This window comes from Primulina eburnea, chromosome 3, assembly GCF_022965805.1.
Source record: "Primulina eburnea isolate SZY01 chromosome 3, ASM2296580v1, whole genome shotgun sequence".
Lineage (NCBI taxonomy): Eukaryota > Viridiplantae > Streptophyta > Magnoliopsida > Lamiales > Gesneriaceae > Primulina > Primulina eburnea.
Window position 1 is genome coordinate 14,621,674 of NC_133103.1, and position 117,221 is coordinate 14,738,894.

The 117,221-nt window shown below is 34.4% G+C and overlaps 11 protein-coding genes across 25 annotated transcripts; 8 read left to right on the forward strand and 3 right to left on the reverse strand.

The window, feature by feature from the left end:
• Nucleotides 1-4,101: 4,101 nt before the first annotated feature.
• LOC140826789 (sphingoid long-chain bases kinase 1-like) lies at nucleotides 4,102-13,898 on the forward strand. 2 transcript variants are annotated; one of them, XM_073189289.1, is made up of 9 exons: nucleotides 4,102-4,252; nucleotides 5,939-6,460; nucleotides 6,546-6,908; nucleotides 8,162-8,255; nucleotides 8,344-8,381; nucleotides 9,215-9,361; nucleotides 10,269-10,368; nucleotides 12,079-13,013; nucleotides 13,330-13,898. In XM_073189289.1, exons 2-9 carry the CDS (start codon nucleotides 6,044-6,046, stop codon nucleotides 13,477-13,479), a joined length of 2,244 nt encoding a protein of 747 aa, XP_073045390.1. In that variant the 5' UTR covers nucleotides 4,102-4,252; nucleotides 5,939-6,043; the 3' UTR covers nucleotides 13,480-13,898. The 2 variants fall into 2 exon arrangements, with proteins under 2 accessions (XP_073045390.1, XP_073045391.1); XM_073189290.1 differs by lacking the exon at nucleotides 4,102-4,252 and adding an exon at nucleotides 5,081-5,103.
• Nucleotides 13,899-14,503: 605 nt separating this feature from the next.
• LOC140826796 (DNA gyrase subunit A, chloroplastic/mitochondrial-like) lies at nucleotides 14,504-42,954 on the forward strand. Its single transcript, XM_073189293.1, has 27 exons — nucleotides 14,504-15,051; nucleotides 16,052-16,121; nucleotides 16,262-16,327; nucleotides 29,107-29,208; nucleotides 29,714-29,758; nucleotides 29,827-29,925; nucleotides 30,048-30,134; nucleotides 31,039-31,109; nucleotides 31,503-31,611; nucleotides 31,726-31,788; nucleotides 32,661-32,726; nucleotides 32,891-32,979; nucleotides 34,429-34,477; nucleotides 35,426-35,512; nucleotides 35,765-35,858; nucleotides 37,211-37,281; nucleotides 37,370-37,459; nucleotides 38,161-38,286; nucleotides 38,368-38,525; nucleotides 39,732-39,813; nucleotides 39,906-40,070; nucleotides 40,142-40,243; nucleotides 40,455-40,588; nucleotides 41,361-41,481; nucleotides 41,666-41,720; nucleotides 41,798-41,897; nucleotides 42,705-42,954. Exons 1-27 carry the CDS (start codon nucleotides 14,645-14,647, stop codon nucleotides 42,808-42,810), a joined length of 2,814 nt encoding a protein of 937 aa, XP_073045394.1. The 5' UTR covers nucleotides 14,504-14,644; the 3' UTR covers nucleotides 42,811-42,954.
• A 7,118-nt stretch (nucleotides 42,955-50,072) lies between these two features.
• LOC140826797 (phospholipid-transporting ATPase 1-like) lies at nucleotides 50,073-56,889 on the forward strand. Its single transcript, XM_073189295.1, has 7 exons — nucleotides 50,073-52,500; nucleotides 52,616-52,919; nucleotides 53,561-54,260; nucleotides 54,368-54,491; nucleotides 54,583-54,802; nucleotides 55,495-55,953; nucleotides 56,434-56,889. Exons 1-7 carry the CDS (start codon nucleotides 50,976-50,978, stop codon nucleotides 56,651-56,653), a joined length of 3,552 nt encoding a protein of 1,183 aa, XP_073045396.1. The 5' UTR covers nucleotides 50,073-50,975; the 3' UTR covers nucleotides 56,654-56,889.
• Nucleotides 56,890-61,407: 4,518 nt separating this feature from the next.
• LOC140826798 (chlorophyll(ide) b reductase NOL, chloroplastic) lies at nucleotides 61,408-66,549 on the reverse strand. 2 transcript variants are annotated; one of them, XM_073189296.1, is made up of 13 exons: nucleotides 66,171-66,549; nucleotides 65,180-65,248; nucleotides 64,465-64,526; nucleotides 64,169-64,255; nucleotides 63,769-63,836; nucleotides 63,647-63,695; nucleotides 63,491-63,576; nucleotides 63,173-63,230; nucleotides 62,757-62,807; nucleotides 62,112-62,162; nucleotides 61,951-61,992; nucleotides 61,671-61,781; nucleotides 61,408-61,580 (listed from the first exon to the last, which is right to left on the reverse strand). In XM_073189296.1, exons 1-13 carry the CDS (start codon nucleotides 66,511-66,513, stop codon nucleotides 61,533-61,535), a joined length of 1,125 nt encoding a protein of 374 aa, XP_073045397.1. In that variant the 5' UTR covers nucleotides 66,514-66,549; the 3' UTR covers nucleotides 61,408-61,532. The 2 variants fall into 2 exon arrangements, 1 of the variants encoding a protein (XP_073045397.1); XR_012116868.1 differs by having other exon boundaries at nucleotides 61,554-61,580; nucleotides 62,750-62,807.
• A 783-nt stretch (nucleotides 66,550-67,332) lies between these two features.
• Nucleotides 67,333-73,792, forward strand: LOC140826799 (protein RBL-like). Of its 7 annotated transcripts, none has more exons than XM_073189298.1 (9): nucleotides 67,333-67,573; nucleotides 67,669-67,723; nucleotides 67,818-67,916; nucleotides 68,549-69,636; nucleotides 69,728-69,989; nucleotides 71,744-71,868; nucleotides 72,438-73,323; nucleotides 73,361-73,646; nucleotides 73,753-73,792. In XM_073189298.1, the coding sequence occupies exons 1-7, from the start codon at nucleotides 67,538-67,540 to the stop codon at nucleotides 72,450-72,452; spliced, it is 1,680 nt and encodes a 559-aa protein (XP_073045399.1). In that variant the 5' UTR covers nucleotides 67,333-67,537; the 3' UTR covers nucleotides 72,453-73,323; nucleotides 73,361-73,646; nucleotides 73,753-73,792. The 7 variants fall into 7 exon arrangements, with proteins under 7 accessions (XP_073045399.1, XP_073045401.1, XP_073045402.1 ...); XM_073189300.1 differs by having other exon boundaries at nucleotides 72,438-72,702; nucleotides 72,775-73,646; XM_073189301.1 differs by having other exon boundaries at nucleotides 72,438-72,702; nucleotides 73,566-73,646.
• Nucleotides 73,364-75,075, reverse strand: LOC140826802 (uncharacterized). The gene is made up of 2 exons (XM_073189304.1): nucleotides 74,594-75,075; nucleotides 73,364-74,346 (listed from the first exon to the last, which is right to left on the reverse strand). Exons 1-2 carry the CDS (start codon nucleotides 74,733-74,735, stop codon nucleotides 73,532-73,534), a joined length of 957 nt encoding a protein of 318 aa, XP_073045405.1. The 5' UTR covers nucleotides 74,736-75,075; the 3' UTR covers nucleotides 73,364-73,531.
• An 885-nt stretch (nucleotides 75,076-75,960) lies between these two features.
• LOC140826804 (uncharacterized) lies at nucleotides 75,961-79,172 on the reverse strand. 2 transcript variants are annotated; one of them, XM_073189307.1, is made up of 2 exons: nucleotides 78,995-79,172; nucleotides 75,961-78,394 (listed from the first exon to the last, which is right to left on the reverse strand). In XM_073189307.1, the coding sequence occupies exon 2, from the start codon at nucleotides 78,369-78,371 to the stop codon at nucleotides 76,146-76,148; it is 2,226 nt and encodes a 741-aa protein (XP_073045408.1). In that variant the 5' UTR covers nucleotides 78,372-78,394; nucleotides 78,995-79,172; the 3' UTR covers nucleotides 75,961-76,145. The 2 variants fall into 2 exon arrangements, with proteins under 2 accessions (XP_073045408.1, XP_073045407.1); XM_073189306.1 differs by having other exon boundaries at nucleotides 75,961-78,398.
• Nucleotides 79,173-82,943: 3,771 nt separating this feature from the next.
• Nucleotides 82,944-87,081, forward strand: LOC140826805 (myosin-binding protein 1-like). Of its 3 annotated transcripts, XR_012116869.1 has the most exons (5): nucleotides 82,944-83,041; nucleotides 83,122-83,173; nucleotides 84,351-85,409; nucleotides 85,669-86,900; nucleotides 86,932-87,081. XR_012116869.1 is itself a non-coding variant. In XM_073189308.1 (4 exons), exons 1-4 carry the CDS (start codon nucleotides 82,955-82,957, stop codon nucleotides 86,805-86,807), a joined length of 2,337 nt encoding a protein of 778 aa, XP_073045409.1. In that variant the 5' UTR covers nucleotides 82,944-82,954; the 3' UTR covers nucleotides 86,808-87,081. The 3 variants fall into 3 exon arrangements, 2 of the variants coding, with proteins under 2 accessions (XP_073045409.1, XP_073045410.1); XM_073189308.1 differs by having other exon boundaries at nucleotides 85,669-87,081; XM_073189309.1 differs by having other exon boundaries at nucleotides 82,944-83,035; nucleotides 85,669-87,081.
• A 2,678-nt stretch (nucleotides 87,082-89,759) lies between these two features.
• On the forward strand, nucleotides 89,760-93,569 carry LOC140826807 (protein WVD2-like 1). 4 transcript variants are annotated; one of them, XM_073189311.1, is made up of 7 exons: nucleotides 89,760-89,964; nucleotides 90,975-91,353; nucleotides 91,894-91,973; nucleotides 92,074-92,164; nucleotides 92,278-92,349; nucleotides 92,485-92,595; nucleotides 93,019-93,569. In XM_073189311.1, exons 2-7 carry the CDS (start codon nucleotides 90,982-90,984, stop codon nucleotides 93,304-93,306), a joined length of 1,014 nt encoding a protein of 337 aa, XP_073045412.1. In that variant the 5' UTR covers nucleotides 89,760-89,964; nucleotides 90,975-90,981; the 3' UTR covers nucleotides 93,307-93,569. The 4 variants fall into 4 exon arrangements, with proteins under 4 accessions (XP_073045412.1, XP_073045411.1, XP_073045414.1 ...); XM_073189310.1 differs by having other exon boundaries at nucleotides 90,978-91,353; XM_073189313.1 differs by having other exon boundaries at nucleotides 89,784-89,908.
• An 8,477-nt stretch (nucleotides 93,570-102,046) lies between these two features.
• Nucleotides 102,047-103,723, forward strand: LOC140826813 (uncharacterized). Its single transcript, XM_073189317.1, has 2 exons — nucleotides 102,047-102,793; nucleotides 103,469-103,723. The coding sequence occupies exons 1-2, from the start codon at nucleotides 102,274-102,276 to the stop codon at nucleotides 103,564-103,566; spliced, it is 618 nt and encodes a 205-aa protein (XP_073045418.1). The 5' UTR covers nucleotides 102,047-102,273; the 3' UTR covers nucleotides 103,567-103,723.
• Nucleotides 103,724-104,471: 748 nt separating this feature from the next.
• Nucleotides 104,472-113,125, forward strand: LOC140826812 (ankyrin repeat protein nuc-2). The gene is made up of 13 exons (XM_073189316.1): nucleotides 104,472-104,650; nucleotides 104,766-104,828; nucleotides 105,242-105,412; nucleotides 105,947-106,078; nucleotides 107,716-107,855; nucleotides 108,683-108,769; nucleotides 109,403-109,528; nucleotides 110,679-110,831; nucleotides 111,179-111,244; nucleotides 111,976-112,077; nucleotides 112,272-112,442; nucleotides 112,572-112,651; nucleotides 112,893-113,125. The coding sequence occupies exons 1-13, from the start codon at nucleotides 104,620-104,622 to the stop codon at nucleotides 112,945-112,947; spliced, it is 1,377 nt and encodes a 458-aa protein (XP_073045417.1). The 5' UTR covers nucleotides 104,472-104,619; the 3' UTR covers nucleotides 112,948-113,125.
• Nucleotides 113,126-117,221: the final 4,096 nt, after the last annotated feature.

Sequence of the window (117,221 nt, forward strand, 5' to 3'; positions counted from 1 at the left end):
CTAGGGAACGAACATGGTATTTTGTTTGTGTTGGGTCGGTTCATCTCACTGATATAGATATGTGAGACGATATCACATGAGACCTACCTATACAAAACTTTTAATAATAGATCATATAACAAAAATTTAGTTCTTGCGCATTTACTGATAGTGAGATGTCAATTTTATGTGTCATATTATTTTTTTTTGAGTCGTCACATAGTTTTGTTGTGTAAAAATCCAAATTTTATTCATAATTCATGCCTGCAGGTTAGTACTCGTTTGAAATCATTAGATTATATGAAAATGGTGGGAATTTGAGCTCAAGGAGTTGGAATGCAAGTTTTGGCAGTAGGATTCGTGTTACAGCAGCGAAAAGTTATGCCATCAGCACCGATAGAAGAAAAAATTGTCTGAAAACAACACGAAGCGTGCCGGAGCCTGTAAAAATGGTCGTCCAACTCGAGTTGGTGAAAGACATGGGCTGTAAACGGAAGCTGTCACAAGAAGCCTACAAAAATGATCGCTCTAGTGCAACCTGAAGGAAGAGGAAAAAAAATGTGATATTCTTGAGATCATATAAAAATAATAGAAACCTAGATAAGGAAAATTAGTCGCCACAATCATCAGGGCCGTTAGAGGAGGTTTCAAAGTGAGAAAAGGGAGGCCACATGAAGAACTCAAGAAGGAACAAAAACCAAAGGCAAGCTTGTTCTCTTTTCTATTTGTTAGAGATTAAGGAGATCTTAACCATAGACATAATGTTTTGATTTCTTTTCTAAGACTGAATTTTATTCTTGAACATACTTGATATTGTGTTTTTTATAACATCTTTAGAGCATGATAAATTTTGAAGTAATTTATGTGTTATAGTTGAGACTGTCAATTGATTTAAAAACATGATCGGATAACATAATCTATGGATCTACAACTTATATAGATATACGAAGTTAGAAATATATTGATAGTAATATTCTAATAGGTTGAAAGCTAGATGATATCATGGTTCATTAATGCGATTATAATTGTTAAATAATATAAGGATACTTGATTAATACGTTTTGTTAATTATATTAATATAGCTCAGACAAATTATATTGATAGTTTAGAGAATCCCGTAGAAAACATGATTTATGAATTGCAGTTCAACCATCAAAGAAAATTAATGGGTATGTGAACTGAAATCCTAACCATCAGTTGTTTATTATTTTGATTTAAGTTAATTATATTGTGTTTGTTGAATTATTTAATTTTACCTTCAATCTGGTATTAATAAATTTTACATTTCAAGTTAACTATATAATTGTGTTTACGTTTTTCTCTCGTAGTTTCTCTCCTAGGGCTTCGACGTGAGTAGATCTCCTATCAAGGGTAGGTTTCTTCCTGGTTTTCGGACGCTGAGGAAATCTCCAAAAGGGCGAACAAGTTGAAATTGTCTGCTAGTAGTTCTAAAGACATGATAACAATTCCAGAAGAGCTGGAATCTATTGGCCATCTTCGTTTGGAATCTTGCCTTGTGGGTAAAGTTTTTCCCCCAAATCAGTTGATCGGGAGACCTTAAAACCCAAATGCCTCGAATCCTACATGCCAAGAAAAAGGTTAGTATGAGGGGATTTTAACGAAATTTTGTATGATTCGGAGAAGGTTGGAGGGTTATCAAGGGCTATGCCCCAGATGGTGGATTTTTCTGATGTTTTGGCAAATTGTGGCTTATTTGATGTACAAGCTCGAGGGGATCCTTTCACATGGTGCAATCAGAGAATGGGTGATGACTGATGAGAACATTGTGGCTAGACTTGATCGTTTTGTCTGTAGTTCGGAATGGCAATCTCAGTTTCCTACGACAGAGGTTGAACATCTAGCTTACTGTGGATCAGATCACCGGCCAATCTACTTGACTTTTAAATCAGGTCCATTACAAAACTTGAGGAAAGGTCCAAAAAGATTTACTTTTGAACATAAGTGGATTTTGGAAGAGGGTTTTGCTGATATCTTTAGTCAGATTTGGCAAGCTCTCAAAGGTAATCAAAATATGACCTCCTGTTTAGCTCAAAGCAGAGAGGTTCTCAAATCTTGGGTTGGCACCTGGTTTAATAATTTACATCGGAAGATCGATGATCTTCGTAAAAAATTGGATTGTCTTACGAGATCTCAAGAAATTAAGGACAATATCATTTACATTCGGGAGATTGAAAATCAAATCGAAAAATTGTCTGAGCAAGAGGAGATACACTGGAACCAACGAGCTAGAGTTAGAGCTTCCAAATTTTCATTCCATCAATCATGTGCAACGAAAAGCCGTCGAAATGGCTCACATTTTAGCTCGCAAAACATTGTCTTGTAATAGCTCCATTAGTTGTGTTAATGACGATCTACTCACGTGGCTTGTAAACATTGTATCTCGGGACTTCCCGATTTAATGTTATTATAGTTTATTTCAAATAAAAAAAAGCTAAATAATTGTGTTTGAAGTAAATTTGTCATATATCAATGTTTGTGGGACGATACTTGTATTTGTCACACTATATTAAAACTTGGTCGTATACTTGCGGTAATATCGAACATCGTTGAGAAATTTAATTATTATAAATTATTATGCTATAAAAGATCGATCAGATAATAAAAAAATTGGATTTAATATGCTTAAAAAAATTAAAATGGATTTACTAAGAAGTGTTGAAAAGTGTATCTTAAACAATTTTTGTGTGGATGCAGATATTTTGTTCGAGACCGGATTTTGAAGAATTTATTTTAGAGTGGGTCTCATGTGAGACCGTCTCATAGATCATAATCTGTGAGACGGGTCAATCCTACCCATATTCAAAATAAAAGGTAATACTCTTAGCATACAAAGTAATGCTTTTGAATGAGTGATCCAAATAAGAGACTCGTATCACAAATACAACCCGTGAGACATCTCACACAAATTTTTGCCTTTATTTCAAATAGGTTCATTAACAGTTGAAGATTTAAAAGGCTCTCAATATAAATTTGAAAATTGTCCAAATAATTTGAGAGATTCATGATAGACGCTTGAAATCGAAATCCATTCAACCTTTCTAACATAAACACAACCTAAAATTAAGTGAAATAGTAGCAGATGGACTATTGTTATGGGAATTCCAAATCCGCTAATAATTATTCAAAAAACTATCGCGAGACTGTTTCACAAGTCAATTTTGTGAGACGAATCTCCAACCCGACCATATTAATGAAATTATTAATTTGTAAGATAAAAATATAATTTTTCACTTTAAATATGAATTATGTTGATCCGTGAGACCATCTCACAAAAAAATAACTGTTAATTATTTTAGACAGATATAACAGTGATTGGTAAAAAATTTACGAGCGTTATTTCAAATCCACTTTCAAATCAAGTTCATTCGATCAAATTAAAGCAATCAATTCGAACAAAAGTTCGAAGATTTTATTGATAATCTACAATTAAATTTACTTTAACATACTACCGTTAATGAGTAGGTCTCTTGTAAGACGGTCTCACGAATCTTTATCTGTGATACGTGTCACCCCTACCGATATTCATAATAAAAAGTAATATTTTTAGCATAAAAAGTAATATTTTTTCATGGATTACCTAAGTAAGATATCCGTCTCATAAAATGCGATATGTGAGATTGTCTCACACAAGTTTTTGGCATAGTCAATAATCCACCCGAGCGTGTTAAATTAGACGTCCCAACCAATTGTCCATGCACTAACTTATCAAGAAAATAAAAAATTTAACTTCAGATATTTTTGGAATAAAACAATAATTAAATTCGAATATTATAAATATGATCTTATGTGTGTATTTTTTAAAAAATCAAACATTCTATTTAAAAATTTGTAACTACGAGAAAAAAAATATGATATTATTTTTGAGTTAGAGAAAAAACTCGAGATCTCAACTCAAATTTTAGATGTTATTTTCATACGAGCTACAAGCTATCGATACAAACCAAATGAAAAAGTCACAATCAAAATTAGGGAGAGCATCATTGTACCAACAAGAACAAAGATAAACAAAAAGGAATAAATAAATAAGAGTTATTAATTAAACAATAATAATGAATAAAGAAATAAGGAAAAAGGAGAGTGTAGAAAATGGAGGAATAAAGAATGCTAAAAAATAAAAGGCAAGAAACAGTATATGGTTCGCACCTTGTTATTCCTCTTTTCCCCAAACCACCCACCCACCTCCCCCACTTCCACCGATCGCCGAGTCCCCAATCACCGGAGACAATCTTTATTGTATGCGAAATCAAGAAAGGCAAGAGATTTATCAACTCCCCGATGCGTGGGTTTTCGTTTATATGCGTGTAGATTTTCTGCTGTGGTTTTTGGTTCTGGGTTTTCTTGGAATATTTTTACTCCTTTCCTTAGTGATCGGATTGTATTCTAGATGGATTGAGCTAAATTTAGCCTGGGATATTGAATTTCGGGTTTCTGCTGCTTTTTTTGGCTGTGTTAATTAGAGATCAATATTATCTCTTTATTTAGGTTGTTTGAACGCTGGATTAATGCGTTCCTGGATGATTAACTAGGTATTTTGTAGGTTTCGTTATAAATTATCTGCCCAGTTTTTGTGAATGCTAGATATGTTTTTAGAGTTTCAAATTTTGCTGCCAGCTATTTCAACACTGTGTGATGGAAGTAATCGGCTATACTTATAAAGCATAGGAAGACTGCTGCTCCAATGTCTTAATCTTTTTCACTTTTTTTTTGATATAATTTAACGGCAGTCTCCAGTTTATGGTTTCCATTTTAAATGTCAATGTGCCAAATTAGAATAGGGTTGAGCATATATCAGAAAAATCGTGAGGACTGGATAGTAGCTTGGAAACTGGAAAGAAATGAAAACTCCAGCTCATGCATGCGCACCTTATTGTATGCATCTGTTTGACGGATGCTTTCATCATCTGTATGGGAAGTAGGGATTTGGGCGTGTATCTGTTTATAATTCAATTGTAATATTTGGTGGAACCCAGAATCCCTTTTTTTAAACGTATGTGTATAATATATGAATAACGGACAAAGGGTAAGCTTAGAAGGAGCGGGTGAATCACCACCATGGCCTCTGACTCCCTTAGTCGCAATGACGATTTGGTTCATGAAAAACTGGTAAAACTGCTTTACTAGGCTGTTATTATTATTATTTTTTGTTTCTTGGTTGCAGTATCAAACTTGGTTCTAAGATTAGATGTTACTTCTTATATACGTACTGAAGTTTTTAAGAATGTATTTTGATAGAGAAGCTATCTATTCAAAATGTTGTTTTGGTGTGTAGATTGTTTTAAGTGCTTTTGTAGAAGCCAAAAATGCAACTTCTGATCTTCTGAAAAAATAAGAAGATCTGATTTTTACTATTGTCTAAATGTTAAAACTACTTTTTTTAAAAGTACTTAAAAGAAGCCCAGAATAATATTGTATTTTTGAACCGATTACTTTTTTATATTCACATAGCATACTTCTGTGATGCCGATTGAATTCCTATTTGCAGCATATTGTTTAACTTCTTACCATATCTGCATACTCTTTAATTTTATGTTCTGTCACAGACTCTATGGATTGATTAGCACCTCAATGTGCATAGACATGATTATTTTATTTATTTTTTTTGAAGGAACATGGTTATTGATACCTAGAGGTGCTAATTTTTACTACTTATTGAATTATTGAATTATAAGATTTTACTTCAGAAATATGTACCTAGCATATAACAATTTTGACTGATTTTCAACTTCTTTATAATTTTTTTAGTGGAACCTGGTTTTATATTTGAAAACTTTTAGGATTAACATTATCTCACTAAGATTATAATTTTCACGGGAGGTCTTATACTGAGATGAACATAATGGACGCACAAGTTTATAGGTAGTTTAATTTATTTGTGTATAAAATGGTAATATTTAACTTTTATTTGGAGTATTTTGATAATACATGACAAATAATGCAGGAGGTCTTATGCTCATGCTCTCTTTTTGGAAACTGAATCTCTGGTCAAAAAGTTATACATATCCGTGGTTAAATGTTCCTCCTTCTCCAACATCCCTAGGTCAACATGCAGAAGAATGGGAGTCTATCTAAGAATGGTTCTTTGAGACTGACAACTTCACAATCCCTTCGTCGTCTGGGGCTTTGTTCCCAAATTTCAACTGCACATCACACATCCCCAGCTGTCTTTCCAGAAAAACGCAGTAGAGGGAAGGCTGCCACAAGTGGTGATATTGGCTTCAACAATGATTATTCTAACAAAGCTAAGAGGGTGGAACACAAGATTGATATTGGGGATGAGCAATCTGACTTATTGGGATACGAAGTGTTTTCTGGGAAACTTTCATTGGAAAAAAGGGGATCTTGTAAAAGTTCTGAGGTGCAAGCATCAGAGAAAAAGGACATAGATGCAGTTGATGCTAAACTGACGAGCAAGGCATTGATTTGGGGTTCGGAGATGTTGCTTCTGGAAGATTTGGTTTCGGTAATTATATATTGGTTCATTGTTAATGTTCTTCAATTTATCCTAATTGAACCGATTTGGAAGTAATATCTATTTTATTTTGCAGCTATCTTACTGTGTTGGTCTTAGACATTTTACTTTGCATGCTTATCCATTAAGAAAGGGTTCGCGTGTTGGCCTTTTTATCAAAAGTGGGAGAAATCGAAAAGACTATCGCTTTTTAGCTTCTAACTCAGAGGATGCACTTCAGTGGGTTAATGCTTTTGCAGATCAGCAGTGTTTTGTGAATTGCTTGCCTCATCCTCTGGCTTCTAAGAAGCAGAGTTCAGATCAACTTTTCAATGAATTCCCTCCTGAGTCATACATAAGATGTAAGAGTCGACCCAAAATGCTCGTCATTTTAAACCCTCGGTCTGGGCGCGGTCGTTCAAGCAAAGTATTTCATGGCCTGGTTGAACCCATATTTAAAGTAAGTTGTTTTTGTTATTTTTTACTCGAGCTACATGATGTAGATAATGCTATTATGATCTGCATTGCATGTGGAGACTCTGAGATCTATTAACTTTTACTTGTACTTTAGATTTAATTGGATTGAAGAAGAAAGACCAGATAATGGGGTGCTTTAGCGATAAATATTAACATTCCTTTAATTTTATTTCAAATCAGAATACTTTAAACATTAGTCTTAAGTGCTTTGGTAAATAAATACAAGAAAGTTGTTCCCTTTCCCTTAATTTTTCAATTCATAAATAACACCTGGACCAGAGAGTTACTCCCAAAATCCTTTGATGTAATTCAGTTCTGATTCTCGTAACTTGATTTGTATCAGAAATTTTTTGGCTCAAACTTTTTTTTTTGATAGGAAACAAATTTTATAGATTGGTAAATAGCGATTACATTAGGCAGAGTTTTAGGAGTTTATAAGTTTTATGGTTTTATTATAATAATAAGCTGCTAAGATGTCTGGATAAATAAGATATTAAAATTTGAAGATTTGATATCAAATTATCAATGTTTGTTATTATAAGATGTTTTTATTATGATAATTACAAAAAGAGACGCTATATTATGAACATAATTCAAATAATTATTTTGTATATTTTTATATATTAAAATCAAATTTTATTATTATTATTATCATTTCTACGTATGTTATCATTATTACTATAGTTAGCATAATAGTTAATAAATATTGTTGCCATTATAATCATTATAAATATTACCTTTTTTTTCTGATTTCTATTACTGTTAATATTTTTAATATCATAGCCATGAAATCTATTTTCATAATATATTTTACGGTTTTAGATATCATAAAAGTCGTGGGGATGATTTAGGTCTAAAAATACAAGTTAGGATAAATCAACTTTTTTTTAAACAGCTTATAAGTTGTCTATGAGCTTATTTTTCAATCTTATTTATACTTTTTTTTACCAAACAGTTTCTGAGAGATTATAAGCTTTCCCAAACACCATTTTACAAATTGTTGGTGTGCTAGTTTTTAATTTTGTTTAGGGCATTCCAAGTTTGACGTTGATGTTTCCTTCGACCTTGCGTCCTACATATGCATCAAAATAAAGTAATTTTTCAATGTAAAACTGGATTAATTCATGAAAATTACGATTCAGTAGGTTTATAATTTATACATTAAATGGTTGAAATGGTCACACTTATCAGGAGGTGGATAGGTAATTAAAGTCTTCTTACCTTGCTAATTTACAGCTTGCAGGATTTGAGTTAGAGGTTGTTAACACAACATCTGCTGGTCATGCTAAGAAACTCGCAGCCAGTGTTGATTTCAGTACATGTCCTGATGGTACTTCCATTCTACTTTATAACCAATTTCGATCCAGTTGCATTTATCTATCAGACTGCTAGTTCAATGTTTTTTTTTTCCATTTCAGGTATTATATGCGTCGGAGGGGATGGAATTGTAAATGAGGTTTTCTCAATTCCTTTTATCTTTTCTGTTTTTCTTAGGAAGGGAATACTTTCGACAGATAAATTATATTTTCTCAGTCATCGGAATTTTTTGATTCCAAGGCTTTGCTTTTTGCATTATGATTGTTGGTGTGCAATATTTTTTATATTGACGAAGGAACAATCTGATTTTCTAGATGGGAATTCATAATCTTTATTGAGGTGGTTTTCATACTAATTTTTTTAGGAATTTTTTTGATATTCTGGCCGACTTGGTTGACCAGATTATTATTGGTATGAATGCTTGTTTTCTGACCTAGAGCATTACTATTGTACCTAAGATGGTTTCCTGCAAATTATAATGTTTGGAGGATTACTCTCCTACTGATATCATCTGTTGTCTTTTACGAGTTCACAAAAAGTTTAGCACTTCCAAGTTCTCAGACAGTTGTGGTGACAAGTGGATGTGGCCGTATTCTAAATCATTTGAAATTTCATCTCCTGTCTAGGGGTCTCTAACCTTGTTTTTCTGTCTTTCCGCTGTTGACTTTCAGCAGTTTTGTGGTTACTGTTGTCCATGGTATTTTGAAATATTATTAACTAGGTGAGTAGCAATTTCTGTGACATAAAAAATTAGTAGATGATCAAAGCGATTATTGTTTCTTTTCTTATGATATTCTTTGACCGTTTCTTTCATGTCTTTGTTTAGTTTGAACTTTACACCTTACACTTCTGAAAGCTGTAATAGTTTTTTATTTCTCACACGAAGAAATGGATTCCGGTTCTTATTATATTGCAATTTTTTAAGAGGCTGCTTTGTGTTTCATAATTTTTGTATGTTTTTCCTTAATGCAGGTTTTGAATGGTTTACTGAGTAGAGACAACCAAAAAGAAGCCATTTCAGTTCCTATTGGAATCATACCTGCTGGCTCTGATAATTCCTTGGTCTGGACTGTCTTAGGGGTTAGAGATCCGATATCTGCAGCAATTGCTATAGTTAAGGTACTTTTTTTTTTAAATTTAAACCCTCTAAATGTTGCTCTTTATATGGTACTTATAGTGATATACGCCGAGGGCATTGATCGCTGTTGGATCTTATGGTGGCCATGATACACAATGTCCCAGCGTAGATCACATGGCGAAACACATTTGTGATTATTAATGATGTTTTGATTTGTTATTGAGCTTGCTGCATATATAGACTATAACATTTGGAGGACATTCAGTTTTCATTTTAGCAACAGTATCCTTTGAGGTAGTCTCATCTCTTGTTTCCTTAGGATATTAGGGATGAAAGGTGTGTTTGACAGCTAGGCCTGGGTGCTACTTCATCTTTTTACAACACAAGGTGTTTATCTTGGACCATTAATATTTTGTACCAAATACCTGGAATAGGTTATTCTATTGAACTCACTCTAATGCTGAGTCGCAAGGTACATTTTTCACACGCAAGATCACACATAAAATCTACTCAGGACTAAAAGTTTGAGTGTGCAGGCCAAAAACTTTTATGATGCTAAATCTGTATCGATCTAGTCATCAAATAAGTGGTTGTTTTGTACATTTTGATCATAGTTAACGAGGAGCTTGATCATCTTAGAGGGTTGTTTGGGATATTGTTGCCGGGATTGAAGTTTTTTTTAGGTGACTACATGATTAGGCTGAGAGTGTTTATTTAGGGGCACATGCATAGAATTTGTCCATTCCATGTCACAGAGAAAAGAACTGTAGATACATGGAGAAGGAATATCGCCGTGATTTCTTATTACTCAAAAGTGTATGCACAATTTGTGACCGATTCATGACTTGTGGTGTTTATTATTGGTTAATCACTCAGAATAAATGGATATAAATAAGAAACTTCTCCACCGAATACTGGATCATATGTATGTTTTTTGGCTGGTTTCAGGGAGGTCTTACTGCGACTGATGTTTTTGCTGTGGAGTGGATTCACAACGGAGAGATTCATTTTGGGATGACAGTTGCATACTTTGGTTTTATTAGCGATGGTAATCAAGTTGCACTAAACTTGAGTTTAATTTTAATTTCAGATTTTCGTTGGGATGTTGGTGACATTGTTTTCCATCCGTCTGTGCTAACTTTTTGAAGTTTGTTTCATTGAAGCCAATAGTTCTTTTACTTACATTTGAGTGCTGAAATCTGATATGCTGAACTCTTATGCTCTGGTAATTGTTGATACATTCTTGCTAGTAAACCTGTTAATATATGATGAATATTTTACTATACTAAGTCTAGCAATATTTTCTACTTCCATAATTTGCCAAATTGCCCATGCCATCATACTGTAAACTGTAGGATCGCTAAGTGGAGTTGTTACTGTATCTGCGAAAAACGGTTGGTGAATCTTGTGAGAACCATTGCAATATAGGCAGTTTAAGAAAGAGGTAGGAGTTCAAATTAATAATATGTGTGGCTCTACTAGGAAAATGGAAAGGTGATAACACTTGGTCTCTATATTTAAGATGATTGTGCATTTTCTCTTTCTCAAAGAGATGCTGTATGGATATATCCCAACATGATAGTTTACTATTAAAACAGATACTTGTCATCATGATGTTAGCAGGAAGCTCATTTCCATGTATGAAGGTTACAGTGGGAGATACAGATGAATTTGATCTGTCTCAGACTCTCACCTTAGTAAAGCTTTGAATTTTTCACAGAAGGGTGTTTAGATTTATGTGGGCGCTACTTGAATCTGGATATGGATTGCCAAGTAGATTTTCATGTATTTTATGAAAAGTTTGAAATATTTTCCGTGGATTATAATACTAGATTTGCGGCTCAGATTAAGGTTGTGATATAGTTTTGCAGTCTGTTTTGGCGTTTTGTGATGGATAATATCGGAATTAAGTTTTGGTGAAACAAACTTTGCTAGTTATTTTGTGTATTTTTTTGTTCCAGTGATATTTCATGCACCGTATTTATATTGAAACTGATAATACTTTTAGATTCTACTAGAAATATGACTGTTTGTTTAATTGAAGGTGGTTCTTCCTTGATATGGGAAACTAAGATCTTTAAATCCTGCCTGTCTTCTTTATGATACTTGGATTAAAGGGTTTGAGATTCAGATCGAAGTGATGTTTATTTTGAGTTGGTTATTCATTGTTGTTGGATTGGGAGAGTGGAAAAAATTGTTAAGGAACATGTGGCCTACACCTTTTTTTGTAAAATATTTTGTAATTTGATTGAACTTCCAAACCCTTTTTCCATACTCGCCTGGGGTGGATGTATTAATCTCATCTTCTCTAATTTTTTAAAATTAAACCTGAAAAGACTGAAATTATTTCACGACTTTAGTTCATATGGTTTTAGATTCGTGTTCTCTAGATTTTCTGTTAATTGTGGTTTAGATTGCCGTAGAGGTGAATTTTTTTAACTGACATGTAAACCATCTTAAGCAAATCTCCAATACTTTTTATGAATTTCGCTATTTTATCTTTTAGAAATGTGCGACTTTCCTCGTCTATGTTGTCTTCTTTGTGGGACCTGCCAAATGCTACTTTCGTTACTTAACTAATTTTAACATTATCCTGGTACAACTGGTACTGTTTGTACTATCTAAATCACCTCTGTGTTTCAGCATTCAATCACATAAATTTTTGCTCATTCGGTAGCACGCTAATATTTTTCCAGTTATGCCTTATGACACTTAATTTCGAAATTAATTTTTATTGTGAGATTGATTCTTGCTGCAGTGTTGGAGCTCTCTGATAAATACCAGAAACGATTTGGACCTTTACGTTATTTTGTGGCTGGTTTTCTCAAATTTTTGTGCTTGCCGAAGTACAGTTACGAGGTGGAATATCTTCCAGCACAAAGAGAATCTGGAGAGGTCAAAATTTCAGCTGATCGGGAAATTATTGACATGTCAGAGTTATACACCGATATTATGAGGAGATCAAGCAAGGAAGGCCTTCCTCGAGCCTCTAGCTTATCAAGTATTGATTCAATAATGACTCCAAGTCGAATGTCTGGAGGAGATTTAGATGCTACCTGTAGCAGCAGTGAACCATCAGAATATGTGCGTGCCATAGATCCAAAGTCAAAACGGCTATCAGTTGGAAGAAGCAATTTAGCAGCCGAACCAGAAGTTATCCATCCGCAAATGCCACATACAGGGACTCCGAACTGGCCCAGGACTAGGTCCAAGTCAAGGACGGATAAGGGATGGGCTGGACTAACTATCACAACTGATAACGCTATGGCTTCTTGGGGAAATACCGTAACTAATGATAGAGAGGATATCTCATCAACAATATCTGATCCTGGTCCGATTTGGGATGCGGAGCCTCGGTGGGACACCGAGCCTAACTGGGATGTGGAAAATCCAATTGAATTCCGAAGACCATCTGAAGATTTGGCGGCTAATGAAAAGAAGGAAATGCTTCCAAAAGATGAAGAGAATTGGGTGCAATCTAAAGGCCAATTTCTAGGTGTGCTGGTGTGCAATCACTCGTGTAAAACTGTTCAAAGTTTGAGTTCTCAGGTGGTGGCCCCAAAGGCAGAGCATGATGACAACACGTTGGATTTGCTATTGGTTCGTGGAAGTGGACGATTGAGGCTGTTGAGATTCCTCTTGAATTTACAAAGGGGCAAGCACATTTCATTACCATATGTTGAATATATCAAGGTAAAGCTGTCTATCCGATCATTCCTTCCTCCAATATGCGTATTTATGTATTGAAAATGAAATATAAATAAATAAATACAGCATCATTTGCTAAGCTGGAGACAATTATTTACCCACAACCTTATAGTTTTGGAATTGTTTTCAAAACCTTTTTGCTTGAGAAATGTTCCTTTCTTTTGAGGAATTTTTCTAAGACATCTCTTACCCATGTAGGATAAAAAGAAATTCTATTATTATCATTAAACTAATTGCTGCTTCTAAGCTCGAGTATATAGCGTATACCCACTTTTCTGATAAAAATATTCACCAAATTCAGGTAAAATCGGTGAAAGTTAAACCTGGAAAACGCACTCACAATGGCTGTGGAATTGATGGTGAACTATTCCCCGTAAATGGTCAAGCGATATGTTCATTACTTCCAGATCAATGCCGGCTTATAGGCCGCTCGACTTGTTCTAGTAAGTAGCCATTCATCTTTCTATTTTTTCAGCCAAAGATGGTGCAGCTAGCTGCACGTGCTCCAGGAAACTTATGATGGCGCATATATAGAGGCAGCATTTCACTGATATAATTAATTCCCAAGTCTAGTTTGTGACCAAGTTTGTGTGTTGTAAATTTTGTCAGCATCTTTGTAGCTTCATTCTTTCTTCATATCTTCGAATGTTTTATGTGTATCATATGACTAATCCAACTTGCTCGACGGTAGAGGAGTTGGCTTTCATGAGTTGGGTCTTAGTTCGAGCCACGGAATTATTCCTTGTATCATGGCCATACATTCAGTAGTACGTCCAATTGCAACATGGCTTTGCGTGCAATGTAGTGCTCTCTGATATCTGGATTTTGTATGTCAAATTTTCAATTTGCTGAACTCTTGTCCTCTAATTTTTGATATTTTTTTGTTTCCAATTTTCATCATGTGAAGTAAACTTTGTTAATGACTGAACACACGAGATATTGCTTCGAAGTGGAAGGCTGGTGCTAATCTAAAATTTGTTTTTCGGGCTGGGGAAAATGAGTAAATCTTGGAATCCGGAACTATTCTATCTCAAAATTTAGTCAAGAAAAGAGAATGTATTTTTCCGAACACTCGAAAACATTGTTTTCACAAGCAGTGGAAAGTGAGAAATAGGGTAATAGGGATATTTTTTTTACTATATATTTAGCTTACCAACGAATCTTGTTAAATCAATTTTTTTATATTTTGATGATTATGGTCGATATAATTATAAGAATAAAGACGGATATCATATTCAAATTCAAAAATTTTTATATGAGAAGATATTTTATTTAAAGGGTTTTTCATAAATAAAAAAAAGGTGTTTGTGGTGTATTTATAATCACATTTAGAAAAATTAGAAGTTAAAGTAAATATAGTTTTTCAAGTCGATTTTTCTGTCCTAAATAAATATAAATAATAATAAATGAGCATATAAATTAAAAGGGAAAAAAAAAACATTTAAACGGCAGACACGTGCAACTCACGTGAGCTAGAACATAGTCGAGAACTTGGCGCGCAACAACCTCTGCAAAACCCAAACCCCCCAATTTTAGGGTTTTAATTGACAGAACGCTACACTTGCTAACCAATTCAGACAGCGAAACCTCATATTCTGTTCAATCTTCTTCATGGCATGAATGCGCATTGTATGCAAACCCGAGCCCAGTTTCCCATGGCTTTCGCTACTGGATTTCGTTTGTTCCGCGCTTCTCACCGCCAGTTAGCGTTCCTTGCCGGCCCCACCCGGTTTCCTCTGCCGGGTAGGACCCATTTTGTCTCCAAGGACAGGCGGAGGTTCTTTGCCGTGAAGGCTTCTGCTTCGAGGAGGAGGGATGATGAGCGCGAGGAAGGCAATGGTGGATTGTTGGCTGTGAGGCAGAGAGACGAAGGAAATGGGGGCGGAAGAGAGGGGAGAGTAGTCGTCTCTGAGCTGCACAAGGAGGCCACGGAAGCTTACATGGCTTACGCGATGTCCGTGCTTTTAGGTCGGGCTTTGCCTGATGTGAGAGATGGTTTGAAACCCGTCCACAGGAGAATATTGTTAGTCTCATTGTTACATTGTAATGATATGTGCAATATTTTACAACAATGTGCGGAAAATAATGACTGTAGAAGAAAATGGCGAGGATGATGTTAGACTTATGTTGTAGGTGTTGGGGTGGTGAAAAATCGCTGGGTCTGTAACGACATAAAGCAGTTGATTAGCCTGCAGTTGGCTTAATTATACTAAAAATAATGGTTTGTTGATGCTATTGTATGTATTTTTTTGTTATTGGCTTGAAGCTTGGAGCTTTACTGAGTGTAGTAGTGTGACTTGTGGAGTACAAAATGTTATAATTTTGGCTGCTTAGCGGGATAGGATAATTAAATTTTGGTTTAATTTTTGCACTACGTTCTTATGCACCATTCACAAGTATCAATAAAGGAAATAATTAGAAGTCAATTTAACTTCAACTCAATGCTAATGAGTCCATCATCTTGAAAGGATGGTGATTGTCAAAAACATGACACCTTGTTTTATAGATGCTTTTGCAAATAGAGAACATTCTTTTAGTGCGGCAAATATAGTTATCATGGAAGTTGATCTATCATGGTCCATGGTAATTGTGTGTGCAATAAAAGAAAAAAAAAATGAAACAAAGAAAAGATAATTCCAACTAATTTTTGTTGAAATAATTACATAAGAATAGAGAAGAAAATTTATCGAAGTTTAGCACCTGTAACTGCTGGAGCAGGAAAAAAGGAACTTGCTTGCTAGGAGTCCTACTACCACTCAGAACATCTTTAAATTAACTTTCCATCATTAGAATATCAAAACTTCCTGAGCGTAATTGTGACATATATCTGTGTTGCTTGTGCATTTGTTAATTGCTAAAGTGGTTCAATGCTTATTTTGGATTTTCTCGTGTATAATTCCTATTAGCTGTGGTTTTGCGCATGTTGAAGCTGTTTATCAACTGCTCTATACTAATTTATGCACTCTATGCTGGAACTTGCATTCTTACTGGAGTTAAAAGGTCTCTACTTATTATTTGAACAGATATGCAATGCATGAATTAGGTCTTTCATCAAAGAAACCTCACAAGAAGTGTGCAAGAGTTGTTGGCGAGGTTGTGTTTCATTTCAAAATAGTTCATTTCTCATGTTATTCGAAGTTTTACCCCTATATTCTTTTCCGTGCCTCATTTTGTTTGAATCACTCTCATATAATAGTATTCCTATTCGAATGTTCTTTTTGATTCAATTGCAGGTTCTTGGTAAGTTCCATCCTCATGGAGACAATGCCGTCTATGATTCATTGGTCCGAATGGCTCAGGTACCATATCTATCTTATCAATTAATTTGAAATCGCATGACAAACTGTTGAAACCTATGCAAAGAGGACAGAGTCACTGTAAATCTTGATATTTCATCGATTCGTAGCTGCTGATAATCTCATCATCCAAGAATTAAACAGTTATACTACTTTTTTTCAAAATGGTAAACTATAGTAACTTGCGGATAACATAAACTATGCTACTCTTATCGTTCTGGTACTATAGTGCTGTGGGAATTCTCACCTGAAATTATTTAGATTGTAGTGATTATGTAATTAGACCATAAATGAATTTCAAGGACACAATGGTGATTTGTGTTTCATAATAATTTTTTTTTGATAAGAAACTATTTTATTATAATAGGAATCGTTTACAACATATGTGCGGATGAGTAATCCGCAACACCGTTACAAAGATACCATTGTAGGGAATTGCTTAATTAGAACAAAATACAATACTCAAGACCATACGAGCTTCCAATCCCTAAACAGCTCTGACACACTTAAATGCTTAATCTGAAACAGGTTGACAGTCCAAGTTGCCACCCTTAATTTTATTCTCTCCCACACTTTATCATTTGACTCGTACACATCTTCAAAAATCCTTCTATTCATTTCCAACCAAATGGTCCAAAATGTGGAATGGATGATGATAAACCGAAATTCTCTGAATTTTCCGTCGAAAGGATACCACGAGTTGGCATGAAGTAGGTCAGTGGCTTGCCTAGGTACAGCCCATTGAAATCCCAGCTCTGTTAATACTTTGAGCCAAATACCTCCTGTGAAAGAGCAATGTAACAGTATATGATCTTGGTTCTCCTCATGATTTCGACATAGACAACACCACTGTGGTTGTAAAACACAGTTCTTCCATCTTTTTTGCACAAAGTCGCATGTCGGCAACTTTCCCAAGGCCACGATCCACGAGAAAATCTTTATCTTATGTGGGACTGGCACTTTCCAAATATTTTTGTACGAAATGAATAATGGAAAATTAGATGTCGGAAAGAAAGAATCGTAGAAAGATCTGACAGAAAAGATCCCCGAAACGTCACCCAACCACACTCTCGAATCTTGAATACCCCCTGCAAATTGACACTCTCTAAAACTCTTAACAGATTAGTGAATTCAAGTATCTCACCCTCATTTAGATCTCTTCTAAATCTCACATCCCAAACGTAAGAGGAGCTACCCGCAGAAATGTCAGTTTCTACAAAATGAGTAATGGGTTTGTTGACAGAAATGGAAATACGAAACAAAGCTGGAAAACGAAATTTAAAAGACGACTCTCCCTCCCAAACATCCTCCCAGAAACGAATGATATTACCTTCCTTGAGCACCCCCTAACTAGTTGATGGAAAGCCTGGTAAGATTGAGATATACACTTCCAAGGACTTCTGAATGTTCCCTTCTCCGCCAAACCCAAATCCCACCCATTATCCTGACTCCCATAGATACATCTAATCATTTTTTTCCACAATGACTCCCTATCCACAGAACCTCTCCACCACCACTTACCAAGAAGTGCCTTGTTCCTGAGACATACGTTCCCCATTCCCAGCCCTCCTTTGTCTTTAGGTTTGCATACTTGCTTCCATCCTACCACATGGCAGTGGTTCTCCCCGTCAACACCATCCCACAAGAAGTCCCTCATCATTTTTGCCATTTTATTTGCCACCCTAGTCGGCACCTTGAACAATGACATGAAATACGATGGCATCGCACAGAGCACAGATTTTATCAACGTGAATCTTCCCCCCCTCGATAGGAAAGATTTTTTCCAGCTTGCTAATTTGTTATACATTTTCGAAAGGACCGGTTCCCAAAATTCCAGCTTTGTGGGGTTTCCTCCCAATGGTAGTCCAAGATATTTAATCGGCCACGTTTCTTTTTTGCACCCACAAATAAATGCCATATCATCTACTTCTTCTTCCAAACAGTTTAAACCCAACACCACACTTTTTCCAAAATTTATTTTCAGCCCTGAAACGCTTCCAAACAGCTGAGTTAAGTCCACAATTGCCGTCACATCCTCTCTTGATTTTGCAAAGAACAGTGTGTCATCCGCAAACTGTAAATGCGATATCTCGATTTCGTCTTTCCCAAATGTGAGTCCCCTTACCACTTTAGTTGCCCTTGCCTTGTCCACCATCCTTCCCAACACATCGACTACAATATTGAACAAGAATGGTGATAATGGATCCCCTTGTCGTAAGCCTCTTTCTCCCTTGATTTTCCCACATTGTTTTCCATTGATAAAAATTAAGAAAGTCACGTTAGAAACACAACCTCTTATCCATCTCCTCCATCTGTCACCGAATCATTTTTTAAGCAACACGAAATCCAAAAATTTGCAATCGACATTGTCATAAGCTTTCTCCAAGTCAATTTTGAGTACCCATCCCTTTTTTTTTCCGTCGAAATTCTTCAACAGTTTCATTCGCAATGAGACAACAATCCAATATTTGTCTTCCTTTAATAAAAGCAGACTGATTATCCGCAACGGTATCACACATGACCTTCTTCAGTCTCGAAGTCAATACCTTAGCCAAAATCTTGTACAAACTCGTAGTCAAACTAATTGGTCTGAAGTCGTTGATTCGTCTCGCATCAATTTTCTTCGGGATAAGGCATAAATAAGTCTCATTCGTAATACCATTGACAATCCCATCTTGAAAAAATTCAGCTAACACCTTTAACAAATCTTCCCTTACCAAATCCCAATTTTTCTGGAAGAATGCCATTGTGAACCCATCCGGTCCCGGAGCTTTTGCACCATCACAATCGAACACCGCCTTTTTAATCTCTTCCTCGTCAAACGGTTTTTCCAGCTCATCGGCGTCTATCCTCTGTATAGGGGTCCAATCCAACCCTTGGAGACCACTGCCTTCCTCCTCAAAATTCCCCCCCTCACTCACTGTCTTCTTGAACAATTCCCCGTAGAATTTCAGAATTTCTTGTTCAATAATGCTTCTATCCGTAACCACTCTTCCATCTTTGAGTTCTATTTTTTCTATCAATGCTCTGTTTCTTCTCTTATTCAATAAAGAGTGAAAAAATTTGGAATTCTGGTCTCCTTCTTGGAGCCATTTGATTTTTGCTTTTTGGCTGTTGACTTGGAAATTTCTGAAGGACAGTTCTTCCAACTCACATCTTGTTTCCTTCCTTTCTTCGTTTAATGCTTCCGACCATAATCCATGATCATCTTGAGTTTTTGCATAAATTTGTAGCCTTCCCACCCCTGGTTTCCCCCCTTGTTCCACCAAATACTCACAAGCTGTTTGAAATGGCGATGTGTCATCCAAGCATTTTCAAATCCGAAAGGAACAGGCCCCCAAACGAGTTTTTGTGGTGTCAAGCACAATAGGGCAGTGATCTGATGTGATTCTCGGGAGCACTTTTTGTCTGAAATTAGGGAATAATTTCGACCATCCCTTGGAAAAGAGAAATCTATCCAATCGAGAGCAGATCGGTACCGATCTAAAATTAGACCAAGTGAACTTAGCGTTCAGCAGTGGGGGGTCTTCGAGTTCCAGCTCTTCTTTTTTTTTTTTTTATAAGAAACATATTTTATTAATAATATGATAAGAAGGATTACATAGTGGACTAGTGGTCCACTCTCATAATGAAAAACACGAAAACAACTATGTCAATGATACACATATTCTCAACTTCTCAATAAATCTAGAGCTGAGACGTTCTTAAAATCGTGATGATTGCCAATCCACAACGCAATATTAAGCTTAATTCTGTCCCAACATCTCTCCGCATTTTCTTCAACATCTTCGAAAACCCTTCTGTTTCTTTCAAGCCATGTAGTCCAACATATGCACTGAACAACTACAAACCAAAAAATTCTGCCCCTTGTTCCCGTATGCTGTCCCAAGTCCATATTTAATAAATCAATTGTTGAGTTAGGCATCACCCACACCAAATGAAGTTCTTGCAAAGCTCTGAACCATAGGGATAATGTGAATGGACAGTGAATGAGCAAATGATTCTGAGTTTCTGTATCATTTCTACAAAGTGCACACCAATTAGGTTGCAATGCAATCGATGGCCATCTTTTTTGAATCATCTCCGAGGTAGGTAGCTTACCCAATGACACTATCCAAGAAAAGAACTGAATTTATTTTGGAACCGGAGTTTTCCAAATAGCAAGGGAAACTGATGGAATTGGGAAACGATTAATAGGAAAGAGCGAATCGTAAAACGATCTTACCGAGAAAACACCGGAAGGGTCCCCTTGCCACTGAAGAAAATCATCTGCCCCTTCTACCAAACTCACCGAATCTAGACTCCTTAATAACTCAGACAAATGATGTAACTCCTCGTCCCTAACAACCCTTCTAAAATGAAAATCCCAAGAAAGAGTAGACGACACACTATCAAAACATGCAAAATAAGAAATAGGCATGTTATGGATAGAAGAAAGCTGAAACAAAGCTGGGAAAAGTTCTTTGAAAGAGGAATCCCCCCACCATCTATCCTCCCAAAATCTCACTTTATTTCCTCCTCTCACTTTAAATACAACCATCTGTTTAAAAGTTGGGTAAACTCGGGAAATGAACTTCCATGGGCATCTAAACGTGACATTCAACGCCAACCCTGCATCCCACATGTTCTCTTGTAACCCATATTTGCTCACTATTATCCTCTTCCACAATGACTCACCCTCCACAAAGAATCTCCACCACCACTTTCCAAGCAAAGCCTTGTTTCTCAAACTTATATTTGCCACACCCGATCCTCCTTTTTCTTTCGGTGTGCACACCTTTTCCCACTTAACCAAATGGCAATGAGATTCGCCATCCGCCCCATCCCAAAGAAAGTTTCTAGAGAGCTTCTCCAATGCCTCCACTATGCCTCTCGGCATCCTGAATAGAGACAGAAAATAAATCGGGATAGAATTTAAAACCGATAGATTCAAAGTGAGCCTACCACCTCTGGAAAGAAAAGATTTCTTCCAGTTTGCCAATTTTTTTGTTACCTTAGCCACGATGGGTGCCCAAAAAGATGTTTTCAACGGATTGCCACCCAAGGGCATCCCAAGATAATTGATAGGCCAGTTGTCCCTTCTACAGCCCACTTCTTGTGCCAGTAATTCAACCTCTTCCGAAGCACGATGAATTCCCAACAAAGCGCTTTTATCCCAGTTGATTTTCAATCCCGACATGTCACAGAAAGATTGAACCACTTTGACCAAGAATCTTAGATGATCTTCGGTTTGCACGAAGAAGAGTGTGTCGTCGGCAAACTGAATATGTGATATTTCTACCTTTTCTCTTCCAACTTCAATCCCCCTTATAAAATTTGTCTCCTTCGCCTTATCCATTAATCTTCCCAACACATCTACCACCAAATTGAACAAAAACGGTGATAATGGGTCACCTTGTCTTAGCCCTTTGGAAGCTTTGAGCTTACCTCTTGGTCTGCCGTTGATCAATATAGAAAAGGACACATTTGACACACAACCTCTGATCCACGACCTCCATCTACTACCAAACCCTTTTTTCAACAGAACAAAATCCAAGAAATCCCAATCCACATTGTCATATGCTTTTTCGAAATCCACCTTCAATACCCAACCCTTTTTTTTCTTAATTCTTCCCTCTTCCACCAATTCATTCGCAATAAGTCCACAATCCATAATTTGTCTCCCTTCAACGAAAGCGTTTTGAGATTCAGAAATGGTGGCTGCTATCACACTCTTAAGCCTCATCGTCAGTACCTTTGCTATAATCTTATACACACTCGTTACCAGGCTTATTGGTCTGAAATCCTTCACATTATTCGATTCCACTTTCTTACGAATCAAGCAAATATATGTCTCGTTTGTCGCTGCGTTAATGATTCCTCGTTGAAAGAATTCCTCAAAAACCTTCATCAAATCATTTTTCACCAAATCCCAGCACACTTGGAAAAAAGCCAACGTGAAACCGTCGGCTCCCGGGCTCTTACATCCATCGCAATGGAAAACAGCTTGTTTAATCTCGTCTTCTGAAAATGGCTTTTCTAATTCTGCACTCAACTCTTCATCAATAGGACTCCACTCCACCCCTTCAATGCCCCAACTCCTCACGTTTGACAGCCCGTACAATTCCCTATAATACTGGAGAATAATGGAGACTATTTCATTGTCGTCTGTCGTAATTGTTCCATCAATTCTTTCCATTCTGTCAATGATCGCTTTGTTGTTGCGTTGAGTTAAGATTGAATGAAAGAATTTTGTGTTTTGGTCTCCTTCCGTAGTCCATTTGATTCTGCTTTTCTGGTTATTAATTTGATTCTTACGGCATATCAATTCTTCCAGCAACAATTTTGTTTCTTTACTATCATTCAAAACCTCTTGTGAACCCCGACCCTCGCTTTCTAGCTTATCCAATCTGCTGATTTTGTTAACTAAGTCTGCAATTTTCATATCCACCTTCCCGAACAGATCCTCATTCCATTTTTTTATTTCACCCTTTGTTGCCCTTAATTTCTTCATAAATCTATAACCCTCCCAGCCTTGAAAGCTCTCATTGTTCCACGCCAATTGCATCAAATTTCTGAAACTCGGATCCCGCAACCACACATTCTCGAATCTGAATGGAGTCGGACCCCACTTAGGTTTAACCAAGTCGCAAACCACTGGATGATGATCCGAAATAATCCTGGGCAAGATAGATTGTCTGTAAGAAGGATAAATTTCAGACCACCCCACCGTGAATAAGAATCTGTCCAATCTGCAGCAAATGGCCGATTCTCTAAAGTTCGACCATGTGAATTTTCCATTGAGTAATGGAGGATCGATCAACTCCAATTCTTGAATCAGTGCATCGAAACAACTCATGCTTGTTGTTTGTGAAAGACTATTAATCTTCTCGGTTATAGATCTGACCACGTTGAAATCTCCTCCCAAGCACCAACGATCACCACATAGAACCCTCAATCCCGCCAACTCATCCCAGAAATTAGCTCTCAATCTAGGTTGACATGGACCATAAACCGCCGTGAACCACCAATCAATGATATTATCCTTTTGTATATGAATCGAAATCGAAAAGTCCCCAATCAAATTATCCTTAACCGAAATGATCCTTGGATCCCACATCATCAGTATTCCCCCAGACCGACCAATAGCAGGTAGAATGAGCCACTCCACAAACCTCGATTTCCATAGACTTGCAATGAATCTTCGATCCACCACCTCTCTTTTTAATTCCTGCAAAATTATTAAATCCGGTTTTTCCTTAACAAGGACAGCACGTATCAAACCCCTACGTGTTGCAGAACCACTTCCCCTAATATTCCATGAAATAATTCTCATCACTTCACTGCATCTCCCCTTGAACTCGCTCTTCACAAAGAACGACACTATCCATCCACCTCCCCACATTCGCTGATATTTAAAATTCCAATCTTCTCGACACCCATAGCTGTCAAACAATCATTATCGGCCGCAATTTTTAAGTTCTGTAAGTTGACTCCCCCCGATGACAATTCTTTCACCTTGTCATTATGTTGCCGTAGGGAATTTTTCCCGGATTTACCCAACTTAAACAATGTAGATGTATTTCCCACCCCACCTAAAATCTCGACCCCACCCCCCCGACCCTGTAAGGAACGACTAGGAGACAGAGAATGGATAGAGGATTGAATAAGAATAGAGTTATTGGTCAAATTGCCACCCTTACTCGGAGACTCTTCAAAAAAGACACCCAAATCGTCAAAATCTGTAGAATGTAATGTCGAGCGATCGGATATGAGACTTTCTTCTGCACTGGATTCGCCACCTACATCTGAAAAATTTGGATTCAGATGTTTCTCCCAGTTTCCTACGTCCCCTTCTGTGAAATCAGTGTATTTTTCGATGAATAGATTCTTTGATTCTTCACCCGCTGGGCCGTAATATGTATCATTAATTGCCTTACTTTTCTTCCTGCTGTAGACGTACTGAAATTCCCTCTGTTTTGGAGTTATCTTCAAAGACTCGATCGTCCCTGTTTGAAATTCATTCACTGATTTAGGCTGGATTCTTTTCAAAATCTTGATCTGCTTCCCTCGATACCATGGTTCGGAGTAACATTTGCGACCTTCAGAATTTTGCATCATTACCGTATCTTGCATTTCTTTGACGCTGTGATTGTTGTCCAATCTCAGGGTGTCATCCTTCTGGTTTTGAACAGTACTCGCTTCTGTACCTCTGGAACCTTTCAAGCTGCCCCATCCTGGTATTACTCTAGCACCGTTGACCACCACTTGAGCATAAGATCTTTTTTCAAAAATATCGTAAGCTGCTAAATCGACCGAGTCCACCAAAATTCGAATAATCATAGGTCCTCTTTGAGTTTGAATTCTTAAGTTTCTGTTGATGAACCCACCTTCAATACCAACTACTTTGATTTTTGCTGCTGATAGATCTTTGAGTAGAATTGTGTCTTGACTAATCTTCAACAAACCTCCACACTGATCACCAATTTCCTTGAAGAGATGTGTTGACCATAGGTCCCAAGGTAAGCCCATTAATCGCACCCAGCTATTGCAACACTCGAAAGTCTCTTCTTCGGTATTGGTATGTTGATTCCACTTTTCAAACGACTAGGTAACTTTATTTTCCAGAAAGCATTTTTTCAGTCTCAAATAGAACGCTGCATCCTCCTCATTATGAGGCCACCAAGCAGCTTTGTTAGCTTGAAATGGAAACACTTCAACCTTCCTCTGGACTGCCCTACCAAGTGTAATACGAACCAAATCCCATGATATATTGACGAACTCCTTTGTAATGATGAGAGCTTTACTCCAATCCTTAACCAAACAAGCCGGTAGCTGTTCAAGAGTAGCAACCTCTGGAATCACTTTGTTTTGATACGTCGAAGTGAACTTGAAACGCTTGTGAGCTTGTTCCAGGTTATCTCTATCTACTCTGATACTCGGTGAAATGTTCTTACGAGTTGACATGAGTTTGGACATATTAAATGCCATCCATTTCCAGCCCGAGTAGAATCTTCCGCTTGGTATGATGATACGTTGCATCTTCCCCCTCCATACAATCTTAGATAATTCCAAATAGCTACCCCGTCCATTCGTAGTTTTCTGCACCGATATGACAGCTTCCTTACCTCTGAATCTTTTAAATTGCGGACATGGGGTTGGTTTATTGATGTATTCCTTAAGTGTTGCCAAAGTCCAGTGTAAACAGTCACAGTCCAATTCCAGCGTGTAGGTTGCGTTTCTAGTTCTTTCGATCACGATCAGAGAGTCTCCCCTTCTGCCCTTGCATAATAAGAACAACTTTTGTTCAATTTTGGCCTCACAGCTAGTTTTGAGTTGATCCCTTGTTGGCATTCGATTCATCTCCTTAGTCTTAAAAGGAAGGAAAATGGCTACTGGGAAACAGAAAGATGTTAAATGTCCGGGAATGAAAACGATGAGGGAGTCGAAAAAGCGGGAGGCAACAGTAGTAGGATAGAAAAAATAGGTTGTCAGACTCTATGGACGGTGGTCGGAAATGAGTCGGAAAAGGCTAAAAAGGGTCAAGGTTGAAACGGGGTGAGCAAAGGTGGCGTACAAAGGACAGAATGGGCTCGTAGAGGTCGCGATAGGCTGAGGGAGAGTCGCCGACGGACGGCGACCGTCGCCGGAGGAAGGATGACGGTGCGGCCAACCGGGATCTTTAGATAAAAGAGGTGAAGGCATAGATAGGGCACGCGATTGACCGAGGGAGAGTTTGGGGGGAGAGCATTTCAAAAAATTCTCTCACTAACTTGTTAAGAGAATCAATAGTTTTCCAGCTCTTCTATCAAAGCATCGAAACAGGCCATGCTCGTATTAGAAGATTGACTATTCATTTTTTCTCCCAAATTCCTTACAACATTGAAATCTCCTCCTAGACACCAGTTGTCCCCGCATAGCGATCTCAACCCCGCTAATTCATCCCAAAACAACTCTCTAAATCTGGGTTTCACCGGTCCGTATATTGCTGAAAACCACTAGCTTATATCTGCATTCCAACTTATTTCGAGTGACACCGAAAATTCCCCAATTTTTTTTTTGATAAGAGACCAAATTTTATTATTGATAAAATGTTTACATTGCGGATTACATAAGTGGTTTTTCTTTACGGATAATTGTTCTTACCAACTGTCTTCTTCTTATAGCCCCTCCACCTCTTATATTCCAAGAAAATAATTTCATTTGACAGCGTTGTAACCCTTCGAAGTTGAGCCTCTATCATAATTTATACCACTATGTAACCTGTACATGTCCTTCTTTAAGAGACCCTTCGACATCTTAACCCTTTGTCCACACCTGACAACACTGTCATCTATCATCACCTCCCCTGTCTCAACATGTTTTTCCCCCACCACATTCCTTGTAAGTATACATGTCCCTTTACTCGGCTTTCCATCAACTATTCCTAGCCCCCCACCTATAAAACCTCTAGACAAACCCAAATATGTGAAAGGAGAAGGTAAAAGAACAGTTAAAGACAAAGATTGATTTGTGAAGGTAGAATGGTTGTGTTTAAGAACCTGTCCCACCGAAGGTTTCAGATTTTCTGGTGTAGCGGAGCTTGTGAAATTATTTTTACCTTTTGGTGATGAGAACAATGTGTCCAAGTCAATTGACTCCTCTTCGTCTGTTTCTGGGACATCCGAGCTGTTGTAGCCGAAGCTGCTAGTATCCGAGTGATCATTTCCCTCTCCAGTTAAACTATCTTGTGAATCTTCAAGGGCGATCTCCTCTGAGTCTTCTGCATCACCAACTTCTGTATTCTTACAGATCCCCCGGTCATGGATGTCTTTTCCGGAATTCCACCAAGTATTTTTTCCTTCGGCAGTTGCTTTAACTTCTTTGATCCTCGATCTATAATAAGTTTTCCCAAACTTGTTGCTATTTTTGATATTCATGTTTGTTCCTTCCCTGCTGTAAAGTTCATCGGCTTGATCGTTATTAAATGAGTCAATAGGAGAACATCTGAATGAAGTTGGTTCTTTCGGACCAAGGTTCCTGAGTATCTCGATTGCCTTTGCCTCGATTGGTTGCTTCATTGATCCAGCAAATGTGTTAGGCAATTTTTCCTGACATGTTGGAGATCTTAAACCCTGTTCTTCTACCATCTTCTCCCCCACTATGCCTTCTCTGCCTCTCGTTCCGCCGTTAATGGTGCCTGTTTCTTGTGCAGATTGAACTCCTTGAGCCTCTTTTTCTTTGTCATGATTGCTTGTGAATTCCACCTCTTCTGCTAATTGAACTCCTTGAGCCTCTTTTTCTTTGTCATGATTGCTTGTGAAGTCCACCTCTTCTGCTAATGTTCTGTAAATATTATTGTTACCCCACCCCGCTAAGATTTTCTTTCCATTCACCACTGCTTGGGCGTAAGTCTGTTTCTCGTACTTCTCGTAGCCATTGGAATCAAAGGTTTCCACCTTAATTCTTAATTCTGTATTACTCCCTTGCAGTGTAATTTCCATCTTAGTATGAATAAACCCTCCTTCTTTTCCTTTCACCTTGATCTTTGCCGCATCGAGTACCCGAAAATGTAAAGTTTCAGCACTTATGGCCAGCAGACCCCCGCATTGTTCGCCAATGATATTGAATGTTGCTGGGGACCATAACTCCCAAGGTAGTCCATGGATAGAAATCCAACTGTTACAACATGCTTCTATCGTGTGCAGAGTATCAATGTCTTTTGACCATCCTTCAAATAGTAACGTCAACCCAGAATCAAAGAAGCCTCTTTTCAGATTAATGTAGAAAGAAGCTTCATCCGCGTTGTAAGGCCACCATAGAGCTTTATCAGCCTGGAACGGAAATCCCTAGAACCCCTTCAATACTCTGCCATGAAGTATTTACTTTACATCTGGTTACTACTATTGCGTCGTTCCATTTTTCTGAACCCGCTGCTTAACAAATACTTCCGCATTTCTCTGCATTCCATCGACAGATTTCCTTGTCGATATTCTGCTATCTTGAGGGACTATTTTGTGCTTCAGCTGGGCAACACCATGATGAAAGTTGTTTGATCTCCTCCGATACCAGCTTGTCATCAACTTGTCCAATGCTCTTGAAATATTGATCCATCCTTCTGCTTTTAGTCCACTGGGTACAATTGTAATCTGTTTTCTGCCATTCTTGTTAAATTTGGACAACTCTAAAAATCTTCCGCGTTTGTTAGCAATGTTCTGTATAATGAAGACTGCGTTCTTTCCTCTGAAATGTTGAGACACCGATCCTGTGTTTGGTGCGCCAATAAATTCCTTGAGTCGGAGATTGAACCAACGCGCCTCCTCACCTTCGAAGTTCATCAAATAAGTCGATTTCCTATTTCTTTCAGCCCACCATATAGATCGACCGTCATTCCCTAACCTCAGCGTGAATAATTTAAATTCTATCTTAATCGTTACTTCCCATTTGGCTGTTCTGGCTTCGTATACACCATTCCGGTGATTCCCTGAATTGCTTGCGGCCATGGATTTACCTTTCCGCGGATAAGATCAAAACAGAGATTATAAAGAACCCTAAATCGCGAACCCTAAATAGCGAAATCACGTAAAAGTATGTTTTCCGGGACCGGTGGTCTTCGCCGGATATAATGACGACGGCGCCGGAGTTCACGGTACAAGATTGACGGAAAAGGACACTATATGTTGACGAGCTAAAAGGGAGGGAGAGAGCATTTTGAATTTTTTCTCTCTCTTCTTACAACCTTTGATCTAATAATAATTTTACCTTATCGAGTATTTTTTATTCTTTTCACTGATTTCATTTGTACTATAATCTGTACTTTCTAGGATTTTTCCTTGCGTTTCCCACTCATTCGCGGGCATGGAAACTTTGGATCAATTGATGCCGATCCTCCTGCTGCAATGCGTTATACTGAGTGCAGACTGGAGGTATGGATTTATTTTCTCGTCTATTTAAGTGTCGATATTTGGCGCTGATGGCTTTTAAGACTTGGTTGAGGAGTGATGCCAAACATTGAATACTGCCTTGTCTCAATATGTCATTAATGTAGTTTGTCACCAGTGAAAGGTAAACTTGCTGAATATAAAGTTTCCCCTTCGCTTAAAGCTTCTGTAGTCTGGGTTATTCATGTGCAAAAATTTATCATCTTACTTTTGTCACGTACATTTTGTGTTGGATCCTCTTTGAAATCCATTGTTTTTCTTGTTTGCTACTGACGTCGTTAAGCGTTTTTTTTGTATTTAATGGGCATTCATATTTCATTGTTCTGTAGCCTGGGTTATTCATGTGCGAAATTTATCGTCTTACCTCTGTCACGTACATTCTGCGTTGGATCCTCCTTGAAATTCATTGTTTTCCTTTTTTGCTACTGATGTCCTTGAGCTGTTTTTTTTGTATTTGATGGGCATTCATATTTCATGGTTCTTTCCTCAGGCACTTACGGAGGCTATGCTTTTGGTGGACCTGGAACAAGATACTGTCAGTGCCCTATTTTGAATTGCATTTTAGTTTTTGCAATCTTGAACAACATTTTTAATACACTGTAGGTCGATTTTGTTCCAAATTTTGACAACTCACAAAAAGAACCATCTTTGCTTCCTGCACGTATACCCCACTTGTTGCTGAATGGTGCTTCTGGGATTGCAGTATGATTTTAACCTCTTATATGTTTTATTATCTTTTTTATTACTTCTAATGATCCAGACGGTCGATTTGGGGTTTCTTATTTCATCATCATTGTTTAACTTCTTATGTTTTTTTCCCACAGGTAGGAATGGCAACAAATATCCCACCACATAATCTTGAGGAGCTTGTAGATGCACTATCTGTCTTGATTCACAATCCTGAAGCAACGGTAACATTTTGTGTCAAATCCATATCTTCAGATTTACTTGTCATTTTTTTATATAGAAATTTTAAATTAATTTTTGAACTTTTAATGTGGCCCTTCTTATTCCATATGTGTGGTTCCTACATTATTTTTTAGTGAGCTCTTTAAGCGACTATAAACATCTAGTCTTGCGTTTTTCTCCTTATAGTCTGAAAAGGTTAATATCTCGGCCCTGCAAAATCTGTTGAATCATACCGTCCTGTCTGGTGTAACCTTCTCACAGTATAGCTTTGACCACGGGGATCCTCCCAAAAATTTATAAAAATGAAAATCTATGTAGTACTTTTCTTTCTATAGGGGGCCATCTGATTATGAAATTAAAGTTGATAATGTAGTGTTTATATGTACTGTACTGCATAAGTCACATTATCCTGTGCCCTCCATAGCAGCATAAAAATTTAAAGAAACTGAGGGAAAAGAACAAGAATTATGTATACTCAATACTACATAAAGATGTTTTGTTGATGCAAAGGCTTCTACGGTGTTATCATACCAATAGAGTTTACTTTTATTTCCCAAATTGTCTGCAACTTTTAGTGGTGCCCAATATGTTTCGTCTATTGACATTTACGAAGCGGTGAAATTCTCTCTATGACAATTCTTATTAACCATAAACTTTCTCTTTCCTTTCTAAGCGCGATTCTTGACTACGTTCTGTGAACATCATACATGCATGAGTAAAAGTACTTTTGACTTAATTGTTCGTGTTGAGAATTGGATTGATGCATTTCATGCCATGATATTGTTTATTCCATCCGTTTTTTCAGTATCTTTATATAGCTATTATGATTATAAGCCTAACTGTTAAACGTTGTGTAGAAAATTGGTCTCGACTCTTCTTTTGTATCTCATGCATGTGGCATTACAGTTGCAAGAATTGCTAGAGTACATGCCGGGACCTGATTTCCCAACTGGAGGAATAATAATGGGAAATCTAGGGTAAGTTATTATAACCCTACTCTCTTCAATGAAATTGAGTGCAAAACAAGTTGTTTGTACATAACATGTGCACTTTAAGAAACACATAAACCATTCTATCGTCCATCTTTATAGACTTTCTTCTTATATTCAATAAAAATAAAACTGTGACGGAATATGAAAAGAAGATGAACTTAGCTTGATCTGGCATCCCTAGGATAAGATGATATTATATTGTATTGAATTATTATTAATGTTTCATTTTCTCCCCAGCTTCGTCTATAGACTCCGCAGTTGAATATACTTACGTTCCGCTCCAACCATTCCTCAATACAGCATTTCCTTTTAGTCCTTAATTTATTCCTCTGGATTCACAACATGGTTAGCTTTTTATATCTTATTCATTTTGTCAAGCATTTTAGAGGCATATCGAACTGGACGAGGTCGTGTCGTAATCAGAGGGAAGACTGATGTTGAATTAATTGATTCCAAAACCAAACGTTCAGCAATTATAATAAAAGAGGTTTCTTTGCCAGTTCAATATTAATTATACAATACTTCTATTTTTCCCAATTTAATTGGAATTTTAGTCGAATGGCACTATGTCAATCATGAATTCGTTTCATGTATGATACAGGTTCCATATCAGACTAACAAAGCATCTCTTGTTGAGAGAATTGCGGAACTTGTGGAGAATAAGGTTTGTAATTACTATGATTGGTTGTCTTTTCCAAAGATTTTAAGTTCTTCCTTTTGTTATTACCAGCCTAATTTTATTGCCTCGTCTTTCCTGAACATGTACAGACATGATTATATGTATGCCTAAATAGATGCATGTAATATGAGTTATATTATAATTACCACACTGATGGTGTTGTAGGTGAGTAGGTCATCATCATATTAGATTTACTTGGGACCTTTAATGATTGCTGTTAATTATTATCTTTTGGCTAATGCCTTTTAACTCGTGAAATTGGCTTCAGATTTGATATCTGGATGTATCCTGGTTGATGCTTCTATTTGTTTTTCATGGATGTTTTTGTTATCAATTTCCATGAGCTGACTTCCATCAAAGTCAGACTTCAGAAATATTTGTATTATTTTGTCGGAGTGTTGGTTGATAGATATACAAACATGGTATGTCACTGATACTTTTGTTTTTTTTTAGAATCTGACAAATACTGGTACTCCAGGTTTCATGATAACCTTTACTTGTAACTGGGATAGACATTAGTATAAGCTGGTCAAATATGGGTTTATGATTGGGCTTTGTTGGGGTCCGTATTTTGCTTACCTTCACGAAGAGAAAAACATTTAAATCTTCAAAGTATCCTAAGTTTGAATAGTAAGTATCAAAGGTTGTTCCTTCCAAACAAAGCAACCTATTACTGTACTTATACACGCGGTGCTAGGACTACTGGAATCAAAACTGGTTGTTTCCGTGCATTGCTGTCTGGTAGTTCAGGCTGGCTCACTGAAGTGTCCCGTTCTTTTTTGTCCTTCCTTTAGCTTCTTGCTATCCTTCAAAATATTTTGTTGATAATTTTTGTTGAAGTTATGAGTGTTTTTTAGGTTTTGGAAGGAATAACTGACATACGGGATGAAAGTGATCGATCTGGAATGCGCATAGTCATTGAGGTAGTTCTTGTTTTGTTATGTACTCATGTATTATTGTCTATCTGTTGAAGATACTAGTATCTGCATTCTCAATCTTGGGTTATAATCCTTTTGATATTTGAGGATTTGGGGTTTAACTCTGTCCGTCCTTGAATTGTTTTTGCTTTGTTTCCCCAAATTTCCAGCTTAAGAGGGGATCAGATCCATCCATTGTCTTGAATAATCTTTATCGTCAAACAGCTCTGCAATCTACATTTAGCTGCAACATGGTGGGGTAAGTATTTAACAAAGTAGATTTACTGATTTTTGCTCTAGATACATCATTTATATCAATGCAAATTTATCTGTTTAAGCGTTTACAAACAAAGAGAGATGGTGAACGCTCGTATGCACTGTTCCCTTAGTTTATTGATACTAATTGGAGCTTTGTCTGCTAGCTGTAGTCAGTTTACATTGGCAACCTACCTCATGTAATTTATGTTTGTGTCACAAAGGTTCAAGATATTGTGTTCTACTCGTCACAAAGCTTGATGATTGCTTAACTAAGGATCTTGCCTGCTGTCTTTGTTATTTTTTACTATGTCAATGTTATTCATTCTTCAGAAATGATTTCAGTTTTATTCTTGACTTATCCTCCCAAGGTTTTATGGTGGTCACTGAGGATTTATGCCTTACAATTTTTAATTTTAATTATTGGTAATCATAAATGACACTTACTATTTCAAGTCTGACATGGAATTAGGTCATAAATCTTACTGTTTTTTGGTAATCAAAGATGACTATTAACATTAGAAAGCTACTTCTCAAGTTCAACACTTCAACTTGTATTTTAAAAAGTACAAGTTTTGGGTGAGGATGCATAAACTACCTAGTGACCCCTGACACAAACTGGATACTACATCTTCTTCTGGCTTGATACCTTTTTAGGTCTTAGTTCATACACTAAGACCTTTGGTCTGCTTTTTGTAATTAATATCTTATGTTTAATATAATATTGTTTCCTATATAAAAAAAGTTAATAAACAGATTCATTTTCATGTTTAGAGTTATGGGAAATTGAACCCAGATGGAGAGAACACCATGATGAGGGCATTTTATAGTATTATTGAATGGAGATATAAAGTCTTACTGGTATATTTTTTAGGTGTTTGTTACTTTTCTTTATGAAAATTATGGAAACTGTTGAAATGCAAAAAAAAAGTTGTGTGAGAAATGTTAGATTGTAAGGTGGGAATGATTTGATCTGATGAATTTTAGAAAAATGGGATGCAAATTCTCTCTTCTTTTTTACTTTTTTAGCACAAAATAGGTTGAGGCAAACGAACCTTCATTTTGGAACAGAAACTGGGGGAAGTTTTCCTTTTAAAAAGGGATGTTGTCAAGGCCATTACATGTTACTAATAGCGTCTTGCAATCTCTTGTTAGAGCTATATATTTTGCAGAAAGACATTGAGTCATTCCTTGCAATGGTGATGACTTCTTGCTTTATTTGTGGAAATCCCGTGGGGAATATGTTCCCTTTATTGATGTTATTTTATGTCATTGTTTAATATTATTCGCATCTATTTTCTGTTTTTCTTCAAATTTGTATTGTTTGAATCAAAATGGTACACAGTTTTTTCCTCCTTTTTGATCTATTTGTCCTATTCGTTTAGATTGCCATTTGCCACTTATGTCAGATATGTTTCTTCTGTATTTACCCTTGGCAATTTCTTAATTTCAGAATTCTCAATGGTCAACCAAAACAGATGGGTTTAAAGGAATTACTTCAGGTTACAAGCACTCATTTCAATATACTTTGATATGTTTGTGGATGTTTATGAGCATTCAATCGATATTTGAATCAGGTGTTCAGTTATTTTTCTGCATTCATTTAGATATCGACTGATCTTGGAAAACTGAGTTCTTAGCATGAACCTCATATATTACGATATTGATTCAGTATCTTGGATGGTGAATTCAAAAAGTGCGACTGACTTGCAATCATAAAGGACTCTGATTGATTGAAATATTGTATGCGTGATCTTTTTTATTTCACACTACTGTTTAGTAATCAAGATGATGCTTTGTTGATCAAAAGTTAAAACACTAACAAAGAAATCTAAGCATTACAAAGCATTAAATTAGATTTAGAATGAAAGATCAGCGTCCACCGAGTGGGAAGAATTGTCTAGTAAAGCAAAATTGTTGAAAACTAACTCAAGAATGAGGGTTTACTTATAGCCTCTAGTAGTTGTAATAAATCAATATGGTTAATACATTGTCTCTCTAATTTCCTTTCTTTATGGGGATTGATTGATGAGTGTATTATCTTTTCTATGTGTGAACAGATTCCGACTGTCCTTCTGCAACATATATTTCTTTCGTTGACTTGCTGCTATTTATCTCTTTGTGCATTTGATCACGTTGTTTCTTTTCATGGTTTAAATTTTAAATTTTTTTAATTCATTATTGCTAGGAAAGAAGCACTAAAATGCTTATGTAAGCACAAAAGTTTAGGAATTCAGATGTGTGGATTGGAGTGTCAGTTCATGTTTTCCTACCAATCTATATTCATAATCTCGAGCTCTGGTGGTTCTGAATTTGTGTGATGTCTTATACTTGGCACACAATGCCATTTCCCACGCATACATATTTTCTCTTCCTCTCTCCGCATTTAGCACTAGGTTAAAGTTAATGTCTGAAAATATTTTTGCATAAATGGTTTTTTGTTCATACAGGCATTTTTGGATTTTAGATGTTCTGTGGTTGAAAGGCGTGCTAAATTTAAACTGTCACAAGCACAAGATCGTTATCATATTGTTGAGGTATGGGCTAACATATTCGAAGTTCAATTGTATTTCTAAGTAACAACCTGATCCATTTTCTGAATTGTGCAAAAGTGAGTGTGATAGAGCTTATGACTCCTTGTATTGTCATGTCTTAAGAGATTTATGTTTCACCTGATTATTTAGTAATGAATGGAACATGTATATTGTCTTCTGGTATTTATCATTACCACACAATTGTTTTGTCATTTTTGTTGCTGATACACATTTCTGTTTGGTGTGGGAACAAAGGGTATCATAACAGGACTTGATAATCTGGACAAAGTCATTGACATAATCAGAAATGCACCAACCCACGTATTAGCATCTGATCATCTACAAAAAGGCAAGTCACTTTAGTCTCTAACTTGTTGCTTTGTAAAACTTTTTATTTTGCAAGTTCTTTGTCTTCCAAATACAACAGAAGAAAAGGAAATTGAATAAACAAACCATTTTGTTTCCAATTCTATAAGTTTCAACATTTTCGTTGATAGAGTGATTTTATGAGCGCTGAGTCATGTTTAATACCTTAGTACTACATGTCCACCTCATTTTTTATATTCTTTGGAAGACATTTCGCATGTGTTTGTTTTTTCATGATGGCTCAAATTCTGAAAGTAAAACTGTTTTTTAAAAGATTAATAAATCAAATAAACAAGCCATTTTGTTTCCTATTCTATAAGTTCCAATATTTTCGCCTTAGTATTGCATGCCCATCTCATTTTTTATGTTCTTTGGAAGACATTTCACGTGAGTTTTGTTTTTTTATGATGGTTCAAATTCTGAAGGTAAAACTATATTTTTTATATATTAATAAATCGAATAAACAAGCCGTTTTGTTTTCAACATTTTCGTTGATAAGAGTGATTTTACGAGCGCAGAGTCATGTTTAATACCTTAGTACTACATGCCCTCATTTTTTATATTCTTTGGAAGACATTTCACATGTGTTTTGTTTTTTTTATGATGGCTCAAATTTTGGAGGTAAAACTATATTTTTTAAATATTGAAGTGCCTGGAAACCTCAGTGATGTTGAAAGATGTGGACCTGGAAACCTACTTACTGAAGTCTCTATTGATGATAGCAGAAAATGGAGGCTTTCTTACTATAAGAAAGAATGAAGGATAAGAGTATCAGTAAACTATTTTATGTTAGTTAGCGAATGCTTTGTTGGTTAATCTTTTGTTTCCCTAGATGAGAGTCTATTGCTAGGAGATACCTCTTTCTAGTCCTAGACAGCCAGCTGAACTACTAGGATCTATGCAAATTTCTCTTTCCTCTCATATTACTTGATAGGTGGCATAAGAGTGGGCTCCCCTTTTGGAGACATCTGTGAATTGTATGTTTGTAGATTGAGCTATGAGGAGGTTGACTTTTCATAGTTGAGGTCAGCTAGATGCGTTAAAGCACCATTTCAGCCTCTTGTCGCTAAGAAGTTCCGAGTCTGACACAAGCTAGCTATTGGCTATCTGAAAATAAACTTGGGAAGAAAATGCAAAGTGGTCGGTTTGGATTTAGGATTGCTTTGTTCATGTTTCGGTATTCTCATAGTTTCATTTGTTCTTTGTACGTGTTTCTGTACTTAAATTGACTGGATAACATATGAGGGACTATTTAATTCTACTGGATGTTAGAAAATTTGTTATGGCTGAAATATCTGTTGCTTTATGGTTAAGAAAAAAATTATTTTGTTGCAGAGTTCAACTTGACTGACAAGCAAGCAGAATCAATTTTAGATATCAGCCTTCGAAGGCTTACATTTCTTGAGGTTCTTCAGTATCTTGTGATTCCTTTTTTTCCACATGTTTGTATGGTATTTGTCTAAAATTGACTGCTTTCTCAATGATGTTCTGCAGAAAAATAAGTTTGTTGATGAGGGGAAGTCTTTGACTGAACAAATTGCCAAGCTAGACGAACTTCTCTCAAGTAAAAGACAAATGCTAAAGGTTGTTTTCTAATATATAATTCAAGTGAAATTATATCATTGCAAGCACCAATTCCGTGGTCATGTTTATAAGTTTATGTCAAGTGATTGAAGGGATTTATTTTGAAGCGTATTGCTTACAGTTTTCTTTTCCCACTTTTTCTTCTTTTTGATGTTGCATCCAGCTTATTGTATGTTGGAGTGCGGAAGTTCGCTGCTTAACAATTGTTATCCATCTTCTAGAACAAATTCAGTTTGATGATTTTTTTGTTTTCAATTTGACCTAATAAATGTCCAGTGAAATTGATTTCCTCGGTATGCTAAATACTGTGTAGATTATGATAAAGTCTTGTAAATAAAATATTCTGATATTATTTAATAGGGTAGTCAAATCTTTTAAGTTTGGTAGGAGAATATCAGTAATTTTTGAGTCTTAGGGATTATCTAGTCATTATTTTGTATAAATAGGTGTTCAGTACTTCACATAAAATATATACAAGAAATTAATGTTTCACTCTTTCTACACACTGTTTTTTTCCTTGTCTTCATTTAATTGTAATTGTCTTAATTGTTTAATCCATGTATGCATTTGTAATTGTCTTAATTGTTTAATCCATATATGCATTTTTTGAGTGCTGACAGTTCCACTTTGTGTCATTCTTGGCATCAACTTTAAAGTTAGTGAATGCCCATTTTATCTAGTTATTCATGTTTCATGCTTAGTTGATAGAAGAAGAAGCTATTGAAATAAAGAACAAATTTTCTACTCCAAGGCGATCAATGCTGGAGGACAGTTACAGTGGCCAAGTTGAAGATATTGATGTCATCCCAAATGAAGAAATGCTACTGGTACTTCACCTGCTTTGTTCTTTTTCATGATAAAAATGTCCATTTGTCTGTGCTTCCAGAGCTTCCTGGTTCCACTTTCAGGCCCTCAGCGAAAAAGGTTATCTAAAAAGAATGAGGCCTGATACTTTTAATCTCCAAAACCGTGGGACTATTGGGAAATCAGTCGGGAAACTGAGAGTAAATGACACGATGACTGACTTCATTGTTTGTCATACCCATGATCATGTTTTGTATTTCAGGTATTTGCATCGACTTTCTAGCTATTAGTTCTGTTTTTTATGAGTAGAAATTTGTTTTTTTATTAATTTTTCTTCAACTTTGCTTGCTTAATGTATGATTTTTAACCTCGGAAACTTGTCTTGTGTTGGAAATTCACCCATCTAGAACTTGTTTCGTGAAGGAAATTCAGCATAATTTCATGAAATCTGGAATCATTTGGAAATTGTAGAGTTTCTTTACCACCTTCTCAGATAACACACACATCCTCATGCATCCTGCATCGCAAATTTAAAGTATTGCCACTCTGAAGTAGCAACACAATCTATACGACATTTTTGCCAATAAAGATATCTTTTGCATGTATTGGAAATTATATACAACTTCTTACTTCTCTAGACATGTATCATTGTACATAGATGTTAATTGATGATCGAAAAGCCTACCAAAAGGATTGTCTATTGATTTTAGTGGTTAGATATGAAAATATAGTGACTCAAGAATGCTGTTGAGAATATATGTATTGTCGTGTTGCACCGTCAGCTTTACGGGTCTGCAAGTACAACCATGTAGACTTTGGAGGATAAAATGTCTAATATTTTCCTTTTGCATACCCTTCCAAATTGGTATACGTATGGAAGATAGAGCTTAAGTAGGTTATCTACATAAAAATCAATATCGCCAGAAGAAGTGAACTTAAGGTTATGATGTGAAAGAAGATTGAAGAAAATGAATCATCTTCGTTGCGTCGTTTGATCCACAAAATGATTATAACTTAGAGCTAAAAAGTTACAACCTTACCTGGAAAAAGGGAAATGCGAAGAATTTCTAATTTAGAAAATAAGATCCCCAATCCCTTGATTGCAGGTCTGGTACAATGATTCAACAATTTACAATAATTCAGATCATGGAAGCAATAAAATTTGACATGGCCAGGGCTATATATTTGTTGTTTTTTGTTAGCAAATGTGGAATTATAGAGTATTCTTCATAAATCTCTATTAGAATGGCATCATATATAAAAAAACTTTTTCTCTTGTGATTTTTTTGTAATTGATAAATACCGCCGCTGCCTTATCAGTTCTAATCTTCAGATTTCACTATAACATCAGTGTCAGTTTTTGTATTTGTCCGTCTGTGAGTTTTACTTTTATTCCAGAGGTGTAACCTGGTTGTGTTATGATGAGTCTAACTTTACTTATAGAGACCGGTGTTTTAAATTTCCTCAGCAATAAAGGAACAGTGTACTCAGCTCGTGCCTATAGAATTCCTGAATGCAACAGAGCTGCTGCTGGCACACCACTGGTCCAGGTATTGTCTTTCTCTGTTTGATCTTTTAGTTCGTCTTTACACCTTCTCATACTACTATAATTTTTGTGGTTAATATTTTTCTCTGAATCCAGATCTTATCCTTATCTGATGGCGAGAGAATAACTTCCATCATTCCTGTGAGTGAATTTGAAGGAGACCAGTACCTTATGATGCTAACCATGAACGGATATATCAAGAAAATATCTTTGAATTACTTCTCATCAATAAGATCGACTGGAATCATAGCAATTCAACTGGTTTGCCCATGTCCTTGTTGCTTGAATGTTTTGATATTTTTTAGATCTGAGACTTAACTTGGAAATTTCAGGTTCCTGGTGATGAATTAAAATGGGTGAGGTGTTGTACAAATAATGGTTTTGTAGCCATGGCCTCTCGGAATGGAATGGTGATTATGAGTGCTTGTGAGAATGTAAGTTTATAATAATACTCATCTAAACTATTGTCCTGATGCCATATGGGGGTAAATATTGGAACTGGAGTTGTAAACACATTTCCTGTTTTTGCAGTCAATACCATCTGTTAGCTCTAGTTATATGATTTAATATCATCTGTGACAGCTGATTGTGTGTTACATCAAACTATTCAATCTGTTTCCAATATTGGCATGGTTTATTTTTTAGCTTAGAGCGCTTGGAAGGAACACAAGAGGTGCAGTTGCCATGAGACTCAAACAAGGGGATAGAATGGCAAGCATGGACCTGATTCCAGCTTCTTTGGGCAAAAAGTTGGAAAACTCGGAAATGCAGAAGACCCGGTAATTTCTCAATCTTCATTTTGAAAATGACACTTCACCATTGAAGAGCAACATGTCATATGACAAATTTGTTGAAAAAGCATCTAATGTTTTATTTAGTGTGGTTGGTTGTAGTTTTTAAATGTATTCTTTTTTGTTGCCATGTATGATTTATATGGTAAATAACATGAAGTGCAGCTATGCTGGTGAACTATATCTATCTTTGCTGGCTTGCTGCTCAATATTACATGTTTTGTCTCCAGTCGAGTGTATCTCTTTGTACATTAGCCTAATGCTATACTAGGGATAGATTTAAACTTGTGGAAACAAAATCGAACTATTTTTCATAAACTTCCAATACAGAACACTCATATGTGTATTGGTTTATTACAGTAGATTGACAGTTGAATTGGTGACATGGTTACTGTTGATTCATGCTACTTTGTCCACTTGGGAAATGTGATTGATATGCTATAGCTTTCATTAAGTCTTACAGTTTGATCTCAGAGTTTTGACTGTCATGAGTTATTGTTGTCACTAGAAATTCAGAATCTTGCAGCACATGGTTTTTTTCTGATAGTGTTTAGTGCACAAGCTTCAATGCTTCCATCCCATAAATTCTCACTCAGATTTTAACTTGCTGTATACCTAATGATATTGTTTCTATTCGTCTGCGATATGAGATTAGACTTTTACTTGTTGCTTCATTCTTTTTTATTTATTAATTAAAGATTTACTATATTTTCTTTTGCATATAGAAATTTGTCAACTGTTTCTTGGTTTATTTGGTCAGTGGTAGGAGCTTAAGTGGTCCGTGGCTGCTGTTCATATCTGAAAGTGGCTTTGGCAAGAGAGTTGCTCTTAGTAGCTTTCGGATGTCACCATTGAATAGAGTTGGTCTGATAGGTTACAAGGTAGGTTTCCTTCTCATCGGCTGATAAATAAAGAAGATTATGGAACCGAACAAGTGAACAGTTGATTTGTTTCCTTCTTTGGAGAGAGAACAATTAACTTAAGCAACAATAATACACAGTCCATACTATAAAGATCAGTTAATTCTGTTGCTACATGCTCATTGCGTGCTGTGATGGCGCACAGTTCTCATCTGAAGATCGTCTGGCTGCCGTTTTTGTGGTTGGGTTCTCTGTAGGAGGTAATGTGTTCTGCAACTTGGTATATTGTTCTATTCAACAATGGAATATACAAGTAACATGAATGAATTCCGAGCAGAAGATGGAGAAAGTGATGAACAAGTTGTGTTGGTCAGCCAAAGTGGAACTGTGAACAGGATCAAGGTTCGTGACATCTCCATTCAGTCTCGATATGCAAGGTATGATGATTTCCTTTTCCTAATTTTCTATTGTTTATGACACCTCTTAACTGTAGTGATTCTCATGAAAAAATGGGCATGTTTTCCTATGTGCTTTTGGAATGACGCGTGTTTAATTCTGTATGTTTGGGTAGGTGGAAACCAGATTCTATAGCCCTTCTTTGTCCATTTCTAGTAAATGTAATTTAGTATCATAGTGCTTTCTTCTCCTGAAGACGTGAAGGGCTCGGTCGTGCCAAGCTACTTGTTAGAATTGATCCCAGCTCATTTAAACTGGTCTTGTAAAAACTCAACCCGGTTTAAATCGAGATAGGCATGATCAAGGTCTAGTTGACATAAAAGCAGTCTTTTTAAGTACTCGTGTAAAAATTGTACCAATCTTCTTCGAGAGAAAGTTCAAAATCTGCATCCTTGATTGAAAAATGAAATGTTTTCACCAAATAACCACTAAACATAATACACAATCTTTGTTGCACGTTTGTACGGTGGTAAGAGAAATCTGAGAGCAGTCATGCTCCCACCCACGCCTTCTTTTCCTGAAAAATAGAACCTGGGCATACTCGTTTAGTAATACGAAGATGATGTCACAGAAATCTGTTAATTTATTTACTTGATTTCTCCTTGCACAATCGAGTACATTTTTGTAGTGCCGCAAAGTTTAGGATGAAATCGGAAAGTATGCGCCTTTGTGGCTGTTCGCAACTGTAATTCAGATCACTTAGAGTTGATGGAGGTGTGGCGGATTATTTCGCTCTCATTTTCTGATTTTTGTCACCTTCCCTTTCTTTTCTCTTGTTTCTTTTTCAGAGGAGTGATACTGATGCGCCTCGAGCATGCTGGAAAAATTCAATCAGCTTCCTTAATATCTGCAGCAGAAGCAGAGTCTGAGGAAGTTCTGCCTGCCGAAGCGTAAGATGCTGTTTTGATGGAAATTTATAAGTCCTTTTTCTCGTACTTTGGCTAGTTATGATGGTATGTAGACTCTGTAAATACCTTCTTTCTTGTAGTATTTTGCCATGTGCCCTCTCTTTATATAACTTAGTAGAAGTTTTCTGTCCGTTGTTATACTTCAAGTTAAAAGGAAACGGGATACTTCTGCTCCCGTTTCCTTTGCCTTTTGGCCTGTTGCGACGTGTTGCCTTGTTTGGCATTGTATGACTTAGTACGAGAATTTTTTAGTTCAAAGAGAAGGGTATTGTTTTCTTGGAGGAAGACTGCTTTTATATAACAAAAAGGTGTGTTATGTGCAAGTGGGAGTGCAATTTTTTTGCATATGGCAAACTCTCACTTGCACCGAGCTGATTTGAAAGTATGTAGCTTAACTCAAGTTCGATAATTTTGAATACAAATCGATCAGTATATGTGCTAGCTTGATAAATTCGAGTTCAACTCGTTCATCGAATTTTTATGTACAAGCTGGGGAAAAATGACTCCACTTCAAATCTCTTCATTGTCCACAAAACTCTCAACGAGTGTTCCTAGAATAAAGCCTCGAGGCTACAAATTCAAATTCCAATTGCCAAGAATAATGTCAAACACGGGCCTTTCTTGCCAATGCTAGTTCAAATCTTGTAAATTCAGTTCGTTGATTTTTCTGTGTACTGTATTTGGATGTCAACTTCGATAAAATCACATGTTTAGTTTGTTTGTATAATTATCAAAGTTTTAACTTCAAAACTCTCTTTAATGGTCTTATTTTTATATACCTTTTTGTTTCAAATATAAGCGCTATGCTATGTTTTCTTTTTGAATGAGTTTCATGTGATACCGTCTCACGGATCTTAATCTGTGAGACAGGTCGATCATATCCATATTCACAATAAAAAGTAATATTCTTAGCATCAAAAGTAATATTTTTTCATGGATGACCCAAATAAGAGATTCGTCTCACAAATAAGACCTGTAAGACCGTCTCATACAAATTTTTGCCTTTCTTTTTTCCCGTGTCAAATATATATTCAATTTTTCACATTTAGTATTATCTGATCTTTTTTTTTCATATCGTTATACCTATTAACTAATTTCAACAATTTTTAAAGTTCTTCAAAATACTCATTGTAGAATTTACAATTTTCAATAATTTTCTTAATTGATGTGAACGAGAAAGTAATAATTCCTGCTATAAATAGCATCAAGTATAAAAATTCTGTCAGAATGATTATTTGCTAGTATGAGGAACTTTGATGCTTCAGGTTGTATTCGTTCGTCGCACACCCTGCCGTGTTTTGGTATGAACATTTAATAATCCAAGTCAAATATTTGGAAAATTCCGGAACACTTGACAAAAATTACCAAAATATGGCCAAAATTACTGGCAAGTTTCTTCCGAAGCTTCTCAAATGTGTTTCTTTCAATCAATTGACTTGAATTTACAGCCGAGATGACAAAAAAAAAAGATAAAAACTTGTGTGAGACTGTTTTACGGGTCGTATTTTGTGAGACATGTCTCTTATTTGGGTCGTCCATGAAAAAGTATTACTTTTTATGCTAAGAATATTATTTTTTATTGTGAATATCGATAGAGTTGACCCGTTTCACAGATAAAGATTCGTAAGACCGTCTGACAAAAGACCTACTAAAAAAAGCATCGTTTTGTAAGAACCGGACCCGAATATCGACTATGACACTTGATTTTTTTACATATTATCATTTTTGCATTTGATAAGAGCTAAGTGTTATGTACAATAAATACGGGTAGTTGAATGAATAAAAAAAATTGTGTGTTCCATCAATAATATAGCTAGTTTTTTTTCAGGATTTAAAATCAAATTTCTGAATTATGAATAGGGAAATAACAATGTGGTAGAGTTTGTTAACCAGTGAAATTCGTCCCGAAAAGAAAAAATAATTTTTTATTTGCTATTCATATGGTTTAAGGTTTTCGTAATCTCAAAATTGTAATTGCACGTGTTACTATAAGTTGACTAATTAATAATTAATTTTATTTCCCTAGAGAGAACATCATGATGGATTTGATGGTTCTTCCAGAAAATCAAATTGTTGAATTAAAAATTAACCTTTAATTTTTTATCCTAACAACAGCAATAATAATGTCGTTATTATTATCAATTGAATAAATATTTGTATCTTAAAACCATTACAATAATCTCTCGATTTCTCATATTCGAGAGATTAATAGCGAATTAAAACAAATTTTAAATTTTAAGAGCATAACTGAAAATTAACAGTTAACTTTCAAACCTTTCTTTTTTTTTTTTTTGACAAGAGTAGGTCTCTTGTGAGACGGTCTCACGAATCTTTATCTGTGAGACGGGTCAATCCTACTGATATTCACAATAAAAAATAATACTCTTAGCATAAAAAGTAATATTTTTTCATGGATGAGAGATCTGTCTCACAAAATATGACCTGTGATACCGTCTTATTCAATTTTTTGTCTTTTTGTAAATGTTAGATGTGATTGGTGTTTTTTGGAATTTTTTTTTGTGATTTATACATTCAAATAACTAAATCTTTATATCTCCGAATTGTTTTAGTTTAACAAATATCAAAGAGCCGGCTCACCTAACGTATCTAACACATCGTAAATAAAAAAAAAAATAACAATTATCCCACCATTTAGTGATAATATAAATATATAATAACAATAACCTAATGTCAAAACTAAGAAAATAAATATCAAATAAATATATGAATGTAGAAAAATAGTATTCTTGATTTACTACGTAATAAAAATCAATGTACGTCCCAAAAAAAGTAATTTAAAATATTAAAAATTCGCGTATTTATTAGTTTTAACGGAAACTCTTGTTCGATGTCTCATAATAAATAATATATAAAGATCCAAAATTATGACAAGAAATGTGGCTATTAAGACAACACGTCGTGAAGATAAAAGTCAGATGCAATTTTGTTTTTGTTTTTTGTTTTAAATAAAATATTTAACCTTTTTGGCAAACAATAATTTGTGGAGTGGATATCATGTGAGACTGTTTCACGGATCTTAATCTGTGAGACGGGCAGAGACGGATCTATGTTAGGGCTGTACTGGGCTGTAGCCCGCCCATTTTTTTTATTTAGCGACGGTTTTAGCGACGGTTTTGTGAAAACCGTCGCTACTTTTGCGACGGTTTTATTAAACCTGTCGCCGATGGGGATCGGCGACAGTTTTATCAAACACCGGCGCAAATATTAGCGACGGTTATTGCTAAAACCGTCGCTAAATTATTAAAAAATAAAAAAAAAGTGGATCGGCGGTTTTAATTAGCGACGGTTTATTCAATAGAACATCATTACCACTTTGATGTTTTTAATGCAGCAATAGATTTCATTTTGATGGAGTTAAATACTCGGTTCAATGAGTAATCGGTGAAACTTCTTTCTCTTAGTATAGCTTTAGATCCTAAAAATTCATTTGACTCATTTAACAGTGATGATATTTGCAAGCTTGCGAAGAAGTTTTATCCTGGAGATTTCACAGATCAAGAAATTGTTGTTTTGAAGTATGAATTGATACATTTATAAACTCGATGTGATGCATAATTTAAAGGTTTCTACACTTGTTGAGTTGTGTCAGCAATTGACCGAGAGTGGACGGTCAAGTGTTTATGTTATGTTGACTAGATTGATTCATCTTGTTTTGACATTATCTGTGTCTACTGCCACTATTGAACGGGCTTTTTCAGCAATGAAGCATGTGAAGACGGAACTTCGCAATAAAATGGAGGATGACTTTCTTGCCGATTGTTTGACACTCTATATTGAACGAGATTTAGCTAAACATATTGATGTAAATTCTATTATTGATGAATTTTATGTTTTAAAATCACGTAAGGCACAACTTCGTTGAACGATATGATGTACTTTTTTTTAAATAATATATAACTTATCATATTGAGTTCAAGCCCACCCCAACTCTTATTCCTGGATCCGTCCCTGGAGACGGGTCAACTTTACTCATATTCAAAATAAAAAGTTATACTCTTAGCATAAAAAGTAATATTTTTTTATGGATGACCCAAATAAAAATACTTCTCACAAAATACGACCCGTGAGAACGTCTCACACAAGTTTTTGCCTAATTTGTGATACTTGAGGAGAATCAGAAATGCAAATTAAATATTATATTTTTTGCGAGAAGCAAATTCTAAAAGGCAAAAACTCGTGTGAGAGAGTCTCACAGATCGAATTTGTGAGACGGATCTCTTATTTGGTCATCCATGAAAAAATATTATTTTTTATGCTTAGAGTATTACTTTTTATTGTGAATATGGGTAGGGTTGACCCGTCGCACAGATTAGTATCTGTGAGACGGTCTCACATGAGACTCACTCATTCTAAAATAACATTGGCAAAAACTTGTGTGAGACGGTCTCACGGGTAGTATTTGTGAGACGAATCTCTTATTTGGGTCATCCATGAAAAAGTATTACCTTTTATACTAAGAGTATTACTTTTTATTGTGAATGTGGGTAGGGTTGACCCGTCTCACATATTATGATCCGTGAGACAGTCTCACATGAAACCCACTCAATAACATTTCATTAAACACGTTGAAACCCATTCAAATTGGTTGAACATAAAAATGTTTGCATTCGAAAAAAAAAACATAAGACGGAATTTGGAAAGTTAATCGGATCTACGTCTCTTTCGTTTTAATCAACGGCTTTATTCTCTTACAGATAATAAATCGAATGAAAAACACATATTTTAATTTTATTGGATTTGAAAATAATTTTTTTTATCTTTTTTAAAAAAACAATCTATAACTTTATATTTTTATGTGGTTGGGCTAATTAAGACATATTTTTAAAAAAAAAAAATTGAAAATAATAGATTGCTTATTCTAATTTCTAACCATCTCTATAACATAAAATAAAACATAAATAAAACTAATTCAAGATGAGAGAATTGTCCAAGATTATATATATAAGTCTTAGATATTTTATTCAATCGATGTGAGACAACTAACACCCCCTCACGTCCATAAGTGAACATCTAGAGCACAGTCTAACACATAACTATAGAACATCTCTGATATCATGTTAATATTGGAATTTGGACATAACTCAAATTCAAAAGTTAGCTTAAGATGGGAGGATTGAGTATTTTGCGCTATCATGTTGGTATTTTGAGCTTATCTCTCTCATATATACTCAAAATTGAGTGATTTTTAATTTTTTGGTAAGTTAAGAGAAAATTATACAACTTTCATGTTCTTTATTTTTCCCATAAATAAATGAATCAAAAATTATAATCAATATACGAGAGCAGCTAGAATTAGCCCAACTCTAGCCGCAGTCGGATCAGACCAACTCTAGCCGCATCTAGACTTGGACCAACTTTAAGAGTAGCAGACAAGACCAACTCCCGCCGCTTCAACATAAAATCAGCTCGATATTAAAAAATATCCAACAACAACTCGAATATGACTATTTTAATATCAGAAACATACATAATATTTCCAAATAATCATATTCTTGTTTCAAACGTTCATATCATTATTGGAAGTTATAAATTTAATACTTTGAAGATCAAACAATGAGCTTTTGATGGAGATTTAAAGTATGGATAGATTATACAAATAAAACAAGCTAGAATGAGATCAAATCCAAAAAAGTGTGTGAGAATACATTTGAGAAACATACACAATAATTGATTAAATCTTCACAAACACGGTCACTCAAACATATACACGAGAGTTGATTTTCAAATTATCGATGAGTGATGATCTTTACTCAAAGACATGAAAGATTTTATTTGTAGTCTTGATAACATTATGTTGATTGTGAGGTTGTGGCCTACGATAGAAAATGTGCTGGAAGTTTCAATAATTGCATTTAATTATTGTTGAAGTATTTTATGTGTTATACCAAAATGTTACATACAAAGTGTTGAAATATTTCAATTAAAATATTTTATACATTCAAATCACATATATTTTAATATTTTACAAAATGCTTAATTGGTCTTAAGAGAGATTACTTTGAATTTCTATTTCTTGTTTATAAAATCAAACTAGATTCAATTCTCGATGATCAAATCACTTTTGAACATTAAAAAACGAGATATTATAGCTCAAATTTTGCAACCTATAAACTTTTTTTTTTTTTTGGATCCCAACACTTTTTTAGTTTAATCAATTTATTTTTTTCTATATTTTAGAAATTTATTAGGCAGATATAGCACAAGCTAATCAACATTCTAGAAGATATAATAAAAAAATATCATAATTTTATATATTATATAATAATATTCCAATTTTGTTCTTATAATACTAAATTTTAAACTCTTGACTTCTCTCAAATTTAAATTTTACTTAAAGATTATATTTCGATGGGAAGATTTTGATTTGAAAATATATTTGAATGAAGTATTCGAAATACTCTCATGTTTAAATGAATTTCAAATCCACCATAAATGACAAAAAAATAAATTGTTAAGATTTGAAATTCATTTTTAACTGAATTTACTCAAACAAACAAATGAATTATTATTTATTTGAAATCATCAACCATAAATTAATCAATCAAAATATAATTTTGAGTTTTTTTTATATAAAAAATTTACCAGATTTACATCTGGGATCCAAAAATGGCGTTTCATTTATTACAAGCTAAAAGTTGGAACAATCACTGCTATACAAAATTTGCAGTCTACACATTTATGAATGCATCCCCAAGGATGACCCAAAGCAAGTTTGTGTTGAGTTTGGCCAAACTCGTCTCATTTTCTAGACCCATTTCGTACCGCAGCAAAACTCGACGGATCCAATCCAGGTTAGAACAGTTATTTTTTTAAAAAACTATAATTTTTTAAGATTCGTGAGACCGTCTCACAAAAGACCTAATCTTTTTCAAATTAGTCACCACTGGATTAAAAAAACTTTTAAAAATTAATAAATCATCAAATTTTATAACAATAATTTTTAAAGCAAAAAAAATATCACAAATTAAAATATATCAATCTATATTCAACTCATAAAAACAACATTCATAATACTCAATTTATTGCCATCCATAATCCAGAATGGATATTTCAATAAATATATGTGTATATATATATATATATATATATATATATATATACATACATGGAACGTGCTTCTAGAACATCGCACAAATGTCAAAGCACAACAGCTACACATACGCAAGAGCTAACAACGTTCATTTAATCTTCAGTGTCCAAATTTCCAATCAGTCGCGATATAATTATTACAAAACTGCTACCGCTAAATGCCATTTACCATTTCAAGATTTGATCAATGGGATATATGAACTCATCAAGAAAGTCATTATTCCATATTGGCTGTAGCCACCCCATTCTGACTCTTCTCTTCTCGTTTCCCTCCCTTTCCCAGTTTCTTGCAAAGTTCGCCGCCCCCTCTGGCTAGATCATTATTATTGCCACTGTTTGAGGAATTTGACATTTGAATATTCTGTCCTTTTTTCTTTCTTTCATTCCTTCTTGCTTGCAAGAAACATTGATGACGCGTCCTTTTCAAATTGCATCAAACCAAATTATAGGCAGGCCTGAAGACGAATTGTGATCCTCTTCTTCCCCACACTGGCTTTTGGGTTTCTTGTGTAGAGCTCAGCTTTAACCTTACATAATATTCAGTTGAGTATTATATATTTTGGGTACTCTTATTGTCCTGTTTCTTTGGGTCAACGAGATCTTTTTGTGATATTGTCGAGTTTTGGTTCAGGAATTCAGTAAATCACAGGATATTTAAGTGAAGCTTTCTTGGCTTTGGGTTGAGGTGTTTTTTTTCCTGATATTGGGTTGGAAGTTGTGTAATTTGATCGGCGGGGTTTTGGTTGGAACCACCATATTTCTGTCATCGGGTTTGTCATTTTCATCTGGATTTCCAGACTTTCGAGTTTAGTGGTTTTTGTTATATTTTTGTGATTTTTTTGGGGGTCATAATCTAGGTTTTTCGGATATAAATTTTACATCTTTTATTTGTGAGATACTGAAGGGGACTTTAAATCTTTGAATCATGGTGTTAGAGCAGGGCTCGTTGATGATTTAAACCTCAGAAACAAAGACCTTTCCTATTTCTTGTTTTTGTTGATATTTGAAACCAATTCTGCAAACCCCTAAACTTATTCTTAGATGGATTCAAAATCCCAGACTGAAATAAATGAGTATCCTCACCAAGCTCCTGACTTTATGCGAAATTCGTCTTCTCGACGAAGTATCTCTTCTATCCAGTCAAAAGCATCCGGTGGACGCTCTATCAGGGAGCTGAGCTCCAGTGAGCTAGACTTGAAGCCCATGAGACACGGGTCAAGGGGAGATTCCGAAGGGTTAAGCACCTCTTATAAAGAGATCAACGATGAGGATTCAAGATTTATCTATGTAAATGATCCTGAGAAAACAAATGAGAAGTTTAAATTTGCTGGGAACTCGATCAGGACAGGGAAATACTCTGTCATTACTTTCTTGCCCAGGAATTTGTTCGAGCAATTCCATAGAGTTGCTTACATATACTTTCTTGTGATTGCAATTCTCAATCAGCTTCCCCAGCTGGCAGTGTTTGGTAGGGAAGCTTCAATTCTGCCATTAGCGTTTGTGCTGTTAGTGACAGCTGTCAAGGATGCATACGAGGATTATAGGCGACACCGGTCAGACAAGATTGAGAATAACCGATTGGCCTTAGTGTATGCAAATGGACAGTTTGAGCAGAAAAAATGGAAGGATATAAGGACCGGCGAGATAATAAAGGTTTCAGGTAATGGAAGTATTCCTTGTGACATGGTACTGCTCTCTACGAGTGAGGCTACTGGAGTTGCTTACTTACAGACTACCAACTTAGACGGGGAGTCAAATTTGAAAACCCGGTATGCTAAGCAAGAAACACAGATGAAAAGACCTGGGGAGGGGAAGTTTACTGGGTTGATCAAATGTGAAAAACCAAATAGGAATATTTATGGTTTCCAAGCAAACATGGATATCGATGGAAAACGTATATCACTTGGGCCGTCGAATATAGTTTTACGGGGATGCGAGCTGAAGAATACGGATTGGGCGCTTGGAGTTGCGGTTTATGCCGGCAAAGAGACCAAAGCGATGCTCAACAACTCCGGAGCTCCATCCAAGAGAAGTAGTCTTGAGACACGAATGAACCGCGAGATAATATACCTTTCGATTTTTCTTGTTACTCTGTGCGCCATAGTGTGTATTCTTCAAGGTGTTTGGTTGAAAAACCACAAAGATGAGTTGGATCTAATGCAATTTTATCGAAAAAAGGACTACTCGGGATCTGAAGTTAAGGATTATAAATATGAAGGTTGGGGCTTGGAGATATTCTTTGCGTTGCTCATGTCAGTTATTGTGTTCCAAATTATGATTCCTATATCGTTGTACATATCCATGGAGCTTGTCCGTGTTGGCCAGGCTTATTTTATGATACGAGACGATAGGATGCTTGACACGTCATCGAATTCAAGATTTCAGTGTAGGGCTTTGAATATAAATGAAGATTTGGGACAGATAAAATATGTTTTCTCTGACAAAACTGGTACGCTCACAGAGAATAAGATGGAATTTCAGTGTGCAAGCATCGGGGGAGTAGACTACAGCAATGGGAATGCCAGTGGCGAAGGTGAAGATGAGAATGTAGGATATTCGGTTCAAGGTATAATAACTGCAATATCCTTTTTCTTTTTATTCCACAAGAAGGTTCTTTGTTATAATAATGCCAGTTATATGTCATGCTAACCCATTAGTTGTTCGTATTTATTTGGTTTTAGTGGAGGGGATATTTTTGAAGCCAAAGATGAAAGTAAATATTGATCCGGAACTCCTCAAACTATCAAAAAACAAACACACGTATGAGGGCAGGCATGTTCATGACTTTTTTGTGGCATTGGCGGCTTGTAACACCATCGTGCCTCTAACCATGGAGACATCTGATCCTTCAGTTAAGTTAATTGAATACCAAGGGGAGTCTCCTGATGAACAGGCATTAGTCTATGCTGCTGCATCTTATGGATTTATGCTTATTGAAAGAACTTCTGGGCACATAGTTATCGACATTCAAGGGGAAAGGCAAAGGTACCTCAAAATAACCTTCATTTGCATTAGTTGTTATTTTGTTATAATTTCTGTCTTATCAATACTAGTTGCTTCACTTAATTTGATCACAACACTATCCTTACTTTACAATCGGAGAAGCCTCGGTACACTGTCTTCGAAAATTATATAGAACATATGCATTATTTATGCTATGATCTCGCTCATCGCGAAGTTTCTATATGTTCATTAATAGAGTAATTTTAATATGGAGGAGGTTCGAATTGCTACCTTTAAGTAGATTAGTTCTTTGAATATATACTCTTTCTATAATACAATGAACATGGATCTGCTCTTGTACTTGTTACCTACCCCTTGGAATAACATATTTCTTAATGAAGGTTTGGTATTTGCCCTTTTCAATTTGAGAAGATTTTTCAGATAAATTGTGTTTCATGTTTTGCTTACTTCTCGATTTTTGTTTATAGCTCGTGGCTGTCTTTGCTATCAAATCTGTTGCGGAGAGCTTCATCTAGTATCACATATTTATTTGTTGAGTTTTATAGTTATGACTTTTTCTTGCAACTGTTTTGTCTGATTTTCTTTTGCATTTTATTATTATTATTTTGAACATTTGAAGCATATGTATTGATCATCTGAATTCTGATCAATTCATGCCGCAGGTTCAATGTCTTGGGTATGCATGAGTTTGACAGTGATCGGAAGAGGATGTCTGTAATATTAGGATCCCCCGATCAGACAGTTAAGGTGTTAGTAAAAGGTGCTGATTCATCCATGTTCAGCATCATAGATAAATCTGTGAACTCGAACATGATGAAATCTACTGAAGCTCATTTGCACTCGTATTCCTCGAGGGGCTTGAGAACACTTGTTATTGGATCACGGGATTTGTCTGCATCCGAGTTCGAACAATGGCATTCATCTTACGAGTTGGCAAGTACTGCCTTGATTGGGAGGGCAGCTTTACTTCGTAAAGTTGCCAACAATATTGAAAACCATCTTAGCATATTAGGTGCATCAGGGATCGAAGACAAATTGCAGCAAGGCGTGCCAGAAGCAATCGAGTCATTAAGAATGGCTGGTATCAAGGTGTGGGTTTTGACCGGAGACAAACAGGAAACAGCAATTTCTATTGGATACTCTTCTAAGCTCTTGACGAGTAATATGACTCGGATAGTGATCAACAACAATTCGAAAGACTCGTGTAGAAAGAGCTTAGAAGATGCCTTATTAATGTGTAAAAAGCTCAAAATCGGTTCTGATCCCAAACACAGGGGTTCTGGAGCTGGAGGAAATCAACTCGCTTTAATTATTGATGGGACGAGCCTTGTATATGTTCTGGATACTGAACTTGAAATACAGGTATGCATGCAGAGGCTACATCAAGTTCCCCCTCGATCTCTCTTTCTCTCTCCCTCTGCTATGTTATGCCAAAGTTCTTTAATTTATTTATTTTGACTTGTTTGCAGCTTTTTGAATTAGCAAGCAAATGTACTGTGGTTTTATGTTGTCGGGTGGCTCCATTGCAAAAGGCTGGAATTGTTGCCTTAATTAAAAATAGAACTGATGACATGACCCTTGCCATTGGTGATGGTGAGCATCATTATAACCTGACATAACGTGTTATGTCATTTTGCCGACTTGTGGGATGAATGTTTATAATTTTTTCTGTGTGTGCTTTTAGGTGCAAATGACGTTTCAATGATCCAAATGGCGGATGTGGGAATTGGGATTAGCGGACAGGAGGGTCGGCAAGCTGTCATGGCATCAGATTTTGCAATGGGTCAATTCAGGTTTCTTGTCCCGTTATTACTGGTACATGGACATTGGAATTATCAGCGGATGAGCTATATGATATTGTACAATTTCTACAGGAATGCTGTTTTTGTTTTCGTCTTATTCTGGTAAGTATGATTTACGTGGTTGAAGTTACTTATATTTCCTATACATTCTGTGTTATAAAGATCAAAGAGAATGATTATAATTGTTCAAACACCACATCCATGATCTCGATTCATGATTTTCGGTGAGCTTGAATGCTCAAAGAGCTAGCAGTTTTGAAGTTTATAATGCATTATTCAGTTAACTGTTTTTTTCAATTGCTCTTCTCATCTGATATTAAATATATATTTTAACCGATTCTTTTATAATATTTAATTGTTTTTTAAATTCATAATACAAGTGATTGGTGTTTTTGGTTGTCTTTTTTCCATCATAGAAGCATTAGTAACAGGATATCTATGGTTGTGATGCTCATGCTGCTGCCTGTTTTTGTTTCTGTTTTGACTTTTAATGGAGATAAGTACCTCAATTATTAGATTATTGAAAATAATGAAGTTAAATACATGGATACAGTTTGAATCGTATACCGAAACTATTAGGATAGAAGTAGACAGATTTAAGGCTGGAAAAATATCATAGTTGAGGATTTGGTGTAACTCTGCGTCTAGCTAAGGCTGCAGCTTGATAGTTGCTGCTAGTTCTTTGTATGTTATAATACCTTATTCTCACTAGCCTTGCTTGGCAGTGAGTACGCTCACGGCCTTGCACCTTGTGTCTTTAAAAAACTGACACGTTCTCCCCATGTTTCTCCCAGGTATGTGCTCTTCACAGGTTTCACTTTGACGACTGCCATTACTGATTGGAGCAGTATGTTATATTCGATAATATACACAGCTTTGCCCACAATAATTGTGGGAATTCTTGACAAAGATTTAAGTAGAACCACTCTGTTGAAGTATCCTCAACTTTACGGGGCTGGACAAAGACGAGAAAGCTACAACGGAAAATTATTTTGGGTAACAATGTTGGACACTTTGTGGCAAAGCATAGCTGCCTTCTTCGTGCCTCTGCTCGCATATTGGAAAAGCGACGTGGACGGTTCAAGCATGGGAGATCTTTGGACTCTTGCCGTTGTAATAATTGTTAACTTACATTTAGCCATGGACGTCATTCGGTGGTATTGGATTACTCATGCCACCATTTGGGGATCTATTGCTGCTACTTTCATTTGTGTCCTTATTATCGACAGCCTGCCATTCCTTCCTGGCTATTGGTAAGATTGCTTATTCCATCTTTTGATCGTTTTTATTATAAATATTAGATTTCGAATGAACTTATGTTCGTTATGTCCTGCAATTCATGGGTTTGATTATATCCTTTATTAAGCAAATAAATTCATATATGTCAAGTACATTCGGGCTATAGTTTTAAACAAGATTTATCAAGAGTTCTCAAGTCAAATCATTCCTTTTTAAGCTAAATATTGCTGTATCTAACTTGCTAAGTTGGGCTTTTTTAAATGCTTTTAAAAAAGACTGGAGTCGGGGGTAATATTTTAGGCATGATGGTTCTTTAAAATATTTCCAACCTTTTTTTTAATATAATATTATACAAGTAAATGGTCTACGAAGTTCTACATATCTGGCACTGATATGCGTCTATCATCAGTTTTGTAAGTCTTGATCCTTATATATCATTGCATTGCCTGGAAATTGCAATGTGAGCTTTATGTTTCTTGTCAATACTTTTGCAGGGCCTTCTTTACCATTGCCAAGACTAAATTGTTTTGGGTGTGTTTGATTGGGATCATGATAGGAGCATTGCTGCCTCGTTTCGTCATAAAAATATTCATTCAGAATTACAGACCCGATGACATTCAAATCGCGAGAGAAGCCGAGAAAGTTGAAATTTCAAGGGAATCACACGTCGCACAAATAGAGATGAACTCGATAATTGGTCAGTCAACTAGGTAGATGTCACACTCACTTGGTTTTTTAATTTTTGGGTGTATTCCCTTTGTTTCTGTAAAGTTGTCCGATTCTTTAGGCCACTGCAGAAATTTTCTCCAGCTTGCCATGTCTAGTTTATTTGCTATACTGTGAAAGAAAATAGAGATAGTGTATTAGCTTGTATTGTCTTGCTACAGAGGATGTAATTGTACATTTATTAATGTTTCTTCCATTAAATATATAGTCTTTGTTTTGGGAAAGTACAGAGTTTGCTTTTTTCATGAACTTATTATTGGTAACATTTTTGTTTCAGTTTTTTTTTTTTGGGTTTGGTAGATGTTACCGTACGGGTAACATTATCTACTCAACACATAACATATTTATTGAGTGACGAATCGTCATTCATCTATGCATCATAGTTGAATGAGTGATCATAATTTATCTATTCAGTACACGTATCATATGTTGAGTAAATAAAAAAACTATCTATCTGAGTAGCATGGACAAGATCATTGTTTGTATACATAGACGCTTATCTATAGCTTTTAAAATAATAACGAGCATTCAATTTGCAAAGTAGTATAGTGAAAGTCATATGTTCAATTTTTAATCGAACAAATGGTTGAATTTGAGATGATCTAACATTCGATTATCAGTTGTTCACATGATGTAATTCAAGTTTGAAATTTAAATTTTGGGAAACTAATAATTTTACTATTAAGCTAATTTATTGGCTGCCTAATTAGCAATTAATTTTTATTATTCATTCATTGTTGGGGAGAACAATTAGTGTTCGAACTATTAGTGGTTTTTTGCACTTTATGCCTTTTGACATTAGAGTAGGTCTCATGTGAGACGTCTCATGGATTTTAATCTGTGAGACGGGTCAACCCTATGGATATTCACAATAAAAAGTAATACTTTTAGCATAAAAAGTAATACTTTTTCATGGATGACTCAAATAAAAGGTCTGTCTCACAAATACGACCCGTGAGACTGTCTCACACAAGTTTTTGTTTTGACATTATTATTGTGATCATAAAAATATAAAAACATTTAATATTCCAAAAAATTCCCTCTTCAGAGATTATATGTAATTTCATTCCCACATCAATTTACAGACTGTTGTATTTCATATTAAAGTGAATTTTAGAGAAACTCGAAATATGCCATAATAAAACAAAACTCAGAACTTTCAGATCAATTCGTTGTTTTGCCCATAAAACTAATATTGATAATTGAAGACAAAAATGGGACTGTTAGACGTTTTAACCTGAAAACAAACATCTCTATGGAAGGCAATTTGTTAATTCATAATTGAAATAATATTATGTTCTGAATTATATATCTATATACCTATAAAAGTGTGTATTGTTTTCCGATTGTGCTTTGACAAAAATACCCTCCTTGCAAACTTGAATGGTAAAGATAAAAATAAGACATAAATGCATCATCATTACTAATAATTAATTGACATTTAGAACATTTTAATTTCCCTCATATATTAATTTTATCGAATAACTCATCTTTATACTATATTTAAATATTTTATCTTTTTAATTTTCTCTCTACATTTTTTTCCAATAATTTTTTTTTAAATTTTGTAATTATATTTTAGTGTAATTTCTAATTAAGTAATAAATTATAGTATCACAAAAAGGTATATGAAAAATTTATAACTATATATATGTGCAATAATTGAATAATTAACATATTTTATGAGTTTTTTAACAAAGAATTGAAAGTAAAGAGTTTAATTTTGATTTTAAAAGATAGTACGATTTCAAAAAAAATATGAAAAAAAAACCATCTATAACGATTATATATGTTATAGGCATAATTATTTTATTCAATTTTATAACTAAAAAATTACATGTATTGCTTGTACCTATAAAAGTGTGTATAATACACATTGTTTTCCGATTGTGCTTTGACAAGAATACCCTCCTTGCAAACTTGAATTGATAACAATACCCTCCGTGCAAAATTGGACAAAAAAACTATTATTATTGTAATGTAAAGATAAAAATAAGACATAAATGCCTCATCATTACTAATAACTAATTGACATTTAGAACATTTTAATTTCCCTCATATATTAATTTTATCGAATAACTCATCTTTATACTATATTTAAATGTTTTCTCTTTTTAATTTTCTCTCTACATTTTTTTCTAATGATTTTTTTATTTTGTAATTATATTTTTAGTGCAATTTCTAATTAAGTAATAAATTATAGTATCACAAAAAGATATATAAAAAAATTTATAACTATATATATGTGCAATAATTGAATAATTAACATATTTTATGAGTTTTTTAACAAAGAATGAAAAGTAAAGAGTTTAATTTTGATTTTAAAAGATAGTACGATTTCAAAAAAATTATGGAAAAAAACCATCTATAAAGATTATATATGTCATAGGCATAATTATTTTATTCAATTTTATAACTAAAAAATTACACGTATTGCTTGTAAAATCAATCATTAATCAAAATTTTGAATATGTAATTCATGAAAAGAGATTTAATAAGAACTAAAAAGACTCTAAGTTATTTTCTACAGTAAAAACAATATATATGATATAATCCTTATAATAAATTTAATTATAATGATAACTGATTAGCATTTGTCAAAGTATCAGAATTTTTTACATATGATATTTAATATCTTTATTTAATTATTTTAAAATCAAATTAATTAATTCAATAGATACAAAAATAACATTTTTTAATGAAAGTATATTTCTTTTGTTATATTTCAAATTTTATTGGTGAAAATCATACCAATAGTTTAAAATCGATATTTAATAATTATGATATGAGTTTATTTGATATTTACCATATAATCTTATTTGAATGTGCATTTATTTACATATGTTGATTTATTTATTATATTAAAACTTATTTAACAAAAAATTAATAGTCATCAATTTTAATTTACAAAAGATCGATATATAAAATTTATTATCATGATATAGAATTGTAAAAATAAAAAGTAAAAAAATTCTTTAGGAAGTTAAATTAATTATTATAAGTTATATTTTACAATCAATATTACTATTTCATTTGTTTTAATATTGTTTTTATGAGTTAGTCACAATGATTTTAAATTGATAAATATTTGCCTTTAGTATGCTTCGTTTTTGTAGATTATGATTTATACATTGATAAAATCCATAATTTGATTGATTTTTAGGTTATTATGCTTTATACATGGTGTTTGAATATATATATTTTAAAAAATTTGTTTCAGCTCATTTTGTTTTATATATTATGTTTATTACAATTTATTATATAACATAAAATCAACTGCTTGAATTTTAATTTGGAAACAATTTTGAAAGTAAGTTATATAAGTTCTTATAAATCGTCTAATATGATAAGAAATTAAACCCAAATAAACAACAAAATTATTCAAATTATTTTTTAGAAAATCAAAATTTTATAATATAATTGATATTACGTGCAACGCACGTGCATCGTGCTAGTATCAGCAAAAGGTCAGTGCTTTTTACCGGTGAATGGTCCTTAAGATATCACAATTATGAAAATTAGTGTTAATAATATAGCATAGGTGTTTATGTAGTAAAAAACAGGGATTTAAATCAAAATAATAAGCCCTCTTTTTTTTTAAATGGAGAACTCCGCAACCGTTCTAGGTAAAACTCTCGGGATTAATGTAGTAGAATGTAAGCCACATCATCTAGATAAACTGTACTAGATTCTGTACGAAATATGTTTGATCGAGAAAATATTGGTTTGGAGATTCGGATTCATGATGATTTCTTTTGGTTGCTATAAATGTTACATTATTGTGTATAATTTTTATTCCTTGTAATTATTTATTGAGCTGCATCATTGGTTCTCAAGGACTTTAAAAAAATAAATAAACAGATTAATATCAACCCTAGGAGTGCATGTTATGTGGGGAACTTTAATTTATGCGAAAACCGAATGGACAATTTTTTACAGTTAAAACTAAATAAGAAATTCAAAATAAAAGGAATTAAATAGAATAATATGAAGGCATTTGATTTATTTTGATAATTGAGGATTTATGAATTGTGATAATTATTATATATTTGAATAACATGATAAATTAAAAAGATGGAATCAATATTTAAGTTTAAGCAACTAAAAAAATTAACTCAAAATTTCACTTCTTCCCTACCAAGAGATGCTTATTGCACTACATCACAAGAGTATTAGTGAGCGCGATATAAATATTATTGCTATTTGACAATTAAAAAGACAAACATTTAAGACAAAAACTTGTATGAGACGGTCTCACAGGTCGTATTTGTGAGACATATCTCTTATTTGGGTAACACATGAAAAAGTATTACTTTTTTATGCTAAGTGTATTACTTTTTATTGTGAATATGGGTAGGGTTGACCCGTCTCACAGATTATGATCCGTGAGACGGTCTCAAATGACATTCACTCAACATTTAAATGTATTTTTGTCATTTTATAGTAAAAAAACTCTTCCCTTTTACATTTTCAAATTTTATATTAATCTACAGTGTTAGTTAAGCAACAAGGTTCTTTTTTTTCAAAAAAAAAAAAAAATTAAGCAAGAAGGTTGAATAATAACAATTTCTGATGAAATCTTTTTCGTAATTTCAAAACTGTCATTTAACATATTTAACTCTAATACGTATTTAGTTTTGTAGAATATGTTTAAAATTTAATATTTTATAATTGTAAAAAAATAATCTTACTAAATTTCATGTTATATTTAATTTTTTTAATATAGTAATTACATTGAATAGATTATAGAATGAATATATGGATATAGATTTGGAATGTGTGTGAGGAAACAACAATTTCTTCATTCTGAACAAAAAAAATGTACCATGAACTTTCTCATTGATTTTGTCTCTCAAATCAGTACATGTTAATCTTCAAGGATATATCTATTCCTCCTGGCACCAAAAGCAAGTCTCTGTGTACCAAATGAAACGCAAAGATAGTTATATTTTGAATCAAAGCTAGAATAAACAGATTGACAAGTACATATATTGTGTATCTTAACTGAGAATATCTGAGAGTAAGCTTTCAGTCCTGTAAGGAAACGTATGTACGTTGGCTTTGTTGACCCGTTAGATGGAATAGAACGAATGTTTGGGACGAGGTACTCAGCCACCTGGTAAGAGTTTGGCAAAGTATACGCGTGGGATGGTGATCTCTTTACTTCACAATGAAAGGAGATTTTCAACAGGGAAGAGACATACAGGAGGATAAATCGGGGCTGAGCAAAAATTTGTATTCCGAAGGGAAGGTCATGAAAACAAGGCTTTTAAATGATAACTCACCACTTCAGATGGTTCAGCCAACACATTGATGAAGAACTTCGCCTGAAATATGCAGAAGTCGATCGATGGTAAGATCTATAAATGATATTATCCACCACTTCCTCAAAGATCAAGATTGCCAGACAAATAATAGTCCAAGATTCAAAATAAAATAACCCCACCTGCTTCGTGTTTGCACCAGACATGAGAAGATCTGTCGTCACCATTCCTGGCTGCACAGGATGAAATATAAATGAACCATGATTTATAATGTCACAGGTATTGTTTTCCGATACCGCAGAGAATGTAATAAGCTTTTGTGTTACAAACAGGAATTTTAGGATACAGAGAACAGTGGATAGACAAATGAATGTGCTATAACGTACATTAAATATTAATGTACATAAATTAAAATCAAATAAAATATTTTTATAATTGAAAATATCATAGTAAATTAAGTTTTTAACAAAGTCTATCATATACATTTTTATGTTTACAAAATTGGTTTGTTTGGGTTTTTTTATCTAAATTTTGAACCAAACATTTTTTTCGGGTTGGTTAATTTTTTAGACTCAATCCGAATATTTCAAAACCAATCAAATATGCGGTTGGGTTTGGTTCAGTTCGGTTCTTGCCTATCCCTACTTTAGATTACGTTTGGCGTGAATGGAAAAATGGATTTGGATTTCTAGTAGAGTTATAGCATCTTTAAATTCAGGTCCTGTTAAAGTTCTGGATGCAAGAACCTTGAGAAGTGTGTAATGCTAATATATGCTTTTACTGATGGAGTTTCTATTATATAAGCAAATAAAAGATGTACATTGTACCGAAAGATTATGGACGACAACATTATTGACATCCTGCATCCTCAACTCTGCCTGTGGGAGAGAAGAAATGAAATTTGTTACTTGCACACCATAATGTTTGCCATGACTTCACCAAATATGCAGCTGAAAATGCACAGAACAAAGTTCAAAAAAGATTTCTTCCGAGAAGAAGGAAAGAAAAGATAAAAAATTTTGCAGTCCATAAGACAGTAGAAGATGTGAAAATTTGATAGGTAAAAAATACAATGTCCGAGTAGGCAAGTGCTAGAAAATTCCCAATTTAGCGTTTAGTTGTGAGGTGAAGATTAAATCGAATGCTCAAGAATGGAAAATCAGTAAATACACGCATCTTTGAGAATGTCTGTATTTGCAAAATCATATATAGCTAACAACATTCATTTGAATTCCGCACACACTTGTAATGATTTTGTCAGATGAACCACACTACGTTTAGTAGCTCCGTAGGCAGCAAATCTGAGAGACAAGAAATAGAATATGTTAAAACGGACACACAATCAGTTATCAAGAAAATAGGGAGCCAAAAAGCAATCAATGGATAATGTATGTTCCAAACTCATAGCATTGGAATGTGAATGTAAGCCCTGAGAAATCAAATCATAAAACATTCTTTCAGCGTAAAAATTTTACAATTATGCAATCATAGAAATTGTCAAGCAAATCAAGAGAAGTTAATGAGCCCCAAAACACAAAAAACAAAACAAAACAAATTCTACCTTGGAGTTGGTCGTCCATCAGATCCGGCTCCATCAATATTAAAGACATGTCCTCCTCGAGTCTGTGTTTGCATCATCTTTATTGCCTAGAATTATCATGCATTAGGTAAGTCCATCTGTTTACAGGGAAAATGGTGATGAACAAATGATGTTTACCTCTCGACAACATATCATCAAACCAAGGGTATTTGTGGATACAACTTCACTGCAAAGAGGGTACAACAGAAATAAAAAGCAAATCCTTGCCTAAAAACTGAGAAAGTGTAACTACAACTCACATTAAATCTTCATCAGATGCCTCTACCAATGGTTTGTAACTATAGGCATTCGATCCTGCATTATTTATCTGCATCATTCTGAAGATGGGGTAATACAGAACAGATACTGGAATCTGAATATCAATCACTCTAGCAAAAGATGAAAGCAAAAAAAAGATAAAACTATTGTAAAGCAATAACTCAGAGGAGATAATCAATGGTCCTTCAAATAATAACAATAATGCCCAGGTCTCCAAGTAAAATACTTCATTACAAGTACTTCTTAGCAACTTATAAAATTATGACCACCACTGAGAATTCTCGAGAATTTTAATGAGGCAAGGCATCTTAACGTCCTGACGTTACACCGCAGAAATTTTTAATGAGGTTGTGGTTAAGACATGAATTGTAAATCATGTACCCATATATCAATGTATTTGAGGTGTTCCTTCGCAAAAGCAACTAGTTTCCTCACATCATGCCCCTCTCTAACATCACATGTGGTACCCTGCATAAGGAGGGTCAATGACATAAACAACAAGCCTGGCATACACAATTTCAAATATACAAACTTCAGAGTAGCGGAGTAGGTTTTTGTATGTCTCTGATTATTCCTTCCAATTGATTTCTTGCGTGCATCTGAATAAGTTTTTCCAGGAAGTAACCAAGGCAGGGAAAAAAATTAATAATAAGCATGAAAAGTTGTGAAGGAGGTACCCACAGATGCTGCTTCCCTGATTCAATTTTCAATGATTCAAGAGCAGATTTCACTCGATCATCTGAAATCATTAAGCATGTCAAAATATTTTAAAGTGATTGCTTAGAAAAAAGAGTAGAATAATGTTTCTGCAGTAGACCAAGACAAAGATTTCCAGAGGGTCTCATAAAAGTGGTTTTTCTTATTAGTGATCAAGTTTCTGAAGGGTAATTATCAATTAAGAAAGTTTGCGGTATTGTTAACTTTTATCAGATTCCAAATCTTCTCATAAGGATATTTCATATAAAATAGATAGACACGGGCAACATAAATAATAAAATGAGTACTATTTTGATTCTTATGGGTAAGTAATCTGAGTGTCTTTTGAAAAAGCATTGAGTTTTTAAAAAGATAACAGGCTTGGGATAGGATAGTAATGATTACAGGAAAAAAAGGATGCGGCAGAGTGAATTTATATTGCATATGGAAAGGAGCCACACAACATCCAACTAACAGTTACTTCTCTCACCTGGACGTAGATTGTTCATGTTTAATTTCCAGAGAAGTATGCCTCAATTAGTTCTCTTACCGGAGCCATATGAAGCTTTTGTTGGAGACTAAATTGTCCCAAAATTATCCAGGTCAATTAATACATTTTATCAAAATTTGGAGACAGCAAATGTTACGTTTTTCTAAAGAAATATGCTGTCAAGTTAAAGAAAACCATCAATTTACCTGATCTGGAACATATCACGACATTGTCACCAGCTTTTAAAAATTCTCTTGCAAGTGCATACCCTATTCCTGAAATGCAAAGATGAGGTTGAGACATCTCCAACCATAAGTATAAAAGAACTAAAGGTGCATAAACATGTTTATAGGATTAAGAAGATAAACATATATATGACAAATAAAGCCATTATGGCGTCATACACTTTATTGATAAAACACCCTTTTATACAGAGGGTAGTTTCTTCATCAACTACTGCAAAAAAGTGTGGAAACAATTACTTCAGGGTTCTAGGATGATAATTAAGAGGGAATTTATTCAGAAATTTTTTAGATAGTACATTTCTTCAAAATAGATTGCCATCAGATAAACTTCTAAAACAAGTTTTATAACAGCCAACCAGTAGCAACACTTAGAATTGAAAGGTATTAAAACTACAATATATTGGAGAGAAGTTGCACGACGATCTAAGAACTTTTGAGTTAAATAGTTGAGCTCTAAACTAAGACCATCGTGTAGTTACAAAAATCGGTCTTTCGGAAAAACACGTAACCTGCTTAATCTTTTGTATCTGTGTAAGAACTACTTACAAAACTCATTGATTGTCTTTTTGTTCGCATTCAGTTGGACTTGTTGGGTACCTACTTTATTGTCATCAATATTTGATCTTTTGTGTACAATGGATGAGGGGTTTGCAAACCAGCCTATAACTGCTCGGGGATATTCGGTAGGATATGGCATTTGTATATATCAAATCATTCTTTAAAACCGTGACTCCAACATGTTGAACAGTTTCATAAGCGCAAACCATGAAATATAATCAAGAAGCTAAGGCAGCAGGCACATTGTTTATACTATTCAATGAAATGATTCATTACAGTGATGATACTTACTCAAAATGGGCAGATGAAGCAAAAAATAGAAAAATGAAACAGAAACAAGCAAAACTAAGAAGTGTCCTACTTCATAAACAAACAAAAAAGAAGAAGACCCGACCTTTGGTAGAACCAGTTATCAAAACATTATAGGGTTCAACCATTGGCTCAGTTTTGCTGGCCAACATCGATGAAGCAGAAGACATAGCCTTTACTGGAAAAAGGGACTTTTGTGAATTGAGTTTAGAGATGATGGGATCTCTTTTTATAGTGAAAGTCCTTGACAAGAAACTGTGTCGACCAAATTTTGGCACTGGCTCAGCATGAAATTTGAGGATGGGGGAATTTGACAAGACCGTTGCCACCATTGTTGAAGCAAAGAGACGAGATGAAAAGATCGAAAATTCCAGACGATTGGTTAGTTTGAGAAGACTGTTTATCCCAAAGCTCAGGATTTGTTTCATCGGAATTTAAACCAATATAAAGACTGATGTGTTCAGGTTATTATTCATGGTAACACAAAATAATGATAGATTATTGATATGGACTTAATAATAATAATAATAATAATAATAATAATAATAATAATAATAATAATAATAATAATAATAAATAAGATAAATGTGTGAATATATTTCATATGATAAAAAGCTTTTTCCTTAAAATCTTATTATAATTATTACTTATTTTATATTTTTCAATTAGGATTAAGAAATTTTTTTTGAACACAAAATATTTAATTTTCCTTCTTTTAACTCCACATTGAGTGATGAAGCTTGAAAGTTTAAACATAAGAATACATTTCTATAATGCATAAATTTACAATTATGTTCTCTCTAATGACTGATTTAAAGATGAATTGCATTAAAATTTTAATATTTTTTTAATATGTAAAAATAGATAATGACACTGAAAATTAGTTAATCTAAGTGTCTTATACTTAGTAATATAATATAAATTTCTATAATGCATAAATTTAATAATATGCCCTCTATTTTTTTTTTTTAAAAAGTAATAAATCTATCTTTTTAGCATGAGAGAAATTTTGATAAATTCTATTTTTTTAGCATGAGAAAAATAATGAATTTTTATGTAAAAAATAGAATAAGAATTTTTATTTATTTTTGGAGAAAACGTAATTTCCACGGGTTTTTGGTGACTAGAAATTTTGGTAATTGTAAAGATTAATTTGTCATTGGTTTAAAATAATTGTTTTTATAAAAAGGCACAAATATAAAGTGTTTAATAAAATAAAAATTGTCCAAAAATAAATCATTAAAAGATGTCCTGACCATGAATTTTTCAAAGAAGCGGAGTGGGGTAGAAATCCCGTGGCATCGGCTTTGAAAGCCCGCCTCGCTTTCCCGCTTCCGAAGCAGAGACCCTTTCGTCGAACCCGCGCCGGCAGCGAGACCTCCGCCGTATAATCAATATACTGTGAAACATTTTCCACTTACACCGCATTAATACGTAGAGCCTGCTTGTTTTATGCTATTATTCTGGCCAGTTTCCGCTGAAGTCCTTGTCGGTTTCGTTATTAATCCTGTTTCCCAACTTTATATTTTATGGGTTCGTCGTCAAATTTTGTATGACTCAGTGTTTCTGTACTTATTTTTCAGAATCTTGATTCATACAGTTTTGAGACAAAGTGCATGATGAACGCCGCAATTATTGGTAATTCAGATACTAAAAATTTCATGTCTTGGATACTTATTCACCTGTTTTGTCGCTTTATTTTCGTTGTTATTTTGTTCTTGTCTTTGTGTAGACCCTTTACAGGGGGATTTTCCAGAAGTGATAGAGGAGTATCTGGAGTATGGTGTTATGAAATGTGTTGCCTTCAATCGCCGGGGAACCCTTCTGGCTGGTATGATTTTATTTTATTTTTCATCGTCCACTTTGTGTCAATCGGTACTCTTTTGTATTGTTTAATTATTTATTCTTTTTTTGTTTCTTTGGCAAAGTTACCCAGTACACGAACTTTCTGAGAAAAGCCTCTAAAAGGTGTAATTGTGGGGCAGTGTGTATCGAATTTTTATCGAACCCCAAGACTGAGTTTTGGATTGTCAATGAGCTCTTTATTCGAGTTGGAAGTGGGTTTGACAAAATTTCACCCTGCTAAAGTTAGCGTTGCTTTAATTTGTTGAATTATGGCATGCTCCTTTAACATCAGCATCGGAAAAATGAAGGCTCGCTGTCACAATATAATGCTATGACCTTTTTGAAAAAAATTGTGGTAAACTGGCTGTGGCACTGTACTGCTGTCGATCCCCCTCCTCCATAGAGTTTTAGTACAAGATTAACATTATAAAAGGTTTTGAGTTAGAAATAGATTGTTTAGTTGACTGGTTTCTACAGTTTTTATGTTCTTCAGTTCATGTAATAAGTAACAACCTTAATGACCATCATTAGACATGCTTGCCTGTTTTTTGTGAGATCATGCTTCTGCCACCACATTTGTGGGGTTCCCTATTTGATATGTCCAATTTCTTTCACCAGCTGGGTGCTCTGATGGAAGTTGTGTTATATGGGATTTTGAAACCAGAGGTATTGCAAAAGAACTCAGGGACAAGGACTGTGTTGCTGCCATAACAAGTGTTTGTTGGTCAAAACATGGCCACCGCATACTGGTATCGGCTGCTGATAAATCATTGACTCTTTGGGATGTTGTCCGAGGGGAGAAAATAGCTAGAATGACTCTTCAACAAACGCCACTGCAAGCTCATTTACATCCCGGTTCCTCTACTCCATTTATTTGCTTAGCTTGTCCTCTGTCATCTGCCCCTATGATTGTTGACTTGAATACTGCAAGCACAACTGTGCTTCCCGTGTCATTGTCTGATACAGGAAATGGCACAGCCCCTCTATCACGCAACAAATTTTCAGATGGATCCTCTCCTTTTACACCTACAGCAGCATGCTTTAACAAATACGGGGATTTGGTTTATGTGGGCAATTCTAAAGGGGAGATACTAATTATTGATCATAAAAGTAACCATATACGTGGTATTGTTCCTATTCCAGGGGGTTCTGTGATAAAGAATATCATATTTAGCAGGAATGGGCAGTATCTTCTCACAAACTCAAATGATAGGACTATCAGAGTTTTTGAAAATCTTTTGCCTGTGAAAGATGAGCTTAAAGCTCTAAACGAAACCATTTGTAAAACAGATGAGCAAGATGAGGTTGAAAAGTTGAAAGCTGTCGGATCAAGTTGTTTATCTCTCTTTCGTGAGTTTCAGGATTCAATCACCAAAGTGCACTGGAAAGCACCATGTTTTAGTGGTGACAGTGAGTGGGTGATCGGAGGTTCTGCTAGCAAAGGAGAGCATAAGATCTATACGTGGGACAGGGCTGGCCATCTTGTAAAAATCCTTGAAGGTCCCAAGGAGGCATTGATTGATTTAGCATGGCATCCTGTGCACCCTGTTGTTGTGTCTGTCTCCTTGACTGGATTAGTTTATATCTGGGCCAAGGATCATACTGAGAATTGGAGTGCATTTGCTCCAGATTTTAAAGAGCTTGAGGAAAATGAGGAGTATGTAGAAAGGGAAGATGAGTTTGATCTGGTGCTCGAAACAGAAAAGGTGATTGAACTTTTTTGGATAAGACTTTCTTGTAATGTTTTTCTTAGTATATATTTCTTTATCACATCACTTGTGTCAAATGTGCTTGCAGATGAAAGATTCAGATATCAATGAAGATGATGAAATTGATATCATGACAGTTGAGAGAGATCCTGCTTTCAGTGATTCAGATATGTCGCAGGATGACATATCTTATTTGCCTCCTGATCCATCTCCAGATGTTCCTGAGCAGCAGGATATCCGTGTTTTAAGTACTTCAAAGCTGGGGGACATCGACCAGTCCGCATGTCCTCTGTCAGAGGACATGGAACTGAATGGTCATTTAACGAACCATGAATCCAGTCCACTTAATGGTAACATCCATAAATTTAGTGATATTTTTTCAGGCTTTATCAGTAATTCCCACTCACTGCTTATGCACCTATTTTATTAACTGGATATAGTGCCTGAACATTTATTCAGCTTAGGGGTATGTTTATTTTATGTCATTTGAATACCCATGACACAGTATCAATATTGAAATAGCACTGAACATTTTTTTTTCCAATTGAATTTATACCCCGAATTATTTGTATTAGAATCATCTTTGCCTCCATTATTTCATCATGGAAATACATTTTTCTCTGCACACCTCAAATCCTTCATCCCCTCCGTGGGGTTTTCTCCCTTTGAATTGTAGTATATCTTGTATGGCTAGTAATATTTTAGTTGGCAATCGACCATGTTGGTTCTGTATGAGCCTTTGATTCCTTGAAATCTGAACAACTATTGGTCAGATTTTCATTTCAAGTTTCTTCGCTTTGTTCTTTTGTAATTTCTGTATGAATCGGAGCATGAATCCTTTGTCGTGTTGTTGGCCTTTAAAAGCAGCAGTATAGAGGCTTAATGTAGAATCCATTGTGTTCCACGACTTTTTCCTGAGATACTTGGTGTCTGCTTGGATGTGGCGTATTTAAAAATTGGTTTTCAGATTTATTTAATGTTATAATTATGTGGTTTTTGAAGATGCATTTGGATAGTTTTGAAAAATACATAATCTGGCTTGCATGAGTGCACAGAATCATGCCAATCAAATATCCGAAGAAGAATTATAATAGTTGATAAATTATTGTTTATTTTTAAGAATTATGTTACGTTTAGAAAAATGTATACATTATTTACATGTCCTTCGATATCATCAATGTGCGAAAAATGAACGGTAAGCTATCCCCTCCACATAGAGCTATTTCCGTCGATTCTCTCCCTCCACTTCTGCCTTCTATTTTAAAGTTAAGAGTTTTTGTTTTTCTTTTCATCACGATAAACTAAATATTAAAGGTTCATAGTTGACTTATTAGAAGAAATAATGGTAGTTGTGGACTTATGTCCTATAATAGTGCAACAGAAGGAAGGTGGTTTCATGAGCCAATGGTGGACAGCGGTGGTGGTGCTTGTGAATTGAGGTTTTAGAAAGAAAAGAAACTGTATTGTGTAAGCAAATTCTTCGATTTATGGTGTGTATAAGTTCAATGTTGAAGATGAAGTAAAGGCTCATGTGGAGTTGATTACACTTAATGGTGAAAAATTTGTCAATTTTAGACAAACTCTTTTGGCTGTTTTTGTTTTTGGTACTGTTTACCCTTAGGTATTCCAAACATTAAGAGCTGTTAGGATAACTAAGGTGTTTTCAAAACCATGACATGGATGACTGACCATCCTTAAAAGGGATTAAAAAACTCTTTCGCAACACATATCCAAACAGACCTTGAATTTTGTATCTGCGTGATTCATACTGTTATGATACTTTATGGTGTGCAGTAAGTTCTTGGCAGACAGATATCTTGATACCGACTTATCAGTTAAAAGGTGTTCATCAAACCAGCGAAACAATAATCCAATAAGATTGATCCTGGTGCTATGGTTTGATAAGTCTTGAATATCCATTATACTCAGAAAGGATTTGAATCGTATATTTGAGTGGGGGGGCCTTTACTGGATGATTTTTATGGCTTTATTTTACAATTTACTTAAGCTTTATTCAAGCGCTATTATCTTTCAGTGTCATGTGCACATAGCGAATCATCAACTTTTATTTTTGTTCTGTTGAAGTGTTTCAATTATGCTGCAGACAACTTGGGTGGAGCATCTTTTAAAAGGAAGAGGAAACCCTCTGAAAAGGTCTTGGAATTTCAGGCCGAGCATGTTAAGAAGCCATTGTCAAAAATGAAAACAGCTAGCAATTTACTGGAAGCTGTAAGATCGATCGCCTGCTCTTTTACAGTTAGTTAAGCACAGGGGAAATGCAACACATTCGAATGGATTTATCTAGTCTTGCTGTTTCATGTGCTGTTGCTAAAACTAGGAAGCCAAAATTTCCTTTTGCTGCAACTAGTTTAAAAGAATGATAGCATGCCCTTATTAAAAAAAATGTTCCCAATTTGAACTATTTTCAAATTTTATGCGGCACTTTAGTTTGGGGTTAATCTGGGGCCAAGCTTTGATTTTATGTGACAATAATCTGTAGGAATCTTTTATAGATGGAAAATTTGGAATTAAAGATTTTTTAGAAATGGCTGATACTGTTCCCATAGATAAAATGTCTTAAAAGATGTACTAACCTTTTAAGTTTCAACTTTTTCTTGCAATTTCTTGCCTACTTAAAAGTGCGTGAGCAAATATTTGTTTAGTCATGAGCCTGAAAGATTTCAAATGTAAATAGCAAAAGGATACTCGTCTTTTCTTCTTTTAATCATTTTTGGTCTATTATTTTTTAATTGATGCTTTTAATCAATTTGAGACTGCTGATACTTTGACACCAACAGGGTACTGCATCATGACTTGGGACTTTGTGAACACACGATCTGGAGGGAACAAGCAATTGATGATAAAACCAGAGGCATCTCAGCAGTCAGATTCATTTCACTTGGTGCATTGTCAATTCTTGTCTGTTGATGGTAATATCATGGAAAAATGATAGGTACAGAATAGGTTGATTGCAACACTTCTGTCCATTCATGTTGAAGAGGCAAAGATTGGAGTTTGTCTGAAGATTACTCCGAGAATTTTTTCCTATGTCTCCTGAACTCGGTACATTATGAAATTAATGTTTATATTTATTGAATTTATAAGATAACTAGTTTCTGTTTTTTAATGGTTTAGATCAGATGTGTTACTGACTAAAGGATATTATCGGCCAATCACTGATGATAGATGAATAGACGAAGTATACCTGTGGCTTATATATGAGAAAGCTCACTTGTTCTGTTTTTCTTATATCAGTATATGTTTATTCTGTCTTTATTTTTCATGGTGATAGAAACTTTCCTTTTTGATTCTTCATTTTCAAGGTTCTGGATATTATTAGAGAAATATGGCTTTCCATCTTATTTCAGTTTAGGGTGCTGTTTTATTTTTTTGTTTAATTATCAAAGAAGTGTGAGTCTTGTTGTATCAGAAAGTTTGCTGTAAAAGACAAGTTTACTTGAGTTTCAATCCTTTTCTACAATTATGACACATTGAATTTTTTGTAGAAATATGGTGATCTGCCGGGGTCAATTTTTTTGTTTGATATTATGAATTTTTGTTCCGTGCCTCAGATACCCCTTATTACAAATGGTATTATGTAGGCGGAGGTATGATCGTATCAGTTACTAATAAAATGCTTTTATGAGGTATTCCAGTATTCAATATCTTTAATGCTTTTATGAGGTATTCCAGTATGCAATATCTTTAATGCTTTTATGAGGTATTCCGGTATTCAATATCTTTATTAATTTTGGTTCCGGCACAATTACACCATGGAATTGTATATGCATATCAGGCTTTACAATCAAGGACATTATCTACTGTGTCTAGATATTCCTTGTACTCGTTGTATACTTGAAATTATTTACATACTAGCACATCTCTTGAGTCTCTAAATTTTAGCTTTTCCTGATGTAAATTTGTAGGTGACATAAGCACTGAGCGCCACAATAACTAACACGGCTACCCCCATGTTCACCAGCAATTGCCTTTCCTCATTGAGTTCTGTGAGTGCTTTCACTTTTTTCTTGTAGTTTCCCATATTGAAAGCACTGTAATCACCTTCACTTGAATGAATCTTTTGTTTTCCTTTTGATTCTCTGTCTTTGGAAGCGCCTACAGCCTCATCTTTGTCAAATTTCTTCTTCTCGACGTTCTCAACCTCAGGTAATTCTTCTATCTGCTCCAAGTTCTTCCTTTCCTTGTCCACCGTGATTGTTGGTACGATCGCTGGATGCCTATTTGACGGTACATGGTCTTCTGTCAACTCTATGTCTTGTAGAACTACATTTTGGTCATTACTCACTGGAGTAATGCTGTTTTTGTCCCTTTCATCATCCAACATCTTTTGTTGTCTCATATTTTTCTCATCTGGCAATTCAATAGTTCCTTTGGGCGTGCTATTTTGCGGTAGAACTTTATCCTGGCCCTTTTGAAGGGTAGTGTCAGTGCTCATAGTTTTTGGAGAAAAGGTCTCTGGAGTTTTCATGGGAGACTTCGTGCCTTTGTCCACATTCTTTTTCGGCAGTGTAATGGTAAGGTTGGCTCCTTGGTGCTTGGCTCGAACTGAATTCATTTCACAGTTCTCTGGAATCTTAAAATCCTCTAGAAAACGGCTCCATTTGTTTCCAGCAACTAGACGTTCCCCTCGAACGCGGATAATATTCCTGCCTTCTGTTGAAACCTTAATCTGTTCCTTCATGAAACCTGACCAAAACAAAGGAAAAATTGGAGTAAATGACTAGTTCCCGATTCCCGTGCTATTTTTAGGTGCAGCACATTAACAACTTCTGAAGTTAACCTTTATCACAAATTTATTTTTCCCCGAGTATAATTGGGTAAGAGAATGTGTTTCATAGGTTGTCTCAACTTAGGATATCTCCTTTATCGGGGGGAAACATTGTGTTACACACCAAACCATCTATTTAATCGAAAAGTGAAGGGAAGCACGTACCAGGAAGATAGATGACAAGAAAATGAGATTCATCGTCTTGTTCCCATTCTGAAATGGGCTTGAAATCTTCATACACAGGTCGAACCCCAGCAGACCTTGACGGCGGCTTCGCCGTGCCACCACCTCTCTGCCGCATTGCCATTTCGGTTACAATAAATGCTTGTACGTATATCTGTTTGTTATGACGATTTTGATGGTCTTATGTAGGAGCTTTTCCTTTGGTTTGTGTTTATATATATAGAGAGAGATAACGAGGGAATTGAACAGAGGTTTGCTTTCAAAGGATGCTTGGATGAGGTATATCTCTTGCCAAGTTAAATCTCATATAGAAAGAATCCCTTGTTTGGGTAACGCGGTTGACCACATTACTAGATTTGCTATTTCCTTTGCTGAAAAGGAACAACTTTTCCAATATTTGTGGCTTAGCATTACGTGTCAAAGTGGCTTTTTCCAGCCCTTAGCCACCTACAAATGTGGCAAGCTTTTGGCTGACCCGGTCTTTTTTTTTTTTTTTATTTTCTAGAGACTAAATTTTTTCTATAAATTGGTGTAAAAAGAACTCCGAAATTGGAATATTTTATAATTACTGACAATATTTTAAAATATAAGAAATTATAGCCAACAATCGAGCTTAACCAGACCGGATTTCATCGGACAAGATCGATGTTCTAGATTTCGGTTTGCATCCCTATATTCCACACGTCTGTCTGAATGTTTTACTTTAGTCATGTGTTGTTGATTAAAAATTATAGTATTTATTTTGTATTAAAAAACACTAGTCAAAAATTTACTACCATCACCCCCCCTCTCTCTATTTTAACGACAGACTGATCTACGGTCAGCCAACATTCCGAAATGTGTTTGACTGTATATCACATTAAATTTCAATCATGGTTTCAAATGTATATTATATTTATACATACGTCATTAATTACAGTTAAACCCCAAAATGACTATTTTTTGTATGTTGACGACGTTGTTTTTTTTTTTTTAAATTAATTCCAGAGGTACCCTGAATTACCAACTGACTATATTATCCACATTTATTCTGCCATCGGCAACTTTCATTTTAATTTTTTATATAATAAAAGTGTTTGAATCTTTATGACGTTCTCGAAGAAACTCTATGTAACAGAAAAATTACAAAGAAACTTGTACAATTTCTCTTCTGCCTGTTACGGGTTCAAACTTTTCATCATCGATTATCCCACCACCGCATGAACTCTACCAAGATTTACCCTTTGTATCAAATTTGATGGAATCATGATTTTTTCAAACACCACTTGGATCCGTGAGCTAAAAAACATAAGATTGAAAAAACAAAAAGATCACTCGATCCCATTCTAGCGTTCCATCGAATTTGAAAGTAGAATACTGAACACAACACAAATGAAGCTTAATTATTCGACAGGATGAACAAGAATTACGCCACTCATCTGAAACTGGACTAATAATAAATAATTAACAACAAGGAGTAAGAAAAATCCTGCACAGATAAGCGCTTTGGCCTAATTTTATTGTATAAAATCGAATATATATCCAAGAGAAGCACTCATATTGGAGCAGCACAGGTCGTCCTGAAGTGTCCGGTTTGATTGCAGCGACTACAATGTACGACCCTCTTCACACGGCCACGATCTTCCGCTCTGACTCGTTTCTTCCTTGGACGGCCAGGTGGACGCAAGGATTTAGGTGGATTGATAATAATGTCCATTGGGTTATTATACACAACAATATCAGTAGCTTTGTTGGAATTAGAATCTCCTTCGGAAAACTCCTTCCAAAGCGTTTTATCAGGGATGGGATGTATAGTTTGGGAGTATGTTTTCCGATAAGTGGCAACCGTGAAACTACTCTCAGTAAATCGATGGACGTTCTGTCTGCATGAAAGTAAGGCTGCAACGGCATGCGCACATGGTAAACCATAGAGTTGCCATCCCCGGCAAAGACAGCAACGGCTCCGAATATCAACAATATTTGTTCCCTCGTGAGATATTACCTCGAACTCTGCTTCATTTGCTCGCAGAACCTGATAAGTTCGAGCACGTTCAAGGGCCTCTGCAACTCGTCTCTCAGCTGTAGGAACAAGAATGGAAGTCCACTGCATGCTAGCCTCTCGACGTTCATTGAACCAAGTCATGAGCTGCCTTCGAATACATTCCATCATCTGAATTATCGGAAGACCCGAGGCTTCTAAAATCCAAGTGTTCAGCGATTCCACTATATTAGCAGTCAGATGTCCAAATCTCGTTCCCTCAAAATAAGCGGTAGCCCAAAGACGAGGGGGAATTCGCCTTATCCAGTAGGCAGCATCTTGAGATATCTCTTCAATCTCTAGTATTTTGGTGTCAAATTCATTAACAGTTAAAACATGAGCGGCTTCCCATAAAAGGTTAACGAGCATAGTATTGTTAAATTCTTTGCGGAAGCTTTCACTTAAATGGCGCATGCAAAAGCCATGGAAAGCAGTGGGAAAATTTGCTTCCACTCCATCTACGATGCCCTTCTGCCTATCTGATAATATCGTAAGCCTTGGCATGTTTTCCGTATTAACCTCGAGCAAGCTATGAAGTTCAGATAGAAACCACATCCAGTTATCATCATTTTCCTCATCAACAACACCAAAGGCCAGAGGAAAAAGGCCGCCGTCCCCGTCAAAACCAGTAGCAAGAAGCAAAGTACCAAGGTATTTGCTCTTCAAGAATGTTCTGTCCAGCCCAAGAAGAGGACGACAAGCATTCAGGAAACCATAGATGGATGCTTGGAATGAGATAAAGAGGCGCTGAAAGCAATTGTCAGCCGGATTTGTATAAACAGATGCAATACTTCCTGGGTTCGTCCGTTTCACTTGCTCACAATACTGCGGAAGGAGACGATAGCCTTCTTCAAAGGATCCACGCATGGCAGTCATAATCCTCTCCTTTCCACGCCAAGCTTGCTTGTACGATAAAGTAATACCATGAACTCTGTGAATCTCTTCCAAGATCTCTTTCGGCTTGCAATTGGGATTTTCTCGAAGGCGTTGCTCCACAGAATTGGCAACCCACTGGACTGAAGCTTGCTGATGCCCCAGATGGCTGATTCCTCCACACGTATGGCTATCATTAATGGTCCTAATTGTGAAAGTCGGTACACCAGGGAGTTTCGCAGCATGAATGCGCCAAGGGCAGCCCTCACTGGCACATTTAGCAGTAAATCGAGTTTTATCCGATTTAATGGTCTGCACTTCAAAGTGCAGAGCTATAGCTGTGTCCCTCAATGCCCTGCGACAGGCTTTAACGTCGGGGAATTCTTGCCCCACCACAAGTTCATGGTTAGGACTTAGAGCGAGAGTTCGTTGCTGAAGGACAGAAGAGGGAGTAACTACTAAAGCATTCTGGTGAACAGTCATTTCATGCAACGATCCAATACTAATGTCCTCATGCTGGAGTACCGCTAAATCCATATTATCGTCAAGTTCTTGGTTATCAGATACAGCCAACTCAGTGTGCTCGGGGATAACAAGTTCGATGTTCTCTCCATGTAAATGCACCTCTTGAACTTCGTCTTCAGGTTTCTCTTCCATTGCTAGCCCGTCCACCTGCTCATATTCGTGCTCATCAACACCCTGGGACAAGTGGCTCTGCCCCAAACCAGCCTCATGCTCAGGAGTCTGTCCCATCTCCAAGCCACGCATTCGTGCAATATCCGTGTCATGATTAGGGCCTAGCACAACCTGCGGGTTCTGACCGAGGTTTCCATTATGATTCTGTCCAAGCAGCAATTCCCGGTTCGTCATTTTCTATCTTCCAGGGATGATACCTTCCTTCACAATGCCACATAATTGACATCTCAGAGTTAATTTAGCCAGAACTTAATGAAAAGAAAAATCTTTAGAACGAAAAGACGCTTTTGTCTGCTAATCGACATGAAAATATCCACTCATTCTCAAAAATACACGAAATCACCAGATTCTTAAAAAAATTTACTTACCGGATTGGCTAAACAGTACAGAATCATATTTGTTCCACAAACATAAAATAACAGTGCCAAAGAAGCAGCAGCGGAACAAGCTTATATATCATTCTAATACAGTAAAACGTCAATTAGCAAAGAAAAGCATATGCCCCCCAGGATTTCACCCAGAAACACGTATAGACAAGTGAGAAAAGGATCAAAACCCACATAAAAGAACAAATCGAAACAGTATCCGAATAAAAAATACCAAAAAAAAACAAAATTTTCGCAAGTTTTCAACCTTGAACCCATAATAAACAAAACCCAGATTCAAAAACACTAGAAACTAAAATAATCTAGGAAAAAAAACACTACCGACCAACCCCCAGTAATCTAACTCGAAACCCAGTAAGAATCAAGAAAGATTATGCTTAAAAAAGATTGATTAAATAATTAGAGGGATACCTGACAAGTAACAAGAATTTGAAAGTGGCGGGTAAAAAAGGTATGTGAAAGAAGGAGAAAATTGGGAAAAAAGAGAGAACAAGGGCAGAAGGGGGCGGGGCGTAGGAAGGAGGGTTGAGATGGGAATTCCAGGCACTGCCGAAGCTGTGAGGGATGGGTATTTAGGTCAAAACTTGTAGGGGATACGTCATTCTTCTTTTTCCCTTTTTTTTGTACTTACCATAATACCCCTTTTCTATTTTCCTTTTTTCTTTTCTATTTTCTCTATCCTTTTCTTTTATTTTCTCTCTATTTTTGTGAAGAGTGCCAAATTGTAGTTCCGACATTTCATAATAATAATAATAATGATATTTCAATTTTGTATGTATCATTTGATATTATGTAGGACTATATATTAATTTCATTTCGTTTTTATCTGGTGGTTGGATATGACAACGAATATACAATTTAAAGTAACGACAAAAGTGTCGAAATAACTGAAATTTAAATCTCTGAATCAAAATATCACACGTGACAAATCAGAAAAAATCAATATTTCAAATTACTAATCGAAACATTCCACGTCAAAAAAATTTTTTTTATACCAAAATTACGATAGATTTGGAAATAAATATACATTATCTTACCATTTTCTCATATATTTTGCTGCATTGCTCTTTTTTCAATCGGGACATTAAAATTAGACGACTACATTCTTTTTCAATTTTCCGATAAGTTGGACTTGTTGCTTTTAGGCTTTAGCCATGAGTGTAATGTTCATCTTGGAAATCAAATTTTTATATAAAATTGTGATAATTTTGAAAAATAAATAGATATTATTTTACTGTTTTCCGATGCGTCATTAATATTCTTTTACCAATTTTTTTTCCTTCCATTTATTGGATTTTGCTACTTCGATTAATTTGTATTCTGCCCATAAATTATTGGAGTTTGCACGTCATTAGGAAAATGAGGGATGCACGAGTTGGGAATTTAACAATTTTCAGCTAAATATATTCTAAAAATATTTCAGATAAGTTGTAAAATTTTTGCTCCAGTTCTCATCTCGTTAGGGGCGTATCCAATCTATGATATTCAATGATTTTTATTGATTTTTGTAGAGTTTAAAAATTTAAACATATTCAATTTGTATTTTATATAACCTAAAAAAATTTGTGATATTAAAAAAAAAATATTATCGAGTTTTTAAAAATAATATAGCATCCAACCTTTGTTTTATAAATTATACTCGTATCTCATCCTTGCAATGTTGGAATATTAAAATTAATAAGTATGAGTGTTTAAACAATTATTTAAAATTACTGATAAAATGAATATATATATATATATATATATATATATATATATATATATATATATATATATTTATTATTAGTATTTATAAAATGAATATATTTAAATGTTATATAAACTTGTTATACCATTTGAGATCATATTCAAATAAGGATACAATCATATCATCGAATTAAATTATTTATCATTACATACAATATATTAATTGAATAAAACTGTTACTAATAAAAAATATTATATTATTTTTCTATTAAAATTTTATAAAATAAATAGTTTTAAAAAAATAAATAATTTTTTTATAATTAAATAATCATGACAATAATAATAATAATAACAATGTATGAAGAGTCAATATACAAAAAAATCACGATGACATTCCTCACTAAAAATTTAAAAATGTAATATTACACAAAAAAAGTTATATTTTATACACTATTTTAGAGAATATGAATAAATATATAAAAATAACACAAAACTCAAAATTGTAACCAAAATTAAACGAGATGATACAATAAAAACAATTATTTAATGGAGTGTTATTCATACTCCATTTTTAAAAAGGCAAAAACTTGTGTGAGACGGATCTCTTATTTGGGTCACCCATTAAAAATATTACTTTTTATGCTAAGAGTATTACTTTTTATTGTGAATATGGGTAGGATTGACCCGTCTCACAGATTATGATCCATGAGATGGTCTCACATGAGACTCACTCTTTTAAAAAATACACTTCATATTTTTTTATTATTCTAAAATGCATAATATATTATAATGATTTTTAAAATTTTTTAAAAAATATACAATATCTTTTATACAATTTTCTTTTATTAAATATAAAAAATATTAAAACTAATACAAAAAAAAACTCTCATGAGACTCTCTCGTAAATCAATTTGTGAGACATATATTTTACCCTATCTGACTTGTGGGAAATATAATTTTATGTGAAATTATTATTTTCATTCAATATATGAATTAAGTCGACTCGTAATATGAATGTAAACACGTAAGACCGTCTCACAAGAGACTTATTCACATTAATTTAAGTATTTTTTTTCTACCTTGAGTACTTTTTTGTAAATATGTCAACAGACATTTTATTTAAACTATTGATATCTCACATTTTTTAAGTATTGTAACACATTATTATTAGTATTTTTTTGTTTAAAAATATATTATAATGAATTTTAAGATAATGTTTTTTTCAAATATATTTTTTATTTTTATTTATAATATTTATTTATTTAATTTAATGAATCATAATTTTTTTTAAACATTTGAATAATTCGTAGTTATTATGTATGTCATTATAGATTTAATTTTTTCAAATAAATTTATCTTTAGTGAAATAATAAATATTTGAACTCTTACAAATTATTACTTTAAGTAAATATATAAATTTTTTTTTATACTATTTCAAAATCAATATCATTTATATTTTTTAGCATGAATTTTTTTTGTCGAAATCTGTTATATATAAAAATTCTACTTCTATATATATATTAAAGAGAAAATATGAGCAAAATTAAATGAAGGCCCACCCTTAAATATACCCATTAGTATCAATCAAATCCTCTATCTTAATTCATTTTTAATTTTTTACATCAAATAATTTGCTAATCATACTTTATAAAATCATAAAATAATAGCTCTTTTTTAAAATTGACAGCTTGACAAAATAATAAACTATTATCGAACCTCGCGCTTTAACTAATTTTTTTTTTTTATATAGAAGTTTTGTCTGATTCAAAGCCATTATCGTAAGATGAAAAACAATAATAAAATCGAGAGTGAGTCTCATATGATACCGTCTTACGGATCATAATATGTGATATGTGTCAACCATACCCATATTCACAATAAAAAGTAATACTCTTAGCATAAAAAATAATACTTTTTAATCGATAACCCAAATAAGGGATCTGTCTCACAAATACGACCCGTGAGACCATCTCACACAAGTTTTTGTGTAAAATCTAATGAATATTCAATATAAATTATGAAAAAGTAATTGCTTTTGATGGGAAGTGGGGGAAGGGTGGCTGCCTTTCGGTAATATAGTATAGTATAGTATAGTGACAACTCCGAGTAGGTCATTCATCACCAAATGAACACAAATTTACATTTTCTTGTCTAAAATCATTTCTTACTCACTCCTTTTATTATTCTTATTCCATCTCATGTGAATAGATAATTTAGACTAGCGATTGTTGTACGCGATACCCATGTACTCACAAACGTTGAGAAAAAATGGGGGATTTCTTCATGTTAAGATTGGAACTTGGACGTAACTCAACCCCAAAAGCTAGCTCAAAAGGAGAGGATTGTCCAAGATCATATATACAACTCTCAGTAATTTTATATAACCGATTTGGGACAACTAACACACTCCTCACGCACACATAACGATGGAACCTGAGCTCTGATATCGAAGAGGATTGTCCAAGAATTACTAATAAATAAAAAACGTATGTGAGAGTAAAATTGGGGGAAAAAAAAGGTAACAAAACCTTGTTTCGAGTTGTCCAAGTATTATAAATTAATAAAAATAGTCAAACTTAGAATAAATAGCATCAGAAATATAAAATTCATGGGATGTAATATGTCGAATACGTTTTGAGATTCACCTATGTGTATATAGTATATATATGTCATAATCATCGGTAAATGTCTGTTTTCTGTTTCAACTTGCCTTTAGTTTTCAATATGAAAATCATATTTCAACCAATCCCACTGCACACCTCACATGTACATGTAACTATTTGCAAATCTTTATCGGTTCTTGACTTTTTCCGTTTCTTGGTTTGAACCCAGTCCATTTTGTTTCTGTACAGATCAGCTTGGTTACCCAAGTCCTCCTTGTGGAAACTGTCTTCAGATTATCGGGTTTGATTCCGCCTGTCTTCTTGTCATTTCTTCTGGCTTTTAGTTGTTTATATAGATTTCTAAGCTGATTTCTTGGATTGGTAATAGCAACGAAACGTAGTGATTTAATTCTTAAATGGGTTATGTTTAGGCTTCTGTTTACACTTGATTCTATGCTATTTGGGGCAGACTTTTAGATAGGTTATGGATTATGGAATTTTTTCTGTTTTTAGACAATATGATAATGAAATTTGATGTGTTTTATGATCTGAAAAAGAGCTTTGAAATCTTAAAACTCGAGTATGTATGCCCGTGTTTTTGTTTGTATAAAGGACTTAAATTTTTACTTTTTATTGATCAAGTCTCTTTGGCAATTTATCTGATTTACTATTTCCAGTGGTCTCTGTTTTTGAGTTTGGTTCAAGATACATGGGGGAAATGTTTTTCCCCATTCATACTCCATTCAAAGAAATATTTATATGTAGGACCCATGCATCTCACTATATTTAGCGTTTATCTGGTGTATTATGAAACTCTACTAGGATTGTTTATCTGGAGTATCAGATTGAGTAAACTGATTATTTCTTAGCATGATGATATTTGTTTATGCGTAGTTGAATACCTTCCGCTTACGCCAGATGAACAATTGTGAAGTGCATTGCCATGATCACATGACAATTTCATGAAAAATAATGGAATGATCAAAAGTTTGGAGAATTCTTAGGCTTAAAAGTTTAGTGCCTTGAGTTTGGTCTGTCTTCTTAAGCTTTTGAGCTTGACGTACGTTTAACACGATCCATCCTCACGCTTTGTAAATTAATCTTCGAATGGGACTTCCTTGTGGACTTAAGTCTTCTCATTGCTCGCTGAGAGCCGAAACACCAGCCATTGACCCGTGTCCATGATGTGGAAATATTTTGGCACCAAGTTTGGCCAGTTGAATGAGGTTTATCGCGAGTGGGCCGTTGTAGTCATTGGCTTCTGAAGTGATGGGAAATTTTACATGTATCACATTGGTTTTGCAAATAACTGATGAGTGTACTTGATTGAGCTTAAGTTTAATCAGTTATGATTGTTTTACTTTCTCAGATGATGCATAAAGATTGCTTTTAAAGTTGATTTATATATTTCTATAAGCGTATGCTGCCTTAAAACCTTAGTTTTTGTCTCACATCATTATGTTTTCCAATCTTTCCAGTTGTGGGATTTGAGGCTGTTAATCATCAGCGGCATTTTGAGCAAATTGAATCCTTTTTTTTTATTGGAGATATGGTCAAAATGGAGACGAGGCAGACTCCAAAGGTTGAAAATGAGCAGAAAGCTTCCCTCAGTATCGCCTCATCCTTAGTTTCAGCAGTGCATGAATGGCTGCTGATTTTTATGCTTTTTATTGATGCCATTTTCTCCTACTTGGTCACGACTTTCGCTCGCTACTTCCGACTCCAAATCCCGTGTTTGCTATGCTCAAGACTCGATCATATACTGGGAAAGGAGAGGGCTGGCTTTGTTTGGGACTTGTTGTGCAACAAGCACAAGTTAAAGGTCTCTTCTTTAGTTTTTTGTAAACTTCATAATAACCTCGTAGATGTTCACGGCACGTGTGAAAATTGCTTCTTTTCATCTGCTGAAACCAAGAATGAGCCAAATGCTGAAACATATAGATTGCTGATTGGGAAATTCGGGAATGATCCTCAACATTGGCTCGATGATGAATATAAACTTGGTTCTTGTAATACAAGGATGTGTTGTTGTTGTAATGAACTACGGGCCTCCAGAAATCTTGTGCCAAAGTTTTTCGGTACCAAATCAACTGATTCTGAGAAATCTGAACGATCAAAGCTATACTTATTGAGGAACGAGGATGCTGATCTTTTGTCACATGTAGAATATGCAAAAGTCAAGGTTACATCTGACACTGAATCAGAAACTCAAATATCAGACGATGAAAGTCGTGGTAATCATATTCGTGAAATTGATATGCCAGAACAGGATTCGGCAGCTGTTGATGGCCTACCAGAACCACAGATTACTACAGTTACTGTCTGTCCAGCTTTGGAGGAGAAATCAGTGGAGCCAGATGGGGATTTCAGTTCGGGTTGTAATGTCAAATCCAAGGTGCCTCTTGGGCATGGATCAGAGGAAGTTAATTGGCATGACAAAAATGATGTTAACACACCTTCCGATCTAATTTCTTTTACTGAGGCAACTCCCTGGCCCACTGTTATTGGGGCTCATTTTGAAGAACCCAAAGAAACTAGTAAGTCTTACTGCATATTTTTTTTTTCATTATGTATCATACTTTTAGTGAATCCCTATACCATTTCACCCTAGTTGCTATAAGATGGTGTAATTTGGGTAACAATAACCTCTGTTGCTCTGTGTTGGGCAGCTTTCGAAACATCATGCTTGAGATTTGGAAAATCTGATTTATACTATAGTGGGACACATTTCATCCTCTAGGTAGTCAAAAGATCTGTACGATGATCTCTGACCTAATCTATGTTTTATTCCTTCAGATTATTCAAGAACCTCTGTCTTGGAGCAAGACACTATGGTTGAACATGGAGAAACTTCTAAGATGGGAAACAACTCAATGGACAGAGCAGATTTAATGAAAGAAAAATCAGTAGAACGTGGAGAAATTTCAGTGATTAGAGGTGATCCCATTACAGCAAATGAAACTCAGATAGATCCAAAACCTAGTACAACCGATTCAAGTTTGCAAATTGCGGATTCTTTAGAACTTGTTGATGCTTATAGATTAGCCATTGGGGCTAGGGGGAGGCAGCTGTCTGGGAAACTCTTGGAACAACAAATGTCTATGAAAGAATTTAAGAGAGCCAGTGAAGATTTGAAGCTCTTGTTTTCACAAATATCTCCAGCCCGAGGGATTGAATTATTCTTAAATGAGAGCCCTAGGATGGTGAACATAAATAATGAAGATTATATATCTATGGATGATTCTAGTCCGTCCTTAGGGGTGCAACTATTTCAAAGAAGGATCTCGCTTGAGAGAAATGAATCGAGCATATCGCTAGATGGGAGCACAGTGAGTGAAATCGAAGGTGAAAGTTTGGTAGATCGGTTGAAACGTCAGGTTGCACATGACAAGAAAATAATGGGTTCTTTGTATAAAGAGTTGGAGGAAGAGAGAAACGCCTCCTCGATTGCTGCCAATCAAACCATGGCCATGATTACAAGGTTGCAAGAAGAGAAGTCATCAATCCATATGGAGGCTTCTCAGTATTTAAGACTGATGGAAGAACAAGCTGAGTATGATGGTGAGGCGTTCCAACAAGTAAACGATCTTCTCGTGGAGAAGGAGAAACGTATTCAATGTCTTGAGGAGGAGCTTGAACAGTTCAAAAATGGCTCATCAAATAACTTTTTCAAGCAAAGTTCTGTACCAGATGTCCCGGATCAAGAAACTGAAAAACATTCTATTCTAAAATCTTTGGAGAAACTCGAGGAAAAACTATTTGTCTTGTCAAAAGATGAAGTTCAGCTCAATGACACGAGGTGTACTCAAGAACCGGTCGGAATAGGAAAGAACAATCTCTTAGAAAACACGTTCATGAATAGAGATTCTGAGTTGGGTTCTATTCGGTATGAGCTTTCGGTTATCAGGAAAAGATTGGAAGAGCTTGATGTATAGACATTGTGGTATTGAGTGTTGTATCAACTCAGAGGACAAGGGCTCAGAATATAACAAGAAACGAAGACTTCAGACATGGGAAACTCTAATTTTGTTGATACTTTTATAGAGCATATATATCTAGTTTACATGTGCATTGATTTTACACTTCTGATTCTGAAGCATTATCGTTTCAGTGTAGAATTCAAACGATTGGTCTTGTGCCAGTTCTTGGTGTGATTTGGAATCCAGTTTTATTCCAAAAAATAAAATAAAAAATATTTGTTGATGATGGAAGAAACACAAGTCCAATATCCAACCATTGGAGAATTCTTTAAATATTCCGTTCACCTATAAGCATGAATTACCATAAATTTGAGGTAAATGCATAGTTGAAAATATGTGGTCCATTTAAGTGTGAATCATAGTGTTGAATATAGAGCTAGAGACGTAAGAAAAATAATAATGATATGACCGGCTATTTGTTAGTCAAAATTCTGATCACAAAAATACAAAAACATAGAACGAAAACAATCTCGTAAAGACAAAACACTAAACAAAAATGAACATATTATCAAAAATATGAATTCATGTATAAAAAAATAACAAGAAAACAGTAAAGCAAACCGAGGCCTATACGAAGCACAATTGTATAGATGAAATAACACATAATGATGTTGATGGTGTGATGTATGATTTCTTTATGCTTATTCTGTTCTTGTTAAATCGATCAATCGTCATTAGCCTTTTGTCGGTGGATTTGTGTTGTCACCGTTATTTCAAATGATTTAGTATATGCATGATGCATTTTTCTTAATTTCCTGTCTTAAATTTCTTGGAAAATTATTATTTTTATTTATATGTGCGACAGTGTGAGGAATATTTTTTTTTTATGGTAACACTTGTAATTTTATTTAGAGTGTAATAAATCATCCATTACAAGCTTCACCAACCAAAGCGGAAAAACCCCATTTTATACCGACAAAAACTTGTGTGAGACGGTCTCACGGGTCGTATTTGTGAGATGAATCTCTTATTTAGGTCACCCGTGAAAAAGTATTACTTTTTATGCTAAGAATATTACTTTTTATTGTGAATATGGGTAGGATTGACCCGTCTCACGAATTATGATCCATGAGACGGTGTCACATGAGACTCACTCTTTTTTACCCATAATTGGTATGACAATGTCTATTCCAATGATAATTCTTATGTTCATGGGATTAATCTTTCATCCATTTTGGACCAGACTCCTTATTTACTACCCATCTTCTATATTTATAAAATGTTTTTCTTATTTAACTCAACTAATATAAATTAAGATATAAAAAATTAAAATATCAAAATAATAATCATGAAAATAATAATATTATAACTGTCATTTATATATAAAAAAATATTGATGATAAATAATTGTTAAATTAAAATAAGTATAATAATTAATTAAAGAATAATTATTTAATAAAAAAATATTACTTATAAAAATAAAATTAATATCAATAATTATATTAGTTTGACGATAACGATAATTTCATAATAGTTAATAGAGTATCAATATTTATAATTTTATTATTTCTAATAATAGTAATAATAATTTTTTGAATATGTAAAATTTAATTTTAAAAATTATTTGATAATTAAAAATATTTCATTTTTGTTAAATATTTTTTGATACCAATCATTTGAAAAATACTGAATAATAATAATAAAGTGTTAGAAAAATACAAGGAAAACAAGAGAATTTAGAGGTTAAGTGTAATGTATAGTAACATGTTATGGTAAAAGAGTTTAAAAATATAGGATAAAAAGTATTTATTGATAATATAATATATACTTTATTTAATTGTATATAAACTCAGATATTAAGATAATTATTTATTATAATTTATATAATGACCTAAGTAATATTTTTTAACTTGCACACCCTAAAAATAGATATCTATTCTATCTATACTATTATATTAAGTGTGAGGGTCTTAGAATAACTACCTTTGAGGACACCAAAATATTTAATTCCATAATTACCCTTCTTACTCTACTAAAAACCACTGTTTTCCAAACCTGACCGGACCGGCCGGTCGGACCGGTTCAACCGCGAACCGGCCTCCAGACCGGTCCGGAGATAAGGAAAAAACCGGAAAACCGGTTTAACCGGAAAAAACCGGTTAAAACCCGGTTAAACCGGAAACCGGTTAAAACCCGGAAAAACCGGAAAAATTGTGTTTATTTGGATATTTGTTGTAATTTTCATCTTAAAAATTAAGTAAAAACTATAAAAACTTAAATAATCAATATTTTACTATTGTATTTATTATATAAAATAAATAAAATATTAATTTTATTGATCCGGTTCGACCGTTCGGTGGAACCGGTTGAACCATTTTTTAAGGCTTGACCGGTTCGATTAACGGTCCGGTTATAAAAACACTGCTAAAAACCTTTTCAAGTCACTCAATATTTTAAATATAAAAAAATCAAAACAAAACTTCCCTTTTAAATCGAACAACTTTTTTAAATCAAAAATAATTTCATGTTAATTATTTGGTATTATTTAATCAAATTAAAAATAATAATAAAACATGCATTGCATGTGCATCTTTTACTAGTATAATTTAAAAATGCACACAAACATAAAGAAATCTTTTCTATTCAATCCTTTTGAAATTAAATAATATATTTAACCATAGAGAATGGTAACAAAAACAAGAGTAAGTATGAGACGATCTCACGAATATTTATCTGTGAGATGGGTCAACCCTACTGATATTCATAATAAAAAATAATATTCTTAGCATAAAAAGTAATATTTTTTCATGGATGACCCAAATAAGAGATCGGTCTCACAAAATACGATCTGTGAGATCGTCTCACAAAATACAACCCATGACACTGACTCACACAAATTTTTGTCAAAAAATAATTATGACAGATAAAAAACAAAAACAAAATAAATGAAAGACACTAAAAATGAGAAACAGTCCAACGTTTTCGAGATTAGAGACTAACCAAAGGACTGGAAAATAAGCAAAAAAAAGGAAGGGTAAAAAAACAAAAGCCAAGAAATGAAAATTCCTCTGGTTGGCGAGGGAAAAAACGAGCTGGGCTCGCATTATTTGTAGGTGGTGTGCTGTTTTTGGGGGGGATTTGTGACGTTGTTCGGAAAGATTAAATTTTTTTGGTAAGTTAATTGGTTGTACTTTTGATTTCTCAATCGTTTAATGCGTTTGCTTTTGCTGTTTGTTTGTTTCGATCTTTGTGTTTCTCTTGAGTTTTCTTGATTATCTTGTTACGAGGAAATTGTTTGATAATCTTGTTAATTTATGGATTTTTCTTTGTTTGTTTGTATCCTTTTTTTTCCCTGTGGTAATGGGGTCGACAGATGAGGGAATTTTTTGGTGTTTGCCATTTTCTGTACGAATATCTTTACTATGGATTTTTCATTGTTTATTTCATTGATAGGATTTGATAATCTTGAACGGACATCAATAATCTTTGGCTTAGGAGACAAATTTGCTACTCTTCTCATTCAATTGGTCAGGCCTTTACTATTATTTTATTTTTGAGTTTCAAATGAAATTTTAGCTTTTAAATTACATTTATGTACTCATAAAGTAGGACGTGTTCCGTTTCTTTTACCGAAAAGTCTTCTGCTAATGTCATGGGAAGAAGCCCAACTTTTGTTCTTTTTAGAAAAATAAAGATGGTTGGTTATTTTTACTGATGGTCCTAAATGTATTTATTGGAAAACCTGTTCTTTCCTTTTTAGCGATTTCATTTCCTTTAGGTTCTTGTTATTCCCTTTTGAAATATCTGCAGAGAAGATTTTTTTTCAATGAATTCTAAGTTAAGACTCTGTAAGCTTTGATCATCGACGCAACTATAGTTTATCTAGCTTTGTGATTTTTTCTGTGTTGTTTCATATTTAATATATATATTGCAACGTTGGTACACACCTAAATAACCACAGGTAAATATTGTCTAGTCATGGATTACATTATATTTTTCAGTAAATGTGTTTAAGTCGCACAAATTCATAGAACACAACCTTCCAAGGTCTCGAGATTATTTTCCATGACCTTGAGTTTATTTTATGTCCTTGAAGTACCAAAAAACTTGTATCATAATTTGAAACATTATTACGTGTATCTGAAAATGGATATCACTTTGATGTTTTGTTTTATTATCTAGCAGGCAAATGGGGAGAGATGTTGCAGGATTACATGTGGGCAATAAGCCCAATGCTATCAATGTGAAACCTAATGGTACCGTTCATGTTTCACCCAAAGCCGTACCAGAAAGTGTTGAAACTAAGGATAGTGAGCCAAAGGGTCATGCTACAAAAGATGACCTTCCAGAGAAAGGTGTGAAGGCCGGGACTCAGAAATTGAGTGATAAAAAATCAAGCTCGCCAATAAAGCCTGTGTCAGGTTCAGTCATTAATGGGACAAATAATGCAAATTCTTTTGAGCCTACGACCCCTGGCGTGGAGGGTGAAACCAGTGATTTGGGTGCAAAATGTTCGCCGATGTCTGGTGATTTGCTGTCTTCCAGGACTGGAAATTCACAGGTAACTGCTTTATATGTACCTTGTACTTGTAATCTCTTCCCGGTTCTTCAGACGTTGAAGTGCTTATGAATTATATATGCTAGTCACCAGGTATATGTATTGAATGTCCACATATTCAATATTTGTGCAAAAGGTTTTATGTGATTGAATTAATTATTTGTAAAATGCAATTTAAATTTTGGGGTTTTGATCTCATATAAGTATGTTGGGCACTACATGTTTGTCATGTTAAAATGGTCATTATAATGGTTGCTTGTTGATATGGTATGCATTTACTTCATAAAACACTTGCTTTTTATCAAGACTATGAATTTTTGTGAGAAGCCTTTTCACTTTTGATGTTAGGCATATGTTTGTTGTTATTATCAGTGCTCAATTTAAATTACTTCATCAATTTGTTGCTTGGTATGCTCTACACTTTATGAGAGACAGATGTCTCATGTTGCGAGCTTTAGAACTTAACATAAGCCTAAGATAGATAAAGATATGGGTTGCTTGGGAATTTGCATTTGGTTCTGATGTTGAACATTTTTGTTCCAGCTCAACTCTCCGTTTACTCCAAGGCATCCTCTTGACAAAAAAAACCTCGATGACGATGATAATTGCTCCTTGGCATCCTCGTATCCTATATTTGATTTTTTCCTCGTTCTTCTCTTTGCTCTCGAATATCTCTCTCTTTTGCTGTATTCTTGCAAAGTAAAATATCCTTAATTTTTGTAGCACCGCAACATCCCGAACTAGTAAATTCCAAGTTACAGTGGCAGTGGGCCCATCATTCGTATGCGCGGACCGTTTAGAGAGGCGCAAGGAGGTATATCTGATTGAGTGCTGCAGGATTTATAATTTCGTTCGGTCATTTATTCTCATTTATGTTTTCTGACCATTTAGCAAAAGAAATCTTATATTTTTCTTCACTCTTTATAGTTTTACTCTAAGTTGGAGGAAAAGCATAAAGCTTTGGAACAAGAGAGAGTTGAATATGAAGCCAGAACCAGGGTATGGCTTTATGATTTAGTTCTGTTATCTTTGTTCTATATTATTATTTATTAGGCTTTTCTTTTTAGCCGCAACCTGCAGATCCCTTCTATCTTCAAACTTTATTCATCACTCTCTATCTTGATCTTTAAGTAGGATGAAGAACAAGAGGCTATAAAGCAGCTAAGGAAGAGCATGACATACAAGGCAAATCCAGTTCCTGGTTTTTATCGTGAAGGACCTCCCCCGAAAGTTGAGCTTAAAAAGGTGCTGAGAAATCGATTTTCTTATGTGGTTTGGATGAAATGGCATGCATATATGTGTGTGATATTTATGATTCGATTTTGATTTGTTTCCTTCTTATACTTAGGATTAGACCTTTTTCTTGTAATGATTATTTGATCTTCGTCAAAACGATGAATTTCTGTTAGAAATTCTTAATTATGATAGCATAGCTAATTTAAGATAGCAGCGTCGTTTACGCAGATTACATCATAATTTCTAAGCACTTCTACTAATACCCTTTGTTATTACATCTATCACAACCGCGTAACATCAGTCAAAACCTTATGGTATGAGGGCAAGGAAAAAAGCGAAGTCCTTGTCATATTTCCCATTTTCAATTAGTAAATAAAGTCCCAATTTCCTTATTGTTTTACCTACTCGTCACGAAATATTCTATTAATGCAGCTGCCTTTGACGCGTGCCAAGTCCCCAAATCTGACCCGTAGAAAGAGCAATGGTGATGAAGCCAAATCATCTCCAGCCGAAAAGGGACTTCGTGGACAAGCAACTCGTCACAGCGCAGGCGTTTACGGAGAAGGTAAAGGCTCTCCCTTTACCCCTAAAATCAAGGATCGGATCAGTGCACGTAAATCAAATGGAACCAGCAAATTCAAGGATCACCCTCGGCAACTGAAAGAGGTAGCTGAAAACCCTCCACTCAAAGAGCTTGGAAGCGCAGAAACGGCCTATTGAATCGTAATTTCCTTCAGTAGGCTTAGCTTTTTCTTTTCTTAATGATTCATAAAAAAAATTGTTGGTGGAGAAGGCAACTTTCCTGCCAATGGCCATAGTGACTTGTCAAAATTTGTGTCTAAATTGTGTTCTGTATATTTTAATGTAATTCATAATGTTTTCATGTATCAGAGTACAATGTATGTACCTACGATGCATCCATAGTCGACACGATGACACGAACTCGACATGAACAAGGTGTTGTGGTAATATGTATTTTTTTTTTTCAAAAACTTGTGTCCGTACCGCCATGATACTCGTGTTCTATGTATTTTTGGATGTATATTAATTCAACAATGAAGCATGTTGATATTCTATTGTATATATAAATTAAGTTTAGCCAAATATTTCTATTATGTTATATTTTTTGTCAAGAAATTGGATCCCTTTTTTAAGGGTATATGCGTGATAGTGCGTGCCGTTCCATTGAATTTGATGAAATTAGAGTTTAACATGATACAACTTTAAAATATTAATTATAGATAAGACACTTTCTTTCCCTGTTTTCGGGAACTCACTACTTTTTAATCCATATAGAAATAGTCAGGTTTCTTAAAGCTAGAATTATTGGCCTTCCACTACATTGCAACTACTGAATCAATGTGTATTTTTGTAAAGTTGTTTATTTGTAAGGCAAAGATTATGCAAATATGTTGTTTATAACATATGTATGTTACTTTCAAATTCAAATATGCCTCAATATTTTAATTCAAATCAATTATCTGATAATTTCTAATTTCTCAGTTTTTTCAAAGACTCGTCTTCTATTCATCAACACAAATCATTTCTGCTCAAATAAATCTTTATTAATCAGGTAGCAACTCTTTCATGTCTCAAGAAAAACAAAAATTAGTGGACAAAAGACAATGTTTTCTGATTGTGAATTGGAAAAACTAGCATTTCATCCCCACTTTGAAGTGTAAATCATAATCTATCACATAGATATTTTGGTCAATCTATTTATGTGTGAGGGACATGTGTGGAAAAATATTGTCATCATATAATTTAATTACTAAAAATGGTGAATTATTCGTGTTGGAATAAATAATTACAATTACAATACTCTAAGAAACTTTACCTAAAAAAGAAAAGAATATGAATGTTTGGTCAAATTTTTATTAATATTCTTTTTTATTAGTGATAAATCAAGTCTTCAATTATCATGATTTAATTAAAATTAAATAAAAAGAAAAATCCAAGATCCAATAGTTTCTAGCTACAATAACATTAGGACGGATGATCAAAAATATATTCTTTATAGCTTTCATATCAATGTAAGAAAATTAACAAGATATTAGATAATTTAACTTCATATTATAAGTCCAAATATTTCATATGTGCCCTTTATTGGTTAGTTAGGAACATTATAGTTAGATACACATTAGTCTGATTATTTGTTGTCATTTTTTCTCTATTTAAATTGTTCATTTTTTTATTTTTTGTTATTTTTCTTAATGTATGGTACGTGGATGGATAAACATTTTTTTAAAAAAATTTGTGTAAAATTTTTTAATTGGTGTAAAATGTAAATACACGTATTTTATGCTAGCTTTAATAAACGAGCGATTAATAAATTATTATGTTTCCAAAGACCGCACGAGCAGGGACAGATCCAAAAATAAGAGTTGGGGGGACTTGAACTCAATATGATAAGTTATATATTATTAAAAAAAATTTACATTAGATGAATTAACATCATTCAGGAAAAGAAAACAATAGAAACAATATTTTTCCTTTCTTTGCAGCAGATTGATGTTACATTTTGAAATAGTTCAAGTTATAATCCTAAACAAGAATAAAATAATTATTAAACAAATAAACAAGTAATAGTCAATCAACAACTCAACAACAAACAATCAAGAAACCACAAATCACGCACAGAGAAACTATAAAAAACAAAATAAAAAATGTATAGCCGATTCTTACCTGGATTGTTGCCTTGCCGATGAGCAATTCGATTTCTTCGGGAGTCCGCAATTCTATTCTGTCGCTAAAGGGCTTGGAACTTGGGAGAGAAATTTTGTAGAATTGAGGTGGGACGGATCAGAGGATATGGGATGAATTTGGTCTCATCCTTGCAAATGGACGGGACTTGATTGGACTAAGACATTGATGTACGACGGTTTTTGAAACAACCGTCGCTATTAGCAACGGTTTTTCAAAAAACTGTCGCTAATAGCGACGGTTTGAATTAAAACCGTCGCCGATCGACATCGCCGACGGTTGTACTAAAACCGTCGCTAATATTAGCGACGGTTACTGAAAAACCGTCGCTAAAAAAAAGTGGGCTGTAGAATAAATCCGTCTCTGATCACGGATTTACCTGGATTGTTGCCTTGCCGATGAACAATTCGATTTCTTCGGGAGTCCGCAATTCTATTCTATCGCTAAAGGGCTTGGAACGTGGGAGAGAAATTTTGTAGAATTGAGGTGGAGCGGATCAGAGGATATGGGATGAATTTGGTCTCATCCTTGCAAATGGACGGGACTTGATTGGACTAAGACATTGATGTACGACGGTTTTTGAAACAACCGTCGCTATTAGTAACGGTTTTTCAAAAAAAACGGTTTGAATTAAAACCGTCGCTAATATTAGCGACGGTTACTGATGAGCGTGAAAGAAATGCATCCAATGAGCATCGACAAGTACCCACTTGGCCAGCAAGAAAGAAATGCATCCAATGAGCATCGACAAGTAGCAGTTTGGATTTCTGAACCTTGGATCAGAACTAATGTTCTAACTCATGACCTTCCAAACCAACTTGGTGAGCCAGACATAAACGTGTCCGATGAGCATCGACACATAACAGTTTTGACCTTCCAAACACTTGGATCAGAGGTTTGGATCTCATTTGTCTGATGAGGTGTCAAAGCAAGCATGACTCGTGGTGCAGAAGCCGAATCAGAGCTTCAAAACTCAGCTTCTAAATAGGCCATTCAGATTCATTTCCTAGTATGCCTATCAAGATCTCTCTCGAATTCTGATCATATTCTAGTCATTCTATCCATTTACAAAGACCGTAAGAGTTGCGAAACTCTTATGAGGTATTCGGAAACTCAAGGATTGAAAGACAAAGTGATCGTCTCCAAAGGGCTGACAACATATGTAAGTATAATCCGAAAGCTTTCGAAATAGTTTGAGGATATAATATAAGCTTTATAACACATGTTTAAAAGATATGAGCGGACTAGCTAAAAAGAGCATGTAACTAGATATCTAGTAATATTGTCATGTTTGATGTCTAGGAACACTGAGTACACATTCAGTATCACTAGGACATTTTATAGGTAGGTAAATACTGACTGAGATATCGAGGTGAATATACATTCTTAAGTGTTGCATAATTATTTGTCGTATGATACAAGGTTATATTATTATATATGTGACAATACATATCATTTGATCATGTTATCAATTGAAACAAGTCTTGATTTAGTAAGGATCACTCAATTCTTTGTCTTGAACAATTGAATGCAAGGAGCCACCCACGGACTTGACGGATCAGCGCGCTATGATGACCCAAGACTTTGCATGTCCAAGATCTTGATTGGAGTGTGGGAGCCACCAACTGACTCGACGGAACAGTGCACTACACACTCAAGGTATCCCGTGATTGAGCTTGAGATTGCAGTGTTGATCCATAATCACAGTTCATGATTCATGCATTTGCATATATATATACATATTGTATGTATGGGGAGATTTAGTGACTCATACCCTTAATTTTATCTTAGGCAGTCTATTTTTACGGGCATGTCTCAAGTTAAATGAGTCAGATCGATAGGGATATAGATACGTGAGACCCAGAATTTCACCAGTGGATATTATGAGAAATCTTTAATGAGTGAGTCTCATGTGAGATCGTCTCACGGATCCTAATCTGTGAGACGGGTCAACCCTACTCATATTCACAATAAAAAGTAATACTCTTAGCATAAAAAATAATAATTTTTCATGGATGATCCAAATAAGATATCCGTCTCACAAATACGACCATGAAACCGTCTCCCACAAATTTTTGTTATCTTTAATTTAGATTTTAATCTTAATTTAGATTTTGATCTCGAGATTATACTCATAGCACGTATATGTATGAAGTAACGCGTTAATGTACCCAACAAAACCCCCCTCCCCCTTGCACGCACCCATTTCTTCTCTCTTCCTCCTCGATCTAACACTAGCTCGGTGTTTAGCTCCAAAACCATTCCTTCGATCATCTTTTTGGTCATCTTTACGATGAGGATTCGTGGCGCAAAGCAAAGCCCAGCTGCAGATTACTCCGCCATTTCTAGATCTACTTCTTCATGGTCTTCTTCTTCATCTTCCTCAGCATCATCAGTTACGGCCACCCATTCTTTAGCTTCGTCTCAGGATTCATCCAATTCTTCCCCATTTTCTCTAATCACTGCATCTTCCCGCTGTCCGGGCCTCGATCTGCTGGTTAAGGCCATTCACCAGATCACCGCCGGATCCGTTGTGGGTGTTCCTTACATTCAGCGACGCGTCACTATCAGAAGGAGGAGGAGGAGAATGAGTAGCTTGGACGGGTTTATTCATACTGGGATTGTGGGGGAAAAGGGCCTACATAATGAGAAGAAAACGTGGACTATCACTAAGAAAACGAACAAGAAGAAGATCGGGCGGAGGACTGTTTATCAAATGGGTATGCAATTTTCTTGATTTTTATCTACTTGTAATGTAATATGGGGAGGTGAAATTTTTGGATCCTTGTATTATGTGATCTAATAATTTAGATCAGTAATAGATGTTTGCTTCTTTTTTTTTTATGTTGTTTTGAATGGGTCGTTCGATTTCTTCTTGTATCGGATTTTATGTAAGATAAATGAAAAAAACATAAACTTGATATATTCTTTTTTCCTGGATTGTGTGTTTCTTCAACAACATAAACACTACAAAGCTAATTGAGTCATACCATTCTAAGTTATGATTCATGAAAACTGTATCATCTCTGTAAATCTGTGACCTTTTCTCTTTCTCCTCTTTTGGTTTTCTCGAGGATAATGGGATTTTTATTATCGGAAGAAATCGTGTGACTGTAGTAGGAATGTGAAAAAGATTTTGGTGCTGTTGAAATGGGTTTGGAAGTAATTTCTTGATTTTTAATTTCTTTGTCCAAAAGAACGGAAGGTGGATTTTTCTTCAAACTTATATGATTTTCTTCAACTTGGATAATGTTCTTGCCAGGACCGTTTTATTTTCATGTATATAGCTTCAACTGATCATCAATCAGATGCTCTTTGCATGAAGTTTGGAACGTGAATCGCGAGAATAAATCATATATGATCGATACATAAATCCTGCTGAAATCTGAATTGATTTTGGGTTCGGAAAACTGAGATTTTATTATATAATCGGTGTAAATCCTGCTGAATTGAGTTTGGTTTCGTTTCATTATTCTCTGCTGAAGATTCATCAAAACTTTTGGGTTGCTCAAACTTAGTGTTATTCGTGCTGGCATCTATGTTCTCATTAAGTATGAAATCCGTGCTCCAACTATAGATTCTCAAACTCGGCTCTATGAGCAACACTTTGCGCTAAAGATACTCTGTCCTCTGATTCCTCATCTGACCTCATTACTACATTTTGCTGTTCTTCGACTACATCTTCCCATTAGTCGGTTCTTTAGAGTATCTTAGTCAGCTCCTCATCACTCCACCGGTTGGATATATTGTATATATGCCTGTTTGTATGTACTAGCAAGTAACACGTGCGTTGCACGTGGTGAATAAACGTTGTAACGAATAAGTAAACATAAAACACTTATATTGAGTGAAATCGAAAGAACCATTTTCTATTGAATATTATAATATAAAAAGCATTATCAATTTTTTTCTTGTTTAATTTTCAGCTTTTGGGTCATTTCTGTGTGACTGTTTTATCTAAGTTTCCTCATCATTTTACTGAAAACGTCTATTTTTTCATTATCTTGAATTTTATGGTTTCTCCTTTGGAACATGATGAATTTTGTTTATTGTTCTGTGGTTTTGTCATTTCTTTATTATTTCGTGTCTTCTTATTTTCATGTTGTATTTGTTTTGCCCTTTCCTTTGCATTCATTCTTTTCTTAATATTTCATTGATGTTTCAGTTCTTTGTTTTCTTATCAGTATTTCTCTTGAGTTATCGTTTCTCCAATCCATCCACAATTATTGATGTTATTTCATTTTTAGTTGAGACAGACTTGTCTAATTTGAAAAGAAAATTGTGATCTTATTTTCTTTGTTGATCAAGTATTGTTACATGCTCCAAATTACTTTTTTTATACAATATAAAATTTGTAGTTATTGGCAATATGTATTAGATTATTATAATATTATTCAAATAAATATTTTAATTCACCTTAGTATGCATGTCAATTATTTTTTGATGGAGCAACCAATAAATGTCTCAGCAACCTCTTCGAACAATGTCACCTTAGCTATTTCATTTTCATATTGGACCAGCATTGTTATGTGGTACTTGAAAAATTAATTGTGAGAAAGTATGTAAGATCGAGTGCTTACCGCTTTACCAAAAGCTATAGCTAGTAGTAATTGTGCAACTCAAATCTTTTAAACCGCACAGCATCTTAAGCACCACGATTCGATCGCTCTACCAAATAGGGACAATTATTGCACCCAACAATTTCCCTCCTAATAATTGCACTCCTTGCAATCAATGGGAATCGAATCCGTGACATTGACTCTGATACCAATTGTAGGACCGAGTGCTTAACGTTTAGCTAGTAGTAATGGTGCAACTCAAATCTTTTAAACCGCACAGCAGCTCAAGCACCACGGTTCGATCGCTCTACCAAGCAGGGACAATTATTGCACCCAACAAAGTATAAAAAATAATTAAATGTTTTTAAGCATATAAAGTTAATTATAGTTGCAATACCTTTGGACGATCTCGATATTTAGCTTCACACAATTGGTGCAATCAAACCTATTGTAATTTTGGTAACATAATTGAAACAGTTGCAACATGCTTTTTATTGATTTATTTTTCAATTTTTTAAACCTTGCTTTGATGTAATAATAATTGTCTACATGTAATGTTATAAGAGTGAACAAATTTAATTCCGGATAAATCATCTCGTTCCATCACAAAGCCATAAAAGAATATAAAACATCATCAAAATGTTTTGGTTCAAAACAACAATTCATAAAAGACAAATCACAATTAAATTAATGAAGAACTTAAAAGACAAATCACAATTCTAAAAAGATTGACTCTTTTATATAGTTAATAATAATAATAATAATAATAATAATAATAGATAGATAATATATATATATGTATGTAATAAGAGATTAATATTAAGAATTAATTAAAATCTATAAATTAATGAATGACTTAAAAGACAAATCACACTTCTAAAAAAATTGGCTCTTTTATAATAGATATAATATAACGTAATATAATAATAATATAAATAGATAATAGATAATTAAATTAAACTCTATAAATTAATGAAGAACTTAAAAGACAAATCACAATTTAAATTAATGAAAGACTTAAAAGATAAATCATCTATAAATTAACGAAGTATTGGCTCTTTTATATAAGTAATAGATAATCATAATAATAGATTGATATTAATAATTAATTAAAATCTATAAATTAATGAAGGACTTAAAAGACAAATCATAATTTTAAAAAGATTCTAAAAAGATTGGCTCTTTTATATAGGTAATAGATAATAGATTATATGGGTAATAATAATAATAGATTAACATTAATAATTAATTAAAATCTACAAATTAATGAAGGACTTAAAAACAAATCACAATTTTAAAAAGATTGACTCTTTTATATAAGTAATAATAATAATAATATATAGTTAATAATAAAAATACTATATTAATATTAATAATTAATTAAAATCTATAAATTAATGAAGGACTTAAAAGACAAATCACAATTCTAAAAAGATTGGCTCTTTTATATATGTAATGTAATAGATAATAATTAATTAAAATCTATAAATTAACGAAGGACTTAAAAGACAAATCACAATTCTAAAAAGATTGGCTCTTTTATATAGGTAATATAATAGATAGATCTATATAAGATGGTCTACGAGTTCATTCCTTCCTCCAGCTGAAACTGTTCCTGAATCGTATTTGGCTGCTGTCATGCTTCATGCATCTATATTCCTCAAACGGAATTTCTGAGGCCACTGTCGATTACTTGCGAAAGAGGTGGCATTTCAAGGAATGTACACCGTAAGTGAGTACCATAAGCGGGGGGAAATAAAGAAACTTTTGGGAAATCTATTATCAATATCAGAACTTTGATGCTCTCGTTGCTTACAATGAAATGATTGAATTGGGAAAGGGCTACACCATGGGATTATAGTGTATTGTAATATGAAATCAATTCTATTTTGTCTACTTAATGTGTAAAAAAGTATAGCTTACGGTAAAATTATAATCAAAATCAATGGATTTCACAGTAAAACTATAATAAAAATAAATGGATTTCAAATCCAATCTCAAGTGCACCCTCTACTTTTATGTAATTGAATTGAATGGCTGATGACAAAATAGTTTTTTTTCTTAATATATAGCAAAAAAAAGTAATACAAAATAGAATAAGAAAGAGTTTGTTAAAAATGAAAGGTGAAGTTAAGTTAGAGAAGCTCCATAATCAAAGGGCCTCCTCTCCCATTGAAGCTCTCTCAAATCATAGTTTCATCTACAAGTGGTGACGTTCTTATTGTTCATCACAATACCGATAATTTAAAATATTAAAAGAGAGAAATCTTGATACCCTTCAAATTGTGGTGAACAAAATCACTTTGTTGATATCCACCCGCCGGTGGCCCGAGGAGGTTCGCCACCCTCCTCGCCGCGTACTGGAATTCGTCGAAACTCGCATTGTTCCACAGTATATGCTTACATTTAGTTAGAATCTGAGTCGATGGGAGAGCAGGAAAAGAATTCATCAAATAATGAGAATATTATTGAGTCATCCTCGTCATCATCTTCATTATCATCTTCTTGTGACGAAAGAGAGGATTTGCAACGTTTAGAGCGCGCTCCCCCCTTCTGGAGGACGAAGAAACGGCTGTCGAAACAACTCTCTATGTGCGAAACACCCCGTGACATGGCGTGGGAGAGGCGCCGTCTTCAATTTCTGTGCCAGGAGAGGCGTCGAAATGGGGTAAACGATGATGTGATCACGGATGAGGACATGAATGAATTGAAGGGTTGCATAGAATTAGGATTTGGGTTCAACGAGGAAGATGGTCAGAGGCTGTGTCCCACCATTCCTGCCTTGGATCTTTACTTTGCTGTGAGCCGACAGTTTTCTAGTAGTCCCATCTCAAGCCCAGCTAGCAGTAGTGGCTCTACCTCATCCTCGACGTCCCTCGGGGTCCGATCATCATCGTTCGGTAGCCCGACGAGCGATTCTGATTCATGGAAGATTTGCAGTCCTGGTATGTTCCAATATATCATTTTTAGGCCAGTTCGATCATGTCTGAATATTCCATGTTCCACATATGTTTTAACCATTATTTACCTCATCCACTCAGTATCTCCTCCATATAAATATTTAACAAAATGATATTTGTTTGACGATGAATTTGAAACATTAACATTTGTTTAAAATTTGTTCATTGCTTACAATAACCGATCCAATTCAGATTTCCCATCCATTCTATCCAAGATATGATAGATGTAGTTTTGACCAAATTTGATATAAAATATAAAATTATTTGATTTTGGATAATATATTTGTGTTGTAACTACATCATGAATTATTCTATATTACACATGTTAGTCTTTAGAACATCACCATGTATGTCAATTTTTATAAAAATGTAAAGGACTCTCACATGGTCTAATGATATTATAATAAAAGAAAACATTATCGGTATAACATAGATTATCATATCTCATAAACACACAATATATTTTAGAATAGAGATGGATGGAGGGTAATGAAAGCAAATTTAATATATTTTATATTGAAAACTATATACATATGTATATTTAATACACAGAGAGAAAGGTCTTAGGCAAAAATTAAGGGGGAAAAAACTAAATTTGAATTTTTACAGATAAATTAAATTTAACATTGGGTACCTAATAATATATATGTATGGGTGCAGGTGATGATCCTCAACAAGTAAAGACGAAGTTGAGGCATTGGGCTCAAGCCGTGGCTTGTTCTCTCATGCAATCCTCTTCCTCTCCCTCTTCCTCTTGAAGCTCTACATTTTTATGGATTGCTTGTACGATGAAATTCAAGAGATTGATGATTAATGATTATCATTTTTTTCATGAATATTCATTACAAACGATTATTTTTGATTATACACAGCCACTCACCAATCCAAGTACTCATGTTTTATAATTAGGGACGGAGCTAACATCTTAATATAACGATATATTATCACTAAAAAATAAAAAAAATATGTATAAATCTTTTAATCAAGTAATTATAATGCGATAAAAATAATTATCTTACAATTGCTCTTTTCAAGTCTTCACATTTTGAAAGTTTTGTACAATAGTTTTATTATCAACTGTTAAAAATATTTCTTTATCTATATAGACAATGTGCTATCATTCATTCAATCATCACTCATTTGATTGAAAACACCTTATCTACCGTCGCAATCGCTAGAATCAATATAAAATAAATTAATATTAGTAATTTGATTATTTATATAAGAGTAATTTATAATGGGATGCAACAATTAATGTTTTTGAATAATTCTACAAATTTATCTATCAGAAAATCTTATAAAACAACGCATAATTTTTTAATGTCAACATAATATCTAAATATGTCATAAAAAATAATTTTGTTTTATAATAAATTTATGTTCATATTTCGTATAATGAAGCATCTTCACATGATAAATTCTGTAAAGTTTTTTTTTATATAAAAAAAAACATAAACATATAATTCAGCAACTACCATTGAATTGATCATACATGTATTGAGTAGATTATTAATTATTGATTATATTTATTAGTATATTTACACAAAATCAATAAGATCTTAGATATGTTTTGCATATAAAGTTGCAAAATTTCAATATCTCAGTTGAATTTTCTAAATAGTTTTTTGTCTATTAATTCATAGTTGAAAATCTCAAATAAAAGACATTCCAAAAAAAAAAAAAAAAAAACTCGTATAGCTCGACGTTGATTCAAGAAACCAGGATTCATATAAAAGTGGTGCGGGAGTGGTAGCGAAGCAAAGCAAAACCCTGCTGGCCTGCTCTGTTACAGCTTCAACTAGTTGGCGGCTATGGCTCCTGATGCTTCCGATGCTCTGGCTGGTGCTTTTTGCTTCCTTTTTTTAGTGACTTTTTGTCTAGGAGATGAGAAAATACGACCTACCCTTTTCAAATAAGTTTCACCTATGCGTTTGTTTGTTTGTTTGTTTGATCGCAGTGAGGGAAAAGGTTCAAACTTTTTTGACTTCTGCCAAGACTGGGAATTTAGATCTCCTCAAGAGTAAGTGTTGCTTTTACTTCCTAGTGCAAACTCTATTTCTGTTGTATATCATACGTTGGCTCCTCAGGCATGCTTCAATCTTGATTGGGTTTCATTTGGATTGAGTTCTTGTATTGGTGCTCTCCTAAGGATTTACGGATAAGGGTGGATGCTAATGTGGTCAGTGTTAATATTGTCTGGTGGTGGATAAGCTGCATAAATACTAATTGGTTAATGGCTTATGGAACTTTGTCGTTTTTGTTGTGGGCAATGCTACATGAATTTTTAAAATAATTCCTTTTGACTAAATTAGATTTTATGTGCTCTTCTGTTGTACTTAAATCCATATATTTTGGTTCCTTTTTATCTGTCTGTTTTCGCATTTATCTTTTGCGTTGGATTTTTTAGTCAGTTTTATTTGGTTGACAAAGTAGAATTGGCGAAACAACTTGATGATGGAAAAGGTTTAGCGCAAACAGTAGCAGATGTTAAGGATGCTAACCAAAGAGGTGCTCTTCACTTTGCTGCAAGGGAGGGGCAAACTGAGACGTGCAAGTTCTTACTTGAGGAGTGTGATATTGATGTTAATGTGAAAGATGAAGATGGTAATTTCTTATTTCCAAGTAATTTTATCCAGTTTTTCTTCAATATGCTATCTGGTTTTGCTTAAGTTATGAAAATTTTATGAAATTAATTGATCTGATTAAACCTTGTTTGCTTAATGTTAATTAACTTAATTTATAGTTCATTTATCTTCATTACCTTTTTGCCACAATAGCTGCGCATAACTTTTAGCTTTGGTGTTTGTTTATACCTTAGGAGTTGATATCAATCCCATTCTTCTGATTTTAATTATATCCAGTTGTCTAGGTTTTGATTTATATTTAAATGGTGAAAAACATTTGATTTTTTTATGCATAAGCATCCTATTTGAAACTCTAGTGGTTGCTTATGGAAGTTCACTCGTGATTTTTGGTTTGAATTGCGCGGTGGTGAACATAGTTTCATGTTTTCTAATTATGAAAGGCATGTCTTTGTCAAAATTCCCAATTTTTCGTGTAATCTAGCTTACCATTTGGTTGAGATGAGTGATTGGATTACTCTCCTTAGTTTTGTCTTCACATTTTATCTATGGATAGGAGAGACTCCTCTTATTCACGCTGCTCGGCAAGGACACACTACCACTGCCAAGTATCTTGTGAAATGTGGCGCCGATCCTTCTATACCTAGTGAATTGGGGGCTGCTGCGTTGCATCATTCTGCAGGAATAGGTAAAAAATTTCTGGTTTCTCGATTGCTTTTTTAGTTCATTCGTTAGTTTTGGGTGAGGTTCCTTTGTTACTGGTATACTCGTTTGGTTTCATAATAAACTGTAATAAAACTCCTATATAATCAATAAATTTTCTCGTCTTATTCTTTTCCATTGTTTTTAAGTTTGCGAAGGAAAAAATCATCTAGTGACACCGAGACTAAATGAACTATTGGATTTTGGAGTTGTAGTAAATACCCAACGTTCATTGTGAAATACCAATTTCACCTCTTAATATCTTTTTTATCAAGTGTACAACTGCATCTAACTTCTAAAATTTGTTTCTAGTACAGAATCAGTAATCATGCAGTTTGATTCTTTTTTGTGCTTGTTCTAGTTCTTCCTTCGAGTTTTTAACCAGCAAGGAAAAGGTGATCTATATATCCCCGTCAAAGAGTGTTAAACTTGTAATCAAGTGGTTGACAAATGTATTTAGTCCAATGAACATGGAGGGGCGACTAGAATTTATACAGCAACTTTCCAAATATCAAAGACAGAAATCTCTTTTGTTATGTCCCAAGTGAAGTCCAATGAGAAACAATCAATTGCTAACTCCACTTTATTTCAGTATCCGTGCTAGTTATGCATTCCATTCTAAATAAAATATCCTCTTTGATCCTTTATTAGGCATACAAGGTGGTCATTCCAGGCAGTGTCTGTTAGAGGAATCAGTGTTTCAAACCGAAAATAACAGATGATAAAGGGAAGAATACTGCTTTACGTCTGCATCCCATATTTTAATTTGTGCACACTCACAAAATTGACACAAGTTTAATGAGCTGATGTCTGAAAGATAATGTAAGAAGGTTAAGTTGGGTTCTGTTATCAACAAGTACCTACCTCTTGATCGAGATTTTTGGGATTGAAAGAAAAGCTGAACCTAGATATTGTGAAAAATTGGTGGTTGTGGAACACCGCAGCTGGAAAATTAATTGGTATACTATCAACCAGAAAATAAATTGTAAATTTACATAGCTACCAAATGATGGCTTTCATTTGGAATAGCTGTTGATATTACATGCTTGCTGCCACTACTTGTCATGTTCATACTCACTTGGTGTGATCAAGTTAGCTAACTATGATTACCCTTTAACTGCACATGTTTAAGCACTACTTAATTGTTGCCAGGTGACATATTATCTATGGTTATTCCTGTCTAATTACATCGATATGATATTTATTAGAACAATTGAGTAACATATGAACAACGTTGTGGTTGTTTATTTAAATTTATCTGTTGTTTTTGTTTCATATAATAATTTCATGTTATCATCTCGTGCTTTACCTGTTAGGTGTTAGCCAGAAAATTTCTCCACTTTATGCTTTTCATTTGTCTAGAACAATATTCATCACATTTCCAATAGTCCAAGTTCTTCTGAAGTTGGTGGCCTGTTAAACCTGATTTTTTTTTAATGATTTTTACTATTTAATATGTAAAACTAGGTCTAGCCAACATTTATGTGGTTTATGCATTTACTTATATAGCATTCCCAATTTTCTCTAGGTCGAGCGATGCCTTTGTTATAATACTTTAGTTTGAACAAAATTGCGTCCCTCACTTCATCATGTAATATGTTTGAATTGAATCTCGGTTTGTAGGGGATGTTGAGTTGTTGAAGTTCTTTCTTGCAAAGGGTGTAGATGTTGATTTTCAAAGTCATGTTGGTACTCCCCTTGTATGGGCTGCTGGAAATGCTCAGCATGATGCTGTCAAAGTGCTACTGGAACATAAAGCCAATGTAAGCCATACACACTATTAGCATCAAAAGGTTTAGTTTGGATGCAAAGGTATCATGCATCTCTGTGCAATAACTATATGATAATTTGTTTGAAGAAAACTCATATTTGCATATCCTCAACCTATAGCAGAATTGTCTTACACGGTGGTGTGAGGTAAAGAATTGCATCTATGAATCAAAGATGATAATACGTTGATCAAGGTGAATTTAAAGTAAAACCAACTACTCGTTCTTTAATCAACACCCTTCTAGTAATTAGGAATGCTAAAAAATTGACTACACTTAATGTTAATAACCTCCTACATCTGCTGATGAGTCATTCCGTTTTATCTCATCAAATTGCAATTTCACTCCACCTGCAATTTATTTATGCAAGGTTTGGATGGCCATTTTTTAGTTAAAGATTTTAAGTTAGTATTGTGCTAAATGGACCTCATGTGGCAGAACTATATTCATAATTTAAGACATGGGAGCACTTAATACCAGAAACTGTCACAGTTTTTTCCCCAAACACAACGTTCCGTGTACCATCAAGCCTTCACAACCAATTAAATGAATCTGACAAATCATACCACTTCAGTTATGTCATCTCTCTTCGGCCTTTGATCCTTGCTGTTATGAAATGCTGCAAGACTTTCTGGGAAACACATAGAAACTGAAGCATGTAAAGAATTTATCATTACCTTTTGAAAGATTAATATAGTAGGATCAAACAAAATATACCATTTTTCATTCCTTAACCCTCAGTTTCTTAACAATTACATTATACGGCCTTCCATTTGATTAACTTGAAGTTGTTTTTTTGTTTCATTTTTCTCCTTGATCAGCCTAATGCCAAAACTGAAGATGATGTTACACCTCTGTTGTCAGCGGTTGCTGCAGGTTCATTGGCATGTTCAGAGTTGCTGATTAAGGTTCTTTGTTTCTTTTGCTTTTGCTCTTTTGCTGCTGTTGCCATTGTCCTGTTTATTGTAAAGTTGCTATATTTAGTGTTTGTGTTCCGATTTCTTTTGCTTTTGATAAATTTAGCTAACTTTCCTACCGTGTTGATTTTGGCTGATTTTCTTTAAATGAATAAAAAAACCCAAGAAGAAATCACATTATTTTGCAGCTATCTACGACGCTGTTGAAATATTTTGTTGGTTTGCATGAACTAAAATAGTTTGCCTGCAACTTACATGGAAATCATGAAATTGTATTTCTTTTTCAAAACTATTTGATATACTTTTCTATTTGAAGTTCGACTATATCAATTTAAAGTTACTCTAACAATCAGATGGTGTTTTTAAAATCATCCAACTTGTTTTAGCTGGCATGAGCAATGTTTGAGCTTAAAGTGGTTTAACAACTGTGGATTTTACTATAAATGGTTATGTAAATTGTATTTGTACATATAATGTAATTTTACTTCAAAAGGATGACGAGCTTTGAAAGCTATAAAAATTTTGTGGATATGGATCCATTTTTCTATGGAATAATGTTCAAAGTGTTGCAATAACATGCATTCTCTAGTTCACCTAAAAATATCTTTCTCGTTTTGCACACAGGCAGGAGCAAATGTCAATGTTTCTGCGGGTGGAGCAACACCCATGCACATTGCTGCTGATGGTGGCAACCCTGAAATGATCAACTGTTTGTTACAAGCTGGAGCTAATCCTGATGCAATTGATGAGGTACACGACTATTATGTCCTATGATAGTCTCTTTAGATATCTGTTTTCTCTTAATAATAAAAATCACCTTATGTCCATTAGTTTTTCCAGTTGAGGTACTTGATTTAGAGAGATTCTGAGACCTTTCTTTGATATGATCTCCTAAATAAATCCGCTAAACATTTGCATCCTTCATGTTTCGTATTTTGGATCCAAAATTCAATTAGTCTTTCATGCACACACTGGGTATGGGCATAGACAGTGTAGAGAGATATATTATACACGGGTTTTATTTGGCTCGACCATGACATCCACGAGACAGATATCCAAAGGTACCGTTTGGTTCATGGTATGAGATAAATAGTATGGATATAATCAATAATTTTTAATAAAAAAAAATATAAAAATGATAGTTAATATAATGTTGGATTTGATTGATTAATTTGATTAAATTTGAGATAACGTGATATTACCGTTTTGTTTTTTTGAAAATATCAATAAAATATTTATAATATTATTTATTAAGGATAATATTGTAATTTCACTTCAATGATTTGATCTATGTGACATAAATTATTGATGATTTGACTGATGTAAGATAAATGATTGGTAGATACATAAATGATATGGTGCACCAAACATGAGATTAATTAGATTGAATAAAAATATAGATAAATAATATAGCGAACCAAACGTTACCAAATAGTATTGTTTTAGTTATCCCAATCAACATTTCTTGGCAGCTAAATGGGACCAAAACATAAGTAATATGCATGATCAACCATAGAATCGAAATGAGGCATGTGGCATCCAAGAAGGAGCTGCATGTACTTCAATGGGGTCAGTTTGGTTACTAGTGATTCACTTTATCAGTAATTGAGTTCAGTTAACTTATTTGAATGTAAAACGTCAATGCATGTAATTGTTCAAAATATGGGAGGAAAATGTGTTAGAAGAATCCTGGAACTACTCCAGCTAAGGAGACTCAATTATGTATACTCTCTTTTTGTTAAGTATAGAAGAAGCTATATTTACCACATTGTCATTATAACAGTATCCTACCCACGTTTTGGGGCTATTGGGCTGGAGAGGAAATAAAGAAGTTTGCATCCCTGACTTTGATCTTTCTCCATTTAAGTTGGATTTTTATTCGAATGTTTTTGCGCTGCAGGACGGCTTGAGGCCTATACAGGTTGCAGCTTCAAGAGGAAACAGGGTTGCTGTTGAAATTCTTTTCCCTGAAACGTTGCGATTTACGGATGCTCCAGAGTGGAGTGTTGACGGAATTCTCGATCATATGCAAAGTGAAACAAGAAGGAAAGAGGTGGGTACTTCGCCATCTACTTGTGTTTGTATCTTTTTGATATTGGAAACACCGTCTTTTGCTAATTTGGGTGAGATTTGTAATGTTTATTTTCAGTAAAATCATAGCGGGCCCAATGGGTAGTAACCTGGTGTCAGCTTTTATGATATTGTTGGTTATTCTAGTATTAGAATTCTTTTGTTTTTCTATAAGGACCTTGGTTTTTTTTACCCTACTCAATAATAACAAATTTTAGCTGATGTCATTCTAACATAAGTAGCCACATAATCAGCAGAAACTGGTGGCAAGTTTTTTGATTCATGTGTTCTCGTTAGATTTTTAAGGGGTTGTAATGTAAAACATTGCAGGATGAAAGAGATGGATTGCAGGACACCAGCAAACTGAAAAATGTTATCCCTCCAAAGCAGCCTGAGGTCTTTCTTGAATTGCATTGAACCTAGTTTTTTTATCTGTTTTATATTTGTTTTAGTTGGAACTGGAAATTGTTTTAAAGAAATACAGGCATGTCATGAAAGTGCTACTAGTGTCATTTCATGTATCGTTAATTGTCCCTGTTTAGTACATAGTGAGTGCACAATATGCTTAGTTTAAAAATAGTTTGCATTTTGAGTGTGCATTTTGTTTAATATGAAGGTTAAAAAGTGACATTGGGCATTTTTTGCATTTTTTATTTGAAAAACAATACATCCTTGATTTTAAAAAGGGCTATTTATGAAATTTTCGGGTTTAGATTATGATACATTATTCTCATACTGTAGTACGTAGCAGAAAGTAAAAATTTTGGGAATTGCCCAAAAGAGAGCAGAAAATTTAGTACACTTTCATGTTGGACCCATGTCGATGCTTGCGAATTCTCAAAAGGAGTTTATGTTTAGGCATAAATTACATGGAAACTTCCTACCTTACATTTATAAGTAAACAATGCAGTGGATTGAAATTGATTATCAATATTTTTTGACAAAATTACTGGTAGTGACAACTTTTAAATATTTCGTGTTTATTTTTTTAAAGAAAGTGTGTGCTGAAATATTTTATTCCACAGCATGTTGAAGTATGCATTTGCATTCCTGCTGCCAAAACTTGTTTGAATATAAAATAATCAGTATTTTGAGGCTCGACTTATTTGTTAGTGTTCAATATCTAGGTAACACCTGAGGCCAAGAATAATGCTGCTGAAGCCAAGGCAAGAGCTGACACTGCCTATAGGAGGAAAGATTATATGACTGCTATTGATGCTTATACCCAGGTCTCTCTCTCTCTCTCTCTCTCCCCTTTTGCTCTAAGTTACAGTTGTCTTTTGCTTAATTATATTTTGAACAGTGGAATGATAGGGGAGAGATAAATTTCAACATGCTCCTTTAGCTTTACCAGTAGATGTATTAAATTTTGTAATTTATTAGTAACACGTTTTTTCGTTTTGGACTCTTTGGTGGATGTCAGGCAATTGATTTCGACCCAACTGATGCCACTTTGCTATCTAATAGAAGCCTTAGCTGGATTCGTATGGGGCAAGCCGAGCATGCTTTAGCTGATGCTAAGGCATGCAGGGATCTTAGACCAGATTGGCCAAAGGCCTGCTATCGTGAAGGGGCTGCTCTCCGACTCATGCAGGTACAGTCTCATTCTTCAAAACCAAATAGTTGACTCTCGAAAATCATTAGCTTTGTTCTTACTCGACTTTTTTTTTCTTTTCTTTCCTGTTTTTTCCTTCCCGTCTTTCAATATATTATCATACTGCAGAAGTTTGAAGAGGCAGCCAATGCTTTCTATGAAGGAGTAATTCTTGATCCTGAAAATAAAGAGCTTGTAACTGCTTTCAGGTTACAATTTACCTCTTTTTCCATTTAGATATGTTGCTTACTGCAATTTGTGCGGTATTATTATCTGGTGCCAATCAAATGCACACGTGGAATGCAAGTATATAAATGAACTATAACTAAGTCAAGGAGTTCACTGATTACTAGAAGGCACTTTGTACTTGTATGTTGGATTGCAGAGAATATAATGGTTTTTATGACTATCGTCGGGCTGAGATGCTAATTAATGTTGATTGTATTTCAGGGAAGCTGTTGAAGCTGGAAGGAATTTTCATAGTACACAGCAGCCAAAATCTTGATTTTGTCTTGGTTTTAGCCTGTTGGTCTTAAATGGTTTTGACTTTTATTTTTCTTTTAACTTTTGGATTACTTTAGCTTTACCATTTTCCTTTACACTCGTTCGTTCGTATAAAATCTATGACTTAAGTATTTTATTGAGCTGGGACGAGCGTGTTAATATTTATGGAATGTTATACAGGGATTGTGAGTAGCCACTAACCATGTGAAGCAGCACAAGTGTATATAAAAAAAATCAATCAAAATAAATACAAAGATAAAGCATATAATTCCCAAAATTTACTCTCAAATTACGTAGGCACCACCATCCTAGCCCTTACAAAAGATTTTATCCCACATATACAAGTACATGGAGAACGACTTGCCTCATGTTCAATTCCAAATTGATGTAGTTACTTGAGACGGCAGTCAAATGTGGCAATCAGTGATGACTGATAAAGAAAATTTGAATAGCCTTGTTACTCCACTGTAACTTTGAATAAAGTGGTGGCACCTCTTTCTGATTTGATATCCCCATACAACCTGTCTTTCCAGAGAAGTCGCTCCATCATGCATGTTTCAGAATGTTTTGATATAAAATATGTTTAATTAGGTTCGCATTTTGCAAAGTTCACATAATGCCTCATCTGCTCAACAAATTCAATGTATGCCAACGCAGAACTGCACAGGAAAAGAAGTTATGATAGTTAGAATATATAGTCTTTGACAATATAACTAAGGTCATCCACTTAATACTATGGCTATAACGGCTGAGAATATGATGGGAGTGGCGGTTTTCGGAAGTTTAACATCAATCATCTACTTCTCCCACTATATGTTATTCAAAGTTCATCCTGAATAGCATCTATGAGTCCTGGTTATGAAGAGAGCCATGGACATGGATATCCTGAAGCTAAGGTTCAAGGTCACATATATATGCATACCCAAACCGAGAAGAATTAAAGCTCAATATTATACAACATAGATACGTTATCAAACCGAGAAGGAAAGAGAAATATTCAATAAGTTTAATGAATCAAGAAATTAGTTGCATGGAGTTCAATATATGCGTAACTAAGTATTAAAAATATGAAACGAATATTCTTCCATCGTGAATATTAAAAAATAAGAATTTTTTTCAGCTTTTGATCAACTATGGATCAAATGTTCGAGAGGACGGACCGGGGTCTTGTGTCAAACACAACTATTATTAGCCGATAAGCTAGGAGAGTTCAAATGCAGCAATCATATAATACAAGTAGTGAAAGGAACAATGGAGTTCACATCTAATAGAGACAGCAAACATATTGAATTAAAAAGAAAAAAAATGCTATAGTTGATCCATGTATTGAAGAATTGTGTCGCCAATTTAATTGTCCTGCAATTCCAAAAGTTCTGATTTCTCCTCCATGATCCTTAAACCACCCAAGTTTCTTCAGAGGGTGAGTTATCTATTTGGTTTTACGATCCATGAAACCTGAAGTGCCCAAATTCCACGGAACAGGTCCTAATGGCTGGTCACATGACCGATGATGATAATCTACATCTGCAGTCCACATGGTAGGCTGTGCAACAAAAGAAGGTATCAGTTAATGAAGATCCACGGCCAATTATCTATCAACCACTTGGCTGATTTACTTCAGTTGATCTTAATCATCGGTTTGGAGCATCCACCTTTGAAGCTTGTCAAGGTAACCTCTCTAATAGACTCAAAACTTTCACTCTGGTTTTTTTTTTCCAATCAGCCCCTGAAGATCTCATGAACATCATGGGACTTTCCTAGAGTTCACTCGTTAGTTTCTTCATTAGTGGTTTGAAACACATAATTTATCATGAATTATTACTTCCCCAACCCACTTGCCTCATGGAATCGTTTCCACTAGCCCCCAGCTTATGATTCTTAGTTCAATGAAATCACCCGGGTCAACTGTTATTGGCATCAACTTCTCCCCCACAACCACCTTCTTCTTATGTACTAAACCACTAATAGCTATTGACCTACCTCCATTGACACACGTTATCCCTTTATACTCTCTGAACGAGTTACAGCTCTAATTTAACAAATAGAACAAAAATAAAGGGCTGGGCCGGGGAACAGTGAACGTAAGGAAAAGAAGAATAGCACCGGTTTATATGATTTTAGACTCCTTTCTAATGGTCACCTCATACCCATTATATAATTGTAACATAGTGAATTGGTATGACCATCTATCAGGAAGATAAATTGTAAACAAAATAGGAAATAAATCTGAATGAAATACAAGTACTTATAAATTCCAAAACTCCATTGCTTAAGCAACTAAATCATCTATCCAATCTGGTGTCTTCCTTGCTCTTTTCGGGATTTTTAATGTGCAGAATATCCTTGATTCTTATATCCATTCCGCTCCAACGAAATGGGCATGATCATTCGGTATGCATGGTCAATTGCATATGGATATTGTTTCCTAGCTTTGTTTACGTGAGGCTGACTTTGCAAAAAGTGAAAAGGAACTGCTTCATTCAACTTCTCAGCAAGTTTTCCTCAACTTCCTACTATCCTTGCATGTTAATGAAAAGTAACAAGAAAGACAATACCGTCTTGTTCTCACTACTTAACATTCAACAAGACCAAATAAATCACAAATGCCACCAGCTAAAACTAAATGCTACCAAGTGTTAAAACTGACACCACCTGATCCAAGTTCCAACCATAGACATCACACAATTCCTTAAAATCCAAAAGAATAATGAAACTAGATTCTTTTTGTCATAAGATCCTTAAATGCTAGAAGCAACTAGACCACTTAAAAGATTTTGACTACGGAAACGGTCTGGCGAGGCTAGTAATACAATTTATTCGATGTAAGCAAACGTTTAACAATGCGGCTGGATAAAAACAACAAAACAGACGAAAATATAAGACGCAAGTAAATAAAGCACAATATTATGGATGTTTGGAGATTAACAACTACTATTTCACCTCTTTTTTCACTTACGAAGAAATCCACTAAAAAACTTTGATTTATACAACTACTGTATAAATCCAATTCTATTAGAACTTATCATTGCCTAAATCGAAACTCTTGGTGACAATCCAAATAACACTGTAAATAAGTTTGGCTCTCTTTGGAACCCTTGGTTCAGACAGATATAACACAACTCTTCGCATATAGCTTTGAACGACTAGAGTTGTTGAATTGGCACAATTTGATCCTTGATTATTTGATATGAAAGTTAAGCGTGTGCTAGTGAGAAGCTTTATATTTGAAAGAATATGAGTACTCGAAATCCTGCATATTGTAAAGGTATCAATCTTATTTTTTTTTTCAATCTTGAATTTACATATTTATACTCGAACATCTTCCCATAGTCGGAAACTTTTCAACGATCATATGTACCTACATCTGAAAACATGACATGTCAACTTCTCTTCATAGTACATTGGAATTAACGCCCATTAAATGATTCTTCACTTTTGATCGCTTTAGCTACTTTGGCTTCTAAACAGTTAATTAAATCTTGACATATTAGGAAACAATGTCAATCAGAGTTAATAGGATATTGTGCATGATGTGTTCATGTAGTTTAGTTGATAGATATGTCCTACCAGGATCAGTGTGTAGCTTGACCTTTTTAACGCGGTCAAGTTGGATAACGGCATGAACTGGAACGACTTGATTTAATCATTTCAGCGATAGTGCATTCCGGTTTGACTTCACGGCGTCCAGCTAGAAACTTGTTAATACACGGAAATAGTAGCTAGACTATGAAACAGCTCGAAACTGTTTGTTATCATCAAAACTTAGGATATTTAAAACCTAACACCCTATGTCGAGTAAATAAGTTTTTTCCCTACATCAAGAAATTAAATATTTCAGTAATAATGAATTATTTATCATCAGTAGTATTCTATATTTAGTATAATTAAATTTACTAAATCTTATTCAATTATTCATCAGTTGAATGACAAAATAACAACACAAAAAAAAAAAGTAATTATGAATTAAACACAATTAATCGGAAAAATAAGTTTGAGTAAGCTCAAAACCAAGATATAAATTTTTTTGTCCTAAAAAAGTGTATTATTTTTAACACTTCTTTTTTATAGGAGTGTAAATATGCATAAACTTTTGATTAATTTTCATTATTAATTACATAATCCTTCATCATCTTCAAATTATATAAATTCAGAGAATGATTATAGAATATAATCCTAGGTTGTGTTAATAAACTACATAATTAAGTGTTTATTTCTGCAAGCTATAAAATTGAAATCATGACGTTATTTACAATTGTACTCCATTTAATAAATTCT

Coding starts and splice junctions, on each gene's coding strand:
- LOC140826789 (XM_073189289.1), top strand. CDS start 6,044: ATGCAGAAGAATGGGAGTCTATCTAAGAATGGTTCTTTGAGACTGACA. Junction 10,369..12,078: donor CTTTGGTTTTATTAGCGATG/GTAATCAAGTTG, acceptor TTCTTGCTGCAG/TGTTGGAGCTCTCTGATAAA. Junction 13,014..13,329: donor CATATGTTGAATATATCAAG/GTAAAGCTGTCT, acceptor CACCAAATTCAG/GTAAAATCGGTGAAAGTTAA.
- LOC140826796 (XM_073189293.1), top strand. CDS start 14,645: ATGAATGCGCATTGTATGCAAACCCGAGCCCAGTTTCCCATGGCTTTC. Junction 35,859..37,210: donor ATCTGATCATCTACAAAAAG/GCAAGTCACTTT, acceptor ATTTTGTTGCAG/AGTTCAACTTGACTGACAAG. Junction 39,814..39,905: donor CTGGCACACCACTGGTCCAG/GTATTGTCTTTC, acceptor CTCTGAATCCAG/ATCTTATCCTTATCTGATGG.
- LOC140826797 (XM_073189295.1), top strand. CDS start 50,976: ATGGATTCAAAATCCCAGACTGAAATAAATGAGTATCCTCACCAAGCT. Junction 52,920..53,560: donor ATTCAAGGGGAAAGGCAAAG/GTACCTCAAAAT, acceptor TTCATGCCGCAG/GTTCAATGTCTTGGGTATGC. Junction 54,261..54,367: donor ATACTGAACTTGAAATACAG/GTATGCATGCAG, acceptor ACTTGTTTGCAG/CTTTTTGAATTAGCAAGCAA.
- LOC140826798 (XM_073189296.1), bottom strand. CDS start 66,513: ATGAAACAAATCCTGAGCTTTGGGATAAACAGTCTTCTCAAACTAACC. Junction 64,256..64,464: donor CAGGGAAGCAGCATCTGTGG/GTACCTCCTTCA, acceptor CTCCTTATGCAG/GGTACCACATGTGATGTTAG. Junction 63,837..64,168: donor TCAAATACATTGATATATGG/GTACATGATTTA, acceptor AGAATGATGCAG/ATAAATAATGCAGGATCGAA.
- LOC140826799 (XM_073189297.1), top strand. CDS start 67,538: ATGCTATTATTCTGGCCAGTTTCCGCTGAAGTCCTT. Junction 67,917..68,548: donor CCGGGGAACCCTTCTGGCTG/GTATGATTTTAT, acceptor TTCTTTCACCAG/CTGGGTGCTCTGATGGAAGT. Junction 69,637..69,727: donor TGGTGCTCGAAACAGAAAAG/GTGATTGAACTT, acceptor ATGTGCTTGCAG/ATGAAAGATTCAGATATCAA.
- LOC140826802 (XM_073189304.1), bottom strand. CDS start 74,735: ATGGCAATGCGGCAGAGAGGTGGTGGCACGGCGAAGCCGCCGTCAAGG. Junction 74,347..74,593: donor TCTTGTCATCTATCTTCCTG/GTACGTGCTTCC, acceptor TGTTTTGGTCAG/GTTTCATGAAGGAACAGATT.
- LOC140826804 (XM_073189307.1), bottom strand. CDS start 78,371: ATGACGAACCGGGAATTGCTGCTTGGACAGAATCATAATGGAAACCTC.
- LOC140826805 (XM_073189308.1), top strand. CDS start 82,955: ATGTCTGTTTTCTGTTTCAACTTGCCTTTAGTTTTCAATATGAAAATC. Junction 83,042..83,121: donor TGCACACCTCACATGTACAT/GTAACTATTTGC, acceptor GTTTCTGTACAG/ATCAGCTTGGTTACCCAAGT. Junction 85,410..85,668: donor TGAAGAACCCAAAGAAACTA/GTAAGTCTTACT, acceptor TTATTCCTTCAG/ATTATTCAAGAACCTCTGTC.
- LOC140826807 (XM_073189311.1), top strand. CDS start 90,982: ATGGGGAGAGATGTTGCAGGATTACATGTGGGCAATAAGCCCAATGCT. Junction 92,165..92,277: donor GTTTAGAGAGGCGCAAGGAG/GTATATCTGATT, acceptor CACTCTTTATAG/TTTTACTCTAAGTTGGAGGA. Junction 92,350..92,484: donor AATATGAAGCCAGAACCAGG/GTATGGCTTTAT, acceptor ATCTTTAAGTAG/GATGAAGAACAAGAGGCTAT.
- LOC140826813 (XM_073189317.1), top strand. CDS start 102,274: ATGGGAGAGCAGGAAAAGAATTCATCAAATAATGAGAATATTATTGAG. Junction 102,794..103,468: donor ATGGAAGATTTGCAGTCCTG/GTATGTTCCAAT, acceptor GTATGGGTGCAG/GTGATGATCCTCAACAAGTA.
- LOC140826812 (XM_073189316.1), top strand. CDS start 104,620: ATGGCTCCTGATGCTTCCGATGCTCTGGCTG. Junction 104,651..104,765: donor TGCTTCCGATGCTCTGGCTG/GTGCTTTTTGCT, acceptor GTTTGATCGCAG/TGAGGGAAAAGGTTCAAACT. Junction 104,829..105,241: donor GAATTTAGATCTCCTCAAGA/GTAAGTGTTGCT, acceptor TTGACAAAGTAG/AATTGGCGAAACAACTTGAT.